The sequence below is a fragment of the Nerophis ophidion genome, linkage group LG22, assembly GCF_033978795.1.
Source record: "Nerophis ophidion isolate RoL-2023_Sa linkage group LG22, RoL_Noph_v1.0, whole genome shotgun sequence".
NCBI lineage: Eukaryota > Metazoa > Chordata > Actinopteri > Syngnathiformes > Syngnathidae > Nerophis > Nerophis ophidion.
In genome coordinates this window covers 40,611,304-40,713,998 of record NC_084632.1, presented here as the reverse complement: position 1 = coordinate 40,713,998, position 102,695 = coordinate 40,611,304, and the positions used below count along the sequence as shown (strand labels likewise).

The window sequence follows — 102,695 nt, the reverse complement described above, 5'->3', positions numbered from 1 at the left end:
AAGCAATGTCAGCTCAGATTTATCCGAGAGCCAGATGCAGTTATCAAAAGAGCCACATCTGGTTCTAGAGCCATAGGGTCCCTACCCCTGTTCTATTGAGTACAGAGTGTGTATCTCTAAATGAGGATCTAACAACTACAAACCCCGTTTCCATATGAGTTGGGAAATTGTGTTTGATGTAAATATAAACAGAATACAATGATTTGCAAATCCTTTTCAACCCATATTCAGTTGAATATGCTACAAAGACAACATATTTGATGTTCAAACTCATAAACTAATAATTAACTTGGAATCTCATGGCTGCAACACGTGCCAAAGTAGTTGGGAAAGGGCATGTTCACCACTGTGTTACATCACCTTTTCTTTTAACAACACTCAATAAACGTTTGGGAACTGAGGAAACTAATTGTTGAAGCTTTGAAAGTGGAATTCCTCCCCATTCTTGTTTTATGTAGAGCTTCAGTCGTTCAACAGTCCGGGGTCTCCGCTATCGAATTTTACGCTTCATAATGTGCCAAACATTTTCCACGGGAGACAGGTCTGGACTGCAGGCGGGCCAGGAAAGTACCCGCACTCTTTTTTTTTACGAAGCCACGCTGTTGTAACATGTGCTGAATGCGACTTGGCATTGTCTTGCTGAAATAAGCAGGGGCGTCCATGAAAAAGACGGCGCTTAGATGACAACATATGTTGTTCCAAAACCTGTATGTACCTTTCAGCATTAATGGTGCCTTCACAGATGTGTAAGTTACCCATGCCTTAGGCACTAATGCACCCCCATACCATCACAGATGCTGGCTTTTCAACTTTGCGTCGATAACAGTCTGGATGGTTCGCTTCCCCTGTCGAATATTTCCAAAAACAATTTGAAATGTGGACTCGTCAGACCACAGAACACTTTTCCACTTTGCATCAGTCCATCTTAGATGATCTCAGGCCAGCGGCATTTCTGGATGTTGTTGATAAATGGCTTTCGCTTTGCATAGTAGAGCTTTAACTTGCACTTACAGATGTAGCGACAAACTGTATATAGTGACAGTGGTTTTCTGAAGTGTTCCTGAGCCCATGTGGTGATATCCTTTGGAAAATGATGTTGGTTTTTGCTACAGTGCTGTCTGAGGGATCGAAGGTCAAGGTAATTCATTGTTGGTTTCCGGCCATGCCGCTTACGTGGAGTGATTTCTCCAGATTCTCTGAACCTTTTGATGATATTATGGACCGTAGATGTTGAAATCCCTAAATTTCTTGCCATTGCACTTTGAGAAACGTTGTTCTTAAACTGTTTGACTATTTGCTCACGCAGTTGTGGACAAAGGGGTGTACCTCGCCCCATCCTTTCTTGTGAAAGACTCGACATCCATTGCTTTCGGTCCGCTAGAGGGGGGGTTCTCATAGTCATCATTGTCACTGACGTCCCACTGGGTGTGAGTTCTCCTTGCCCTTATGTGGGTTCTTCCGAGTATGTCGTAGTGGTTTGTGCAGCCCTTTGAGAAACTTGTGATTTAGGGCTATATAAATAAACATTGATTGATTCAACTCTGCAACTATCTATACTTCCCTTCCAAGAAATCTGCGTTCAAAAGACTCCGGCTTATTAGTGATTCCTAGAGCCCCAAAAAGTCTGCGGGCTATAGAGCGTTTTCATTTCGGGCTCCAGTACTCTGGAATGCCCTCCCGGTAACAGTTCGAGATGCTACCTCAGTAGAAGCATTTAAGTCTCACCTTAAAACTCATCTGTATACTCTTGCCTTTAAATAGACCTCCTTTTTAGACCAGTTGATCTGCCGCTTCTTTTCTTTTTCTCCTCTGTCTCCCCCTCCCTTGTGGAGGGGGTCCGGTCCGATAGCCATGGATGAAGTACTGGCTGTCCAGAGTCGGGACCCAGGATGGACCGCTCGCCTGTGTATCGGTTGGGGACATCTCTACGCTGCTGATCCGACTCCGCTTGGGATGGTTTCCTGTGGACGGGACTCTCGCTGCTGTCTTGGATCCGCTTTGAACTGAACTCTCGCGGCTGTGTTGGAGCCACTATGGATTGAACTTTCACAGTATCATGTTAGACCCGCTCGACATCCATTGCTTTCGGTCCGCTAGAGGGGGGGTTCTCATAGTCATCATTGTCACTGATGTCCCACTGGGTGGGAGTTTTCCTTGCCCTTATGTGGGTTCTTCTGAGTATGCCGTAGTGGTTTGTGCAGCCCTTTGAGACACTTGTGATTTAGGGCTATATAAATAAACATTGATTGATTGATAGGTGCAGAGTTGAATCAATCTATACTTCCCTTCCAAGAAATCTGCGTTCAAAGGACTCCGGCTTATTAGTGATTCCCAAAGCCCCAAAAAAGTCTGCGGGCTATAGAGCGTTTTCCGTTCGGGCTCCAGTACTCTGGAATGCCCTCCCGGTAACAGTTCGAGATGCTACCTCAGTAGAAGCATTTAAGTCTCACCTTAAAACTCATCTGTATACTCTAGCCTTTAAATAGACCTCCTTTTTAGACCAGTTGATCTGCCACTTCTTTTCTTTTTCTCCTCTGTCCCCCCCTCCCTTGTGGAGGGGGTCCGGTCCGATGACCATGGATGAAGTACTGGCTGGCCAGAGTCGAGACCCAGGATGGACCGCTCGTCGGGAGCCAGGATGGACCGCTCGCCTGTGTATCGGTTGGGGACATCTCTACGCTGCTGATCCGACTCCGCTTGGGATGGTTTCCTGTGAACGGGACTCTCGCTGCTGTCTTGGATCCACTATGGATTGAACTTTCACAGTATCATGTTAGACCCGCTCGACATCCATTGCTTTCGGTCCCCTAGGGGGGTTGGGGGTTGCCCACATATGTGGTCCACTCCAAGGTTCTCATAGTCATCATTGTCACTGGCGTCCCACTGGGTGTGAGTCCTCCTTGGCCTTATGTGGGTTCTTCCAGTGGTTTGTGCAGCCCTTTGAGACACTTGTGATTTAGGACTATATACATAAACATTGATTGATTGAACTCTGCACCTATCTATACTTTCCTTCCTTGCCTTTGGTGGACGAATTTGACAGTTTTCAGACTGATTTGGTTTGGCGGTTCGGGAGTTTGGGACGACAGTTTTGTAAAAACTCCGCCTGCTGGACGTTGAAGAACCGAGAGGTTTTTTTCCAGCGGACAAGAGCTGGTGACGGCAACAAGGTGCCAGCGATTGAACGGCACACCTTTAAATTCCTCATTACTGGACTAAGGCATCGGAACCACGTCTGATCCTATTCCATTACCGACTCCTCCGTATTGTCACCGCTCGCAGAATTCAATGTAGTGCATTTCATTGTGGAAAATGAAAGAACCCCCCCCCCCCGTCATTCTCCTCATCTCTCACTGTCCCTCAGTGCGAACACTAATTTAAAATGTCTCATCTCCCTCTGCGTGTTCAACAGTCTGATTGCCTGCACTGAAAAGAAAGAAACCCTAGGAGGAGGAATCCCTTCCCCTTTGTGAAAAGGAGTCCAGGACGGAGGTCTGTGATTCAGGGAGGCGAGAATCTGCTGCTTCATCAGAGTCGGTCAAGCAGGACGGCCTCGACTAGCAGAGACTCGGGCGTGGAAGAAGAAAAGAGCCTCCTGTGCCTCGGTCTACGTCCTCCAGGACTCACAATGGCCTTCCGGTCCTGTCCTCTTTTCTCCCTTCTTGCTACACCGCAGGGTCGGGACTTCAACCTTAAATGAGAGCCAACATCCCGATTAAGAGGATTAGAATGATGTTACAAATACGTTCGCCGGGCGATACGACTCCGATTTAATTAGACGACGATACTTTTTAATTCTGTCGTGATATCGAGAGAATGCATGTCGACGACGCTTTCTGTGTACCCCAAATTTAACTGAGACGAACAAACGAATCCGAAATGACAATGACATCCTCGGCTCAGATCCCACATCAGGGCAAGGAAAAACTCAACCCAATGGGACAATGACAAACTTTCGAGAGGACCACAGATGTGGGGATCTAACATAATAGTGGGAGTCCAGTCCATAGTGGATCTAACATAATAGTGGGAGTCCAGTCCATAGTGGATCTAACATAATAGTGAGAGTCCAGTCCATAGTGGATCCAACATAATAGTGAGAGTCCAGTCCATAGTGGATTTAATATAATAATGAGAGTCCAGTCCATAGTGGATCTAACATAATAGTGAAAGTCCAGTCCACAGTGGATTTAATATAATAATGAGAGTCCAGTCCATAGTGGATCTAACATAATAGTGAGAGTCCAGTCCATAGTGGATCTAACATAATAGTGAGAGTCCAGTCCATAGTGGATCTAACATAATAGTGAGAGTCCAGTCCATAGTGGATCTAACATAATAGTGTGACAGTCCAGTCCATAGTGGATCTAACATAATAGTGAGAGTCCAGTCCATAGTGGATCTAACATAATAGTGAGAGTCCAGTCCATAGTGGATCTAACATAATAGTGTGACAGTCCAGTCCATAGCGGATCTAACATAATAGTGAGAGTCCAGTCCATAGTGGATCCAACATAATAGTGAGAGTCCAGTCCATAGTGGATTTAATATAATAATGAGAGTCCAGTCCATAGTGGATCTAACATAATAGTGAAAGTCCAGTCCACAGTGGATTTAATATAATAATGAGAGTCCAGTCCATAGTGGATCTAACATAATAGTGAGAGTCCAGTCCATAGTGGATCTAACATAATAGTGAGAGTCCAGTCCATAGTGGATCTAACATAATAGTGAGAGTCCAGTCCATAGTGGATCTAACATAATAGTGTGACAGTCCAGTCCATAGTGGATCTAACATAATAGTGAAAGTCCAGTCCACAGTGGATTTAATATAATAATGAGAGTCCAGTCCATAGTGGATCTAACATAATAGTGAGAGTCCAGTCCATAGTGGATCTAACATAATAGTGAGAGTCCAGTCCATAGTGGATCTAACATAATAGTGAGAGTCCAGTCCATAGTGGATCTAACATAATAGTGAAAGTCCAGTCCACAGTGGATTTAATATAATAATGAGAGTCCAGTCCATAGTGGATCTAACATAATAGTGAGAGTCCAGTCCATAGTGGATCTAACATAATAGTGTGACAGTCCAGTCCATAGTGGATCTAACATAATAGTGAGAGTCCAGTCCATAGTGGATCTAACATAATAGTGAGAGTCCAGTCCATAGTGGATCTAACATAATAGTGAGAGTCCAGTCCATAGTGGATCTAACATAATAGTGAGAGTCCAGTCCATAGTGGATCTAACATAATAGTGAGAGTCCAGTCCATAGTGGATCTAACATAATAGTGAAAGTCCAGTCCACAGTGGATTTAATATAATAATGAGAGTCCAGTCCATAGTGGATCTAACATAATAGTGAGAGTCCAGTCCATAGTGGATCTAACATAATAGTGAGAGTCCAGTCCATAGTGGATCTAACATAATAGTGAGAGTCCAGTCCATAGTGGATTTAATATAATAATGAGAGTCCAGTCCATAGTGGATCTAACATAATAGTGAAAGTCCAGTCCACAGTGGATTTAATATAATAATGAGAGTCCAGTCCATAGTGGATCTAACATAATAGTGAGAGTCCAGTCCATAGTGGATCTAACATAATAGTGTGACAGTCCAGTCCATAGTGGATCTAACATAATAGTGAGAGTCCAGTCCATAGTGGATCTAACATAATAGTGAGAGTCCAGTCCATAGTGGATTTAATATAATAATGAGAGTCCAGTCCATAGTGGATCTAACATAATAGTGAGAGTCCAGTCCATAGTGGATCTAACATAATAGTGGGAGTCCAGTCCATAGTGGATCTAACATAATAGTGGGAGTCCAGTCCATAGTGGATCTAACATAATAGTGTGACAGTCCAGTCCATAGTGGATCTAACATAATAGTGAGAGTCCAGTCCATAGTGGATCTAACATAATAGTGAGAGTCCAGTCCATAGTGGATTTAATATAATAATGAGAGTCCAGTCCATAGTGGATCTAACATAATAGTGAAAGTCCAGTCCACAGTGGATTTAATATAATAATGAGAGTCCAGTCCATAGTGGATCTAACATAATAGTGAGAGTCCAGTCCATAGTGGATCTAACATAATAGTGAGAGTCCAGTCCATAGTGGATCTAAGATAATAGTGCGAGTCCAGTCCATAGTGGATCTAACATAATATTGTGAGAGTTGAGTCCATAGTGGATCTAACATAATATTGTGAGAGTTGAGTCCATAGTGGACCTAACATAATAGTGAGAGTCTAGTCCTAAGTGGATCAATATAATATTGTGAGAGTTCAGTCCATAGTGGATCTAATATAATAGTGAGAGTCTAGTCCTAAGTGGATCAATATAATATTGTGAGAGTTCAGTCCATAGTGGATCTAACATAATATTGTGAGAGTTGAGTCCATAGTGGACCTAACATAATAGTGAGAGTCTAGTCCTAAGTGGATCAATATAATATTGTGAGAGTTCAGTCCATAGTGGATCTAATATAATAGTGAGAGTCTAGTCCTAAGTGGATCTAACATAATAGTGGGAGTCCAGTCCATAGTGGATCTAAAATAATAGTGAGAGTCCAGTCCATAGTGGATCTAAGATAATAGTGCGAGTCCAGTCCATAGTGGATCTAACATAATAGTGAGAGTCCAGTCCATAGTGGATCTAACATAATAGTGAGAGTCCAGTCCATAGTGGATCTAACATAATAGTGGGAGTCCAGTCCATAGTGGATCTAACATAATAGTGAGAGTCCAGTCCATAGTGGATCTAAGATAATAGTGCGAGTCCAGTCCATAGTGGATCTAACATAATATTGTGAGAGTTGAGTCCATAGTGGATCTAACATAATAGTGAGAGTCCAGTCCATAGTGGATCTAAGATAATAGTGCGAGTCCAGTCCATAGTGGATCTAACATAATATTGTGAGAGTTGAGTCCATAGTGGATCTAACATAATAGTGAGAGTCCAGTCCATAGTGGATCTAAGATAATAGTGAGAGTCCAGTCCATAGTGGATCTAACATAATAGTGAGAGTCCAGTCCATAGTGGATCTAACATAATAGTGGGAGTCCAGTCCATAGTGGATCTAACATAATAGTGAGAGTCCAGTCCATAGTGGATCTAAGATAATAGTGCGAGTCCAGTCCATAGTGGATCTAACATAATATTGTGAGAGTTGAGTCCATAGTGGAACTAACATAATAGTGAGAGTCTAGTCCTAAGTGGATCAATATAATAGTGAGAGTCTAGTCCTAAGTGGATCAATATAATATTGTGAGAGTTCAGTCCATAGTGGATCAAACATAATAGTGAGAGTCCAGTCCATAGTGGATCTAACATAATAGTGGGAGTCCAGTCCATAGTGGATCTAATAGCGAAAGTCCAGTCCCTAGTGGATCTAGCATAATAGTGAGAGTCCAGTCCATAGTGAATCTAACATAATAGTGAGAGTCCAGTCCATAGTGGATCTAACATAATAGTGAGAGTCCAGTCCATAGTGGATCTAACATAATAGTGAGAGTCCAGTCCATAGTGGATCTAACATAATAGTGGGAGTCCAGTCCATAGTGGATCCAACATAATAGTGAGAGTCCAGTCCATAGTGGATCTAACATAATAGTGGGAGTCCAGTCCATAGTGGATCTAACATAAAAGTGAAAGTCCAGTCCATAGTGGATCTATGGACACTGAAAAAATTCCTAATTTTTTGAGAAATTCCCATTGAATTCAATGTCACATTCTTCAAAGTTCCACAATTCCCACATTTCCCACCAGATTCAAACCGTCCCAACTTCAAACTCTTCAGTCTATTCTGTAATCACAGACTTTCCCACGACAAATTCCGAAAATTCCCAGATTTTCCGGGAAAATGTTCCCAATCAAAATAAATTGGCCATTTTTCAAACTTTCGCCATTTCCACATTCGAACAATTCCACCTTCACCACATTCCACCATCCTGGAAACTCAAACTATATTTTTTTCCAAGTTTGAAAAAAAATTCCAGGGATTATTCAGAATTCTTGCATTTCCACCATTTTTTTCTGCCGGCTACTCCTTCCACATTTTTCAATGCATTTCAACCGTTCCACCGTCAAATCTTTTGTCTTAATCAGGACAAAATAAAAAATAGTTTTTTTGAACTGGAAAAATGCCCAAAATTACCGTTTCCGATTACGTCACATGAAATATTCCACTTTGAAAATTTTTTGGGGGGGAAAATTTTGCATATTTTGTGTTTGCTTTATAAAAAAACTGAGCTGTTTTTTTTTAAAGAAGTGCTTAAAACAAACAAAAAACACAAACAACAATAAAAATAATAATTGACGGATGGATCTGAAGTTGATTGCGCTAAAAGTAAACAGTAAAAAAAATATACAATTTTTTAACACTTTAATGAGTAGGAGACTTTTGGATTATTTGTGTGATTTGTTTTAAGTGTCATTGCTCCAAAAAATAATAATGAATCAAAATCCAAAATTAAGGCTACAATTATTATATAATCCCAAATACTCCACCAAAAAGTGTTATTGGGTGAAAATATTGCATATTTTGTGTTTTTTCCATTTTTTTCCCTAATAATGTGAAGTGAATGATATTTATATAGCGCTTTTCTCAAGTGACTCAAAGCGCTTTTCATAGTGAAACCCAATATCTAAGTTACATTTAAAGCAGTGTGGGTGGCACTGGGAGCAGGTGGGTAAAGTGTCTTGCCCAAGGACACAACGGCAGTGACTAGGATGGCCGTAGCGGGAATCGAACCTGGAACCCTCAAGTTGCTGGCACAAACACTCTACCAATCTACAGATTTAAAACTTGAATAATAATGAAAATGATAGTACTGAATAATGACACTTTTTTAAATGTTTTTGGACCAAAACCCTTTAACTGAGTGGATGCTTGAATGTAAATATTTTATGCATATATTGAATTGGATTTTAAAATAAAAATGATGAAAATGGCCTCCGCTTGTTTGGATTTTTCAGTGTGCGGCCCTCAGTGGAAAAAGTTTGGACCCCCCTGCATTATATGCACTAAGAAATATGGTATAAATAATATTGACTTCAAATATGCATATTTTAAAAAATCACACAGAGCTTGTTTTACATCTTTGAGTCTGTTTTTGTTATCATTATAATTCATTTTTCACACATAAATTATGAGTCCTGCAATAGTATCAGGTGGTGTTGCACTGCCCTCCAGTGGACAACTGAGGTATTACACATCAGTGTGTACTGTACACTATATGAAGTGTATTAACTCTGTAATTGTTGCTTTTTGTTATGTTTATTTTCCATGACTTATTTTGTTGTTGCATCTTAGGCTGGAGTCTACCCCAGCTGAGTTGGCGAAGGGTGCCGTACATCGAAATAAATAAAATAAACACCTGTGAATGTTTTCTTTCCTTTATGTTAGTGGATCTAACATAATAGTGAGAGTCCAGTCCATAGTGGATCTAACATAATAGTGAGAGTCCAGTCCATAGTGGATCTAACATAATAGTGTGAGTCCAGTCCATAGTGGATCTAACATAATAGTGAAAGTCCAGTCCTTAGTGGATCTAACATAATAGTGAGAGTTTAGTCCATAGTGGATCTAACATAATAGTGAGAGTCCAGTCCATAGTGGATCTAACATAATAGTGAGAGAGTCCAGTCCATAGTGGATCTAATAGTGAGAGTCCAGTCCATAGTGGATCTAACATAATAGTGAGAGTCCAGTCCATAGTGGATCTAACATAATAGTGAGAGTCCAGTCCATAGTGGATCTAACATAATAGTGAGAGTCCAGTCCGTAGTGGATCTAACATAATAGTGAGAGAGTCTAGTCCATAGTGGATCTAACATAATAGTGAGAGTCCAGTCCATAGTGGTTTTAACATAATAGTGAGAGTCCAGTCCGTAGTGGATCTAACATAATAGTGAGAGTCTAGTCCATAGTGGATCTAACATAATAGTGTGAGAGTCCAGTCCATAGTGGATCTAACATAATAGTGAGAGTTTAGTCCATAGTGGATCTAACATAATAGTGAGAGTCCAGTCCATAGTGGATCTAACATAATAGTGAGAGAGTCCAGTCCATAGTGGATCTAATAGTGAGAGTCCAGTCCATAGTGGATCTAACATAATAGTGAGAGTCCAGTCCATAGTGGATCTAACATAATAGTGAGAGTCCAGTCCATAGTGGATCTAACATAATAGTGTGAGTCCAGTCCATAGTGGATCTAACATAATAGTGAAAGTCCAGTCCTTAGTGGATCTAACATAATAGTGAGAGTTTAGTCCATAGTGGATCTAACATAATAGTGAGAGTCCAGTCCATAGTGGATCTAACATAATAGTGAGAGAGTCCAGTCCATAGTGGATCTAATAGTGAGAGTCCAGTCCATAGTGGATCTAACATAATAGTGAGAGTCCAGTCCATAGTGGATCTAACATAATAGTGAGAGTCCAGTCCGTAGTGGATCTAACATAATAGTGAGAGTCTAGTCCATAGTGGATCTAACATAATAGTGTGAGAGTCTAGTCCATAGTGGATCTAACATAATAGTGAGAGTCCAGTCCATAGTGGATCTAACATAATAGTGAGAGTCTAGTCCATAGTGGATCTAACATAATAGTGTGAGAGTCCAGTCCATAGTGGATCTAACATAATAGTGAGAGTCTAGTCCATAGTGGATCTAACATAATAGTGAGAGTCTAGTCCATAGTGGATCCAACATAATAGTGAGAGTCCAGTCCATAGTGGTTTTAACATAATAGTGAGAGTCCAGTCCGTAGTGGATCTAACATAATAGTGAGAGTCTAGTCCATAGTGGATCTAACATAATAGTGTGAGAGTCTAGTCCATAGTGGATCTAACATAATAGTGTGAGAGTCCAGTCCATAGTGGATCTAACATAATAGTGTGAGAGTCTAGTCCATAGTGGATCTAACATAATAGTGTGAGAGTCCAGTCCATAGTGGATCTAACATAATAGTGAGAGTCTAGTCCATAGTGGATCCAACATAATAGTGAGAGTCCAGTCCATAGTGGATCTAACATAATAGTGAGAGTCCAGTCCATAGTGGATCTAACATAATAGTGTGAGAGTCCAGTCCATAATGGATCCAACATAATAGTGAGAGTCCAGTCCATAGTGGATCTAACATAATAGTGTGAGAGTCCAGTCCATAGTGGATCTAACATAATAGTGAGAGTCTAGTCCATAGTGGATCTAACATAATAGTGTGAGAGTCCAGTCCATAGTGGATCTAACATAATAGTGAGAGTCTAGTCCATAGTGGATCTAACATAATAGTGAGAGTCTAGTCCATAGTGGATCCAACATAATAGTGAGAGTCCAGTCCATAGTGGATCTAACATAATAGTGAGAGTCCAGTCCATAGTGGATCTAACATAATAGTGTGAGAGTCCAGTCCATAGTGCATCTAACATAATACTGAGAGTCCAATCTATAGTTGTTCTAACCCAATAGTGTGAGAGTCTAGTCCATAGTGGTTTTAACATAATAGTGAGAGTCCAGTCCATAGTGGATCTAACATAATAGTGTGAGAGTCCAGTCCATAGTGGATCTAACATAATAGTGTGAGAGTCCAGTCCATAGTGGATCTAACATAATAGTGAGAGTCCAGTCCATAGTGGATCTAACATAATAGTGTGAGAGTCCAGTCCATAGTGGATCTAACATAATAGTGTGAGAGTCCAGTCCATAGTGGATCTAACATAATAGTGAGAGTCCAGTCCATAATGGATCCAACATAATAGTGAGAGTCCAGTCCATAGTGGATCTAACATAATAGTGAGAGTCCAGTCCATAGTGGATCTAACATAATAGTGTGAGAGTCCAGTCCATAGTGCATCTAACATAATACTGAGAGTCCAATCTATAGTTGTTCTAACCCAATAGTGTGAGAGTCTAGTCCATAGTGGTTTTAACATAATAGTGAGAGTCCAGTCCATAGTGGATCTAACATAATAGTGTGAGAGTCCAGTCCATAGTGGATCTAACATAATAGTGTGAGAGTCCAGTCCATAGTGGATCTAACATAATAGTGAGAGTCCAATCCATAGTGGATCTAACATAATAGTGAGAGTCCAGTCCATAGTGGATCTAACATAATAATGACAGTCCAGTCCATAGTGGATCTAACAGTCCTGTTCTCAGTGGATCTAACATAATAGTGAGAGTCCAGTCCATAGTGGATCTAACATAATAGTGAGAGTCCAGTCCATAGTGGATCTAACATATTAGTGTGAAAGTTCAGTCCATAGTGGATCTAACGTAATAATGTGAGAGTCCTGTTCTCAGTGGATCTGACATAATAGTGAGAGTCCAGTCCATAGTGGATCTAACATAATAGTGAGAGTCCAGTCCATAGTGGATCTAACATAATAGTGTGAAAGTCCAGTCCATAATGGATCCAACATAATAGTGAGAGTCCAGTCCATAGTGGATCTAACATAATAGTGTGAGAGTCCAGTCCATAGTGGATCTAACATAATAGTGAGAGTCTAGTCCATAGTGGATCTAACATAATAGTGTGAGAGTCCAGTCCATAGTGGATCTAACATAATAGTGAGAGTCTAGTCCATAGTGGATCTAACATAATAGTGAGAGTCTAGTCCATAGTGGATCCAACATAATAGTGAGAGTCCAGTCCATAGTGGATCTAACATAATAGTGAGAGTCCAGTCCATAGTGGATCTAACATAATAGTGTGAGAGTCCAGTCCATAGTGCATCTAACATAATACTGAGAGTCCAATCTATAGTTGTTCTAACCCAATAGTGTGAGAGTCTAGTCCATAGTGGTTTTAACATAATAGTGAGAGTCCAGTCCATAGTGGATCTAACATAATAGTGTGAGAGTCCAGTCCATAGTGGATCTAACATAATAGTGTGAGAGTCCAGTCCATAGTGGACCTAACATAATAGTGAGAGTCCAGTCCATAGTGGATCTAACATAATAGTGTGAGAGTCCAGTCCATAGTGGATCTAACATAATAGTGTGAGAGTCCAGTCCATAGTGGATCTAACATAATAGTGAGAGTCCAGTCCATAATGGATCCAACATAATAGTGAGAGTCCAGTCCATAGTGGATCTAACATAATAGTGAGAGTCCAGTCCATAGTGGATCTAACATAATAGTGTGAGAGTCCAGTCCATAGTGCATCTAACATAATACTGAGAGTCCAATCTATAGTTGTTCTAACCCAATAGTGTGAGAGTCTAGTCCATAGTGGTTTTAACATAATAGTGAGAGTCCAGTCCATAGTGGATCTAACATAATAGTGTGAGAGTCCAGTCCATAGTGGATCTAACATAATAGTGTGAGAGTCCAGTCCATAGTGGATCTAACATAATAGTGAGAGTCCAATCCATAGTGGATCTAACATAATAGTGAGAGTCCAGTCCATAGTGGATCTAACATAATAATGACAGTCCAGTCCATAGTGGATCTAACAGTCCTGTTCTCAGTGGATCTAACATAATAGTGAGAGTCCAGTCCATAGTGGATCTAACATAATAGTGAGAGTCCAGTCCATAGTGGATCTAACATATTAGTGTGAAAGTTCAGTCCATAGTGGATCTAACGTAATAATGTGAGAGTCCTGTTCTCAGTGGATCTGACATAATAGTGAGAGTCCAGTCCATAGTGGATCTAACATAATAGTGTGAGAGTCCAGTCCATAGATGTTTTAACATAATAGTGAGTCCAGTCCATAGTGGATCTAACATAATAGTGAGAGTCCAGTCCATAGTGGATCTAACATAATAGTGAGAGTCTAGTCCATAGTGGATCTAACATAATAGTGAGAGTCTAGTCCATAGTGGATCCAACATAATAGTGAGAGTCCAGTCCATAGTGGTTTTAACATAATAGTGAGAGTCCAGTCCGTAGTGGATCTAACATAATAGTGAGAGTCTAGTCCATAGTGGATCTAACATAATAGTGTGAGAGTCTAGTCCATAGTGGATCTAACATAATAGTGTGAGAGTCCAGTCCATAGTGGATCTAACATAATAGTGTGAGAGTCTAGTCCATAGTGGATCTAACATAATAGTGTGAGAGTCCAGTCCATAGTGGATCTAACATAATAGTGAGAGTCTAGTCCATAGTGGATCCAACATAATAGTGAGAGTCCAGTCCATAGTGGATCTAACATAATAGTGAGAGTCCAGTCCATAGTGGATCTAACATAATAGTGTGAGAGTCCAGTCCATAATGGATCCAACATAATAGTGAGAGTCCAGTCCATAGTGGATCTAACATAATAGTGTGAGAGTCCAGTCCATAGTGGATCTAACATAATAGTGAGAGTCTAGTCCATAGTGGATCTAACATAATAGTGTGAGAGTCCAGTCCATAGTGGATCTAACATAATAGTGAGAGTCTAGTCCATAGTGGATCTAACATAATAGTGAGAGTCTAGTCCATAGTGGATCCAACATAATAGTGAGAGTCCAGTCCATAGTGGATCTAACATAATAGTGAGAGTCCAGTCCATAGTGGATCTAACATAATAGTGTGAGAGTCCAGTCCATAGTGCATCTAACATAATACTGAGAGTCCAATCTATAGTTGTTCTAACCCAATAGTGTGAGAGTCTAGTCCATAGTGGTTTTAACATAATAGTGAGAGTCCAGTCCATAGTGGATCTAACATAATAGTGTGAGAGTCCAGTCCATAGTGGATCTAACATAATAGTGTGAGAGTCCAGTCCATAGTGGATCTAACATAATAGTGAGAGTCCAGTCCATAGTGGATCTAACATAATAGTGTGAGAGTCCAGTCCATAGTGGATCTAACATAATAGTGTGAGAGTCCAGTCCATAGTGGATCTAACATAATAGTGAGAGTCCAGTCCATAATGGATCCAACATAATAGTGAGAGTCCAGTCCATAGTGGATCTAACATAATAGTGAGAGTCCAGTCCATAGTGGATCTAACATAATAGTGTGAGAGTCCAGTCCATAGTGCATCTAACATAATACTGAGAGTCCAATCTATAGTTGTTCTAACCCAATAGTGTGAGAGTCTAGTCCATAGTGGTTTTAACATAATAGTGAGAGTCCAGTCCATAGTGGATCTAACATAATAGTGTGAGAGTCCAGTCCATAGTGGATCTAACATAATAGTGTGAGAGTCCAGTCCATAGTGGATCTAACATAATAGTGTGAGAGTCCAGTCCATAGTGGATCTAACATAATAGTGAGAGTCCAATCCATAGTGGATCTAACATAATAGTGAGAGTCCAGTCCATAGTGGATCTAACATAATAATGACAGTCCAGTCCATAGTGGATCTAACAGTCCTGTTCTCAGTGGATCTAACATAATAGTGAGAGTCCAGTCCATAGTGGATCTAACATAATAGTGAGAGTCCAGTCCATAGTGGATCTAACATATTAGTGTGAAAGTTCAGTCCATAGTGGATCTAACGTAATAATGTGAGAGTCCTGTTCTCAGTGGATCTGACATAATAGTGAGAGTCCAGTCCATAGTGGATCTAACATAATAGTGAGAGTCCAGTCCATAGTGGATCTAACATAATAGTGTGAAAGTCCAGTCCATAATGGATCCAACATAATAGTGAGAGTCCAGTCCATAGTGGATCTAACATAATAGTGTGAGAGTCCAGTCCATAGTGGATCTAACATAATAGTGAGAGTCTAGTCCATAGTGGATCTAACATAATAGTGTGAGAGTCCAGTCCATAGTGGATCTAACATAATAGTGAGAGTCTAGTCCATAGTGGATCTAACATAATAGTGAGAGTCTAGTCCATAGTGGATCCAACATAATAGTGAGAGTCCAGTCCATAGTGGATCTAACATAATAGTGAGAGTCCAGTCCATAGTGGATCTAACATAATAGTGTGAGAGTCCAGTCCATAGTGCATCTAACATAATACTGAGAGTCCAATCTATAGTTGTTCTAACCCAATAGTGTGAGAGTCTAGTCCATAGTGGTTTTAACATAATAGTGAGAGTCCAGTCCATAGTGGATCTAACATAATAGTGTGAGAGTCCAGTCCATAGTGGATCTAACATAATAGTGTGAGAGTCCAGTCCATAGTGGACCTAACATAATAGTGAGAGTCCAGTCCATAGTGGATCTAACATAATAGTGTGAGAGTCCAGTCCATAGTGGATCTAACATAATAGTGTGAGAGTCCAGTCCATAGTGGATCTAACATAATAGTGAGAGTCCAGTCCATAATGGATCCAACATAATAGTGAGAGTCCAGTCCATAGTGGATCTAACATAATAGTGAGAGTCCAGTCCATAGTGGATCTAACATAATAGTGTGAGAGTCCAGTCCATAGTGCATCTAACATAATACTGAGAGTCCAATCTATAGTTGTTCTAACCCAATAGTGTGAGAGTCTAGTCCATAGTGGTTTTAACATAATAGTGAGAGTCCAGTCCATAGTGGATCTAACATAATAGTGTGAGAGTCCAGTCCATAGTGGATCTAACATAATAGTGTGAGAGTCCAGTCCATAGTGGATCTAACATAATAGTGAGAGTCCAATCCATAGTGGATCTAACATAATAGTGAGAGTCCAGTCCATAGTGGATCTAACATAATAATGACAGTCCAGTCCATAGTGGATCTAACAGTCCTGTTCTCAGTGGATCTAACATAATAGTGAGAGTCCAGTCCATAGTGGATCTAACATAATAGTGAGAGTCCAGTCCATAGTGGATCTAACATATTAGTGTGAAAGTTCAGTCCATAGTGGATCTAACGTAATAATGTGAGAGTCCTGTTCTCAGTGGATCTGACATAATAGTGAGAGTCCAGTCCATAGTGGATCTAACATAATAGTGTGAGAGTCCAGTCCATAGATGTTTTAACATAATAGTGAGTCCAGTCCATAGTGGATCTAACATAATAGTGAGAGTCCAGTCCATAGTGGATCTAACATATTGTGAGAGTCCAGTCCATAGTGGATCTAACATAATAGTGAGAGTCCAGTCCATAGTGGATCTAACATAATATTGTGAGAGTCCAGTCCATAGTGGATCTAACATAATAGTGAGAGTCCAGTTCATAGTGTGGCCAGCAGGAGTCCATCCAGAGTGGAGACAGGTCAGCAGCACAGAGACGTCCCCAATCAACGTCCCTTGGCAAGTTTCACTGCAAAAAGGCACTTTTGGTAGCCATCCACAAGCTTCTGGTTGAATTTTTGACCACTCCTGATAATATTGGTGCAGTTCAGCTAAATGTGTTGGTTTTCAGACATGGACTTGCTTCTTCAGCATTGTCCACACATTTAAGTCAGGACTAAAACCTTAATTCTAGCCTGATTTAGCCATTCCTTTATCACTTTTGACGTGTGTTTGGGGTCATTGTCCTGTTGGAACACCCAACTGTGCCCGAGACCCAACCTCCGGGCTGATGACTTTAGCTTGTCCTGAAGAATTAGGAGGTAATCCTCTTTTTTCTGGGTATTGTGGCCAAACACATGGACAAAGATAAGACCTTCCGGAGGAAAGTTCTGTGGTCATGTCTAAAGTGGTAAAGGAATGGCTAAATCAGGCTAGAATGAAGGTTTTAGAATGACCTTCCCAAAGTCCTGACTTAAAGGTGTGGACAATGCTGAAGAAACAAGGTCCTTACAGAAAACCAACACATTTAGCTGAACTGCACCAATTTTGTCAACAGGAGTGGTCAAAAATTCAACCAGAACCTTGTGGATGGCTACCAAAAGCACCTTATTGTAGTGAAACTTGCCAAGGTGTCAGGTTCAAACACTGATGACATCTATTAAACAGACAAGAAGCAAGGAATCAAGCAGAGACAGAGCTAAATTTTGCTCAATGAGGAGAGATGTTTGGGCTGTACTCTAGTTACAGATCCAAACTACGCTTTAAAATTCAACCAGACGCTTGTGGATGGCAACCAAAAGCGCCTTATTGCAGTGAAACTTGCCAAAGTCTCAGGTTCAAACACTGATTTAATCTATTAAACAGACAAGAAGCAAGGAATCATGCAGAGACAGAGTTAAATTTTGCTCAATGAGGAGAGATGTTTTGGGCTGTACTCTAGTTACAGATGCAAACTACGCTCTAAAATTCAACCAGACGCCTGCCAGAAGCTTGTGGATGGCTACAAAAGCGCCTTATTGCAGTGAAACTTGCCAAGGTCTCAGGTTCAAACACTAATGACATCTATTAAACAGACAAGAAGCAAGGAATCATGCAGAGACAGAGTTAAATTTTGCTCAATGAGGAGAGATGTTTTGGGCTGTACTCTAGTTACAGATGCAAACTACGCTCTAAAATTCAACCAGAAGCTTGTGGATGGTTACCAAAAGCGCCTTATTGCAGGGAAACTTGCCAAAGTCTCAGGTTCAAACACTGATGACATCTATTAAACAGACAAGAAGCAAGGAATCATGAAGAGACAAATTTAAATTTTGCTCAATGAGGAGAGATGTTTGGGCTGTACTCTAGTTACAGATCCAAACTACGCTCTAAAATTCAACCAGAAGCTTGTGGATGGTTACCAAAAGCGCCTTGTTGCAGTGAAACTTGCCAAAGTCTCAGGTTCAAACACTGATGACATCTATTAAACAGACAAGAAGCAAGGAATCATGCAGAGACAGAGTTAAATTTTGCTCAATGAGGAGAGATGTTTTGGGCTGTACTCTAGTTACAGATCCAAACTACGCTCTAAAATTCAACCAGAAGCTTGTGGATGGTTACCAAAAGCGCCTTGTTGCAGTGAAACTTGCCAAAGTCTCAGGTTCAAACACTGATGACATCTATTAAACAGACAAGAAGCAAGGAATCATGCAGAGACAGAGTTAAATTTTGCTCAATGAGGAGAGATGTTTTGGGCTGTACTCTAGTTACAGATCCAAACTACGCTCAAAAATTCAACCAGAAGCGCCTTATTGCAGTGAAACTTGCCAAGGTCTTAGGTTCAAACACTGATGACATCTATTAAACAGACAAGAAGCAAGGAATTATGCAGGGACAGAGTTAAATTTTGCTCAATGAGGAGAGATGTTTGGGCTGTACTCTAGTTACAGATGCAAACTACGCTCTAAAATTCAACCAGAAGCTTGTGGATGGTTACCAAAAGCGCCTTATTGCAGGGAAACTTGCCAAAGTCTCAGGTTCAAACACTGATGACATCTATTAAACAGACAAGAAGCAAGGAATCATGCAGAGACAGAGTTAAATTTTGCTCAATGAGGAGAGATGTTTTGGGCTGTACTCTAGTTACAGATCCAAACTACGCTCTAAAATTCAACCAGAAGCTTGTGGATGGTTACCAAAAGCGCCTTGTTGCAGTGAAACTTGCCAAAGTCTCAGGTTCAAACACTGATGACATCTATTAAACAGACAAGAAGCAAGGAATCATGCAGAGACAGAGTTAAATTTTGCTCAATGAGGAGAGATGTTTTGGGCTGTACTCTAGTTACAGATCCAAACTACGCTCAAAAATTCAACCAGAAGCGCCTTATTGCAGTGAAACTTGCCAAGGTCTTAGGTTCAAACACTGATGACATCTATTAAACAGACAAGAAGCAAGGAATTATGCAGGGACAGAGTTAAATTTTGCTCAATGTTGAGAGATGTTTGGGCTGTACTCTAGTTACAGATGCAAACTACGCTCTAAAATTCAACCAGACGCTTGCCAGACGCTTGTGGATGGCTACCAAAAGCGCCTTATTGCAGTGAAACTTGCCAAGAGACATGTGACCAAATATTAACATTGCTGTATGTATAATTTTGACCCAGCAGATTTACTCACATTTTCAGTAGACCCATAATAAATTCATAAAAGAACCAAACTACATGAATGTTTTTTTTTGTGACCAACAACTACGGCTCAAATGTCTGGGGGCAAACAAGCACTCGAGTAGCACTCGGAGCGGACTGAATGTGGGACTTTTTCCACGCCAAATAAGCAAGTATGCCTGGCAGAAAACACACATAGGTACATTAGCGCTCCACTTTTTAATATTGAATTCAATTTCTATCAACAACACCCACATTTTTGATTTTTTACAGACATTCACGGACAAATTTGACCACACCTAGTGTGTGTGTGACAGTCATTGGTACGTTAAAGGGGAACATTATCACCAGACCTATGTAAGCGTCAATATATACCTCGATGTTGCAGAAAAAAAGACCTTATATTTTCTTAACCGATTTCCGAACTCTAAATGGGTGAATTTTGGCGAATTAAACGCCTTTCTGTTTATCCTTCTCCGAGCGACGACGTCAGAACGTGACGTCACATCGGTACTCAACGCCATTTCACATACCACATCACACGCATCCAGTCAAATCAGCTGTTGTTTTCCGTTTTTCGACTATTTTCCGGTACCTGGGGGACATCATGCCTCGTCGGTGTGTTGTCGGAGGCTGTAACAACACTAACGGGGACGGATTCGAGTTGATTTACGTAGAATGTGCATCAAACTAGCACGGCATGCTAATCGATGCTAACATGCTATTTAGGATAGCTGTGTGTACATATTGCAGCATTATGCCTTATTTGTAGCTATATTTACATCCAGCCTTTCTCTCCACCCACATTTAATGCCAAACAAACACTTACCAGTCGACGGATTTAAGTTGTTCCAGTGTCAAGAGATGCGAAAGCCCCTTGTTTGGTTTTTACCGGCGATGCTACGACAGAGATGGCACAGAGATGACAAGAATGTCTGGATATCCTGCGACACTCAAAGCAGATGCATTCCCAACGATAAAGTCAACGAAATCACAAATGTGGGTGTTGTTGATTTTATTGACTTATGTGCTAATCAGTCATGCTAATCGCAGCTAATCGATGCTATCATGCTATTTAGGCTACCTGTATGTACATTTGAAACTATATTTACAACCAGCATTTCCTTCCACCCGCATTTAATGCCAAACAAACACTTACCAGTCGACGGATTTAAGTTGCTCCAGTGTCAAGAGATGCGAAAGTCCCTTGTTTGGTTTTTACCGGCGATGCTACGACAGAGATGGCACAGAGATGACAAGAATGTCTGGATATCCTGCGACACTCAAAGCAGATGCATTCCCAACGATAAAGTCAACGAAATCACAAATGTGAGTGTTGTTGATTTTATTGACTTATGTGCTAATCAGACATATTATCCATCCATCCATCCATCCATTTTCTACCGCTTATTCCCTTTCGGGGTCTAATCGCAGCTAATCGATGCTATCATGCTATTTAGGCTACCTGTATGTACATTTGAAACTATATTTACAACCAGCATTTCCTTCCACCCACATTTAATGCCAAACAAACACTTACCAATCGACGGATTTAAGTTGATCAAGTGTCAATGCAAAAGTCCTGATCGGTTGGTCTGCACGTTTTACCGGCGATGCTAACGCAAAGATGGCCGAATAGCGTCAATAGCTATTCGCTCAATAGCTTCGGTTTCTTCTTCAATTTCGTGTTCGCTATCTGCCTCCATACTCCAACCATCCGTTTCAATACATGCGTAATCTGTTGAATCGCTTAAGCCGCTGAAATCAGAGTCTGAATCCGAGCTAATGTCGCTATATCTTGCTGTGGTAGTCGCCATTGTTTGTGTTAGAATGTGACGTCACAGGGAAATGGACAGTGGCTTAAACAAATAGCGAAAATCAGGCACTTTAAAGCTTTTTTAGGGATATTCCAGGACGGGTAAAATTTTGAAAAAAACTTCGAAAAATAAAATAAGCCACTGGGAACTGATTTTTATTGGTTTTAACCCTTTAACTTTAACCGACCCAGGCATGGACTTTTATGGCCGCTGGTGCTCTGCTAAGGTCCACCTTCTCATCGCCCACGGAACGGCCACAATCCGTGGGCGCCCGCCTCGCCAGCTGCAAGTGGCGGTCCAATCAAACCGGGCCTTATTTTGAGTTTGTTAGTGTTTTTTTAATGTGTAATGTTGAGTTCCTGTCCTTCACACTTATTTTGTAGTTCCACTTCCTTTTTGATTGTCCTGCAGCAGCTTTAATTCTTGAATCACCAGCTCTTAAATTTGTATGGACTCATTGATCGTTTACAAACTGACTTCGGAGAGGAAGTGAAGTCAGAAAGACTAAGCCCCACACAGGAAGTGACGCCAGAAAGAACGCTAACCACTGGAAAGATGGAGGCGAGTCATCCAGACAAGCCCGTGTTTCTCCTTCTTCTTCATGTACAGACACTTGTGGAAATCACACATGAATACCTTTAGTGAAGGAAACGCGCGATTGCAGCTATTTGGGATACAACACATCTCAGACACACACAGATGCCGGCAGTAAGTCGGACACGTTTCCAGTGAGGGTTGGACTCCGCCAAGGCTGCCCTTTGTCACCGATTCTGTTCATAACTTTTATGGACAGAATTTTTAGGCGCAGTCAAGGACGTTGAGGGGATCCGGTTTGGTGACTGCAGGATTAGGTCTCAGCTTTTTTGCAGCTGTGGTCCTTATGGTTTCATCTGGTCAGGATCTTCAGCTCTCACTGGATCGGTTCGCAGCCGGGTGTGAAGCGACTGGGATGAGAATCAGCACCTTCAAGTCCAAGGTTGCAAAGGGTTGGGTTGGAGACCCTTCCCAAATTGGAGGAGTTGAAGTACCTAGGAGTCTTGTTCACGATTGAGGGAAGAGTGGATCGTGAGATCGACAGGCGGATCGGTGCGCCTTCTTCTGTAATGCGGACGCTGTATCGTTGTGGTGAAGAGAGAGCTGAGCCAGAAGGCAAAGGTCTCAATTTACCGGTCTATATACGTTCCCATCCTCACATATGGTCATGAGCTTTGGGTTATGACCGTAAGGACAAGATCACGGGTACAAGCGGCCGTAATGAGTTTCCTCAGATGGGTAGCGGGGCTCTCCCTTAGAGACTCGGACCTACAAGTCCGAGACAGTGGTTCTTGCCCAAAGTCCGAGTCTGTGGTTCTGGCCTGGAAAAGGGTGGCGTGCCATCTTCAAGTTGGGGAGGAGACCCTGCCCCAAGTGGAGGAGTTCAAGTACCTCGGGGTCTTGTTCACGAGTGAGGGAAGAGTGGATCGGTGCGGCGTCTTCAGTAATGCGGACGCAGAAGAAGGAGCTGAGCCGGAAGGCAAAGCTATCAATTTACCAGTCTATCTACGTTCCCATCCTCACCTATGGTCATGAGCTTTGGGTCATGACCGAAAGGACAAGATCACGGGTACAAGCGGCCGAAATTAATTTCCTCCGCCGGGTGGCGGGTCTCTCCCTTAGAGATAGGGTGAGAAGCTCTGCCATCCGGGGGGAACTCAAAGTAAAGCCGCTGCTCCTCCACATGGAGAGGAGCCAGATGAGGTGGTTCGGGCATCTGGTCAGGATGCCACCCGAATGCCTCCCTAGGGAGGTGTTTAGGGCACGTCCGACCAGTAGGAGGCCATGGGGAAGACCCAGGACACGTTGGGAAGACTATGTCTCCCGGCTGGCCTGGGAACGCCTCGGGATCCCCCGGGAAGAGCTGGACGAAGTAGCCGGGGAGAGGAAAGTCTGGGTTTCCGACCTCGGATTAGTGGAAGAAGATGGATGGATGGCAAGAGAACTTTTTAATGTAATTCTACTTATAACCGAATCCACTTAAAACCGAAAAACTTTGTCCCTTACTCCCGTGGACGTGCTAAAAAAAAAATAGCAAGTACTTTGTATTACCCGGCCGTCGAGTGAAGATTACGGAAAACATCGAATGCATTTGGACTGGCAATAACTGTATCAGTTATTGTCCGCCGTGTACGTCGCGGACACAACGTCTAGGTCCAGAGTATAGAAAGTCACCAAAAAGGAATGGCCAATGAAGGTGAAGGCATAAGAGTGAGTGTCCTGACCAGATATCTAAACCCCCTAGTTTGATTGTTGTAAAATGTTGTATCCATTAAAGATTTGATTAATTTATGATGGCTCAGGTGTGATTCACTACAAATCCGGACCCCCAGCACACTGGATTCCAGTTAATTGAAAAACCACAACACTGGATATTGTTCAGATAAGTTACATTTAAGAACTTGCACACAAAGCAACACCGGAGGTGACGATCACATGCGCATTTTCTGTGGATGCGTACTAGGTCACGTTGCGTCGGCGGACGGAGTGGGGGAGGGGGTCCTAAACGACCATTGTGTGTGTGTGGACAAGGATAAGGTTAGGTGGGATTTACCCTGGATAACCTTAGTAGAAGGGGCCTAAAGAAGTCTCTGCATCACACCAATCAAGAGAGAGACATTTTCCTGGCTTTTCTCGCCTCCAAAAACCGAACCGTTACTTGATGTTTGGGTCTGATGGCATTGAGAGGGAGGGCACGCTTGCAGAGTGGACTTCAAACAGTCTGACTCACAGTGGCTTCCGTGCTTTTTTAGGACCTAGAAGCTGCTTAAAAAAAGGCAATCTTCCACACATGCCGGGCCGGAAGGGAGAACACGTCTTCTAAATTCAAGAGAAATGTTGAAACTCTTCCAGGTGAAGAAGAAATACCATCATCACCTTTGACTTAAGGTTTCAGAAACTTGCACCTTGGAGGGAGTTGTAATATTATGACATACAATATAATAATACAATTCCATTTCCAAAACCAAACCTGTTCTAGCAACATTCAGAGTAGCAACCAACAGAGCAATTGAGGACACACAAACATGACACAAAACAATCCAAAAGTAGTCAAACAAAAATGAATTATATCAACAGTATCCATATAATAATAAGAATTCCAACATAACAGTGATTAGAAATAATGTATTAGATTTTATATCGCGCTTTTCTATTATTAGATACTCAAAGCGCTCACAGAGAAGTTGGAACCCATCATTCATTCACAATAGTGGTGGTAAGCTACATTTGTGTAGACTGATTTAGAAATCCCTCATTGATTTGTCTAATGTCTAATTATTTGATTAAATATTGATTTTCTGATTTACTAATTTAATGACCCTGCGTACCAGCGCTTCATGGCGGTTAAGGTAGACATACTCCTACTTTTTCCGGAGTCCATCCATCCATCCATCCATCCATCTTCTTCGGCTTATCCGAGGTCGGGTCGCGGGGGCAGCAGCCTAAGCAGGGAAGCCCAGACTTTCCTCTCCCCAACCACTTCGTCCAGCTCTTCCCGGGGCGTTCCCAGGCCAGCCAGGAGACATAGTCTTCCCAACGTGTCCTGGGTCTTCCCCTTGGTCTCATACCAGTCAGACGTGCCCCAAACACCTCCCTGGGGAGGCGTTCGGGTGGCATCCTGACCAGATGCCCGAACCAACTCATCTGGCTCCTCTCCATGTGGAGGAGCAGCGGCTTTACTTTGAGCTCCTACCGGATGGCAGAGCTTCTCACCCTATCTCTAAGGGAAAGACCCTCCACCCGGCGGAGGAAACTAATTTCGGCCGCTTGTACCCGTGATCTTATCCTTTCGGTCATAACCCAAAGCTCATGACCATAGGTGAGGATGGGAACGTAGATCGACTGGTAAATTGAGAGCTTTGCCTTCCGGCTCAGCTGTTTCTTCACCACAACGGATCGATACAGCATCCGCAGAACTGAAGATGCCGCATCCATCCGCCTGTCGATCTCACGATCCACTCTTCCCTCACTCGTGAACAAGACTCTGAGGTACTTGAACTCCTCCACTTGGGGCAGGGTCTCCTCCCCAACCCGAAGATGGCACTCCACCCATTCCTGGGCAAGAACCGTGGACTCGGCTTGGAGATGCTGATTCTCATCCCAGTCGCTTCACACTCGGCTGCGAACCGATCCAGTGAGATCTGAAGATCCTGGCCAGAAGAAGCCATCAGGACCACATAATCCGCAAAAAGCAGAGACCTAATCCTGCAGCCACCAAACCGGAACCCCTCAACGGCTTGACTGCGCCTAGAAATTCTGTCCATAAAAGTTATGAACAGAATCGGTGACAAAGGACAGCCTTGGCGGAGTCCAACCCTCACTGGAAATGTGTTCGACTTACTGCCGGCAATGCGGACCAAGATCTAGCACTGATCATACAGGGAGTTTTCGGGAGTTGGTGTTGGATATTTTAAATCTTGCTAAGTAGTTGGAAACAAGACATACTGACGCAGAGAACGTAGCAAGTCGAGGAATTGGTTGAAGTTGTCGGAGTTATCCCCGCACCATAAGACCAAGATATTGACCAGTACCAGTGGAAGTAACTCATTGGGTGTTAGAATCCGCCCACTGGTTTTAGAAGCTGAGCCTGACAGATAAAAGTCATGAAGCACATGTTCATGAAATAATTAAATCAAGAAACAAGTTGAGAAAAAAATTGGTGGAGCCATTAAAACATTTAAATAATTAACTGATTAAATAAAGCCATTTAACCCTTGTGTAATGTCAGATTGTTACTCAGCCAGCGTTTGTGGGTCTGATGGACCCGTTGCATTTTGTGGCTTTTAATGCCTCACAATCAAACTATTTTATGTTAAAATACTGAATGGATGTTTACCTTATCCCAATAAACATCTGTTCAGTATTTTAACATAAAAGTGCAACGAAATGCACCGGGTCCATCAGACCCACAAAGGCTGGCTGAGTAACAACAATATGAACGTTGCACGGAAAAGTTCTCTGCCGGTTTCTGCATCCCACAGGGATTCTTCTTTTGTGTTTCCGCACCTGTGGTTCCCACACAAGGTTGGAACATTGTTTGTCAATACTGTCTGCTCTCATTTTCTCGCACATTTGACCCTTTGATGTTCTGTGTACCTACACTCCTGTCCTCCTCCTGTCTAGGCCTGCTGCAGGTGTGTATGTGTGTGGTACACAAAACATCCATTTCCACACTTCTATAAGCCCCGCACATCTTGTAGGTAATAAAAATGTGTAGGGCGGGTGTATGGTGTGTGGTCATTAAATATGTTTTCTGATATATGTTCCTCACAGAAAATGAGCCAAAGTCAGTGAGTCTCAGTTTGAAAACTTAACTGTGTCATTTTTCTTTTAATAAAAAATTTAAACGGGTTCCACAGACCCGAACACCACACAATGAGTGACCCATCAAATAAAAGCTGTGTACTACATTTCATTCCATATTCTAACTACTGCGGCAAAATTATTTGCAAATGTTTATCTTAAAATGTGTCTGTGATCTCATCTGTGTGTCGGTTTCTCAATGTGTGTGTAATTAGCGTTAGTGTTTTCAGTTGTTGGTCCGGATGATTTGTCTGTGGGTAAAACTAAATCGGTCTGTCCGTATTTCCTCAATTAGCTGTCTTTTGACTCTTGCCTTTTTGTTACGTTTCTGACGTTATCATGTTCGTCCTTCGTTTTCGAAGATGACCAGGTGACTTCACGTTGATGTGTGTGTGCAAAGATGGCTGATGAGGCCAATCCTAGAACGGAATGACCGGCTGCAGTGAGGGCGGGTTATGGCTGGCTGAGAGGGAGGAACAGTCCCTGGTCTTGCCGAGCTGTCGCTTCTGTTCGGCTTCATGGATGCGTTTTTCCTCAAAGTCTGTTACACCATGCCAGACTGCAGAGCGCCAGTTTGAACGGTGTTGGGCATCGGCTGCCCAGGTCTCTGGGTCCAGACCACAGCCCTTGAGACTGGTCTTTAGTGTGTCCTTAAAGCGTTTCCGCTGTCCGCCGCGTGAGCGCTTTGCATGGTGCAGTTCACCGTACAGGACCCTTTTTGGTAGGTGTTCGTTTGACATGCGGCAAGCTGGGAACGCTTGAGGATAGCATAGATGTGCTCCATCTCAGCCCTGTGGAGGACTTCAGTGTCTGGGATCTTGTCCTTCCACCTGATGTTGAGCAGCCTCCTGAGGGATCTCAGGTGGAAGGCGTTAAGTTGTTTAGCATGCCGGCTGTATGCAGTCCAGGTCTCACAGGCATAGAGTTGGGGCGGGTAGGACAACAGCACGGTAGACCTTAAGTTTGGTACGTAGGCTGAGCCCTCTGCTCTCCCAGACAGAACTGCGGGGTCGGCCGAAAGCTTCCGACGTTATAAGAATTGTGTGTCAGTATTCAGAGGTGTGTATGTGTAAACTGTACAGCAATCTGCCACAATTACCCTATCGCAAGAACCCCTGGCCCCTGACGGAAGAAAGGTGACCATTTTGGCCGGATAACCTAACTGATAACTACCACTAAAACCTAAACTTTTATTTATACAAAGTAAGAGAAAGTCAATTGTATTTGTTTTTGGCTTTGGCACCAGCACGAGTGAGAGTGGATGCAAGTGGCGAGTATGGGGAAAGGCAAGGTGAAGTTACAGACGGGCAACTTTTTCCACAACTTCGAATCTCTGCACGGACGTTCGACTCTGACAGGCCAGGAGCGTCGCAAAAGTCACGTGTAAAAATCGGGCAATCACACAAATCTGACTACAGAACAAGACATTTTTTTATGCACATACCGCGTTTCCTTGAATTGCCGCCGGGTAGATAGTATGCGCCTGCCTAGAATTATTACAAACTCGTTTCGAAAAATAATTAGCGCATGCTTAGCATTACCGCCGGCTCAGAATTAACGCCAGGTCAAACTCGTTTCGCAAAATATTATTTCTATTAGCGCAGGTCTGGATTTTCCGCAGGGTCAAACTCGTCACGTCACGAGTGACACTTCACCTGTCATCATTTTCAAAATGGAGGAGGCTGATTTCAATCATTTCAAATCGCATAAAGGGAAGAAGATTAAGAGCTATTCAGTAGGATTTAAGGTCCAAGCTATTGGGTATGCTAAAAAGAACAGTAAGCCGCTATGTTTTATTAATATACCGTAGCTGCGTGTGTCAAATATGAGTCATTAAATGACTCCCGCTTCCTGTTGGTAGAGGGCGCTAGTGATCCTTCTTGCGACTACTCGGCGGCAGAAGAAGCAGCAAGAGTGAGCAGCGATCGTTTATTTGTTCCTCTCGCTTGCACTTTTAACATGGAGGATTACATATCTAAACTAAAACCGTTTTCTAAACTGGACTTTCAATCGAAGCAGGAGGTAATAAAGGAAGATCTCCATCGAGACAGAGAGACTTTTAAAACTGAAGAAAGATAAGGAAGACTTCTATAAACAAGTTATCGATGCTTTTGATCAGAATAAGCTGCGCATGGACTTTGTCCCCCCCTCCCTTGTGGAGGGGGTCCGGTCCGATGACCATGGATGAAGTACTGACTGTCCAGAGTCGAGACCCAGGATGGACCGCTCGTCGGGACCCAGGATGGACCGCTCGCCTGTATCGGTTGGGGACATCTCTACGCTGCTGATCCGCTTGAGATGGTTTCCTGTGGACGGGACTCTCACTGCTGTCTTGGAGCCACTATGGATTGAACTTTCACAGTATCATGTTAGACCCGCTCGTCATCCATTGCTTTCGGTCCCCTAGAGGGGGGGGGGGGGTTGCCCACATCTGAGGTCCTCTCCAAGGTTTCTCATAGTCAGCATTGTCACTGGCGTCCCACTGGATGTGAATTCTCCCTGCCCACTGGGTGTGAGTTTTCCTTGCCATTTTGTGGGTTCTTCCGAGGATGTTGTAGTCGTAATGATTTGTGCAGTCCTTTGAGACATTTGTGATTTGGGGCTATATAAATAAACATTGATTGATTGATTGATTATTTATAAGTAAAGGTAAGACCAAAATAATGTTTTTTTTTATTAAATGTGCTTTTTATGATGGTATCCTTATATCACACTCAATTTTTTAAGCGCAGGCCTAAATTTACCACATGCCATTGGTGAGCACCAGAGTGAGAAGAAGTTTTAAATTAATTAGCGCCCCGGCGGCAATTCAAGGAAATACGGTACTCATTCAACTCTAAGCACAAATTGCTTCACATGCACACCCCAAAAAAAGCAGACAACTAACGGCAGAAACGAGCAAAAAGTCACATGTAAAAAGTCAGCCAATCGAGGAAATAGTTGTTTTTTACACTGACAAATCATACAGGCACACCTTGATGTTCACACATTTGTATTTGTTACCTTCTTTAGAGCTGTGAAAAATGCCTATCTCAAGGATAAAAGTTAATATAACCAAGGGCCCGCTTTTATTTTATTTCATTAAAGATAGGTAAGTTCCATTCGGGGTTATGGCAGCGCTACAAAAAAACAGATGCATAAACTTCAAAAATGAGGATGAAGTATGTAAAAACATCATTTTTATTGTCTCGTTTTTTTGGTTTGTGTATTGTTTGTTAATCTGTTTTTACTGTAGCACGGGCCAAGTAAGTGCCCGAAAGAAAGTGTGATGATCAGACTTTTACATTCATTTTTTTTAGTACAGTCGCGCTAAAAAAAAAAAAAAAGACAAAAAAATGTTTAAAAAAACATTACCAGTTGAGTTGTATTAAATCGATGCACAATGGTGAGTCTGATGTCCCTTTCCAAAAATGTCCTAAATATGTTTAACACCGAAGCACATCCAATCATTTCTTTTATAAGTCAAAATGTCAGTTTGTGTGGCATTCAGCATATTTCTTTTCAGGCACATCCCTGCTTTCTAAATGTTTATTCACCGTTCCCACAATTACAGCCCTCTCTTCCAGGGTGTAAGCAACACATTAACAAATGCGGATTTAAAAGAAGAAGAAAAAAAAAAAAGACCTATTTCCACTTCTAACGTACCGTATTTTTCGGACTATAAGTCGCAGTTTTTTTCCCACAGTTTGCGACTTATACTCAGGAGCGACTTATGTGTGAAATTATTAACACATTACGGTAAAATATCAAATAGTATTATGTAGACGTATAAGATTTGATGGGATTTAGCGATTAGGAGTGACGGACTGTTTGGTAAACGTTAGGGGTGTAACGGTACGTGTATTTGTATTGAACCGTTTCGGTACGGGGGTTTCGGTTCGGAGGTGTACCGAACGAGTTTCCACACGGACATATTAAGTAGCGTACCGCACGTTGTGTAGACAACACACGGCATGCTAGCAGCGACCGGGCAACGATAGAGTGACCAAACCTCCTCTTTTCACCGGATATGTCCTCTTTTGTGGGGCCGTCCGGGTGGAGTTCCTTAAATGCCTCAAATGTCCGGCCTTTTAAAAGGCCCACTGAAATGAGATTTTCTTGTTCAAACGGGGATAGCAGGTCCATTTTATTTGTCATACTTGATCATTTCACGAAATTGCCATATTTTTGCTGAAAAGATTTAGTAGAGAACATCCACGATAAAGATCGCAACTTTTGCTCGCTAGTAAAAAATCCTTCCCTTTACTGGAAGTAGCAGACGATGTGCGCGTGACGTCACGGGTTGTGGAGCTCCTCACATCCGCACATTGTTTACAATCATGGCCACCAACAGCGAGAGCGATTCGCACCGAGAAAGCGACAATTTCCCCATTAATTTGAGCGAGGATGAAAGATTTGTGGATGAGGAAAGTGAGAGTGAAGGACAAGAGAAAAAAAAAAGAAACTACACGGCAGAACGATTCAGATGTTATTAAACAAATTTACTAGGATAATTCTGGAAAATCCCTTATCTATTTATTGTGTTACTAGTGTTTTAGTGAGATTATATGGTCGTACCTGTACAACCTGAAAGTCGGAGGGGTGTGGTGACCGCCAGTGTCTGCGAGGGAAGCCACGTTTCTCAACGAGGCGAAAGCAGCCGGTCGGGCCGGCCTGAGATTTTTTTTTGTTTTCCCTCCTCCACGGTGGAAGCATTTGACAGTCGGGGGCGGCCGGTGCGAGGAGGCAAGAGAGTCGCAGCTGCCTCTTTGACAGGTGCAGGAAGTACGACGCAAGCTCTCCGCTCATGTCTATGGTAAGAGCCGACTTATTACCACCATTTTCTCACCGAAACATGCCGGTTGACATGTGGTAGGGAACCATGTTCCTTTGACCGCTATGTTCCATAGTAAAGCTTCACCGTCATCTTTCGGGAATGTAAACAAGGAAACACCGGCTGTGTTTGTGTTGCTAAAGGCGGCCGCAATACACCGCTTCCCACCTACAGCTTTCTTCTTTGACGTCTCCATTATTAATTGGCATGTGTTGCAATGTTAATATTTCATCATTGATATATAAACTATCAGACTGCGTGGTCGGTAGTAGTGGCTTTCAGTAGGCCTTTAAGTTAGTGTATTTTCAATGTACGTTCAGCGTTAAGAAGGGGCTAAAAACAAAAATTGTGCACGCAGCAACAATCGTGAGAGAGGAGCAGAGACAGAGAGAGCGAGAGAGTTAAGATAAACGCGCATGCGTCGCCAGGCTCTGCTTTTTTATTATAGATTTATCAGATTTTATTTTTTATTATCTATAGCAGGGGTGTCAAAAAGTGTGCCCCGGAAGCCATTTGTTTTAAAGGCCCACAGCACATTCTAAAAATACTATTAACATAAACAAACGTGAAATAAAAAAGCTTAAAGGCTAAACAAAATATTGAATCAAAATCAATATTATGAATTATTGACCTATCCAAGGTTTTGATTACTTCGCATAAAATATTCCATGAAGAAAAATATTTTTGGTGGAAGATTTCGCAAATTTAATAAATAAATAACCAAAAAATTTATATTTTGTTGTTTTCTTACTGTACCGAAAATGAACCGAACCGAGGTAGGTATTGTGAAAGCAAATTTACTTATACTCGTTTAAATAGATGATGTTCTTTGAACTGGGTACCAAAAGTTCTTTATTGGGCTCAGGAATGTGACACTTAGCAAGAGATCTCTTATCTGATCAAGCTCTGTCTAATGTGTCTTTGATGTGACATGTGGACTTTAGTTGACCTGGGCATGTGTGTTTTCTCTCCCTGGCACCCCCCCCCGTGCTAAACTGTTGCCCTTTCCTGAGTCCCCCCCTCCCCCCCCTAACCTTTATGGACAAACGACACCCTCTCCTTCTTCACAGGACTTGGGTATTCATTCCACTTGGTGTACTGTAATGTAAATGAGCATGGAGGGTGGGACTTCATGACATATTCTAAAAGGGTTAGAACAAGCTGGAACGAACGGAAGTGTCGTTCTGGTTTGGTCTCGCTTTGCAAAGCTTGTTATTATTTGTTTGTTACTTTAATAAATCATTTTTGTCACTAAAGTATCGTCTTTAAAAAATTTCCACGACAGTACCGGACCGAAATTTTTGTGTACCGTTACACCCCTACTAAACGCATAGCATGTTTTATATGTTGTAGTTATTTGAATGACTCTTCCCATAATATGTTAGGTTAACATATCAGACACCTTCTCAGTTGTTATTTAAGCCTCATATAACGTACACTTATTCAGCCTGTTGTTCACTATTCTTTATTTATTTGAAATTGACTTTCAAATGTCTATTGTTGGGTTTTATCAAATAAATTTCCCCCCGAAAATGCGACTTGTGTTTTTTTCCTTCTTTATTATGCATTTTCGGCAGGTGCGACTTATACTCCGGAGCGACTTATACCCTGAAAAATGCGGTACAGGATATTGAAACTTTCCAAATCTGTTGTTTACTTTTTGGGTCTAACGCCTTTATCCTTCTCAAACTTGGCAATTTGGTTGAAGATGTCCAACAAATTTGCAGGAAGGTCCTTTTTGGCCTCTCCTTCTTCACAGGACTTGGGTATTCATTCCACTTGGTGTACTGTAATGTAAATGAGCATGGAGGGTAGGACTTCATGACATATTCCAAAAGGGTTAGAACAAGCTGGAACGAACGGTTGTGTCGTTTTGATTTGGTCTCGCTTTGCGAAGCTTGTTATTATTTGTTTGTTACTTTAATAAATCATTTTTGTCACTAAAGTATCGTCTTTAAAAAAATTCCACGACAGTACCGGACCGAAATTTTTGTGTACCGTTACACCCCTACTAAACACATAGCATGTTTTATATGTTGTAGTTATTTGAATGACTCTTCCCATAATATGTTAGGTTAACATATCAGACACCTTCTCAGTTGTTATTTAAGCCTCATATAACGTACACTTATTCAGCCTGTTGTTCACTATTCTTTATTTATTTGAAATTGACTTTCAAATGTCTATTGTTGGGTTTTATCAAATAAATTTCCCCCCGAAAATGCGACTTGTGTTTTTTTCCTTCTTTATTATGCATTTTTGGCAGGTGCGACTTATACCCTGAAAAATGCGGTAGACGATATTTAAACTTTCCAAATCTGTTGTTTACTTTTTGGGTCTAACGCCTTTATCCTTCTCAAACTTGGCAATTTGGTTGAAGATGTCCAACAAATTTGCAGGAAGGTCCTTTTTGGCCTTTCCCCCCGGGACCAAGATCTCTCCACCCTGCTCAGACTCAGACCTGCCTCTATCTACCTTTTCCTCCTCGGCTCTGTCCTTACCCCGACACGTCTCTTCCCAAGCCTCCTCTTTTTCCCAGCCTCGGCTTTCAGACATTTCGCTTCCCAAGGAGCTCCTCCGAGGGAAACCTTTGCTTTGACCGCAGTGTCCTGAATGTTCGGCATCCGCAGGTTTCCTCGAGTACAAGGACTCGGAAGACGAGCAAGATATTTTGCGCTTCCTCTCATCTAAGCTTCTCCTCCTTTTGTCCTCATTTCCTCGCTCGACGCTCCTGTGACTACTATTTCTACGCATAGTTCTTTCTGGACTTCCACTGCTACTCTTCATCGTCCTGGAGCTGCTTTCTACTTTAACCTTATAGTTACTTCCTGAATGAGATGGACACTCGGACCCTTCATCTTCTGAGGTTCCTGACAAAGAGTACAAACAGATCCTTGCGCCATTGCCAGCTTTACCCTTCCTACTTGCCTCCCCCTCCTCCTCTTCGTCCATTACTCCAAAACCTCGGCCTCCCTTCTGGTTGAGAAAGGTGGCAGAGGTGTTAGGAGGTTCCGGGTACCACTCCAGCTCCTCATCCTCCTCTTTCTCCTTCCTCCTTTTCCCACATTTACCATCTTCACTCCTCCTGCTGCTCTCTCTTGAAGAGAGCCTGCGATGGCGCTTGCTTTCCCGCTGCGACCGCCTTTTCTTCTTTTTCTTCTTTTTGGACCTCCTGTGATCGGACGAGGACGATGAAGTGGAGGAGTTCCTAGAGGAAGGGGATGTTGACGGGGAAGGGGAGGATCTCTTCCGTTTTCGTTTCATCCTAGCAGAAACAAACATGCTGAGAATTGTGTCTGTTCAAAACTACAAACCCCGTTTCCATATGAGTTGGGGAATTTGATGTAAATATAAACAGAATACAATGATTTGCAAATCCTTTTCAACCCATATTCAGTTGAATATGCTACAAAGAGATGATCAAACTGATAAAAAAAAATGTGCAAATAATCATTAACTTTAGAATTTGATGCCAGCAACACGTGAAAAAGGAGTTGGGAAAGGTGGCAATAAATACTGATAAAGTTGAGGAATGCTCATCAAACACTTATTGGGAACATCCCACAGGTGTGCAGGCTAATTGGGAACAGGTGGGTGCCATGATTGGGTATGAAAAAAGCTTCCCGTAAAATGCTCAGTCTTTCACAAGAAAGGATGGGGCGAGGTACACCCCTTTGTCCACAACTGTGTGAGCAAATAGTCAAAAAGTTTAAAAACAACATTTCTCAAAGTGCAGTTGCAAGAAATTTAGGGATTTAATCATCTAATATCATCAAAAGATTCAGAGAATCTGGAGAATTGACTCCACATAAGCTGCATGGCCGGAAACCAACATTGAATGACCGTGACCTTCGATCCCTCCCTGTATCAAAAACTGACATCAATCTCTAAAGGATATCACCACATGGGCTCAGGAACAATTCAGCAAATCACTGTCACTAAATACAGTTAGTCGCTACATCTGTAAGTGCAGGTTAAAGCTCTATTATGCAAAGCAAAAGCCATTTATCAACAACATCCAGAAACGCCGGCTTCTCTGGGCCCAAGATGATCTAAGATGGACTGATGCAAAGTGGAAAAGTGTTCTGTGGTCTGACGAGTCCACATTTCAAATAGTTATTGGATAATATTCGACATCGTGTCATCTGGACCAAAGGGGAAGCGAACCATCCAGACTGTTATCAACGCAAAGTTGAAAAGCCAGCATCTGTGATGGTATGGGGGTGCATTAGTGGCCAAGGCATGGGTAACTTACGCATCTGTGAAGGCACCATTAATGCTGAAAGGCACATACAGGTTTTGGAACAACATATGCTGCCATCTAAGCGCCGTCTTTTTCATGGACGCCCCTGCTTATTTCAGCAAGACAATGCCAAGCCACATTCAGCACGTGTTACAACAGCGTGGCTTCGTAAAAAAAAAAAAGAGTGCGGGTACTTTCCTGGCCCGCCTGCAGTCCAGACCTGTCTCCCATTGAAAATGTGTGGCGCATTATCCATCCATCCATCCATTTTCTACCGCTTATTCCCTTTCGGGGTCGCGGGGGGCGCTGGCGCCTATCTCAGCTACAATCGGGCGGAAGGCAGGGTACACCCTGGACAAGTCGCCACCTCATCGCAGGGCCAACACAGATAGACAGACAACATTCACACTCACATTCACACACTAGGGCCAATTTAGTGTTGCCAATCAACCTATCCCCAGGTGCATGTCTTTGGAAGTGGGAGGAAGCCGGAGTACCCGGAGGGAACCCACGCATTCACGGGGAGAACATGCAAACTCCACACAGAAAGATCCCGAGCCTGGATTTGAACCCAGGACTGCAGGACCAATGTGTGGCGCATTATGAAGCGTAAAATACGACAGCGGAGACCCCGGACTGTTGAACGACTGAAGCTCTACATAAAACAAGAATGGGAAAGAATTCCACTTTCAAAGCTTCAACAATTAGTTTCCTCAGTTCCCAAACGTTTATTGAGTGTTGTTAAAAGAAAAGGTGATGTAACACAGTGGTGAACATGCCCTTTCCCAACTACTTTGGCACGTGTTGCAGCCATGAAATTCTAAGTTAATTATTTGCAAAAAAAATAAAGTTTATGAGTTTGAACATCAAATATCTTGTCCTTATAGTGCATTCAACTGAATATGGGTTGAAAAGGATTTGCAAATCATTGTATTCCGTTTATATTTACATCGAACACAATTTCCCAACTCATATGGAAACGTGTTTGTACTTTTCACTGAATCATGCAAATATTTTTTTTTTTTTTTTTAAGATTGACAGGAACTACTCACCTCTTCTCCTCTTTTAAGATCTTACGCAATTTCTCAGCACTGCTTTGACCGCTCTTAGCTTTGTCTGCCGCTTCTTTAGTGAGCGCCTCTTCCCGAAGGCGAATCGAATTCTTTACAGCCACGAGGCGAAATAATTTCATCACACCAAGGGCGAGCCAGAGTCCAGAAGTATGCAAAATTCCCCATGACCCATCCCATGCAACAATGACCGCAGAAATGGCATTCAGTCAAATGATCATTCAGTTGTTATGCAGAGGGGATGGAATTGTAAAGCAGAGGGTTTGAAAAGAAGTGATCGCAAAATCAAACACGATTATGACGATGTTAGTTGCAATTATGTGTTCGCCAAAGGAAAAGTGGGAGCGTACCAAAAAGTTGGCAGATGCAGAGTGTTAAACATGAGCAGAGAAAAACCGTGTTCCGAGGTGAAAACAGACGGGTTACCGTATGCCGGTCGTGGACGAGGGGATGCAAGAGTGTGCAGGGGAAGGAGTCGTCAATTTCCAGCGTTATTATCCCACCGCGAGGCAGGTGACAAAAGGCCGTGTCAGTCAGAAGGTCAAGTCCCATGTGCACACACCATGAAAAATATAAAAAAAAATAAAAACACTCATCAGTATTACTGTACAAACCACTTGAGCACATATAGATGAACAGTTATATTGTAGAAGTGACATATATTCACTCATATCACTATTCCCCAAGGCGTAATTACTCGGACACAGCGGCACCTCCACGTACAAATACTGTATTTTTCGGATTATAAGTCGCACCGGCCGAAAACGCATAATAAAAGGAGGAAAAAAAACATATAAGTCGTACTTTTGGGGGGAAATTTATTTGATAAAATCCAACACCAAGAATAGACATTTAAATGGTAAATGGGTTATGCTTGTATAGCGCTTTTCTACCTTCAAGGTACTCAAAGCGCTTTGATCAATCAATCAATCAATCAATCAATCAATGTTTATTTATATAGCCCCAAATCACAAATGTCTCAAAGGACTGCACAAATCATTACGACTACAACATCCTCGGAAGAACCCACAAAAGGGCAAGGAAAACTCACACCCAGTGGGCAGGGAGAATTCACATCCAGTGGGACGCCAGTGACAATGCTGACTATGAGAAACCTTGGAGAGGACCTCAGATGTCTTTGCAGTCCATTCAATTGAACATAGGTTAAAAAAGGATTTGCAAATCATTGTATTCAGTTTTTTGTTTTTTTACGTGCCAACTTCACTGGTTTTGTAGAATGTATTATTTTGATCTTTCTTAGTGGATCAGGCCCTGAGTGTGTTAAATATGCAGTGAGAATCTTCAAAAGCTAACTAGCAAGATGGAAGACAGCACAATGAACCTTTTGATAGGAAACGGGAATACTAAAAACCATGATGGAACAGTTGATTACCAGAAAGTGTTGTTATGCGCATTGTGCAAGAATAAGTTCTTTTGCAAACCACTTCCATCCATCCATCATCCATCATCTTCCGCTTATCCGAGGTCGGGTCGCGGGGGCAACAGCCTAAGCAGGGAAACCCAGACTTCCCTCTCCCCAGCCACTTCGTCTAGCTCTTCCCGGGGGATCCCGAGGCGTTCCCAGGCCAGCCGGGAGACATAGTCTTCCCAACGTGTCCTGGGTCTTCCCCGTGGCCTCCTACCGGTTGGACGTGCCCTAAACACCTCCCTAGGGAGGCGTTCGGGTGGCATCCTGACCAGATGCCCGAACCACCTCATCTGGCTCCTCTCGATGTGAAGGAGCAGCGGCTTTACTTTGAGTTCCTCCCGGATGGCAGAGCTTCTCACCCTATCTCTAAGGGAGAGCCCCGCCACACGGCGGAGGAAACTCATTTCGGCCGCTTGTACCCGTGATCTTATCCTTTCGGTCATGACCCAAAGCTCATGACCATAGGTGAGGATGGGAACGTAGATCGACCGGTAAATTGAGAGCTTTGCCTTCCGGCTCAGCTCCTTCTTCACCACAACGGACCGGTACAACGTCCGCATTACTGAAGACGCCGCACCGATCCGCCTGTTGATCTCACGATCCACTCTTCCCTCACTCGTGAACAAGACTCCTAGGTACTTGAACTCCTCCACTTGGGGCAGGGTCTCCTCCCCAACCCGGAGATGGCACTCCACCCTTTTCCGGGCGAGAACCATGGACTCGGACTTGGAGGTGCTGATTCTCATTCCGGTCGCTTCACACTCGGCTGCGAACCGATCCAGCGAGAGCTGAAGACCCCGGTCAGATGAAGCCATCAGGACCACATCATCTGCAAAAAGCAGAGACCTAATCCTGCAGTTACCAAACCGGAACCCCTCAACGCCTTGACTGCGCCTAGAAATTCTGTCCATAAAAGTTATGAACAGAATCGGTGACAAAGGACAGCCTTGGCGGAGTCCAACCCTCACTGGAAATGTGTTCGACTTACTGCCGGCAATGCGGACCAAGCTCTGGCACTGATCGTACAGGGAACGGACCGCCACAATAAGACAGTCCGATACCCCATACTCTCTGAGCACTCCCCACAGGACTTCCCGAGGGACACGGTCGAATGCCTTCTCCAAGTCCACAAAGCACATGTAGACTGGTTGGGCAAACTCCCATGCACCCTCAAGGACCCTGCCGAGAGTATAGAGCTGGTCCACAGTTCCACGACCAGGACGAAAACCACACTGTTCCTCCTGAATCCGAGGTTCGACTATCCGACGTAGCCTCCTCTCCAGTACACCTGAATAAACCTTACCGGGAAGGCTGAGGAGTGTGATCCCACGATAGTTGGAACACACCCTCCGGTCCCCCTTTTTGAAGGGAGGAACCACCACCCCGGTCTGCCAATCCAGAGGTACCGCCCCCGATGTCCACGCGATGCTGCAAAGTCTTGTCAACCAAGACAGCCCCACAGCATCCAGAGCCTTAAGGAACTCCGGGCGGATCTCGTCCACCCCTGGGGCCTTGCCACCGAGGAGCTTTTTAACTACCTCAGCGACCTCAGCCCCAGAAATAGGAGAGTCCACCACAGATTCCCCAGGCACTGCTTCCTCATAGGAAGACGTGTTGGTGGGATTGAGGAGGTCTTCGAAGTATTCCTTCCACCTGTCCACAACATCCGCAGTCGAGGTCAGCAGAACACCATCCGCACCATACACGGTGTTGATAGTGCACTGCTTCCCCTTCCTGAGGCGGCGGACGGTGGTCCAGAATCGCTTCGAAGCCGTCCGGAAGTCGTTTTCCATAGCTTCCCCGAACTCTTCCCATGTCCGAGTTTTTGCCTCCGCGACCGCTGAAGCTGCACACCGCTTGGCCTGTCGGTACCTGTCCACTGCCTCCGGAGTCCTATGAGTCAAAAGGACCCGATAGGACTCCTTCTTCAGCTTGACGGCATCCCTCACCGCTGGTGTCCACCAGGGGGTTTTAGGATTGCCGCCCCGACAGGCACCAACTACCTTGCGGCCACAGCTCCGATCTGCCGCCTCGACAATAAAGGTGCGGAACATGGTCCACTCGGACTCAATGTCCAGCACCTCCCTCGTGACATGTTCAAAGTTCTCCCGGAGGTGTGAATTGAAACTTTGTCTGACAGGAGACTCTGCCAGACGTTCCCAGCAGACCCTCACAATGCGTTTGGGTCTCCCAGGTCTGTCCGGCATCCTCCCCCACCATCGCAGCCAACTCACCACCAGGTGAGTTGGCCATCTTAAAATTCAATCAATCAATCAATGTTTATTTATATAGCCCCAAATCACAAATGTCTCAAAGGACTGCACAAATCATTACGACTACAACATCCTCGGAAGAACCCACAAAAGGGCAAGGAAAACTCACACCCAGTGGGCAGGGAGAATTCACATCCAGTGGGACGCCAGTGACAATGCTGACTATGAGAAACCTTGGAGAGGACCTCAGATGTGGGCAACCCCCCCCTCTAGGGGACCGGAAGCAATGGATGTCGAGCGGGTCTAACATGACACTATTTCCACATTCACACACACATTCACACACTGATGGCGGGAGCAGTCATGCAAGGCCCTAACCACAAACCATCAGGAGCAAGGGTGAAGTGTCTTGCTCAAGGACACAACAGATCGTGACGAGGTTGGGTAGAAGGTGGGGATTGAACCAGGAACCCTCAGGTTGCTGGCACGGCCGCTCTCCCAACTTCGCCACGCTGTCCCCCACATTTGAAAGGCAATTTGAAATAAATAAAGAATAGTGAACAACGGGCTGAATAAGTGTACGTTATATGAGGCATAAATATTGATTGATTGATACTTTTATTAGTAGATTGCACAGTACAGTACATATTCCGTACAATTGACCACTAAATGGTAACACCCCAATAAGTTTTTCAACTTGTTTAAGTCGGGGTCCACGTTAATCAATTCATGGTACAAATATATACTATCAACATAATACAGTCATCACACAAGTTAATCATCATAGTATGTACATTAAATTATTTACATAATTTACAATACAGTAGAAGCATCAGAAGCATTTAAGTCTCACCTTAAAACTCATCTGTATACTCTAGCCTTTAAATAGACCTCCTTTTTAGACCAGTTGATCTGCCGCTTCTTTTCTTTCTCCTATGTCCCCCCCTCCCTTGTGGAGGGGGTCCGGTCCGATGACCACGGATGAAGTACTGGCTGTCCAGAGTCGAGACAAAGGATGGACCGCTCGTCGGGACCCAGGATGGACCGCTCGCCTGTATCGGTTGGGGACATCTCTACGCTGCTGATCCGCTTGAGATGGTTTCCTGTGGACGGGACTCTCACTGCTGTCTTGGAGCCACTATGGATTGAACTTTCACAGTATCATGTTAGACCCGCTCGACATCCATTGCTTTCGGTCCCCAAAGGGGGGGGGGTTGCCCACATCTGAGGTCCTCTCCAAGGTTTCTCATAGTCAGCATTGTCACTGGCGTCCCACTGGATGTGAATTCTCCCTGCCCACTGGGTGTGAGTTTTCTTTGCCCTTTTGTGGGTTCTTCCGAGGATGTTGTAGTCGTAATGATTTGTGCAGTCCTTTGAGACATTTGTGATTTGGGGCTATATAAATAAACATTGATTGATGATGATTGACAATCCGGGGGGTGGGATGAGGAGCTTTGGTTGATATCAGTACTTCAGTCATCAACAATTGCATCAACAAAAAAATGTGGACATTGAAACAGTGTAGGTCTTATTTAGTAGGATATGTACAGCCAGCAGAGAACATAGTGAGTTCACATAGCATAAGAACAAGTATATACATTAGAAGTACATTTGAGTTGTTTATAATCCGGGGAGATGGGATGTGAATGGAGGAGGGTATTAGTAAAGTGTTGAAGTTGCCTGGAGGTGTTGTTATAGAGCGGTTTTGAAGGAATATAGAGATGCACTTACATTTACACCTGTTGGGAGTGCATTCCACATTGATGTGGCATAGAAAGAGAATGAGTTAAGACCTTTGTTGGATCGGAATCTGGGTTTAACGTGGTTTTTGGAGCTCCCCCTGGTGTTGTGGTTATGGCGGTCATTTACGTTACATGTACTTCAGTATCAGGGAAGTGTAGCGGATTTTATAGACTAGGCTCAGTGCAAGTTGTTTTACTCTGTCCTCCACCCCGAGCCAGCCAACTGAGAAGGTGCCTGGTATGTCAACGTAACATATTATAGTAAGAGTCATTCAAATAACTATAACATATAGAACATGCTATACCTTTACCAAACAATCTGTCACTCCTAATCCATAAATCCCATGAAATCTTCTTCCTCTAAGTCGCTTCTAAACAACTCTGCCAACTCCAAAAGGTATGCGCCGCTTCCTCTTGTCGTTTTCTGCTGCATATTTCACTACGTCCAGCTTGTAATCTGCAGTACACAAATTCCTTGCTGCTAGCGAGGTGTATAAAATAGTCAGGAATTCTCATGGATACAAAGGATTCTGGGTATTTGTTGTGTTGCGTTTATGTTGTGTTACTGGGAGGATGTCCTCCCGAAATGTGTTTGTCAATCTTGTTTGGTGTGGCTTCATAGCGTGGCGCATATTACTAAGAGTGTTAAAATTGTTTATATCACAACCATTACTGTACTCTGTGTCACCCAGTATGCCTTGCAGTCGTGGGCGTGTTGCTGCGGAAGCCACACACAACATGTTGCTGGACTGACAAGCAGATCGTACATGATGTAGAGGGCGACAAAGTCAATGGCTTCATAGCACGCCCTAATACTTATTATCTGGGTGACTGCCGGTAGTCATTCTAGAGAATATTAGCGTCTCCTATTGTCTTCTTCGCTTTGTGACTCGGGTCTTAAATGGCTCTTGGAATGGCAAAGGATACCGATGCCAGAACCATGTAAATAAAATATTTCCGGATGATTAAACCGCCACCCGCCTGAATCTAATTAAAATCAAATTTTTCGTCATGTCACCCGCCCGACCCGCGGTTTATCCACGGACTCCGCGGATGAGACCGCAAACCGCGCATCTCTAGTGCAGACCAAACGATTAGCATGCCGTGCTAGTCGATGCACACTCCACGTAAATCAACTTGAATCCGTCCCTGATCGCGTTGTTACACCCTCCGACAACACACCGACGAGGCATGATGTCTCCAAGGTACAAAAAAACGGAAAATAACAGAGCTGATTTGACTCAGTGTGTGTAATGTGCTTGAGAAAATGGCGGATTGACTACCTAGGTGACGTCATCGCCCCGAAAGCGAATAACAGAGAGGCGTTTAATTCGCCAAAATTCACCCATTTAGAGTTCGGAAATCGGTTAAAAAAATATATGATCCTTTTTCTGCAACATTAAGGTATATATTGACGCTTACATAGGTCTGGTGATAATGTTCCCCTTTAATAGCTACGACAGTAGCATATAGCAGTTAGCATCCCATTACCCACAATACACTTCTGCCATGACCCTCCCCCGCCAAATTCTTATTGGTTAACGTGTGTGTGTGACGATTGCTGACATTTTCTTCGTCTCTTCCGCGAATGAGATAAATAATATTTGATATTTTACAGTAAAATGTTAATAATTTCACACATAAGTCGCTCCGGAGTATATGAAAAAAACTGCGACCTATAGCCCGAAAAATACGGTAAGTATCTTCCTACGCAAAAACTCCTTGAGCATTCAGTGTGAGCAACATCAGACGTGCACAGTGTGGCCACACCTGCAGCACACCTGTCCTAAACCTCACTAAATAACAAGTTACATTTCTTATTATTATAATCAAATGACAGCAGTCACTTCCATGTGATCATTTTCTAATATAAGTGTTTTGGCCCACTTATAATGACAAGAACAACAAATATTGTTTTTCATGAGCTGTATGCTAGTATTGTACGTCTAGGTGGGGGTCCTGCTTTGGAAATCATGTGTACCCCTTTCAGATATCGCATTTGGTTCCCATTAAAACATTCACATGCTGCACAATGAGATGTAAGCACTGGATCACGTGTACATTCTTGTAACTTTCCGTTTGTAAAATATATACATTTTTATTAGTATTTTTTTTATATAATAACAGGATTTCACGATTGATATTTAGAAAGTAAGATTCTTAATAAATGACAATAGAATGAGCACACATTTAATTGGTAAATCATAGTGTGACGACCTGGAATGACACTTAATGTGCGGTGTTGGAAATATCCGACTTTTTGTGTGGCTGTAAACGCATCACTGGCTCAGTGCCATAAGTGCATGTGTTGGCACAAATAAGAAAGTGCTGTTGACATGACGGATGGCAAACTTGGTTTTGGTCTGCTTTGTACAGCAGAAAATGACCAACTTTGCTAGATAGAAATTGTTTAGCGATGTTTTCGGTCATGTGTTTATAAAGAGTTTTGCTAAATAAAGTGATCGACGGAATTCTTGTCCTCCTTAAAGCGTCTCGACAGACGTTACAATAATTGAACAGTGGTAACGAAAACTGTTGTCTCTGTTGTGGCCTCTTTTAGTTAGTTACTTTGAAAATTGCTTTTTTTTTTTTTTTTTACTGGATTTTGTGCGCGGCATAGAATTTGGCCCTTGAGGCAATATCAATTTAGCATTAGAGCTGGCCCGCCGGTGTTATACTGCGTCGGTGCCGCTGTAACACCGCATTCACCGCTAATACTCATACTTGCCAACCCTCCTAATTTTCCCGGTAGACTCCCGAAGTTCAGGGCCCCTCCCGAAAATCTCCCGGGGTAACCATTCTCCCGAATTTCTACCGATTTCCACCTGGACAACTATATTGGGGGCATGCATTTAGGGCACTGCCTTTAGCGTTCTCTACAACCTGTCGTCAAGTCCGCTTTTGTGGCTTTTACACACACACACACACACACACACACACACACACACACACACACACACACGCACACACGCACACGCACACACGCACACACGCACACACACACACACACACACACACACACACACACGTGAATGCAAAACATACCTGGTCAAAAGCCATACTGGTCACACTGAGGGTGGCCGTATAAACAACTTTAGCACTGTTACAATTATGCGCCACACTGTGAGCCCACACCAAACAGGAATGACAAACACATTTCGGGTGAACATCCGCACCGTAACACAACAGAACAAATACCCAGAACCCCTTGCAGCACTAACTCTTCCGGGAAACTTCCAGCAAACTGACCAATAATTAACGTTTTATTCATGCATTTTCTCTTGCTACTTCAAAGCTTGAATGTTTGGTTCATTCATTATTGTTATTTTATTTTCAAATTTAGTATTAGCCTATGGAAAAAATGTGATATTTACCTCAGAAGATTGTAAATAGAAAAAAAAGGCACAACATTTTTATTCAAATTTTATTTGATATGCCATTGATATTTTTTTTTATTATTATTATAATTATTTGAAACTGGATTTTGCATGTCACTAAAGTTATATAAGCCTTGCTTGTACAATATTTAACGCAAAACTTGTTAGGGTCCCTTTTAAAAGGTTAATTTGTTCAACCTTGGCCCGCGGCTTTGTTTCCGTTTAAAATTTTGGCCCACTCTGTATTTGAGTTTGACACCCCTGCCTTAGAGGGAACGTTGCTTGCAGCACTAACTCTTCTGGGACGCTACAATATAAACCCCCCAGCTACTCGCCCAAGTGAATGCAAAACATACCTGGTCAACAGCCATACTGGTCACACTGAGGGTGGCCATATAAACAACTTTAGCACTGTTACAATTATGCGCCACACTGTGAGCCCACACCAAACAAGAATGGCAAACACATATCGGGTGAACATCCGCACCGTAACACAACAGAACAAATACCCAGAACTCTTCCGGGAAACTTCCAGCAAACTGACCAATAATTAACGTTTTATTCATGCATTTTCTCTTGCTACTTCGAGGCTTGAATGTTTGGTTCATTCATTATTGTTATTTTATTTTCAAATTTATTATTAGCCGGTGGAAAAAATTAGATATTTACCTCAGAAGATTGCAAACAGAAAAAAAAGGCACAACATTTTTATTAAAATTTTATTTGATATGCCATTGATATTTTTTTTAATTATCATTATAATTATTTGAAACTGGATTTTGCATGTCACTAAAGTTATTTAAGCCTTGCTTGTACAATATTTGATGCAAAACTTGTTAGGGTCCCTTTTAAAAGGTTAATTTGTTCAACTTTGGCCCGCGGCTTTGTTTCCGTTTAAAATTTTGGCCCACTCTGTATTTGAGTTTGACACCCCTGCCTTAGAGGGAACGTTGCTTGCAGCACTAACTCTTCTGGGACGCTACAATATAAACCCCCCAGCTACTCGCCCAAGTGAATGCAAAACATACCTGGTCAACAGGCATACTGGTCACACTGAGGGTGGCCGTATAAACAACTTTAGCACTGTTACAATTATGCGCCACACTGTGAGCCCACACCAAACAAGAATGGCAAACACATATCGGGTGAACATCCGCACCGTAACACAACAGAACAAATACCCAGAACCCCTTGCAGCACTGACTCTTCCGGGAAACTTCCAGCAAACCGACCAATAATTAACGTTTTATTCATGCATTTTCTCTTGCTACTTCAAGGCTTGAATGTTTGGTTCATTCATTATTGTTATTTTATTTTCAAATGTATTATTAGCCTGTGGAAAAAAATGTGATATTTACCTCAGAAGATTGCAAATAGAAAAAAAGGCACAACATTTTTATTAAAATTTTATTTGATATGCCATTGATATTTTTTTTAATTATTATTATAATTATTTGAAACTGGATTTTGCATGTCACTAAAGTTATATAAGCCCGGCTTGTACAATATTTAATGCAAAACTTGTTAGGGTCCCTTTTAAAAGGTTAATTTGTTCAACCTTGGCCCGCGGCTTTGTTTCCGTTTAAAATTTTGGCCCATTCTGTATTTGAGTTTGACACCCCTGCCTTAGAGGGAACGTTGCTTGCAGCACTAACTCTTCTGGGACGCTACAATATAAACCCCCCAGCTACTCACCCAAGTGAATGCAAAACATACCTGGTCAACAGCCATACTGGTCACACTGAGGGTGGCCGTATAAACAACTTTAGCACTGTTACAAATATGCGCCACACTGTGAGCCCATGCCAAACAAGAATGACAAACACATTTCGGGTGAACATCCGCACCGTAACACAACAGAACAAATACCCAGAACCCCTTGCAGCACTAACTCTTCCGGGAAACTTCCAGCAAACCGACCAATAATTAACGTTTTATTCATGCATTTTCTCTTGCTACTTCAAGGCTTGAATGTTTGGTTCATTCATTATTGTTATTTTATTTTCAAATGTATTATTAGCCGGTGGAAAAAATTTGATATTTACCTCGGAAGATTGCAAATAGAAAAAAAGGCACAACATTTTTATTCAAATTTTATTTGATATGCCATTGATATTTTTTTTAATTATTATCATAATTATTTGAAACTGGATTTTGCATGTCACTAAAGTTATATAAGCCTTGCTTGTACAATATTTAATGCAAAACTTGTTAGGGTCCCTTTTAAAAGGTTAATTTGTTCAACCTTGGCCCTTTTTAAAATTTTGGCCCATTCTGTATTTGAGTTTGACACCCCTGCCTTAGAGGGAATGTTGCTTGCAGCACTAACTCTTCCGGGACGCTACAATATAAACCCCCTGCTACTCCTCCACCTAAACCCCGCCCCCCCCCTAACCCCGCCCACCTCAACCTCCTCATGCTCCAAATTCCAAGCAGCTGTTTTGAGGCACGTTAAAAAAACAATAATGCACTTTGTGACTTCAATAATAAATATGGCAGTGCCATGTTGGCAGTTTTTCCCATAGAGTTGATTTATTTTGGAAAACCTTGTTACATTGTTTAATGCATCCAGCGGGGCATCACAACAAAATTAGGCATAATGACGTGTTATTTCCACGACTGTGTATATCGGTATCGGTTGATATCGGAATCGGTAATTAAGATTTGGACAATATCCGACTATCTGCAAAAAAGCCATTATCGGACATTTCTAGTCAAAAAACACACACTAAGTGCATACAATTATAAACAGCATGGGGAAGGAAAATTGCAAAAAAACAATGTATAATTCTACTGGTTAATAAAGAGAGTGTGTGAAGTACAATGAGGAGGTATTTGGGCTTCAAAATGATCGATAAAAGGAACGCTTTAAACACAAACACGCAGCAAGGCGGTGCTTTAAAACATGCCTTGCCAAAGGTGGCAACTGACTTTGCAAAATACCTTTGCTTTAAACTTAGCCAAACAATTAGGTAACAAGCAGTCAGATCTGCACAAGGAGTTTAAAGAGCGACAGGTGATGTAGTTAACCTGCTCCCCTGCTGTGCACATACTGTACATCAAGGGTGTCCAAACTTTTTCCACCGAGGGCCGCAAAAACCAATACAATATATGTTTAAACAAATACAATATATGCTTAAAAAATATACATTTAATCCTCCACTCAGTTATGATCCGGGGGACCCCAAAGGGTTTTGGTCAAATAAATATTAAAAATGTGTCATTATTCAAGTATTATTATTTTCATTATTATTCAAGTTTTAAATCTATATATCAACATTAGGAAAAAAAGAATGGAAAAAACACAAAATATGCAATATTTTTACCCAATACCTTTTTTTAGGTGGAATATTTGAGATTATAAAATAATTAGAGCCTTAATTTTGGATTTTGATTCATTATTATATTTTGAGCTATGACACTTAAAAACAAATCACACTAAAATAATTAAAGTGTTAAAAATAAATTATACTTTTTTTTTTACTGTTTTACTTTTAGCACAATAATCTCGAGATCAACTTCAGATATATATCCGTCAATTTTAAGTTTTATTGTTGTTTATGTTTTGTTTGTTTTAGGCCGTTCTTTAAAAAAAAAAAAACAGCTCAGTTTTTTATATGGCAAAAAGACAAAATATGCAACATTTTCCCCCAAAAATATCTCAAAGTGGAATATTTAATGTGACGTAATTGAAGCCTTGAATAGGTCAATAATTCAAAATGACATTGATTTTGATTCATTATTGGGGTGGTATAGCTCGGTTGGTAGAGTGGCCGTGCCAGCAACTTGAGGGTTGCAGGTTCGATTCCCGCTTCCGCCATCCTAGTCACTACTGTTCTGTCCTTGGGCAAGACACTTTACCCACGTGCTCCCAGTGCCACCCACACTGGTTTAAATGTAACTTCGATATTGGGTTTCACTATGTAAAAGCGCTTTGAGTCACTAGAGAAAAGCGCTACATAAATATAATTCACTTCACTTCACTATTATTTTTTAAAGAAAGAAACAGCCTGCATGACAGCATTGTGTTATTAAAGCATTGCAACATTTTCTTGTTACATTTCACCTGTTTACTCTTTTATATCACTTTTAATGTTTTTAATTTTTGTCAATTGTATTTTTAAAATGTACCGTGGGGCCGTTAAAAAGGACCTGCGGGCCGCACTTTGGACACCCCTGCTGTACATAGACGAACACACAGCTGGTTGGCTTGGATTATTAGCACAGTCCAAAACCGCCTAACGTCAACTATGCAAGTGAAAGTTTGTTATAATTTCCTACAATGTGTGTTTTACCTGCTACATGGCTTACCTGTGTACTTTTAGCCATAGTATTATTAGACTTTACGAATGATTGTGTTTGTCTTACAGCAGAGACAAGAGTGGCGACCAGAAATCATGAAGCATTTATTACAATTTCAAAAAAAGCTTTCTATTCTAGTCTAACCTAAATCTAGATCAGGCTTGGGCACTTATCTTGACTCGGGGGCCACATTTAGAGAAAAAAATGCGTCTGTCTATTTTTAGGAACACTAATACAAAACCTCACAATAATGTCTGATTGAATGCTAAAAACGTTATGACAGACCGCCTTAAAAAACATTATGAATTTGTCTATAAACGATAAAACACTGAATATTGACAAAAATATGAACGTCACACCCCCTTTCGATCGACACATTTTACAATCAAGTGAAAGGCAACAAAAATGCAACAAACAGTGAAATATGAACGCAAAGGTTACAAAATAAACCCACATACAATCGGATATATCACTAAGATTTAGAGGTTTGTAGTGAAAATCTCCTTACGCTTTCCACTCACACTACTTGGTGCCTCGTCTGAGCTGCTGTGACGTCGATTACCATAGTAACTAATTAGATCAATGGTTCTCAAATGAGGGGACGTGTACCCCTGGGGGTACTTGAAGGTATGTCAAGGGGTACATGAGATTTTTATAAAAATATTCTAAAAATGCCAATAATTCAAAAATCCTTTTATAAATATATTTATTGAATAATACTTCAAAAAATATGAATGTGAAAAGAAATGCAACAAAATGTAATATTCAGTGTTAGATAGATTTTTTGTGGACATGTTCCATAAATATTGATGTTAAAGATTTCTTTTTTGTGAAGAAATGATTAGAATTAAGTTCATGAATCCAGATGGATCTCTATTACAATCCCCAAAGAGGGCACTTTAAGTTGAAGATTACTTCTATGTGCAGAAATATTTATTTATAATTGAATCACTTGTTTATTTTTCAACAAGTTTTTAGTTATTCTTATATCTTTTTTTCCAAATAGTTCAAGAAAGACCACTACAAATGAGCAATATTTTGCACTGTTATACAATGTAATAAATCATAAACTGATGACATAGTGCTGTATTTTACTTCTTTATATCTTTTTTTTCCAACCAAGAATGCTTTGCTCTGATTAGGGGGTACTTGAATTAAAAAAAAATTCACAGGGGGTACATCACTGAAAAAAGGTTGAGAACCTCTGAACTACATGACCATAGTAACTAATTAGGTGACCATAGTAACTAATTAGGTGACCATAGTAACTAATTAGATGACCATAGTAACTAATTAGATGACCATAGTAACTAATTAGGTGACCATAGTCACTAATTAGATGACCATAGTCACTAATTAGATGACCATAGTCACTAATTAGATGACCATAATAACTAATTAGATGACCATAGTAACTATTTAGATGACCATAGTAACTAATTAGGTGACCATAATAACTAATTAGGTGACCATAGTAACTAATTAGATGACCATAGTCACTAATTAGATGACCATAATAACTAATTAGATGACCATAGTAACTATTTAGATGACCATAGTAACTATTTAGATGACCATAGTAACTAATTAGGTGACCATAATAACTAATTAGGTGACCATAGTAACTAATTAGATGACCATAGTCACTAATTAGGTGACCATAGTAACTAATTAGATGACCATAGTAACTAATTAGATGACCATAGTAACTAATTAGGTGACCATAGTCACTAATTAGATGACCATAGTAACTAATTAGATGACCATAGTAACTAATTAGGTGACCATAGTCACTAATTAGATGACCATAGTCACTAATTAGATGACCATAGTCACTAATTAGATGACCATAGTCACTAATTAGATGACCATAGTCACTAATTAGATGACCATAATAACTAATTAGATGACCATAGTAACTATTTAGATGACCATAGTAACTAATTAGGTGACCATAATAACTAATTAGGTGACCATAGTAACTAATTAGATGACCATAGTCACTAATTAGATGACCATAATAACTAATTAGATGACCATAGTAACTATTTAGATGACCATAGTAACTAATTAGATGACCATAGTCACTAATTAGATGACCATAGTCACTAATTAGATGACCATAATAACTAATTAGATGACCATAGTAACTATTTAGATGACCATAGTCACTAATTAGGTGACCATAATAACTAATTAGGTGACCATAGTAACTAATTAGATGACCATAGTAACTAATTAGATGACCATAGTAACTAATTAGGTGACCATAGTCACTAATTAGATGACCATAGTCACTAATTAGATGACCATAGTAACTAATTAGGTGACCATAGCAACTAATTAGGTGACCATAGTAACTAATTAGATGACCATAGTAACTAATTAGGTGACCATAGTAACTAATTAGATGACCATAGTAACTAATTAGATGACCATAGTAACTAATTAGGTGACCATAGTAACTAATTAGGTGACCATAGCAACTAATTAGGTGACCATAGTCACTAATTAGATGACCATAGTAACTAATTAGATGACCATAGTAACTAATTAGGTGACCATAATAACTAATTAGATGACCATAGTAACTAATTAGATGACCATAGTAACTAATTAGATGACCATAGTAACTAATTAGGTGACCATAGTAACTAATTAGGTGACCATAGTAACCAATTAGGTGACCATAGTAACTAATCAGATGACCATAGTAACTAATTAGATGACCATAGTAACTAATTAGGTGACCATAGTAACTAATTAAGTGACCATAGTCACCAATTAGATGACCATAGTAACTAATTAGGTGACCGTAGTAACTAATTAGGTGACCATAGTAACTAATCAGATGACCATAGTAACTAATTAGATGACCATAGTAACTAATTAGGTGACCATAGTAACTAATTAGGTGACCATAGTCACTAATTAGATGACCATAGTCACTAATTAGGTGACCATAGTAACTAATTAGGTGACCATAGTAACTAATTAGGTGACCATAGTAACCAATTAGGTGACCATAGTAACTAATCAGATGACCATAGTAACTAATTAGATGACCATAGTAACTAATTAGGTGACCATAGTAACTAATTAAGTGACCATAGTCACCAATTAGATGACCATAGTCACTAATTAGATGACCATAGTCACTAATTAGATGACCATAGTAACTAATTAGATGACCATAGTAACTAATTAGATGACCATCGTAACTAATTAGATGACCAAAGTAACTAATTAGGTGACAATAGTCACTAATTAGATGACCATAGTAACTAATTAGGTGACCATTATAACTAATTAGGTGACCATAGTAACTAATTAGGTGACCATAGTAACTAATTAGATGACCATAGTAACTAATTAGATGACCATAACTAATTAGGTGACCATAGTCACTAATTAGATGACCATAGTAACTAATTAGATGACCATAGTAAGTAATTAGATGACCATAGTAACTAATTAGGTGACCATAGTAACTAATTAGATGACCATAGTAACTAATTAGATGACCATAGTAACTAATTAGATGACCATAGTAACTAATTAGGTGACCATAGTAACTAATCAGATGACCATAGTAACTAATTAGGTGACCATAGTAACTAATTAGGTGACCATAGTTACTAATTAGATGACCATAGTAACTAATTAGGTGACCATAGTAACTAATTAGATGACCATAGTAGCTAATTAGGTGACCATAGTAACTAATTAGGTGACCATAGTCACTAATTAGGTGACCATAGTCACTAATTAGATGACCATAGTAACTAATTAGGTGACCATAGTCACTAATTAGATGACCATAGTAACTAATTAGGTGACCATAGTAACTAATTAGGTGACCATAGTAACTAATCAGATGACCATAGTAACTAATTAGATGACCATAGTAACCAATTAGGTGACCATAGTAACTAATCAGATGACCATAGTAACTAATTAGATGACCATAGTAACCAATTAGGTGACCATAGTAACTAATTAGGTGACCATAGTAACTAATCAGATGACCATAGTAACTAATTAGATGACCATAGTAACCAATTAGGTGACCATAGTAACTAATTAGGTGACCATAGTCACTAATTAGATGACCATAGTAACTAATTAAGTGACCATAGTAACTAATCAGATGACCATAGTAACTAATTAGATGACCATAGTAACTAATTAGGTGACCGTAGTCACTAATTAGATGACCATAGTAACTAATTAGGTGACCATAGTCACTAATTAGATGACCATAGTAACTAATTAGGTGACCATAGTAACTAATTAGATGACCATAGTAACTAATTAGATGACCATAGTAACTAATTAGGTGACCATAGTAACTAATCAGATGACCATAGTAACTAATTAGGTGACCATAGTAACTAATTAGGTGACCATAGTTACTAATTAGATGACCATAGTAACTAATTAGGTGACCATAGTAACTAATTAGGTGACCATAGTAACTAATTAGGTGACCATAGTAACTAATTAGATGACCATAGTAACTAATTAGGTGACCATAGTAACTAATTAGATGACCATAGTAACTAATTAGGTGACCATAGTCACTAATTAGATGACCATAGTAACTAATTAGGTGACCATAGTAACTAATCAGATGACCATAGTAACTAATTAGATGACCATAGTAACTAATTAGGTGACCATAGTTACTAATTAGGTGACCATAGTAACTAATCAGATGACCATAGTAACTAATTAGATGACCATAGTAACTAATTAGGTGACCATAGTCACTAATTACATGAGCACATGAGAATAGTCACTAATTAGATGACCATAGTAACTAATTAGATGACTATAGTACCAAAAGCGCAGATTTCAACAATTGAAATACATTGCATAGTTCAAGCCTTACGGTCATTAGAAAACATCACTGCACATCATAATGGCAGATACATTTTCCGTCTTAAAGATCTAAAAAAAATTATTTGGGAATGTCCGGCGGGCCAGATTGAAATTCTTAAGGGGCCGCATGTGGCCCCCGGGCCTTAATTAGCCCAGGTCTGATCTAGCTTATAGAAGGCTATATGTAATATATGTATATGTAAATGGTTTGAATGCAATACATCTTAAACAACATGTATAACCACATGTTACACACAAAGCCCTCAATATGTTGAGGCTCACACACCTGTATGGTCTCTGTGATCTTGTTCAAGGCTTCCTGGGCCTCAGGGTTTGCTTCATCCAGCGAGAGAGCTCTTCGGTACACCCCTTCTGCCGTTACCAGTTTCTCCTGTTCTTCCAGTCTGAAATGGAATGCTCCAAAGTCAGAGAACTAATTGGCAGTAATCGGAAACTACAGAGTAATTGGTAAGTAGCAGGGAATTCTCTTTGACTGATTTGACAGCACAAACGTTTTTTCAAATCAAATACACTACAATTAGAAGATTGTTTTTTATGTTCCGCCCATGAACTGTAGAGGAGACTAGTTCACAGGAGGTGATGAGGGCATGTATGATGAGTTGTGCAGTGTGGAAGGAAATTGAGGAAATTGCAAAAATTAACTTTAATTGTCATCATACCCCTGCGATGAGGTGGCGACTTGTCCAGGGTGTGCTCCGCCTTCCGCCCGATTGTGGCTGAGAGAGGCACCGGCGCCCCCCCGCCACCCCAAAGGGGAATAAGCGGTAGAAAAATGGATGGATGGATGTCTTCATACCCAATGTTAAGTGGTTCAAGAGCCACTTCAACACGGATGTAGTAGAAGACATTGTAATAAAGGGCGGAGCCTGGCAAAGTCCACAGCACGTAATCAAGGGCGTAGAATTGGGTAGGGACGCTAGGGACACGTCTCTACCAATATCCAGCCGCTACTGTGTAGTCACTATCAATACAAGCGCTGCCCGTAATGTTTAGTCAATGATTATGGCACAGAAAGGGTTAAATGTCTGTCTCTGCTAGAAGTCCCGCCTCTATCCTAAATATCGCTCCCTGATTGGTTGCTGCGTTCATACTAACTTACGTGTGATTGGCTGTTCCCGCTGTCACTCTTCACTGTGGAAAAAACAGTCCCACCTATCCAGACGTTAGCTCCAAATTCGCACTGCATCTCGTCTTTTCATCCGCTTTTTTTTCCAGGTGAAAGTCAATGCTCAGTCCCCTCTGCCATTGTTAACCCTCCCCGTAGGTGAAAGTCAATGCTCAGTCCCCTCTAACATTGTTAACCCTCCCCGTAGGTGAAAGTCAATGCTCAGTCCCCTCTACCATTGTTAACCCTCCCCGTAGGTGAAAGTCAATGCTCAGTCCCCTCTAACATTGTTAACCCTCCCCGTAGGTGAAAGTCAATGCTCAGTCCCCTCTACCATTGTTAACCCTCCCCGTAGGTGAAAGTCAATGCTCAGTCCCCTCTAACATTGTTAACCCTCCCCGTAGGTGAAAGTCAATGCTCAGTCCCCTCTACCATTGTTAACCCTCCCCGTAGGTGAAAGTCAATGCTCAGTCCCCTCTAACATTGTTAACCCTCCCCGTAGGTGAAAGTCAATGCTCAGTCCCCTCTACCATTGTTAACCCTCCCCGTAGGTGAAAGTCAATGCTCAGTCCCCTCTAACATTGTTAACCCTCCCCGTAGGTGAAAGTCAATGCTCAGTCCCCTCTACCATTGTTAACCCTCCCCGTAGGTGAAAGTCAATGCTCAGTCCCCTCTAACATTGTTAACCCTCCCCGTAGGTGAAAGTCAATGCTCAGTCCCCTCTACCATTGTTAACCCTCCCCGTAGGTGAAAGTCAATGCTCAGTCCCCTCTAACATTGTTAACCCTCCCCGTAGGTGAAAGTCAATGCTCAGTCCCCTCTACCATTGTTAACCCTCCCCGTAGGTGAAAGTCAATGCTCAGTCCCCTCTAACATTGTTAACCCTCCCCGTAGGTGAAAGTCAATGCTCAGTCCCCTCTAACATTGTTAACCCTCCCCGTAGGTGAAAGTCAATGCTCAGTCCCCTCTAACATTGTTAACCCTCCCCGTAGGTGAAAGTCAATGCTCAGTCCCCTCTACCATTGTTAACCCTCCCCGTAGGTGAAAGTCAATGCTCAGTCCCCTCTAACATTGTTAACCCTCCCCGTAGGTGAAAGTCAATGCTCAGTCCCCTCTGCCATTGTTAACCCTCCCCGTAGGTGAAAGTCAATGCTCAGTCCCCTCTAACATTGTTAACCCTCCCCGTAGGTGAAAGTCAATGCTCAGTCCCCTCTAACATTGTTAACCCTCCCCGTAGGTGAAAGTCAATGCTCAGTCCCATCTACCATTGTTAACCCTCCCCGTAGGTGAAAGTCAATGCTCAGTCCCCTCTAACATTGTTAACCCTCCCCGTAGGTGAAAGTCAATGCTCAGTCCCCTCTGCCATTGTTAACCCTCCCCGTAGGTGAAAGTCAATGCTCAGTCCCCTCTAACATTGTTAACCCTCCCCGTAGGTGAAAGTCAATGCTCAGTCCCCTCTAACATTGTTAACCCTCCCCGTAGGTGAAAGTCAATGCTCAGTCCCATCTACCATTGTTAACCCTCCCCGTAGGTGAAAGTCAATGCTCAGTCCCCTCTAACATTGTTAACCCTCCCCGTAGGTGAAAGTCAATGCTCAGTCCCCTCTGCCATTGTTAACCCTCCCCGTAGGTGAAAGTCAATGCTCAGTCCCCTCTAACATTGTTAACCCTCCCCGTAGGTGAAAGTCAATGCTCAGTCCCCTCTGCCATTGTTAACCCTCCCCGTAGGTGAAAGTCAATGCTCAGTCCCCTCTAACATTGTTAACCCTCCCCGTAGGTGAAAGTCAATGCTCAGTCCCATCTACCATTGTTAACCCTCCCCGTAGGTGAAAGTCAATGCTCAGTCCCCTCTAACATTGTTAACCCTCCCCGTAGGTGAAAGTCAATGCTCAGTCCCCTCTAACATTGTTAACCCTCCCCGTAGGTGAAAGTCAATGCTCAGTCCCCTCTACCATTGTTAACCCTCCCCGTAGGTGAAAGTCAATGCTCAGTCCCCTCTAACATTGTTAACCCTCCCCGTAGGTGAAAGTCAATGCTCAGTCCCCTCTAACATTGTTAACCCTCCCCGTAGGTGAAAGTCAATGCTCAGTCCCCTCTAACATTGTTAACCCTCCCCGTAGGTGAAAGTCAATGCTCAGTCCCCTCTAACATTGTTAACCCTCCCCGTAGGTGAAAGTCAATGCTCAGTCCCATCTACCATTGTTAACCCTCCCCGTAGGTGAAAGTCAATGCTCAGTCCCCTCTAACATTGTTAACCCTCCCCGTAGGTGAAAGTCAATGCTCAGTCCCCTCTGCCATTGTTAACCCTCCCCGTAGGTGAAAGTCAATGCTCAGTCCCCTCTAACATTGTTAACCCTCCCCGTAGGTGAAAGTCAATGCTCAGTCCCCTCTGCCATTGTTAACCCTCCCCGTAGGTGAAAGTCAATGCTCAGTCCCCTCTAACATTGTTAACCCTCCCCGTAGGTGAAAGTCAATGCTCAGTCCCATCTACCATTGTTAACCCTCCCCGTAGGTGAAAGTCAATGCTCAGTCCCCTCTAACATTGTTAACCCTCCCCGTAGGTGAAAGTCAATGCTCAGTCCCCTCTAACATTGTTAACCCTCCCCGTAGGTGAAAGTCAATGCTCAGTCCCCTCTACCATTGTTAACCCTCCCCGTAGGTGAAAGTCAATGCTCAGTCCCCTCTAACATTGTTAACCCTCCCCGTAGGTGAAAGTCAATGCTCAGTCCCCTCTAACATTGTTAACCCTCCCCGTAGGTGAAAGTCAATGCTCAGTCCCCTCTAACATTGTTAACCCTCCCCGTACGTGAAAGTTAACCTTAAACATGTGAATTCAACTACTTTAGTCCGCTTCTTAACATCGTAAAAACATCAGCTGTCTTTTTCTACGGACTGCAACAGTCCGTTGTCATGGATACATGACAACAACTTCCATTCATACCAGTCATACGTGCCTGAGGCGGAGTGATAGCCGACGCTGTGATCAGGCTTTAGAATAGTAGCCGTGCTCATTATTTAAACCACGGTTAACAGCCAATCAGATCGCCGGATTTCACCTTTCCGTTTAATTTTTTTAGTTTCATGTATCATATTTACAGTACAAAAGCAGCAATAGAAAGAAGTAAATGAAGGGAAAAATTGTGAGTGATTTAAACACAAGTTGGGGAAAAGATTATTACAGTTAATTTATGTTTATTTACTATGTTGTATTGCATGAATGTATTTCTGATGTTAATTGACAGTATGATGCACTACAGCCTAAAGAGTAAAGATGAGAACTCTTCCAAGTTGTCTCCTTTGCTTTCATTTTAGTTGCTTTACCTTATAACATCTGCATGACGTGAAATTATGATTGCTAATGTAAAAAAAAAAAAAAAAAAAAGTAAACTTTCAGAGTGCTGCCTTGGAGCACTTTTGAGTCCCCACCAATCTCAAAATCCAACCTACTCCCTTGCACGTAATAATGCAGCATTAAATTCATGATGACTTTCAACATGCTGAACGTATGTTAAAAGTCCATGCAATGCAACTGTCTAAATTTATTCTTATTTGTATTGCGGAGAACCAGCATCTTCAACAGTCGACATTTGATTTTAGTCCATTTATTTTGTCGGTTACAGGAGCGCTCTGCTGTTTGAAAGACTTTCTACAAAAAAGCTAGTCAAAGATAATTTCTATGAAAGCACTTTAGTTTTTTTTAAGGAATATACTAGGGCTTTTTTAATATCTGGATATTTTTAGGCCATGTCCCGATACACCATATATATCTCCGTATTTTGCCTTAGCCTTGAATGAACACTTGATGCATATAATCACAGCAGTATGATGATTCTATGTGTCTACATGAAAACATTCTTCATACTCCATTAATATATGCTACTTTTAAACTTTCATGCAGAGAGGGAAATCACAACTAAAAGTGTATTTATTAAACAGTTATTAAGCAGTGGCACAAACATTCATGTCATTTCCAAAACAGAAAGTGCAAGGTTGTCAGAGACATTTTAAAACAAGCTCTGAGTGCACTTTTGTGCATGATGTCACTAAGATGACATATCAAAACAACACTAAATTAAAGTGCACTTTTTGTACAGAACGCCACTACAATAGTTTAAAAAAAATAAAGTGCACTTTTGTGCATGATGTCACACAACATATTTCAAAAAGTGTCAAATAAAAATGAGCTGCATGATAGGAAATCTAATAGTGGTCTCCTTTGCTATGTGTCAGGTTACCACGGACGTTATTAAATTATGTTGTGGACTATTTTTTTCATACGGTGTGGATCTGGAAATGTTTGCCTCGACATTTTGTTGGTGTGGCACCGAGCGGAGATGTTGACATGCGGAGAAAGCACTCTTCACTCTCTAGCAGGTGACTTTTCAAATGATGCTACATATTAGCAGTAAATAAATGATAAATGGGTTGTACTTGTATAGCGATTTTCTACCCTCAAGGTACTCAAAGCGCTTTGACACTACTTCACTGTACAACTCCTCTCTGGGACGGCGGTCGGGGGGTATTAGGATGACAGGGGAGGCAAAACATTAACAGTGCAATACGTTTTCATAACATGGTCACTACTGCCTACTTTGTCTTGTTATATTCTTATTTTACTGTTATATTGTTATTCCCATTGTTTTTATTCTTTTTGTAATATTTCTCTATTTTGTTTCCTTTTAAACCCCCATTATTTACTTTTTTCTTTTTTCTTTAAATTGATCTCAACTCTGTACACTGCTGCTGGAATTTTAATTTTCCTGAAGGAACTCTCCTGAAGGAATCAATAAAGTACTATCTATCTATCTATCTATCTATCTATCTATCTATCCACATTCACACACTGATGGAGGGAGCTGCCATGCAAGGCGCTAACCAGCACCCATCAGGAGCAAGGGTGAAGTGTCTTGCTCAGGACACAACGGACGTGACGAGGTTGGTACTAGGTGGGGATTGAACCAGGGACCCTCGGGTTGCGCACGACCACTCTACCACTGCGCCACGCCGTCCCTGTAGTGAAGTGAAGTGAATTAAATTTATATAGCGCTTTTCTCTAGTGACTCAAAGCGCTTTACATATTGAAACCCAATATCTAAGTTACATTTAAACCAGTGTGGGTGGCACTGGGAGCAAGTGGGTAAAGTGTCTTGCCCAAGGACACAACGGCAGTGACTAGGATGGCGGAAGCGGGAATCGAACCTGCAACCCTCTACCAACCGAGCTATGCCGCCCCGTAATGCTACTTCTTGTAGCAACGATACTATCCTACACTTGACAAATTACGGTTGTCTGTTCGACATCTTCCCGCTTGAAGCCAAACCACCGCCAGACGATGGACCCCCTGCTGTTTTTCTTGGGAATTAATTCTTCCTTAATTCGCACCTTTTTTCTCTTGTATTACCACTCGCACGGCTCCGCCTGAGGGATCAAAGTAGCTGACGTTACCCATGCTGCTACCTCTCTGCTCCGCGATGGCGTATGACGTTGTATGTGACGTATGTAAGGTGCGTTTGCTGTCTGTGAGAAGGAGAGACAAAGAGTGAGAAGAGCCTGCAGTGTTATGCCAGCACCTAAAAGCAACTGCGTGAGAACGTAAGAGTGGATCGTGAGATTGACAGGCGGATCGGTGCGGCGTCTTCAGTAATGCGGACGTTGTACCGATCCGTTGTGGTGAAGAAGGAGCTGAGCCGGAAGGCAAAGCTCTCAATTTACCAGTCGATCTACGTTCCCATCCTCACCTATGGTCATGAGCTTTGGGTCATGACCGAAAGGATAAGATCACGGGTACAAGCGGCCGAAATGAGTTTCCTCCGCCGGGTGGCGGGTCTCTCCCTTAGAGATAGGGTGAGAAGCTCTGCCATCCGGGAGGAACTCAAAGTAAAGCCGCTGCTCCTCCACATCGAGAGGAGCCAGATGAGGTGGTTCGGGCATCTGGTCAGGATGCCACCCGAACGCCTCCCTAGGGAGGTGTTTAGGGCACGTCCAACCGGTAGGAGGCCACGGGGAAGACCCAGGACACGTTGGGAAGACTATGTCTCCCGGCTGGCCTGGGAACGCCTCGGGATCCCCCGGGAAGAGCTAGACGAAGTGGCTGGGGAGAGGGAAGTCTGGGTTTCCCTGCTTAGGCTGTTGCCCCCGCGACCCGACCTCGGATAAGCGGAAGATGATGGATGGATGGATGGAGAACGTATACTCGAATATCACGATATAGTCATTTTCTATATCGCACAGAGACAAACCCGCGATATAGCATGTATATCGATATATCGCCCAACCCTAGAATATACTGCAAAAATGTAAGTCTCTCACAAGTTCTTTGAAGTGAACTCGCAGGCTGATCAGTTAAATAGCTCACGTTATGAAAAAGAGTGAAACCTATTTCGAAACTTGGCACACCTATTACAATAATTAAATAAGTCGAACAAATGACTGCATCTGAAGTTAACAAGCTTCAGAAACACCTTAGGCACATAAACCAAATTACCAAGAAAAATGTTTTGCTTCTAATAAGGTCAAGACTTAAAGGAGTGCCTCGAGGAACGCCTCAGGTTTGTAAATCAAAAGTCTGGATCACAGTGTCAATGAAAGGATCCGCCAGAGTGTTTACAGAGGCTCAAATTCCTCTGTTCAATAGGAGGAAATGGCTGCAAAAATGTGGAAAGGCTGGACGACTTTGGCAAAAAAATAATATAAACTAAGGCCGGGCGATATATCGATATACTCGATATATCGCGGGTTTGTCTTTGTGCGATATAGAAAATGACTATATCGTGATATTAGAACAGGGGTCGGGAACCTTTTTGGCTGAGAGAGCCAAGAAGCCAAATATTTTAAAATGTATTTCCCTAAGAGCCATATAATATGTTTTTTTAACACATTTTTAAGTAAGACCAACATTTCCAGAGTCTCTTATTCTTTGTAATAACATTGTTATTCTGAAGCAAACTGTGGAGGGGGCGTGGCCTGCGGGCCTGCAGCAAAGCGGGATGTTGCCAGGACCGGCCTCGAAATCAGCGACAGATGCGTAGACGGCCCACCTGGGCCTTTTTATCTAATCACCTGTTGCTCTGTTATAAGCAGCAGCCAGGAGGAGAGACAGGGTTGGGGCTGGAGCCAGAGCGCTAGTGAGGACGAAAGAGAAAAAGACAATTGCTAGAAAGCAACTGAGAGACTAATTGAAAAAAAACAACAATATTTTACCCTAAAACAGGCCCTCATGTCGGTGTTTGGTGGTCTGAAGAACCCCCAGGAGGGCAAGCCCAACACTAACCAATAACAAATACATTACTTCTTACCATTAACGCAACTTCTTGAACATAAAAATGAATGAGAATGTTTTATATTTTGAATGTTATTTTTAACACTATGATTACATATAGAATTATTCATTACTTATCCTGTTAAGCAATGTCAGCTCGGATTTATCCGAGAGCCAGATGCAGTCATCAAAAGAGCCATAGGTTCCCTACCCCTGTATTAGCGTATACGTTCTCACGCAGTTGCTTTTAGCTGCGGGCATTACACTGCATGTGTTTCCCACTCCTCCTTGTCTCTGCTTCTCACAGAGACTTAAAACAAGCGCACCTTCTTACATACGTCACGTGTGCAACATCACACGCTCCCTTGGAGCAGACAGGGAGCGACATGGTAACGGTAGCTGTGATGCTAGCAGTGCGGCCCTGGTGGGAATACGAGAGAAAGAAGATGCCAATTTGGTAACAAATGGAGGAAGAATTAATTCCCAAGAAAAACAGAATGGGGTCCGTCGTCTGGCGGTGGTTTGGCTTCAAGCGGGAAGATGTTGAACAATTATGCGGCAAAACTGTTGCTACAAAAAGTAGCACCACTACTAACGTGTAGCATCATTTGAAAAGTCACCTACTAGAACAGGGGTAGGGAACCTAAGGCTCTAGAGCCAGATGTGGCTCTTTTGATGACTGCACCTGGCTCTCGGATAAATCTGAGCTGACATTGCTTAACACGATAAGTAATGAATAATTCCGCTGGTAATCACAGTGTCAAAAATACGTTCAAAATATAAAACATTCTCATGCATTTTAATCCATCCATCCGCTTTCTACAGCACCTGTACAAGAAGTCGCATTAATGGTAAGAAGTATTTTATTCATTGCTAGTTAGCTTCAGGGCTTCACGGTGGAAGAGGGGTTAGTGCGTCTGCCATCACAATGCGAAGGTCCTGAGTAGTCGCGGGTTCAATCCCGGGCTCGTGGTCTTTCTGTGTGGAGTTTGCATGTCCTCCCCGTGAATGCGTGGGTTTCCTCCCACCTCCAAAGACATGCACCTGGGGATAAGTTGATTGGCAACACTAAATTGGCCCTAGTGTGTGAATGTGAGTGTGAATGTTGTCTGTCTGTGTTGGCCCTGCGATGAGGTGGCGACTTGTCCAGGGTGTACCCCGCCTTCCGCCCGATTGTAGCTGAGATAGGCACCAGCGCCCCCCTCGACCCCAAAGGGAATAAGCGGCTGAAAATGGATGGATGGATAGCTTCAGAACAACAATGTTATTAAAAAGATTAACAAACTTATTATACTCTAAAAATGTTGGTCTTACTTAAAAATGCACGCATTTAGTTGTATTCAGTCTTAAAAAATTATTATATGGCTCTCACGGAAATACCTTTTCAAATATTTGGCTTGTATGGCTCTCCTAGCCAAAAAGGTTCCCGACCCCTGTACTAGAGAATGAAGACTGCTTGAAACTCTGCATGTCAACATCTTCGTTCGGTGCCACACCAACAAGATGCCGAATGCAACTATTTCCAGATCAACACCGAATGAAAAAATAGTCAACGACATGTGGAGATAACGTCCGCAGGAACCTACCACATAGCGAAGGACATACACTATTTAATTGCCTGTTATGCAGCTCATTTTTTTTTGGACAGTTATTAGAATATCTTGTGTGACATCATGCACAAAAGTGCCCTTTATTTGTTTTAAACTAGTGTAGTGGCGATCGTACAAAAATTGCACTTTAATTTAGTGTTGTTTAGATATGTCATCGTAGTGACATCATGCACAAAAGTGCACTTTATTTGTTTTAAACTATTGTAGTGGCGATCGTACAAAAATTGCACTTTAATTTAGTGTTGTTTAGATATGTCATCTTAGTGACATCATGCACAAAAGTGCACTTTATTTGTTTTAAACTATTGTAGTGGCGATCGTACAAAAATTGCACTTTAATTTAGTGTTGTTTAGACATGTCATCTTAGTGACATCATGCACAAAAGTGCACTTTATTTGTTTTAAACTATTGTAGTGGCGATCGTACAAAAATTGCACTTTAATTTAAGTGTTGTTTAGATATGTCATCTTAGTGACATCATGCACAAAAGTGCACTTTATTTGTTTTAAACTATTGTAGTGGCGATCGTACAAAAATTGCACTTTAATTTAGTGTTGTTTAGATATGTCATCTTAGTGACATCATGCACAAAAGTGCACTTTATTTGTTTTAAACTAGTGTAGTGGCGATCGTACAAAAATTGCACTTTAATTTAAGTGTTGTTTAGATATGTCATCTTAGTGACATCATGCACAAAAGTGCACTTTATTTGTTTTAAACTATTGAAGTGGTGATCGTACAAAAATTGCACTTTAATTTAGTGTTGTTTAGATATGTCATCTTAGTGACATCATGCACAAAAGTGCACTTTGTTTCAAACTATTGTAGTGGCGATCGTACAAAAATTGCACTTTAATTTAAGTGTTGTTTAGATATGTCATCTTAGTGACATCATGCACAAAAGTGCACTTTATTTGTTTTAAACTATTGTAGTGGCGATCGTACAAAAATTGCACTTTAATTTAGTGTTGTTTAGATATGTCATCTTAGTGACATCATGCACAAAAGTGCACTTTATTTGTTTTAAACTATTGTAGTGGCGATCGTACAAAAATTGCACTTTAATTTAGTGTTGTTTAGATATGTCATCTTAGTGACATCATGCACAAAAGTGCACTTTATTTGTTTTAAACTATTGTAGTGGCGATCGTACAAAAATTGCACTTTAATTTAGTGTTGTTTAGATATGTCATCTTAGTGACATCATGCACAAAAGTGCACTTTATTTGTTTTAAACTATTGTAGTGGCGATCGTACAAAAATTGCACTTTAATTTAAGTGTTGTTTAGATATGTCATCTTAGTGACATCATGCACAAAAGTGCACTTTGTTTCAAACTATTGTAGTGGCGATCGTACAAAAATTGCACTTTAATTTAGTGTTGTTTAGATATGTCATCTTAGTGACATCATGCACAAAAGTGCACTTTATTTGTTTTAAACTATTGTAGTGGCGATCGTACAAAAATTGCACTTTAATTTAGTGTTGTTTAGATATGTCATCTTAGTGACATCATGCACAAAAGTGCACTTTATTTGTTTCAAACTAGTGTAGTGGCGATCGTACAAAAATTGCACTTTAATTTAAGTGTTGTTTAGATATGTCATCTTAGTGACATCATGCACAAAAGTGCACTTTATTTGTTTCAAACTATTGTAGTGGCGATTGTACAAAAATTGCACTTTAATTTAAGTGTTGTTTAGATATGTCATCTTAGTGACATCATGCACAAAAGTGCACTTTGTTTGTTTCAAACTATTGTAGTGGCGATCGTACAAAAATTGCACTTTAATTTAGTGTTGTTTAGATATGTCATCTTAGTGACATCATGCACAAAAGTGCACTTTATTTGTTTTAAACTATTGTAGTGGCGATCGTACAAAAATTGCACTTTAATTTAGTGTTGTTTAGATATGTCATCTTAGTGACATCATGCACAAAAGTGCACTTTATTTGTTTTAAACTATTGTAGTGGCGATCGTACAAAAATTGCACTTTAATTTAGTGTTGTTTAGATATGTCATCTTAGTGACATCATGCACAAAAGTGCACTTTATTTGTTTTAAACTATTGTAGTGGCGATCGTACAAAAATTGCACTTTAATTTAGTGTTGTTTAGATATGTCATCTTAGTGACATCATGCACAAAAGTGCACTTTATTTGTTTTAAACTATTGTAGTGGCGATCGTACAAAAATTGCACTTTAATTTAAGTGTTGTTTAGATATGTCATCTTAGTGACATCATGCACAAAAGTGCACTTTATTTGTTTCAAACTATTGTAGTGGCGATCGTACAAAAATTGCACTTTAATTTAGTGTTGTTTAGATATGTCATCTTAGTGACATCATGCACAAAAGTGCACTTTATTTGTTTTAAACTATTGTAGTGGCGATCGTACAAAAATTGCACTTTAATTTAGTGTTGTTTAGACATGTCATCTTAGTGACATCATGCACAAAAGTGCACTTTATTTGTTTTAAACTATTGTAGTGGCGATCGTACAAAAATTGCACTTTAATTTAGTGTTGTTTAGATATGTCATCTTAGTGACATCATGCACAAAAGTGCACTTTATTTGTTTTAAACTATTGTAGTGGCGATCGTACAAAAATTGCACTTTAATTTAAGTGTTGTTTAGATATGTCATCTTAGTGACATCATGCACAAAAGTGCACTTTATTTGTTTTAAACTAGTGTAGTGGCGATCGTACAAAAATTGCACTTTAATTTAAGTGTTGTTTAGATATGTCATCTTAGTGACATCATGCACAAAAGTGCACTTTATTTGTTTCAAACTATTGTAGTGGCGATCGTACAAAAATTGCACTTTAATTTAAGTGTTGTTTAGATATGTCATCTTAGTGACATCATGCACAAAAGTGCACTTTATTTGTTTCAAACTATTGTAGTGGCGATCTTACAAAAATTGCACTTTAATTTAGTGTTGTTTAGATATGTCATCTTAGTGACATCATGCACAAAAGTGCACTTTGTTTCAAACTATTGTAGTGGCGATCGTACAAAAATTGCACTTTAATTTAAGTGTTGTTTAGATGTCATCTTAGTGACATCATGCACAAAAGTGCACTTTATTTGTTTCAAACGATTGTAGTGGCGATTGTAGAAAAATTGCACTTTAATTTAAGTGTTGTTTAGATATGTCATCTTAGTGACATCATGCACAAAAGTGCACTTTGTTTGTTTCAAACTATTGTAGTGGCGATCGTACAAAAATTGCACTTTAATTTAGTGTTGTTTAGATATGTCATCTTAGTGACATCATGCACAAAAGTGCACTTTATTTGTTTTAAACTATTGTAGTGGCGATCGTACAAAAATTGCACTTTAATTTAGTGTTGTTTAGATATGTCATCTTAGTGACATCATGCACAAAAGTGCACTTTATTTGTTTTAAACTATTGTAGTGGCGATCGTACAAAAATTGCACTTTAATTTAGTGTTGTTTAGATATGTCATCTTAGTGACATCATGCACAAAAGTGCACTTTATTTGTTTTAAACTAGTGTAGTGGCGATCGTACAAAAATTGCACTTTAATTTAAGTGTTGTTTAGATATGTCATCTTAGTGACATCATGCACAAAAGTGCACTTTATTTGTTTCAAACTATTGTAGTGGCGATCGTACAAAAATTGCACTTTAATTTAAGTGTTGTTTAGATATGTCATCTTAGTGACATCATGCACAAAAGTGCACTTTATTTGTTTTAAACTATTGTAGTGGCGATCGTACAAAAATTGCACTTTAATTTAAGTGTTGTTTAGACATGTCATCTTAGTGACATCATGCACAAAAGTGCACTTTATTTGTTTTAAACTATTGTAGTGGCGATCGTACAAAAATTGCACTTTAATTTAAGTGTTGTTTAGACATGTCATCTTAGTGACATCATGCACAAAAGTGCACTTTATTTGTTTTAAACTATTGTAGTGGCGATAGTACAAAAATTGCACTTTAATTTAGTGTTGTTTTGATATGTCATCTTAGTGACATCATGCACAAAAGTGCACTAATAGCTTGTTTTAAAATGTCTCTGACAATCTTGCACTTTCTGTTTTGGAAATGACATGAATGTTTGTGCCACTGCTTAATAACTGTTTAATAAATACACTTTTGGTCAACTGACTTAGTTGTGATTTCCCTCTCTGCATGAAAGTTTAAAATGAGCATATATTAATGCAGTATGAACAAGAATGTTTCAATGTAGACACATAGAATCATCATACTGCTGTGATTATATGCATCTAGTGTTCATTCAAGGCTAAGGCAAAATATGGAGATATATATTGTGTATCGTGACATGGCCTAAAAAAATCGAGATATTAATAAAAGGCCATATCGCCCTAATATAAACCATTATTTTGATTGACATTGTAGAGGCACATTGCTGATTGAACATTAATTAAGTTGTGAGGACACTGACATTCGCGATGGTGGATTGAGATGGTCGCATACGGACAGACTTTCACACAAACACAGTCAATAAAGGTGGATTGTTCCTTGGGAGATTTTACCAAACATTGTTGCTTCGCTACTATTTGCTAGATACTAAATGGGTTGTACTTGTATAACGCTTTTCTACCTTCAAGGTACTCAAAGCACTTTGACACTACTTCCACATTTACCCATTCACACACACATTCACACACTGATGGAGGGAGCTGCCATGCAAGGCGCTAACCAGCACCCATCAGGAGCAAGGGTGAAGTGTCTTGCTCAGGACACGACGGACGTGACGAGGTTGGCACTAGGTGGGGATTGAACCAGGGACCCTCAGGTTGCACACGGCCAATCTCACACTGGTCTAATGCATCTAAACAAGATCTAAATAAAATCCAGCTTTCCCAAAACAGAGCTGCCAGACTAGCTCTCCATTGCTCATTTAGGACTGGCATGGAGATCATGCATCATGAATTGTCATGGATGAAAGTTGATGAAAGACTGGCTTGTAGTTTGATTCTATTTCTAAAAAAACATCTATACATACCATAAACCCTCATATCTGTATTCTCAGCTCTTGCTTGCCAGTGACAGTCACAACTACGGTACCAGGCTAGCCCAAAGAGGTGCTCTCACCCGTCTTAAAACCCAAAAGTGATGTTTTGAAAAAGACTGTAATGTATCGGGCAATCACTTACTGGAACAGACTTCCACAATATCTGCTATCAATCACCAGCATAGTGGGCTTTAAGAATAAACTAAAAGGAGAAGTATTGCGTAAAGAGATTATTTTAGATTGTAACTAATGTCATGACTGTTTTTATTGACTATTGAGTATTTTATTGATTATGGGATAAGCAGCAGAAAATGGATGGATGATACTTTTTCGTCACTTATTGTTTGTCTTTGGTACACTAATGTGTATATTTTAGGCCATTGGTTCTTTGTTTTATTTTTGCAAAAATGTATACAGTATATCTATTTTTACATTGCTATTTTTATCTTTGGTATGAAAATTATTATGTAACAACATCTATTAGTATTTTTTGGTTCTTTGTTGTTGCTATTTTTGTATTATGACAATTTATTATTGGACCATGTTGTACTGCATTTTAATCGTTTGTTCTGTGGTTGTGTGATGCTTTTTGCCTGGACCCCAGGAAGAATAGTCTCCACTGCGGTGTAGACTAATGGGGATCCTTAAACTAATAAACTGCGCCACGCCGTCCCGATACTAACAGACTATTACGCCACATTTGATCGAGGAAGTAATGCTAACAGCTGATCACCGCGATCAAACTTAAATTCATCGCGATCATATCACCTAGCCCTTCTTTCACCAAAATATTTCATTGTCCGGTGGTCTCCTCTCAGTAAATGTGCTAATTTAAATGCTGCATTAATCTGAAAAGTAATACTTTTTTGACTACACATTTTCCCTGTTAATTAACCAAAGGATTATCACCGGTGAAAAGTCCAATACAATATATAAAATAAGCTTTCTAGATTGTATAGAGTGGTTTATAGTTATAAAAAGTAAAAAAAATATATTTGCAAAATGCAGCATGGCTTACTGTTTTCCTCTCTCAACCAGAGTCTGGCAGAGGTACTTCTTGGCATTGCGGTGATCTGGACAGGTCTTGAGGGCCAGTTCGAAGTCGGATACAGCCTTCAAAATGCTGCCTTTATTGGCATACCTAGAGACATAATACAAACAAAGCAACATAAGAATAAAATTAGCGCTGTCAAATAATACAATTTGTAATTAGGTTAAACACAGGGTTGCTATAGGTCAATTTTGATTAATTCCAACTAAATACCTTTTACTTTTGAACTAGTGTACCGTATTTTTCAGACTATAAGTCGCAGTTTTTTTTTTTTCCAGAGTTTGGCCAGGGGTGCGACTTATTCTCAGGAGCGACTTATGTGTGAAATTATTAACACATTACCGTAAAATATCAAATAATATTATTTAGCTCATTCACGTAAGAGACTAGACGTATAAGATTTCATGGGATTTAGCGATTAGGAGTGACAGACAGTTTGGTAAACGTATAGCATGTTCTATATGTTATAGTTATTTGAATGACTCTTACCATATGTTACGTTAACATACCAGTTGGTTATTTTTACGTCATATGACGTACACTTATTCAGCCTGTTTTTCACTATTCTTTTATTTTAAACTGCCTTTCAAATGTCTATTCTTGGTGTTGGGTTTTATCAAATAAATTTCCCCCAAAAAGGCGACTTATACTCCAGTGCGACTTATGTTTTTTTTTTCCTTCTTTATTAAGCATTTTCGACAGGTAGGACTTATACTACGGAGCGACTTACTCCGAAAGATACAGTATATTAACGGTGTTTCATTTTGCATGAACAAAGAGATGCAGGAAAAAAAGTGGATGTATGTACACTTAATGTGTTTATTAAACACCTTTGACATTATGTTCGCGTTAACAAAAAAACATATCTATAATAATGTGGACCTGTTACTCCTTTTGTGTTATCAATTCCATTAATTGATCCAGTAGAAGCATTTAAGTCTCACCTTAAAACTCATCTGTATACTCTAGCCTTTAAATAGACCTCCTTTTTAGACCAGTTGATCTGCCGCTTCTTTTCTTTCTCCTATGTCCCCCCCTCCCTTGTGGAGGGGGTCCGGTCCGATGACCATGGATGAAGTACTGGCTGTCCAGAGTCGAGACCCAGGATGGACCGCTCGCCTGTGTATCGGTTGGGGACATCTTTACGCTGCTGATCCGCCTCCGCTTGAGATGGTTTCCTGTGGACGGGACTCTCGCTGCTGTCTTGGATCCGCTTTGAACTGGACTCTCGCGGCTGTGTTGGAGCCACAATGGATTGAACTTTCACAGTATTATGTTAGACCCGCTCGACATCCATTGCTTTCGGTCCCCTAGAGGGGGGGGGTTGCCCACATCTTAGGTCCTCTCCAAGGTTTCTCATAGTCAGCATTGTCACTGGCGTCCCACTGGATGTGAATTCTCCCTGCCCACTGGGTGTGAGTTTTCCTTGCCCTTTTGTGGGTTCTTCCGAGGATGTTGTAGTCGTAATGATTTGTGCAGTCCTTTGAGACATTTGTGATTTGGGGCTATATAAACAAACATTGATTGATTGATTGAATTTTAAGATGGAAGTGGTTTGCAAAAGAACTTATTCTTGCACAATGCGCATAATAACACTTTCTGGTAATCAACTGTTCCATCATGGTTTTTAGTATTCCCGTTTCCTATCAAAAGGTTCAATGTGCTGTCTTCAATATTGCTAGTTAGCTTTTGAAGATTCTCACTGCATATTTAACACACTCAGGGCCTGATCCACTAAGAAAGATCAAAATAATACATTCTACAAAACCAGTGAAGTTGGCACGTAAAAAAACAAAAAACTGAATACAATGATTTGCAAATCCTTTTTTAACCTATATTCAATTGAATGGACTGCAAAGACATGACACTTACCGTCTGAACATTCACAAACAAGGATGTGGCGAGGGTCACCACTTTGTCAACAAATGCGTGAGCAAATTGTCGAACAGTTTAAGAACAACATTTCTCAACGAGCTATTGCAAGGAATGTAGGGATTACACCATCTAAGGTCCGTAATATAGTCAAAAGGTTCAGAGAATCTAGAAAAAAAAAAAAATCACTGCACGTAAGCGGCAAGGCCGAAAACCAACATGTAATGCCCGTGACCTTCGATCCCTCAGGCGGTACTGCGTCAAAAACGAAATCAGTGAGGAAAGGATATCACCACATGGGCTCAGGAACAATTCAGAAAACCACTGTCAGTAACTACAGTTCGTCACTACATCTGTAAGTGCAAGTTAAAACTGTACTTTACAAAGCGAAAGCCATTTATCAACAACACCCAGAAACGCTGCCGGCTTCGCTGGGCCTGAGCTCATCTAAAATGGACTGATGCAAAGTTGTTTGCATCAGTCAAATTGTTTTTGGAAACAATGGACGTCGTGTCCTTCAGACCAAAGAAGAAAATAACCATTCGGATTGTTATAGGCGCAAACTTCAAAAACCTGCATCTGTGAGGGTATGTATGGGGGTGCATTAGTGCCCAAAGCATGGGTAACTTACAGCTCTGTGAACGCACTGTTAATGCTGAACGGTACATACAGGTTTTGGAGCAACATTTGCTGCCATCCAAGCAACACCTTTATCATGGACGCCCCTGCTTATTTCAGCAAAACAATGCCAAGCCACATTCTGCACGTGTTACAACAGCATGGCTTTGTGGTAAAAGAGTGCGGGTACTAGACTGACCTGCCTGTAGTCCAGACCTGTCCGTCTCCCATTAAAAGTGTATGGCGCATTATGAAGCCTAAAATACCACAAAGGAGACCCTGGACTTTTGAACAACTTAAGCTGTACACCAAGCAAGAATGGGAAATAATTCCACCTGAAAAGCTTCAAAAATTGGGTCTCCTCAGTTCCCAAACATTTACTGAGTGTTGTTAAAAGGAAAGGCCATGTAACACAGTGGTAAAAATGCCCCTCTGCCAACTGTTTTGCAATGTGTTGCTGCCATTAAATTCAAAGTTCATGATTATTCTTGCAAAGAAAAAAAAAACTTTCTCACTTCAAACAATAAATATTTTGTCCTTGCAGTCTATTCAATTGAATATAAGATTTGCAAATCATTGTATTCTGTTTTTATTTACAATTTACACAACGGACCAACTTCACCGGTTTTGTAAATAGTGTGTGCAAATTATAAAACAATGCATACTATTAGCGGGCGTGTGGTCTACTAAGACTGCGGCTACAATTAATAACAAGTACTAAAGTGGTGCAACCGGTGGCGTTTTGTCCTGTTGTTGACATGCAGCACACATAATACACACCACTTTCTCTGGGCTATACTGAAGCACGATCTAGACAACTGAACCTACTTCTATCACACACAAAGAGCATTCTGGGAGGTGCTGCAGTGCTCAACGATCCAGACACAAGAATATGCTTATTCGAATAAATTGTTTTTTAACTAAAATAAAATACTACACGGTCTAGCTCCATCTTATCTTGCCGATTGTATTGTACCATATGTCCCGGCAAGAAATCTGCGTTCAAAGGACTCCGGCTTATTAGTGATTCCCAAAGCCCAAAAAAAAGTCTGCGGGCTATAGAGCATTTTCCGTTCGGGCTCCAGTACTCTGGAATACCCTCCCGGTAACAGTTCGAGATGCCACCTCAGTAGAAGCATTTAAGTCTCACCTTAAAACTCATTTGTATACTCTAGCCTTTAAATAGACTCCCTTTTTAGACCAGTTGATCTGCCGTTTCTTTTCTTTTTCTTCTATGTCCCACTCTCCCGTGTGGAGGGGGTCCGGTCCGATCCGGTGGCCATGTACTGCTCGCCTGTGTATCGGCTGGGGACATCTCAGCGCTGCTGGTCCGCCTACGCTTGGGATGGTTTCCTGCTGGCTCCGCTGTGAACGGGACTCTCGCTGCTGTGTCTTGGATCCTCTTTGGACTGGACTCTCGCGACTGTGTTGTATCCATTGTGGATTGAACTTTCACAGTATCATGTTAGATCCGCTCGACATCCATTGCTTTCCTCCTCTCTAAGGTTCTTATAGTCATCATTGTCACCGACGTCCCACTGGGTCATTATTGTCACCAATGTCCCACTGGGTGTGAGTTTTCCTTGCCCTTATGTGGGCCTACCGAGGATGTCGTGGTGGTTTGTGCAGCCCTTTGAGACACTAGTGATTTAGGGCTATATAAGTAAACATTGATTGATGATTGATTGAACTACTGCAGTATATTACAGAGGTGAGAATAGAATATAAAGCAAGTGCTTGTTGAATTTAATTACATTTCCGTCCTCACGAGGAAATCTAGGTTTGGTAAACACTATAATTTCACAATAACTCACAGAGCTCCTCGTGCTACCAGCGCTTCCACGTTGTTTGTGTCGATGTCCAAAGCTTTGTTGTACTCGTTCATGGCTTCCACATGGCGACTGTGTTTAAAGTGGTCCACACCTGCCTTGACACTGGGAAAAAAAAAATTAAAATAAAATAAAATACACTTTCTTAGACACAATGGAGGACAAAACAACTACACTGCCGTTTTGAGTGTGTTTCTACCATTTCAAAGCCCAGGATGCAGATTGCTTCTCTCGGATTGCACACGCAAAATCTTCTTTTTCAAAGAGTTTACTGTAGAGAAGTGGCAGATGGAAACAAATCGATGAGTTGTAGTAATTAATACATTGATTACCACAACAGTCCCATTTGGGTATCGTAATAAAGTGTGCGAATGTTGTCCGTCTGTATTGGCCCTGCAATGAGGTAGCAACTTGTCCAGGGTGTAATCAGCTTTCCGCCCAAGTGCAGCCAGGATCTTACCTTTGTAGCCCCCTCATCATGGAGGGTGGGTGAAGGTCAGTTACGCCAATGTTGTCCAGCAGGTAGTCCACGACAGAAGGGTTGTGGTAGCCGTGGCAACCACACAGTATACGCTCGTATGTCTCCCTTGAGTCACTAGCTGCCCGAACACTACGACTGAAAGAAGGTTGCACCGATTAACAAAAGTGTTAACATGACACTAGTGTTGACCCAAATATAAAAATGTTACAAATTAGATTATTTCAGTGTTTTTCAACCACTGTGCCGTGAGATATTGTCTGGTGTGCCATGGGAAAATATGCAACTTCGCCTAATTGGTCCAAAAATGTTTTTTTTGCAAATCAATAATTCTAATAATGTGCCCTTGTCTAGAAGTCGGAATGCGTCAAGGATGGTTTGTCGTGATCCCAATATGCAGAGCACAGCGGGAGACAGCGTGCAGGTAAAAAAAAGGTATGCAACGCTTATCGGCCTACTGAAATGAGATTTTCTTATTCAAACGGGGATAGCAGGTCCATTCTATGTGTCATACTTGATCATTTCGCGATATTGCCATATTTTTGCTGAAAGGATTTAGTAGAGAACATCCACGATAAAGTTGTCAACTTTTGGTGCTGATAAAAAAGCCTTGCCTGTACCGGAAGTGGCAGACGATGTGCGCGTGATGTCACGGGTTGTGGAGCTCCTCACATCTGAACAGTGTTTACAATCATGGCCACCAGAGCGATTCAGACCGAGAAAGCGACAATTTACCCATTAATTTGAGCGAGGAAGAAAGATTTGTGGATGAGGAAAGTGAGAGTGAAGGACTAGAAAAAAAAAAAAGACTATACAGTGGGAGCGATTCAGATGTTATTAGACAAATTTACTAGGATAATTCTGGAAAATCTATTATCTGCTTATTGTGTTACTAGTGTTTTAGTGAGATTATATGGCCGTACCTGTACAACCTGAAGGTCGGCCCCGCACCTTTCTTCAGCATCAGTCGACGGGTGGTGGCGATGCCCATCTCTGCCCTTCGCAAGGGACCCTCTTCGAAGCACGATCTTTCGAAATGATCGCTGCATAATACACTGTACTTTGTGTGTGTGGTCCAATCCAACCATGTTTGCTTGACCGCTCTGTTCCATAGTAAAGTTTTACCATCATCTTTCGGGAATGTAAACAATGAAACACCGACTGTGTTTGTGTTGCTAAAGGCGGCCGCAATACACCGCTTCCCACCTACAGCTTTCTTCTTTGACGTCTCCATTATTCATTGAACAAATTGCAAAAGATTCAGCAACACAGTAGTCCATAATACTGTGGATTTATGCGATGAAAACAGACGACATATAATTAAGAACGCTGCTGGAACAAAATGTCCTCTACAATGCGGGTCGTCATGCACACGCGTCATCATACCGTGACGTTTTAGCATACTTCCGCGCAAAATTTAAAATTGCAATTTAGTAAACTTAACCGGCCGTATTGGCATGTGTTGCAATGTTAAGATTTCATAATTGCAATGTTAAGATTTCATAATTGATATATAAACGATCAGACTGCGTAGTCGGTGGTAGTGGGTTTCAGTAGGCCTTTAAACGAAAGATGAACAAAAGGCAAGTCCCGCTAGGAAAAGGCACTGCAAAACAAAAGTAAACCTGAACTGGCTAGAAAGTAAACAAAAACAGAATGCTGGACGCATGCAAAAACCTACAGTGTGTGGAGGGGAGACTGCGTCCACATAGTACATCCGTACATGACATGACAATCAAGAATGTCCAACACAAGGATAGCGAAAGCAAAACTTACTTAAATAACCTTGATTGCAAAAAAACAAAGTAGGTGCGGGAAATAGCACTCAAAGGAAGGCGTGAAGCTGCTACAGGAGAACACCAACAAAACAGGAATGGTCACCAAAATAACGGCGCAAGACCGGAACTAAAGCACTACACACAGAAAACAACAACAAACTTAATATAAGGAACGACAACCTGGTGTAGTTTCATGTTTTAAAGGGGAACATTATCACCAGACCTATGTAAGCGTCAATATATACCTTGATCTTGCAGAAAAAAGACCATGTATTTTTTTAACCGATTTCGTAACTCTAAATGGGTGAATTTTGGCGAATTAACGGGCTTTCTGTTTATGGGTCTTGTAGCGATGACGTCAGAACGTCACGTCACCGAGGTAACACACCCGCCATTTTCATATTACAAACACCGGGTCTCAGCTCTGTTATTTTCCGTTGTTTGGACTATTTTTTGGAACCTTGGAGACATCATGCCTCGTCGGTGTGTTGTCGAAGGGTGTAACAACACTAACAGGGAGGGATTCAAGTTGCACCACTGGCAAGAAATCTGCCGCCAGACCCCCATTGAATGTAGTGAAGTGAAGTGAATTATATTTATATAGCGCTTTTCTCAAGTGACTCAAAGCGCTTTTACATATTGAAACCCAATATCTAAGTTACATTTAAACCAGTGTGGGTGGCACTGGGAGCAGGTGGGTAAAGTGTCTTGCCCAAGGACACAACGGCAGTGACTAGGATGGCACAAGCGGGAATCGAACCTGCAACCCTCAAGTTGCTGGCACGGCCACTCTACCAACCGAGCTATGCCGCCCCAAAGTGTCTTCACATTTGACCGGCGATGCTAAGACAGACATGACACAGAGATGTATGGATAACCTGCAGATGCATTTGCAACGATAAAGTCAACGAAAGCACAAAGGTGAGTTTTGATGATGTTGTTGACTTATGTGCTAATCAGACATATTTGGTCGCAGCATGACTGCCAGCTAATCGATGCTAACATGCTATGCTAATCGATGCTAACATGCTATTTACGCTAGCTGTATGTACATTTGAAACTAGATACCCACATTTAATGCGAAACAAACACTTACCAATCGACGGATTTAAGTTACTCCAGTGTCACAAGATGCGAAAGTTCTGATCGTTTGCTCCGCACATTTTACCGGCGATGCTAATAAGGCAGCCATGCTATGGGCCACTTCATTAGGTACACCCAGGCTATGGCCGAATAGCGTCAATAGCTATTCGCTCAATAGCTTCAGTTTCTTCTTCAATTTCGTTTTCGCTATCTGCCTCCATACTCCGACCATCTGTTTCAATACATGCGTAATCTGTTGAATCGCTTAAGCCGCTGAAATCCGAGTCTGAATCTGAGCTAATGTCGCTATATCTTGCTGTGGTAACCGCCATGTTGTTTGTATTGGCAGCACTGTATGACGTCACAGGGAAATGGATAGTGGTTTCGCAAATAGTGAAAATCAAGAACTTTAAAGCTTTTTTTATGGATATTCCGGGAGGAGTAAAATTTTGAAAAAAACTTTGAAAAATAAAACAAGCCACTGGGAACTGACTTATTGTTTTTAACCCTTTTGAAATTGTGATAATGTTCCCCTTTAACCTTTTCTGCTGGTGGTGTGCCTTCATATTGTTTTTTTTTCATGAAAAAATATTGCCTTGGCTCAAAAAAGGTTGAAAAACACTGGATTATTTTACACTGAACTCGTTTTACTTTGTATTTCAGACATTTGGATTTAAGCTTTGATTTTGAGTCTTGTTGTGAATTTGTCATTTTGATGTTCTTACTTATAGTGTAGAGGCAGCTCGTCCTTGTTTATGACTCCCAGCTGGACGCTCTCCGATCTGGGTGGAAGCGACGTTTGAAGCAGTGACACTGTGATTTTTTCCTGGTAGCGGTCGATGTCTTTCACACCAGCTGTAATATAAAACATAATTATTGAACGGGGCTTTTACTTGGTTAACAGTGAATAGAATGAACAGATTAATAGTTCTGAATAGACAGCCTTGGAATGCAGACCCAGCTTGACGGAAACAACAACAAATTATAAATCCCGTTAATTGAAACATTTCAAGGAGAACCACATAAAGACGAGGCTATTTACCTGATGCCAAGCACTCGTCTCAACCATTATGTCACGTGCCAAACATTCTTTGGGTAGAAAGCTCAAAGCTTAATGGCATGTGGTTTCTTCAAAGTCACCTGGGTACTTTTTTCTCACTGGCACTCATCGAGGGCGGGCGCTCCCTTTTCCTCTTCTGCTTGCTTCTTTGTCTTGTCTTAACTTTCTTGTTGGAACTATTTAAATGGCCTCAACGAAATTGATAAGATCTTGGGTTTGGGGGAACCTGCTTGTTGTGACAGAGCGGTTGTTGCTGGACAGACTCTTGGCTTGGTGACCCTTTCAGTGGAGGACGTGAAGATATCTACCTATTCGGAATTATGACAACAGGACATCTGCTCTTTGGAGTAAGCGTTGCTCTGGTTTGTTGACAAATTGGAAGTTGTTGGCAGTCTTCAAAGTAGCCCAAAGCTGCCACAAATGATTGGAGGGAAGAACTGTGGATCACATCGGGACTGTCTGCCCCGCGGGATTTTGAGGACCAGTCACAGACTATTTAGAGTGAAAATCAAATTTTATCTTCACTCGCATACAAAACATTCTAACTTGGGATTGTTTCCCTGGCTTTGAGACTCCAGAAGGACAGTGCAGCGAAGACACAACAAACTCCCTTCTTGTCTCTCATGGACACACACCTGTTGTTGACTTTGGACTGACTATCGGCTGCACAACATCAAGGCCGAGGAACAAAGACACACTGCAGGCTTACACACACACACGTGCATCCACGAAAAAATATACGCCACACACACATACCATGAATTGATTAACGTGGACCCCGACTTAAACAAGTTGAAAAACTTATTCGGGTGTTACCATTTAGTGGTCAATTGTACGGAATATGTACTGTACTGTGCAATCTACTAATAAAAGTATCAATCAATCAATCAATCCCATCCCCAATCCAACGCAAATCCTAAAGGAGTGATGGACGGCTGGGCAGTGCCTGAGCTGCAGCCCGCCACCATGGCCCCCCACTCCCTCTCCTCTGTTGCTAGATATCTCGAGATGTACGTTGTAATATGTATATGTGCTTTGCTATGGAGGTTTTTTTTTCCCCACTCCAGACTGGGCCCCCTTAGGAGCCTTGTCTAGATTGTATTTTGTCTACTCATCCTTCCGCAGCGTTTTACCTTCATCCCATCTTTTACGGGGCGCCTTGTAGCGACCCATCAGCGTTACTGTTCTGTAACCCTGTACACTGTTTGTTTGTCTCATCTTGAACGGGTTTACGAAAACAAAGTTTTGTTGTACTTGTGCAATGACAATAAAGGCCTACCTACCTTACATCTTGTTCAGTCAGTATTGTGAGAGTTTAGTGTTTTCTTCCCAATTATATTAGGGCGTAGCCTGATAACCACTTCCAAGAAGGCAGAGTTAATTCTTATTTATTTCAATCAATTATTTTTATGCTCACAACAGCAGTAATTTGTGGAAGCCTTTCATAATGACATGATCGATTTCCCTATTAATTTGAGCGAGGATGAAAGATTTGTGTATGAGGAAAGTTAGAGTAAAGGACTAGAAAAAATTTAAAAAAAGACTAGACGGCAGTGGGAGCGATTCAGATGTTATTAGACAAATTTACTAGGATAATTCTGGAAAATCCCTTATGTGCTTATTGTGTTGCTAGTGTTTTAGTGAGATTATAAGGTCGTACCTGTACAACCTGAAGGTCGGCCCCGCACCTTTCTTCAGCCCAAGTCGACGGGTGGTGGCGATGCCCATCTCTGCCCTTCGCAAGGGACCATCTTCGAAACTCGATCATTCGAAATGATCGCTGCATAATACACTGTACTTTGTGTGTGTGGTCCAATCCAATAGCAATAATGTGCGGCAAGAAAGTGGCGTAAACCTGGCACTTCTGTCAATGGAATTTGGCACAGCAGGGGGGAAAAAAAGCCAGAGGGGTGTGGCCACGGGTGTTGTGACCGGCAGTGTCTCCGAGGGAAGCCACGTTTCTCGACAAGGCGAAGGCGGCCGGGCTGAGATTTTTATTTTTTTCCCCTCCTCCACTGTGGAAGCATCGGACGGTCGGGGGCGGCCGGTGGGAGAAGGCAAGAGAGTCCGCAGCTGCCGGACCGCACTGCCTCTTCGACAGGCGCAGGAGGAACGATGCGAGCTCTCCGCTCATGTCTACGGTAAGAGCCGACTTATTACCACTATTTTCTCACCCAAACCTGCCGGTTGACATGTGGTAGGGAACCGTGTTCGCTTGACCGCTGTGTTCCGTAGTGAAGTGAAGTGAATTATATAACGCTTTTCTCAAGCGACTCAAAGCGCTTTACATAGTGAAAACCCAATATCTAAGTTACATTTAAACCAGTGTGGGTGGCACTGGAAGCAGGTGGGTAAAGTGTCTTGCCCAAGGACACAACGGCAGTGACTAGGATGGCGGGAGCGGGAATCGAACCTGCAACCCTCAAGTTACTGGCACGGCCACTCTACCAACCGAGCTATGCCGCCGTAGTAAAGCTTCACCGTCACCTTTCGGGAATGTAAACGATGAAACACCGGCTGTGTTTGTGTTGCTACAGCCGGCCGCAATACACCGCTTCCACCTACAGCTTTCTTCTTTGATGTCTCCATTGTTCATTGAACAAATTGCAAAAGATTCAGCGACACAGATGTCCAGAATACTGTGGAATTTTGCGATGAAAACAGACGACTCAACAGCTAGGAACGAAGCTGGAACAAAATATCCTCTACAATCCGTGACGTCGCGCGCACGCGTCATCATACCGAGACGTTTCAGCAGGATATTTCGGCGCGAAATTTAAAATTGCAATTTAGTAAACTAACCCGGCCGTATTGGCATGTGTTGCAATGTTAAGATTTCATCATTGATATATAAACTATCAGACTGCGTGGTCGGGTAGTAGTTGGTTTCAGTGAAGTGAAGTGAATTATATTTATATAGCGCTTTTTCTCGAGTGACTCAAAGCGCTTTACATAGTGAAACCCAATATCTAATTTTTACATTTAAACCAGTGTGGGTGGAACTGGGAGCGGGTGGGTTAAGTGTCTTGCCCAAGGACACAACGGCAGTGACTAGGATGGCGGAAGCGGGGATTGAACCTGCAACCCTCAAGTTGCTGGCACGGCCGCTCTACAAACCGAGCTATGCCGCAGTAGGCCTTTAATTTAGACATCCATCCATCCATCCATCCATTTTCTACCGCTTATTCCCTTTCGGGGTCGCGGGGGGCGCTGGCGCCTATCTCAGCTACAATCGGGCGGAAGGCGGGGTACACCCTGGACAAGTCGCCACCTCATCGCAGAGCCAACACAGATAGACAGACAACATTCACACACTAGGGCCAATTTAGTGTTGCCAATCAACCTATCCCCAGGTGCATGTCTTTGGAGGTGGGAGGAAGCCGGAGTACCCGGAGGGAACCCACGCATTCACGGGGAGAACATGCAAACTCCACACAGAAAGATCCCGAGCCTGGATTTGAACCCAGGACTGCAGGACCTTCGTATTGTGAGGCAGACGCACTAACCCCTCTGCCACCGTGAAGCCCGTAATTTAGACATTCTGACAAAAATGCATTGTGTCCAAAAAACGTTTTTTTTTAAGATAGATTAAACCAAACAAGCAATTAATAACCTGTCACTATAATGATTAATCCAAATTTAAAAGAGTGATTAATCCGTTGAAATACAGGTATGCTTGCACATGTCTGGGTTGGTTACCACCACGGCAATCCAGATATGACATAAATAAAAAAAAACATCTGATCTGCTGAATATTGGAAACAAAATGAGAAGGCCTGGAAAAGCCCATTAGTAGGTTATCTTATCTAAGCATTTGGTTTTGTGAATTAATGAAAAGGAGGCACAACAAAACCTTGAGAGTCACTAAAATAACAGTTGAAATTGAAGTAAACTTGCTGCGTCAGAGCACCAGTTGCAACTGGTTGCCATAACTAACCTCTGATTAGGTCTCCAATCTGGTAGTAAGACAAAGGATCGTCATGGCTGCCAGCAGAGGGAATTTCTCGAATGTGACAAAGAGCCTAAAAGTAGAAAAAAAAAAAAAAAGTTGGGACAATACTTTGCCGATTAATCACACCAATTAATGAATCACACCTGACTGATATCACTCACAGATAACTCCAGGTCTTCTATGTCTCGATTCATTCCTCCCGCCATGCAAATCAGAGTGAGAAAAAAGCCATACTCTCTGATATTGTTGATCCTCCCCACCACGATGTCCCCTCGCTCCAAGTCTCGATACAGCATGGCCCTTCTCTCATCGTAAGGCACTTCCATGAATAACTCCAGGGGTGGCATGACGGCGTAGGGCTCTGGAGAGAAGAGCACACTTTCTGTAATGCTTTATGTTGCCGGCATAATTTGAGTGACGAGCCCTTGAGGTAATACCGTATTTTTCGGACTATAAGTCGCAGTTTTATTTTCATGCGACTTAAACTCAGGAGCGACTTGTGTGTGAAATTATTAATACATTATTGTAAAATATCAAATTATAAAATTTTGGGGAATCTATATAGATGATAAATTAAATTGGAAACTGTACATAAATATACTGAAGACAAAGATGGCAAAAAATATTGCTATGTTACATAAAATTAAAAACTCTGTGAATCAAAAGGCTCTTATCATGTTATATAATTCTTTCATACTCCCATATCTTAACTATTGTGTTGAAATCCGGGGAAACAATTACAAATCAAACATCAACTCTATATTTTTACTTCAAAAGAAAGCGATTAGAATTGTAACTTATGCGAATTATCATGACCATCAATCAATCAATGTTTACTTATATAGCCCTAAATCACTAGTGTCTCAAAGGGCTGCACAGACCACCACGACATCCTCGGTAGGCCCACATAAGGGCAAGGAAAACTCACACCCAGTGGGACGTCGGTGACAATGATGACTGTTAGAACCTTGGAGAGGAGGAAAGCAATGGATGTCGAGCGGGTCTAACATGATACTGTGAAAGTTCAATCCACAATGGATCCAACACAGTCGCGAGAGTCCAGTCCAACGCGGATCCAACACAGCAGCGAGAGTCCCGTTCACAGCGGAGCCAGCAGGAAACCATCCCAAGCGGAGGCGGATCAGCAGCGCAGAGATGTCCCCAGCCGATACACAGGCGAGCAGTACATGGCCACCGGATCGGACCGGACCCCCTCCACAAGGGAGAGTGGGACATAGAAGAAAAAGAAAAGAAACGGCAGATCAACTGGTCTAAAAAGGGAGTCTATTTAAAGGCTAGAGTATACAAATGAGTTTTAAGGTGAGACTTAAATGCTTCTACTGAGGTGGCATCGCGAACTGTTACCGGGAGGGCATTCCAGAGTACTGGAGCCCGAACGGAAAACGCTCTATAGCCCGCAGACTTTTTTTGGGCTTTGGGAATCACTAATAAGCCGGAGTCCTTTGAACGCAGATTTCTTGCCGGGACATATGGTACAATACAATCATACCAATGCTCTATTCATTAAATTAAAAACATTAAAACTGCACGATCTTGTTGACCTCAATACTACTATTGTGGCTTTCAAAGCTCATAACCACATGCTGCCTGGGTGTTTACAAGTGAGATTTAAACCCAGAGAGAATCCCTATGACCTCAGAGCTTCAGCTTTCTTTCAGAAAGCAAAAATAAGAACAAGCTTAAAAAGTAGATGTGTTTCTGTTAGAGGAGTTCAACTGTGGAACAGCTTGGATGATTCCTCAAAATGTTCCACTTCCATTCACACATTTAAAAAACACTTTAAGACCAATGTCTTGAAAAAATGTATCACTCTTGAATTAACATTGTAGTTAATACTATGATTAATGTTAATTAAAAATTAAACATGAGATATAATAATAATAGAAGTACAATTGTTTGTATATATTGCATATATAATTAGTGCAAAGGTCTATATGTACACAGGGATATTTCACATGCCTGTACTGTGTATAAAATTGAACTACGTTCATGTTGTTTATAATGTGTATTTTTAATAAGTTGTGCAAAGGACTTTTTATAACTTTCGGAAGTTTATTTTGTACTTGAAATTGTTTATAGGGTTAGGCGCTATAAGTGTTTAACTTCAGCTTAAACCCTTTCGGTCTGTAAAATTTTTTTATTTTCAATCTATGAATGTACAACTGTTGTTTTTTTTTTTTGCTTTGTTGACCATTGACCGAAGAACAATAAACTTGAAAAACAAAAAACTTGAATATTATTTAGCTCATTCACGTAAGAGACTAGACGTATAAGATTTCATGGAATTTAGCGATTAGGAGTGAGAGATAGTTTGGTAAACGTATAGCATGTTCGATATGTTATAGTTATTTGACTGACTCTGACCATAATATGTTATGTTAACATAGCAGGCACCTTCTCAGTTGGTTATTTATAACTCATATAACGTACACTTATTCAGCCTGTTGTTCACTATTCTTTATTTATTTGAAATTGCCTTTCAAATGTCTATTCTTGGTGTTGGGTTTTGTCCCCAAACATTTCCCCAAAAATGCGACTTATACTCCAGTGCGACTTACATGTTTTTTTCCTTCTTTATTATGCATTTTCGGCAGGTGCGACTTATACTCCTGAGCGACTTATATTAAAAAAAAATACGGTATATAGCACACAGTTGTGCTGTTTGAGCAATAAAAAGAAAACACAAATTGCTGTCTCTGCTTCGTCTGCATGCAACATTTTATCACCGCTTACGAATTGCCACAATCCTGCCTTTCGATTACCGTAACTAAGAATGTTAGTTACTACTCCCTAGTGTTACCATATATGTGTTATTGTCTAGAAATATAGGGTAAATAATTACATAAGTACCGTATTTTTCGGATTATAAGTCGTTCCGGAGTATAAATTGCACCTGCCGAAAATGCATAATAAAGAAGGAAAAAAACATATTAGTCGCACTGGAGAATAAGTCGCATTTTTGGGGGAAATTTATTTGATAAAACCCAACACCAAGAATAGACATTTGAAAGGCAATTTAAAATGAATAAAGAATAGTGAACAACAGGCTCAATAAGTGTACGTTATTTGAGGCATAAATAACCAACTGAGAGGCTGCCTGGTATGTAACGTAACATATTATGGTAAGAGTCATTCAAATAACTATAACATATAGAACAGGGGTGCCCACACTTTTTCTGCAGGCGAGCTACTTTTCAATTGACCAACTCGAGGGGATCTACCTCATTTATATATATCATTTATATTTATTTATTTATGAAAGAGACATTTTTGTAAACAAGTTAAATGTGTTTAATGATAATACAAGCATGTGTAACACATATAGATGTCTTTCTTTCACAAAGACAAGAATATAAGTTGGTGTATTACCTGATTCTGATGACTTGCATTGATTGGAATCAGACAGTAATGATGATAACGCCCACATTTTCAAATGGAGGAGAAAAAAAGTGGTCCTTTCTGTACAATACCACATGAAAGTGGTTGGTTTTTGGCATCTAATTCACCCAGCTTCCATACACTTTACAAGAAAAACATTGGCGGCAAATTCCGTAGCTTGCTTGATTGACATTCACGGCACCCGAGGGTCTTGTGAGATGACGCTGGCTGCTGCCAGTTCATTATTATGAAAAAATGACAGAGAGGAAGGCGAGAAACACTTTTTATTTCAACAGACTTTCGCGCCGTCCCTTCCGTCAAAACTCTAAAGGCCGACTGCACATTTCCTGTCTTCACAATAAAAGCCCTGCTTCATGCTGCCTGCGCTAACTAAATAAGAGTCTCGGAAAGCTGGCGTGCACAAGTGATGTGCACGCCAGCTTTCTGAGGGATCGCTTGTGCACGCCAGTTTTCCGAGACTCTGTATTTAGTTAGCGCAGGCAGCATGAAGCAGGGCTTTTATTGTGAAGATAGGAAATGTGCAGTCGGCCTTTAGAGTTTTGACGGAAGGTACGGCGCGAGAGTCTGTTGAAATAAAAAGTGTTTCTCGCTTTCCTCTCGGTCATATTTTCATAACAATGATCTTGCAGCAGCCAGCGTCATCTCACAAGACCCTCCGGTACCGTGAATGTCATTTAAGTGACGTCTTGGTGAAGATTGATGATCACTAATTTTTAGGTCTATTTTTTTTTTTAAAAGCCTGGCTGGAGATCGACTGACACACCCCCCGCGGTCGACTGGTAGCTCGCGATCGACGTAATGGGCACCCCTCGTATAGAACATGCTATAACAGGGGTCGGGAACCTTTTTGGCTGAGAGAGCCAAAAATCCAAATATCTTTAAAATGTATTTCCGTAAGAGCCGTATAATATTTTTTTCAACACTGAACACAACTAAACGCGTGTATTTTTAAGTAAGACCAACATTTGTAGAGTATAACAGGTCTCTTATTTTTTGTAATAACATTGTTATTCTGAAGCTAATTGTGGAGGGGGCGTGGCATGCGGGGTTTGGTGGTAGTGGGGGTGTATATTGTAGCCTTCTGGAAGAGTTAGTGCTGCAAGGGGTTCTAGGTATTTGTTCTCTTGTTTATGTTATGTCGGGACCCAGGATGGACCGCTCGCCTGTATCTGTTGGGGACATCTCTACGCTGCTGATCCGCTTGAGATGGTTTCCTGTGGACGGGACTCTCGCTGCTGTCTTGGATCCGCTTGAACTGAACTCTCGCGGCTGTGTTGGAGCCACTATGGATTGAACTTTCACAGTATCATGTTAGACCCGCTCGACATCCATTGCTTTCGGTCCCCTAGAGAGGGGGGGTTGCCCACATCTGAGGTCCTCTCCAAGGTTTCTCATAGTCAGCATTGTCACTGGCGTCCCACTGGATGTGAATTCTCTCTGCCCACTGGGTGTGAGTTTTCCTTGCCCTTTTGTGGGTTCTTCCGAGGATGTTGTAGTCGTAATGATTTGTGCAGTCCTTTGAGACATTTGTGATTTGGGGCTATATAAATAAACATTGATTGTTTGATTGATGTTGTGTTACAGTGCGGTTGTTCTCCCAAAATGTGTTTTGTCATTCTTGTTTGGTGTGGGTTCACAGTGTGGCGCATATTTGTAACAATGTTAAAGTGGTTTATATGGCCACCCTCAGTCTGACCTGTATGGCTGTTGACCAAGTATGCGTGGCATTCGCATATGTGTGTGTGAGAAAGCCGCATATATTATGTGACTTGGCCAACACGCTGTTTATAAGGAGGAAAAGAGGACGTGACGACATGTTGTAGAGGACGCTAGAGGCAGTGCCTTTAAGGCACGCTCCCAATATTGTTGTCCGGGTGGAAATCGGGATAACGGTTGCCCAGGGAGATTTTCGGAAAAGGGCACTAAACTTCGGGAATCTCCCGGGAAAATCGGCAGGGTTGGCAAGTATGAGTATTAGCGGTGAATTTGGTGTTACCGGCGGGCCAGCTCCAATGTTGATTTGATATTGCCTGAAGGGCCAAATGAAATTAAACGGCGGGCCAGAGTTTGACACCCATGGGGTAGAAGTTAGAAAACAAGTATCAAATTTGGACAACCTGCAGCCTCTTCATCGCCATGCTTCTCCTCTTTCGGAGTTGCTGTCTTCCACGACGGACAGAACAGAATGTCAGCCTTCCTGGCAATGAACTGCTCCACGAGCGGGTTCTCCAGCCCTTCGCCGTTGCTGTCAAGTTGCACAAAAATATGAAATCAAAAAGTTTGGCTGAGTACAAACTGAATGTCAGCGCATACGTCCAAAAAATATGGTGACACCCAGAACAATATCATCAATCAAGGGTATGATTAGGGCTGGGCGATATGGGCTTTTTTTGATATCTCGATATTTTAAGGCCATATTGCGACACACCATATATATCTCCATATTTTGCCTTAGCCTTGAATGAACACTTGATGCATATAATCACAGCAGTATGATGATTCTATGTCTACATTAAAACATTCTTCTTCATACTGCATTAATATATGCTACATTTAAACGTTCGTACAGAAAGGGAAATCACAACTACGTCAATTTATCAAAACTGTATTTATCAAACAGTTATTAAGCAGTTATTGCCACATTAACAGGCAACCAATGGTCGCTGCTAGATAAACTGCAACAATTCTTAACCCTTGTATTATGTTGGAAAAAAATGACATTGATTATGTTGCGGGTCGTTTTGACCCATACTGTGTAAATGCACTCAAAACAATCAAGAAAACAGGTTAAACCAATAACAATTTTATTTTAGGTTATATAAACATTTAGAAAAGTGACATACAATACATTTTTTATTCCAATTGTATTATGTTAAGGGTCAATTTGACCCATTTCAGTTTTTGTGTTGATCAAAGTACTGGTTATCCTTTCTTTTTCTTGCTGAAATCTGGTGACTTTTCCTCATCTAGGGTCATGAACTGGTGTGTAAATCTGGACACTTTGTTGTGTAGTGGAATGTTTGTGCAGTTTGTATAAAAAGATGATGTTGCGAGTAATTTTGACCCAGGCGCTTTAATGTGGGTAAATAGCTGTTCAGATCCAAAAATAAACATGTCTCCTTGATGTACAATTGTTTGTATTTTGATTGTCTCTGAGACCCTCTGTGTGAAGAGAGGGAACTTTCTCACACCTGTCCTTGTCTCCTCAGATGTCATACTTCTGGAGCTCATTTTTGGTGAGTTTGTCAAAGAGATGACATGAGAACAGTGACAAGGACAAGTGTGAGAAAGTTCCCTCTCTTTACACACCTGGCTCTGGGTCTCAGAGGCAAAGAAAATACAAACAATTGTACATCAAAGAGACTTGTTTATTTTGGCTATTTACCCACATTAAAGCGTCTGGGTCAAAATGACCCGCAACATCATCTTTGTATACAAACTCTGCAAGACATTCCACTACACAACAAAGTGTCCAGATTTTACACACCAGTTCATGACCATAGATGAGGAAAAGTCACCAAATTTCAGCAAGAAAAAGAAAGGATAACCAGTACTTTGATAAACACAAAAACTGAAATGGGTCAAATTGACCCTCAACATAATAGAAGGGTTAGACCCTTCCAAGAGCTGACAGCCGAGGTTAGCGCGACATGCTTTCTAGACAGCGAGAGCGTAGAACATCGAGGGATTCAAACCACGAAGGCCGACTTACTTGATGCGGTGCACACATGTGGCAACAATGCTAGATCCCCGCTACAAAGACAAGTAAGTGCTCTATAATTATTTGAGCATGTTATAAGCTTCAGTACTATATTGAAAATATTTTACTCTACAGCTCGCATTAATTTCTTTGTCAGTATTTCAGTAGCCTAATGTTTCATAAATAAAAGGTGATGGGAATGTATTATTATTATTATTATTTATTATTATTATTGTTATTATTCTTACTTTCCTTCAGTTATATGATGGGTGAAGAAATGAATGTCACTGTTGATCATTTGTGATCTATTTTGTGTGTTACTTGTTGTCATTGAACATTTAATATGTGGAGACTGGCTGAAACAGTATAAAATAATTGATATATCTTTATTACATTTTATCCAAATGTTAAGGTTCTTCACTAATTTGATGTTTCCCTCTTACACACATGTAAGAGGGATGTGTACTATGGCTATGAGTCGTTTTTTTTTCTTCTTTTTTTTCCCCCTTGGCCTCAGTCTGCACCCCCACTCCAGGGCCCAGGCTAAGACCGATTTTTATTTTATTTTATTTTAATCTTTTATTCTTTTCTCCCCCCCGTTTACCTGTATGTCATCTTTTTTGTAAGGGGCGCTGGAAGCCGGCAGACCCGTCAGCGATCCTGTTCTGTATCCCCGTAATGTTTGTCTGATCTTGAATGGGATTGTGCTGAAAATTGTAATTTTCCTGAAGGAACTCTCCTGACGGAATAAATAAAGTACTATCTATCTATCTATCTAATGCTACCAACCTGGATCAGGCAAAGGAGGCACTAAAGGTAGAGGTGATGAAAATGGAACAAGAACTGAAGACCATGCCCTCTGGAGAAGGTGTGGCTGAGACAGCAAGCCAAACACCGGGAATGGAGGCTGGAAGCTACTTTGACGAAATCCAAGAGGAGAACTGTACAGCAGGTCCATCTGAGCAGCAGATCACCCAACGGGCACGGTTTCAGTTGGAGAGCTACCTCAGTGAGTCCCCAGCTGGGCGTAAGAGCAATCCTATTCACTACTGGAGAGACAATCAGTCTCGACTACCCGCCCTGGCAGCAACAGCAGCCAAGTTCCTCAGTGCTCTTTGCACCAGTGTTGAGAGTGAGAGGCTTTTTAGCACAGCCTCACTCATCATTGATGAACACAGGAGCAGGCTGACACCTGAGCATCTTCAAATGCTCGTCTTTCAATCAATGTTTACTTATATAGCCCTAAATCACTAGTGTCTCAAAGGGCTGCACAAACCACTACGACATCCTCGGTAGGCCCACATAAGGGCAAGGAAAACTCACACCCAGTGGGACGTCGGTGACAATGATGACTATGAGAACCTTGGAGAGGAGGTAAGCAATGGATGTCGAGCGGGTCTAACATGATACTGTGAAAGTTCAATCCATAATGGATCCAACACAGTCGCGAGAGTCCAGTCCAAAGCGGATCCAACACAGCAGCGAGAGTCCCGTCCACAGGAAACCATCCCAAGCGGAGGCGGATCAGCAGCTCAGAGATGTCCCCAGCCGATACACAGGCAAGCAGTACATGGCCACCGGATCGGACCGGACCCCCTCCACAAGGGAGAGTGGGACATAGAAGAAAAAGAAAAGAAACGGCAGATCAACTGGTCTAAAAAGGGAGTCTATTTAAAGGCTAGAGTATACAAATTAGTTTTAAGGTGAGACTTAAATGCTTCTACTGAGGTAGCATCTCGAACTGTTACCGGGAGGGCATTCCAGAGTACTGGAGCCCGAACGGAAAACGCTCTATAGCCCGCAGACTTTTTTTGGGCTTTGGGAATCACTAATAAGCCGGAGTCCTTTGAAGGCAGATTTCTTGCCGGGACATATGGTACAATACAATCGGCAAGATAGGATGGAGCTAGACCGTGTAGTATTTTATACGTAAGTAGTAAAACCTTAAAGTCACATCTTAAGTGCACAGGAAGCCAGTGCAGGTGAGCCAGTACAGGTATATATGTATGTATATATGTATATAAAGGTATATACAGTACAGGTGTATATGTATGTATATATGTATATAAAGGTATATACAGTATAGGTATATATGTATGTATATATGTATATAAAGGTATATACAGTACAGGTGTATATGTATGTATATATGTATATAAAGGTATATACAGTACAGGTATATATGTATGTATATATGTATATAAAGGTATATACAGTACAGGCGTAATGTGATCAAACTTTCTTGTTCTTGTCAGAAGTCTAGCAGCCGCATTTTGTACCAACTGTAATCTTTTAATGCTAGACATGGGGAGACCCGAAAATAGTACGTTACAGTAGTCGAGGCGAGACGTAACAGTTAGAAAGAATCTCCCCATTATGCTTGGACTGAAGGGAGTGTGTAGATAGTTCTTTTTTTCTTTTCCCAAAGACATGCACCTGGGGATAGGTTGATAGGCAACACTAAATGGTCCCTAGTGTGTGAATGTTGTCTGTCTATCTGTGTTGGCCCTGCGATGAGGTGGCGACTTGTCCAGGGTGTACCCCGCCTTCCGCCCGATTGTAGCTGGGATAGGCACCAGCACCAGCCGCAACCCCAAAGGGAATAAGCAGTAGAAAATGGATGGAAGTTTACACTTGTTCAATAGACATTTTATCCCACTCAGGTTGTTTGTTGAGTTTTGCTTCATGTAATAATGTTTACAGCATTATTTGCACTTTATCCTGTTCACCTTTTTACTGTTCAATGATGCCATTCCTGTTTTTCATGTATAATTTTGTCTATTTTGTGTTTATCTTTGAATAAACAGGTCAGTTTCTTGTTACCAACCATTGTGTATTAATCAGACTCACCTAATTCAGCTGGCTAGTTGTCATCAAGTCTTAAAACCCTTTTCAACATGAATCTGACAACTAAGTAGGCTAAATATCTTTAAACTAGGGATAAATAATGATAAATGGGTTGTACTTGTATAGCGCTTTTCTACCTTCAAGGTACTCAAAGCGCTTTGACACTACTTCCACATTTACCCATTCACACACACATTCACACACTGATGGAGGGAGCTGCCATGCAAGGCGCCAACCAGCACCCATCAGGAGCAAGGGTGAAGTGTCCTGCTCAGGACACAACGGACGTGACGAGGTTGGTACTAGGTGGGAATTGAACCAGGGACGCTCGGGTTGCGCACGGCCACTCTCCCCACTGCGCCACGCCGTCCCTATGCACCGAAAAGAAAATTTGTGGCCGAAGCCGAAACCGAATAAAATTTGAGCGCTTGGCCGAAGGCCGAATACCAAATACCGAATAATAAATGCAGTTTTACACAACTTTTTTATATTGCATAAATAGCCTACAATACATTTTTAGCCATGTTTTTCAAATGAAGTAATTTTTTATTGAATATTGACATTTTTTAATAATCCAGAAGCCTTTGCATTTCAAAAAAAGCACAACATTTTTCACTTATATTAGGCATTTGAAACAAAACATGCATTCCAAAAAAAAAATAAAGTGCATTAAAGTGGATAAACCCACAACAAATGAATTATTGTCCTTTTGGCAAAAGTCTGCTTAGCCACAGTAGATATGCTAATAATGTAAACAGAAGGCTCAAGTAAATCTCAATTAAGTGTGTGCTTGTAACCTCATACACTTATACAGGTACACAACATATCCCAACGTCACCGCGTCAAAAAATTGCGTCACACGCCACTATTCGGCCTTGTTCTTAACTCATTCCACCGAAGGCCGAATGTGGCTTTTTTCGCCATATTCGGCCGAATATATTCGGTTACTGATTAATCGGTGCATCCCTAATTCAAACTCACCTGGTTGTCATCAAGAGTCCTAAAACCCTTTTCAACATGAATCTGACAACTAAGTAGGCTAAATAACTTTAAACTTTAATACATGCTCAGATAGGCCAGTATCGGCCGGTATCGGATCAGAAGTGCAAAAACCTGGATCGGGACATCCCTAGTGGTAAGAAAAGTGTTTTTACATTATTAACAGCTTTTACAGTCATTGAATGAGGAGTATTGTAGTCCCGTAATTACAGTGGTGAATAAAGTGATTCTTGTGCGTGCGGTTTTGTGCTATTGTGATAATTGTTAATCAGCGGTGCTGTTGAGCAGTCGGATGGCTTGGGGATAGAAGTATTAAAAAGTCTTATTATTATTGTCATTTCCCTCGCTGCATGAAAGTTTGAAATGAGCATACCGTATTTCCTTGAATAGCCGCCAGGTATATAGTATGTGCCTGCCTAGAATTAATGCCGGGTCAAACTCGTTTCGCCAGATAATTAGCATATGCCTAGAATTTCCACCGGGTCAAACTCGTCACGTCACGAGTGACACTTCACCTGTCATCATTTTCAAAAATGGAGGAGGCTGATTTCAACAATTTTAAATTGCGTAAAGGGAAGATAGAATAGGCAAACACTGTAGCAGTTAGAAGCTACACAACAGCTGAGCATACTAAAGCACATACCGTATTTCCTCGACTTGCCGCCAGGTATATAGTATGCGCCTGCCTAGAATTACTGCCGGGTCAAACTCGTTTCGCAAAATATTATTTTTATTAGCGCATGTCTAGAATTTCCGCCGGGTCAAACTCGTTTTGCAAAATAATTAGCATATGCCTAGAATTTTCGCCGGGTCAAACTCGTCACGTCACTTGTCATCATTTTCAAAATGGAGGAGGCTGATTTCAATATTAAGAGCTATTCAGTAGGATTTAAGGTCCAAGCTATTGACTATGCTAAAAAGAACAGTAAGCAGCTATGTTTTATTAATATACCGTAGCTGCGTGTGTCAAATATGAGTCATTAAATGACTCCCGCCTCCTGGTGGTAGAGGGCGCTAGTGATCCTTCTTGCGACTACTCGGCTGCAGAAGAAGTGACAACAAGCAGCAATCGTTTATTTTTCCCTCTTGCTTGCACTTTTAACATGGAGGATTACATATCTAAAATAAAACTGTTTTCTAAACTGGACTTTCAATGGAAGCAGGAGGTAATAAAGGAAGATCTCCATCGAGACAGAGATACTTTTAAAACTGAAGAAAGATAAGGAAGACTTCTATAAACAAGTTATCGATGCTTTTGATCAGAAGGAGCTGCGCATGGACTTCATTTATAAGTAAAGGTAAGACCATAAGGTTTTTTTTATTAAATGTGCTTTTCATGATAGTATCCTTACATCACACTCAAATTTTTAAGCGCAGGCCTAAATGTACCACATGCCTTTGGTAAGTGCCGGAGTGAGAAGAGGTTTTAAATTATTAGCGCCCCGGCGGCAACTCAAGGAAATATGCAGTCTGATAGTTTATATATCAATGATGAAATATTGCAACACATGCCAATACGGACGGTTTAGTTTACTAAATTACAATTTTAAAATTCCCGCGGAGTTTCTTGTTGAAAACGTCGCGGAATGATGACGGGTGTTTGTGACGTCTCGGGTTGTAACGGACATATTAGCTCAGCAGCACATAGGGCTAAAAGTTGTCTCTTATCTTATCGCATAATTAAACAGTAATTGGGACATCTGTGTTGCTGAATCTTTTGCAATTTGTTCAATTAATAATGGAGACGTCAAAGAAGAATGCTGTTGGTGGAAAGCTGTGGATTCCAGCTCTCCCGTACAAAAGCAGAACCTAGTAACTAATTTCTGCACCTCCCCTCCAGGGCCCAGGCTAAGACCGATTTTTTTAAAATTTTGTTTTAATCTTCTATTCCCCCCCCTCCTTGTTTACCTGTATTTTATCTTTTTTGTAAGGGGCGCTGGAAGCCGGCAGACCCGTCAGCGATCCTGTTCTGTCTCCCTGTAATGTTTGTCTAAACTTGAATGGGATTGTGCTGAAAATTTTAATTTTCCTGAAGGAACTCTCCTGACGGAATAAATAAAGTACTATCTAATCTAATTCTAGAGATACCCTTGAGATACTAGGTTTTTCTGTTGTATATACGCGGTTAAGTGGTAGTTGCTAGGTCCCGCCTTGCGCGTAACAGCTTACTTACAGGACAAATTACAATATCGCATACACTAATGTAAAGCACATCACCTAGTAACTCCAAAATTATTATCAGCTCAGTTTTGACCAAAATTGAGTTACTGGGTTTTGCCTTTGGATGGGAGAGCAGCCTTTAGCACCGAAACACAGCCGGTGTTTCATTGTTTGTTGTGAAGCTTTAAGACAAGAGCGGTCAAGCGAACATGTTTTTCTACGTCAACCAGCAAGTTTTTGGATGGGAAAATAGTGATTTTAAGTCGGCTCTTACCGGAGACATCAGTGGATTATACTTCCTCTTACAGCAGCTCAAAAAGGCATCTGTGATCTTGGCTCCTCGGCTTCTCTCAGAGACACTGGCGTTCACCGCAGCCATCCGACTATCAGGTATGACTTTACAACCTCACTAAAACACTATTAAAACAATAAGCAGAAAATGGATCTTCCAGAATTATCCTAGTAAAGTGAAGTGAATTATATTTATATAGCGCTTTACTCTAGTGACTCAAAGCGCTTCACATAGTGAAACCCAATATCTAAGTTACATTTAAACCAGTGTGGGTGGCACTGGGAGCAGGTGGGTGAAGTGTCTTGCCCAAGGACACAACGGCAGTGTCTAGGATGGCGGAAGCGGGAATCAAACCTGCAACCCTCAAGTTGTTGGCACGGCCGCTCTACCAACCGAGCTATGCCGCTATAAATGTGTCTAATTACATCTGAAACGGTCCCACTGCCGCTTGGAGCCGTCGCCTTTTCTGTTTTGTTTTTTTGTGCTTCACTTTAACTTTCCTCATCCACAAATCTTTTATCCTCGCTCAAATTAATGGGGAAATTGTCGCTTTCTCGGTCCGAATAGCTCTTGCTGCTGGTGGCCATGATTGTAAACAATGTTCGGATGTGAGGAGCTCCACAACCCGTGACGTCACGCGCACATCGTCTGCTACTTCCGGTACAGGCAAGGCTTTTTTTTATCAGCGCCAAAAGTTGCCAACTTTATCGTGGATGTTCTCTACTAAATCCTTTCAGCAAAAATATGGCAATATCGCGAAATGATCAAGTAGGACACATAGAATGGACCTGCTATCCCCGTTTAAATAACAAAATCTCATTTCAGTAGGCCTTTAATTCAGTATGAAGAAGAATGTTTTAGTGCAGACACAAAGAATCATCATAAGCTATGATTATATGCATCGTGTTCAAGGCTAAGGCAAAATATCGCGATATATATCGCGTATCGTGACATGGCTTAAAAATATTGCGATATTAATAAAAGGTTATATTGCCCAGCCCTAATACGGAATTATTGCCACCCGAACGCCTCCCTAGGGAGGTGTTTCAGGCACGTCCGACCGGTTGGAGGCCAAGGGGGAAGACCCAGGACACTTTGGGAAGACTATGTCTCCCGGCTGGCCTGGGAACAACTCGGGATCCCCCGGGAAGAGCTGGACGAAGTGGCTGGGGAGAGGAAAGTCTGGGCTTCCTTGCTTAGGCTACTGCCCCCGCGACCCGACCTCGAATAAGCGGAAGAAGACGGATATCCACGTAATTCCCCAACTAAACCCCCCTCGACTCACCTCTCACAGGCGGCCTGACACAAGTCCGCCACCACGGCCTGGAAGTCCGGGTTCTCGGTTTGTTCACATTTCAGCGTGCAGAATAGTGACTCTCCGTGGTAAGTCAGACACTGTCTCAACAAGTCTCTGTCCATGATGCTCCTATTTCACATGGTCGGACTTCTCAACATAAAAAAAAGGGAAACTTATAACACGTGTCGCAATAAAGAACCGAACGATAAATGTTTAGTTAAATGTTGGATGGAGTAAATAAACAAGTATCACTTTTTGGCAGCGCAGACGTCCACGCTAATGGGAAAAACACGACGCCTTTTTGTCTGTAACCCGTGTGAATCCCAGACTGCTCCGATAAGGAATATTTCTTAGAAAACAAGACTATAGTCGACCATTTAAGGCAAAATTTGACAAAATGTAAGTTTGTGGTCATTAGAAGTGCTAGCATGAGCCCAGCCCGTTTTGGAGTGAGGACGCTTCTTCTTCGTCTTCCTTTTCTGGCGACTCGCAACCAACGTTGCAGGTGCACAGCGCCACCTACTGCACTGGAGGTGGTACTTACAATAACACACCATGTTAGTATATACATATTAAATATATATTTATTCAAAAAAAACACACACAACAAAAGGGGAGAGAACAACAACAAAACATAATCATATATATATATACATATATATATATATATATATATATATATATTTATACACACACAAACCCTGTTTCCATATGAGTTGGGAAATTGTGTTAGATGAAAAAGAAAACGGAATACAATCATTTGCAAATCCTTTTCAACCCATATTCAATTGACTGCACTACAAAGACAAGATATTTGATGTTCAAACTCATTCTAATAATTAACTTAGAATTTCATGGCTGCAACACGTGCCAAAGTAGTTGGGAAAGGGCATGTTCACCACTGTGTTACGTCACATTTTCTTTTAACAACACTCAATAGACGCCCACCTTTCACAATGTCCATGTCGCAAAACCAACAAATTTAGCCGAACTGCGGCATAGCTCAGTTGGTAGAGTGGCCGTGCCAACAACTTGAGGGTTGCAGGTTCGATTCCCGCTTCCGCCATCCTAGTCACTGCCGTTGTGTCCTTGGGCAAGACACTTTACCCACCTGCTCTCAGTGCCACCCACACTGGTTTAAATGTAACTTAGATATTGGGTTTCACTATGTAAAGCGCTTTGAGTCACTCGAGAAAAGTGCTATATAAATATAATTCACTTCACCAACTGTGTCAAAAGGAGTGGTGAAAAAAAATCCACCAGAAGCTTGTGGATGGCTACCAAAAAGCGCCTCATTGCAGTGAAACTTGCCAAGCATACTTGCCAACCCTCCCGGATTTTTCCGAGAGACTCCCGAAATTCAGCGCCTCTCCCGAAAACCTCCCAGAATTCAGGGGGAGTTGGAGGCCACGCCCCCTCCAGCTGAGTGATGTGTCGACAACCTGTTTTCCCGTCCGCTTTCCCACAATATAAACAGTATGTCTGCCCAATGGCAGTAAAACTGTAGAATGATCGAGGGCGACTTCTTGGTTTCTTATGTGGGTTTATTGTTAGGCAGTTTCATTAACGTCCTCCCTGAGCGGTAACAACACACAACAACAGCAGTCCGTTTTTGTCTACCGTAGAGCAGTTCGTCTGCCGTAAACAGCAATGTTGTGACATACCCATTATCTTGTCCATTTGGTCATAACCCAAACCTTATGACCATAGGTGAGGATGGGAACGTAGATCGACCGGTAAATTGAGAGCTTGCCTTCCGGCTCAGCTCCTTCTTCACCACAATGGATCGATACAGCGTCCGCATTACTGAAGACGCCGCACCGATCCGCCTGTCGATCTCACCATCCACTCTTCCCTCACTCATAGGGGTGTAACGGTACGTGTATTTGTATTGAACCGTTTTCGGTACGGGGGTTTCGGTTCGGTTCGGAGGTGTATCAAACGAGTACACATGCTAGCAGCGATCGGGCTAGGACAACATGTAAAAGCCAGAGCTGGAAGACCATCCTGCCTTGTTAAGAGCTCCCGTTTGGGAACACTTTGGCTGCACGATACAACAATGGAGGACGGACGTTTGCCAACATTGTTCAACAGCTGCTTCTGACAACACGTCAAACATGTGTCGCACCTTTTCTGCTTCCGACTCCCAGACCGTAGTCGAGGAGCGCAGTGGAGACACTCCTCCAGTGCTGATGTATTCTCGGGGGCAACAACCTTCACTCTACCCGGCAGTGGGTCTCCACAGCTCCGGACTCCAGGGTAAATGAGGAATCCGACGATTAGTTACAAATCGAGGCTTTATTGAGGTCCTGCACACAGCCAATCCAACAAAACACTAGCCATTCCCTGCACTCACCGACCGCTCCCTCACCTCGCTCGCCCACACACTCCCCTCACATATTAAAGGGCCACACACACATACGCTACTCTCGTAACACATGCTAACCCATTTGAAGCGTCACCACCGCATTCAAGCAGCCTCTCCTCGGCGAGTCAGGCGGGGCTAAAGCAATAACAAATGTTTTTATAGCAGCAGATTTAAGTCCACATTGCATTAAAAACTAGATTTTGACCCACTTCTATGGTGGAAGAACAATGAGCCCATATATCCTCTTACTGCCAAGTTGGACTTAAACAAGTTGAAAAACTTATTGTGGTCTTACCATTTAGTGGCCAATTGTACGGAATATGTGCTGTACTGTGCAATCTACTAATAAAAGTTACAATCAATCAATCAAAAGTGTAGAGGAAAAAAAGACACTTTTTACTTCAACCGTACTTCCCGTCAAAAGCCTAAAGACTGATCGCACAGTTCCTGTCTTCACAATAAAAGCGCCGCTCCATCGCGCCTGCGCCAACAAAATAAGAGTCTCCGAAAGCCAGCGCTAACAAGCTAGCAAGCTACGGAGTTTGCCGCCAATGTATTTCTTGTAAAGTGTATAAAAAGTAATATGGAAGCTGGACAAATAAGATGCCAAAAACCAACGATTTTCATGTGGTATTAGACAGGAGGACTTTTTTTCTTCTCCATTTGAAAACGTGGACGTTATCAGCAATACTGTCTGATTCCAATCAATGCAAGTCATCAGAATCAGGTAATACACCAACTTATATTCTTGTTTTCATGAAAGATAGGAATCTATATGTTAAACATGCATGTATATTCATTAAAACACCTTAAACATGTGAACAAAAACGGCAAAATAAATCAATATAAATTATATACTGTATAAATAAATGTACAAACCCCGTTTCCATATGAGTTGGGAAATTGTGTTGGATGTAAATATAAACAGAATCCAATTATTTTCAAATAATTTTCAACACATGTTCAGTTGAATATGCTACAAAGACAACATATTTCATGTTCAAACTGATTAATTTTTTTCGTGCAAATAATCATTAACTTTAGAATTTGATGCCAGCAACACGTGACAAAGAAGTTGGGAAAGGTGGCAATAAATGCTGATAAAGTTGAGGAATGCTCATCAAACACTTATTTGGAACATCCCACAGGTGTGCAGGCTAATTGGGAACAGGTGGGTACCCTGATTGGGTACAAAAGCAGCTTCCATGAAATGCTAAGTAATTCACAAACAAGGATGGGGTGAGAGTCACCACTTTGTAAGCAAATTGTCGAACAGTTTTAGAACAACTTTTCTCAACGGGCTATTGCAAGGAATTTAGGGATTTTACCATCTACGGTCCGTAAAATCATCAAAAAGTTCAGAGAATGTGGAGAAATCACGGCACATAAGTGATATTAGGGACGTTTGATCCCTCAGGCGGTACTGCATCAAAAACAGACATCAGTGTGTAAAGGATATCACCACACGGGCTCAGGAACACTTCATAAAACTACTGAAAGTAACTACAGTTGGTCGCTACATCTGTAAGTGCAAGTTAAAACTCTACTATGCAAAGCCAAACCCATTTATCAACAACATCCTGAAACGCCGCCGGCTTGCTGGGCCCGAGATCATCTAAGATGGACTGGTGCAAAGTGGAAAAGTGTTCTGTGGCCTGACGAGTCCAGATTTCAAATTACATTTGGAAACAGAGGACGTGGTGTCCTCCAGAACAAAGAGGAAAATTATCATTCGGATTGTTATAGGTGCAAAGTTCAAAAGCCAGCATCTGTGATGGTATGGGGGTGCATTAGTGCCCAAGGCATGGGTAACTTACACATCTGTGAAGGCACCATTAATGCTGAAAGGTACATACAGGTTTTGGAGCAACATATGTTGTCATCCAA

At 41.5% G+C, this 102,695-nt stretch overlaps 1 protein-coding gene across 4 annotated transcripts; it reads right to left on the bottom strand.

Annotated features, from left to right (window-relative positions):
* Positions 1–26,911: 26,911 nt before the first annotated feature.
* On the bottom strand, positions 26,912–98,921 carry ttc14 (tetratricopeptide repeat domain 14). Of its 4 annotated transcripts, XM_061883838.1 has the most exons (13): positions 98,693–98,921; positions 98,429–98,587; positions 89,263–89,390; positions 83,887–84,086; positions 83,711–83,795; positions 79,439–79,568; positions 75,835–75,990; positions 75,574–75,645; positions 75,360–75,479; positions 71,023–71,145; positions 55,279–55,396; positions 37,028–37,137; positions 26,912–34,997 (listed from the first exon to the last, which is right to left on the bottom strand). In XM_061883838.1, exons 2-13 carry the CDS (start codon positions 98,560–98,562, stop codon positions 34,058–34,060), a joined length of 2,316 nt encoding a protein of 771 aa, XP_061739822.1. In that variant the 5' UTR covers positions 98,563–98,587; positions 98,693–98,921; the 3' UTR covers positions 26,912–34,057. The 4 variants fall into 4 exon arrangements, with proteins under 4 accessions (XP_061739822.1, XP_061739821.1, XP_061739823.1 ...); XM_061883837.1 differs by having other exon boundaries at positions 98,429–98,921; XM_061883839.1 differs by having other exon boundaries at positions 34,852–34,997; positions 37,028–37,115; positions 98,429–98,921.
* Between the last annotated feature and the right edge of the window lie 3,774 nt (positions 98,922–102,695).

What these genes read in the sequence shown, in the direction of transcription:
- ttc14 (XM_061883837.1), bottom strand. Translation starts at nt 98,562, where the DNA reads ATGGACAGAGACTTGTTGAGACAGTGTCTGACTTACCACGGAGAGTCA. An exon ending in GATTGGAGACCTAATCAGAG is followed by an intron (nt 79,569 to 83,710) that starts GTTAGTTATGGC and finishes TTTATATTACAG; the next exon opens with CTGGTGTGAAAGACATCGAC. An exon ending in CTGGTTGAGAGAGGAAAACA is followed by an intron (nt 55,397 to 71,022) that starts GTAAGCCATGCT and finishes ATTCCATTTCAG; the next exon opens with ACTGGAAGAACAGGAGAAAC.